General features: G+C 43.2%; 3 protein-coding genes and 1 long non-coding RNA gene across 14 annotated transcripts; 2 read left to right on the plus strand and 2 right to left on the minus strand.

The window, feature by feature from the left end:
- The first annotated feature begins 5217 nt into the window (after positions 1–5217).
- KATNAL2 (katanin catalytic subunit A1 like 2) lies at positions 5218–67924 on the plus strand. Of its 9 annotated transcripts, XM_048850487.2 has the most exons (17): positions 5232–5383; positions 23641–23774; positions 26528–26598; positions 28357–28523; positions 30525–30567; positions 31018–31147; positions 33406–33504; positions 34074–34172; positions 35125–35202; positions 36374–36472; positions 37028–37091; positions 38261–38379; positions 44905–44996; positions 46797–46907; positions 65102–65348; positions 67029–67131; positions 67494–67924. In XM_048850487.2, the coding sequence occupies exons 2-17, from the start codon at positions 23730–23732 to the stop codon at positions 67631–67633; spliced, it is 1707 nt and encodes a 568-aa protein (XP_048706444.1). In that variant the 5' UTR covers positions 5232–5383; positions 23641–23729; the 3' UTR covers positions 67634–67924. The 9 variants fall into 9 exon arrangements, with proteins under 9 accessions (XP_048706442.1, XP_048706444.1, XP_048706450.1 ...); XM_048850485.2 differs by lacking the exon at positions 23641–23774 and having other exon boundaries at positions 5218–5383; XM_075128355.1 differs by lacking the exon at positions 23641–23774 and having other exon boundaries at positions 5244–5303; positions 31051–31147.
- An 8187-nt stretch (positions 67925–76111) lies between these two features.
- HDHD2 (haloacid dehalogenase like hydrolase domain containing 2) lies at positions 76112–100768 on the minus strand. Of its 3 annotated transcripts, none has more exons than XM_048850503.2 (7): positions 100657–100768; positions 96865–96966; positions 91813–92021; positions 87518–87602; positions 80779–80995; positions 77823–77886; positions 76112–77454 (listed from the first exon to the last, which is right to left on the minus strand). In XM_048850503.2, the coding sequence occupies exons 2-7, from the start codon at positions 96963–96965 to the stop codon at positions 77351–77353; spliced, it is 780 nt and encodes a 259-aa protein (XP_048706460.2). In that variant the 5' UTR covers position 96966; positions 100657–100768; the 3' UTR covers positions 76112–77350. The 3 variants fall into 3 exon arrangements, with proteins under 3 accessions (XP_048706460.2, XP_048706462.2, XP_048706461.2); XM_048850505.2 differs by having other exon boundaries at positions 80762–80995; XM_048850504.2 differs by having other exon boundaries at positions 100725–100743.
- Positions 100769–109033: 8265 nt separating this feature from the next.
- On the minus strand, positions 109034–118519 carry IER3IP1 (immediate early response 3 interacting protein 1). Its single transcript, XM_048850507.2, has 3 exons — positions 118364–118519; positions 112003–112104; positions 109034–109235 (listed from the first exon to the last, which is right to left on the minus strand). The coding sequence occupies exons 1-3, from the start codon at positions 118452–118454 to the stop codon at positions 109180–109182; spliced, it is 249 nt and encodes an 82-aa protein (XP_048706464.1). The 5' UTR covers positions 118455–118519; the 3' UTR covers positions 109034–109179.
- On the plus strand, positions 117578–134213 carry LOC125636802 (uncharacterized). Its single transcript, XR_007356727.2, has 3 exons — positions 117578–117918; positions 123167–123236; positions 133684–134213. It is a non-coding gene; the product is annotated as an uncharacterized LOC125636802 (long non-coding RNA).
- Positions 134214–144179: the final 9966 nt, after the last annotated feature.

The raw sequence follows: 144179 nt of genomic DNA on the forward strand, positions 1-144179 counted from the left end.
GTAAACCACTAAATTGCCCACTGCAACCCTGAGCCTGCGGGACTAGCTCATGCAGAACCAGTTGCAAGATGGGGGTTTGAGTTTTTATAAACATTTTACAGCATAGGAAATAGCCTCACTTGCTATGTGTGTGTGTGAGTTTGCAGAGTTTTTTGTTAATGATTTATTCATGGTTCTTCCCTCCATGAGAGCATTAGGACCAGATTTTCAAAAGCACCTAAAGATGCAGATAGACTCTCGGTGGGATTTTCAAAAGCTCTTAGGTGCCTAACTCCCAAGTGCCAGAGCAACCAGCTGCCAAAATACCTACAGGTAGCTAGCTCCACTAGGCCTGGGATGTCTTTCATCGGGAAGGAGAGCTAGTACTGTGACCCACTGGGCATGTGCAAGATGTAAGTATTGACAGCAGCCCATAGTGAGCAAGGAGAGTGCAATGCCATTCTGCCAACCATGCGCTTTAATGGTGAGCAGTCACATCAACACAGTTTCCAGGCCATGGATGCACCCATTATTTGTCCTGCTGTCCGTGCATGGACAACAATACTATTGGAATATACTGCCCAGTACACCAGGGCATTCCCCCTTCTCCTATCCCAGGAAAACAGCCTAAGGATAGTCCTAGCTGTATGGAATGCCATATTTCATTATTGCATGGGTCCATGGATCCTGAACCACTAGGTGTTGGGGCTGATCTGGAACCACTGAAATCAAGCACAGACTTTCATGGAATCATAGAATATCAGGGTTGGAAGGGACCTCAGAAGGTCATTTAGTCCAACCCCCTGCTCAAAGCAGGACCAATCTCCAATTTTTGCCCCAGATTCCTAAATGGCCCCCTCAAGGATTGAACTCACAACCTTGGGTTTAGCAGGCCAATGCTCAAACCTCTGAGCTATCCCACCCCTTGAAAAGTATGTTTACTCTCTTGCAGCCATCACCCCATCCCCACCCCGACCATTGAGCTCCCTTAGGAGTATGCCAAACACCACACCAGTGAGGCACCACCCCAAGATGCATGGTCTCTGCACCAAGTAGATACACCTGCTGGGGACCAAATGGAATAGCAAACAGCTCTAGTGGCTGTCCATTTTTGACCATTAAAGGAACAAAATTTATAAGATGGAATTTTAACATTCATGCATAGACATGACATGATCAATACGCCAATTACAAAACACCACTCATTAGCTTTGGCTTCTTTACAAACAGGCTTTTACTTGGTGAGTTAAGAGGAGGGATATGCTTAGTTTTAATACCATATCTAAAACATATATTGAGCAAGCTATATTAAATGCAAAAAATATTTTAATGCAAAGTAATGGCTATGGCTTCAGAGCTAAAATTAAAAATAAGGAAATGTAGAAGTTAAGGTTCCTCCAGGAATATTAACTCAGTTACATTGCAGTGTATTTTCATTCCTGCTAAGTGTGTAGTTTAATGCATACCTATTTACTAGATTTAGACAATAAAATATACATGGTGTGCAATGTGGACCACGTTAATGTTAACTTCTGTATTGATTTCAACTTTACAACCTTAATGTTGCAGCGGAGTAAGTTTTGTTACCTTTTACCTGCTGTGCTTGGTTTTTTATTTTCATCATTCTTAAAGAGAAATTCCTATGTATAATGTTAGTATTCATGGGACTCCAATTATGCTTCCAGGCTCACATCCCATTAGTGTGAAATGAGAGCACATGTTGAGTTTCCATGTTTGTTTGATTGGAGATATTTTCTGGTAGGCTGAATTAAAGGGATAGCAATATATTAATTTTCACTGAGACTCCTAGTCTCATGATGGAAGGAGAAAGAAATGTATGCCCCACTCCTGTAAATATTTACATGTGTGTTTTACTTTAAGCAACCATACAGTTCCATTAGAGTAAATGGGACTATTCATGTGCTTAAAGGATCAGGGCCTTTAAAAACCATCAGAATTTGTAGTGGTACAGATACATCAAAACCAAATAAAAATTGCTAGAGCCACAATACTTTCACTCCTGAAATTTTTCCTATCCCAGTTGTCAAGGTTTGTTTTTTGGAGAGGGGCTTTGAAACCACTTAGCAGTCTATTCTCAATCTTATATAGTTTAATCCTATTAGCAGCCCTACATCTGTCTAGCTAGGTGGAGAGAAAATATGCAGTGATATTACATAGAAGCAAACAAGCCTGCTCAACAAGCCAGCCTTAAATGCCCATTTCTTCTTACAAAGGAGTACTTGTGGCACGTTAGAGACTAACAAATTTATTTGAGCATGCGTCCGATGAAGTGAGCTGTTGCTGACGAAAGCTTATGCTCAAATAAATTTGTTAGCATGCGTCCGATGAAGTGAGCTGTTGCTGACGAAAGCTTATGCTCAAATAAATTTGTTAGTCTCTAAGGTGCCACAAGTACTCCTTTTCTTTTTGCAAATACAGACTAACATGGCTGCTACTCAAGCATTTCTTCTTAGTTGCCTATATGGTATCTTATTCTTTTTCAAACATTGTTTTCTACAACTTGCAAAGGCACTATTCAGTAGGTACTATTTTATACATGCAATTTTTCACACTCTAGGAGTTTTTGCTGTAGTTCTGGCTAATAATAAAAAAATCATGATTCATGTTTTTTAATGGGAAGAGAATATAGTTTTTTAACCTCTTACTGAACAAACAAAACCAACCTTTAGCCTGAGACCAAATATGAGCAGTTTTATCCCAAAAGGAAAGCTTTTCAGAATCTAATGGAAATGGGATAACTGAAACCATTTTGCAATCTTACCTATAGCTTTTAGTATAGGTATAGTTACAATGTATTTTGAAGATTCCTTTTTTAAAAGTTGTTGGAAATTCCTGTCATTGTTTCAGAATCTGCATTCAGTGAGTAGAACTCCAGGTCTTTCTATAAATAGTGGTTTTGATTTTAAACTACCAAGCAGCAGTCTTGCCTGATGCAAAGTAAAGATTTAGGATTGGCTTTACCATCAGGACCTTGCCTATGCTAGCGACTTGAAACATTTGATGAAGTGAGCTGTAGCTCACAGAAGCTTATGCTCAAATAAATTTGTTAGTCTCTAAGGTGCCACAAGAACTCCTTTTCTTTTTGCGAATACAGACTAACACGGCTGCTACTCTGAAACCCGTCATTTTTAATTAAGCCACCAGTTGTATTGAACTTGTTTTAAATTCAATTGGTTCAGTGCATCGACACCCACCAAGGTCAATTATCTTTGGACAACTACATGCCATCCCTACTTGCACTGTCCTAAACCAATTCAGCTGCTATGCCCCCTAGGTATCATCTATCGGGGCACACTCCCATCACTCCCCATTTATATCCCTCATATTATCCTCTGACAAACTCCTACCTGCCTCAACCACATCCCCCCATATTACCTCCCATCAGAAATGCCTCCCTGACCCACTAAACATTCTGGCTCCACACCTCCTCAGATGGCAAACAACAGCTGTTTTATCAGGCGCAAGTGGTGGTTTGCGAGGGTGGGCATGCTCTGAGATATCCCATATCCTTCTGCTATGGACAGAGGATGGAAACATGGGGGAAACACCTTCTGAGATGTGTTCCCTAGCCCTCAGAACATTCCTTGCTGTTGCCGGCACCCAGTGCCGAGAGGCTGAACAACAGCTTGAGTTGGTTCGTTACCCGGTGTGCTACACCCAATAATCACAACGGGGTGGAGAAGCAGAAAAGTTTATTTGCAGCTGCAAAAAGGTACAGGGAGAGTAAAATCTCAAATCCTGCACACAGAGCAGGAAGTTACACAGGCTTTTATACATCCTTTTTCCCAGCATACTTATCCAATAGCAAGCTGCCCCAAGTATCCATATAGCCAGCCAATCCAGTTCCCAGCTAGTTCCCTGGTTCTCTGTATCATTTGTTAAACTATACATAAAGCTGCTTTATTCAGCATTGTTCTTCCATATCTGCCCTGTTTGGCCTTGCTTAGTTTCAGGCAATCATTACTCTGCAGCATATTGTTGCAGATCCTCAGCATAACTGCTGTGAGTGCCTCCAGGCCGGGGGAGGGGGAGGCCAAGGACACTTGGGTCTAGTACGCAGAGCTGCTGCGAGTGTCTCCGGGGCGGGGGGGCAAGGACACCTGGGCCTAGTGCGAGGGGGCTTCATCGACACTCGTGGTCTTCCATCCCCTCTAGTTACCAAGTGGCCATGCCCCATTGTCCCCAACACTGCCATAAAGGGAGCTAACAGCAGGGTGGGAACATGTTGACAGGGGTCCTACACTGCTCAGCATGCGCCCTGTGCAAAGATGAACTCATGGCAGGGTGAAAAGAAAAGGAGTACTTGTGGCACCTTAGAGACTAACCAATTGGGTGTCACAAGTACTTCTTTTCTTTTTGCGAATACAGACTAACACGGCTGTTACTCTGAATCATGGCAGGGTGGGCATGTATAGACAAAAAGGAGTACTCGTGGCACCTTAGAGACTAACCAATTTATTTGAGCATGAGCTTTCGTGAGCTACAGCTCACTTCATCGGATGCATACCGTGGAAACTGCAGCAGACATTATATAGACAGAGATCATGAAACAATACCACTTCCACCCCCCACCTCATGATCTCTGTGTGTATATAATGTCTGCTGCAGTTTCCACGGTATGCATCCGATGAAGTGAGCTGTAGCTCACGAAAGCTCATGCTCAAATAAATTGGTTAGTCTCTAAGGTGCCACGAGTCCTCCTTTTCTTTTTGCGAATACAGACTAACACGGCTGCTACTCTGAAACATGTATAGACAGTTGTTCTGTGCCAGTCACAATACGCCTTGGCAAGGAGAGGGAAGCTAATGGCAGAGTGGGTACGTATGGACAAGTGTCTTCTACTGCTCACAGTAGGCCTGGGCCTTGAGCGAGGGGCTAACGGTGGGGCCCGCCTCAGCCGCGGGGGCAGGAACTGCAGGCGGCGCAGCCCATCGCAGCTGAGCCCTACCGCGCCCCAAGCTCTCAGCGCGCCAACACCTGCTTACTGGCTCAGGAGTTTAAAAAAAAAAGGGGGGGGGCCCGCCACTGCCCTATGTGGTGATTGGACAGTTTCACAGGCGGGCCCTGCTCCCTATATGGCGATTGGGCAGTTCGTCAAGCAGCCCCCTCTTTTGATTGGACAGTTAGATAGACAGTCTCCACCTCCCGGGGCTCTGATGGCTTGGGACTGCGGACAGAGCCCGCTGATTGGCTAGTTCCTCAGACAGCCCCTCCCCCTGTGTGGTGGGTGGATGAGACGCTGTGGGGTGGCTGCCCCCACGTCTCCGAGCCGGTTATACGCTCCCGCCGGTGCGGTGAGTGAGGTGAGTCTTTCCCCGCAAAGCCCGCACCCATGGAGCTTTCCTACCAGACGCTGAAGACCACCCACCAGGCTAAGGAGGCGGTGAGTGCTGGAGAGAGGCTGCTGCGCTTCTCCGTTACTATAGCGACCGGGCGGCTGCGGGCGCCATTACTGCGCATGGGCAAGAGGGACCACCCTGCCGGTAGGAGGAGGGCCCCGCAGAGAGGGAGGGTTCAGTCAATGCGCAGGCGCTGGGCGTTCTGCCCTCCTTGCTCCCGGTTGTCAGTTTCTAGGAGCTTTTGGAAATTATTCCAGGAGGCACCTCTCTCTCTGTCTTTAGACTCACAGGACTGGAAGGGACCTGGAGAGGTCACCTAGTCCAGTCCCCTGCGCTCACAGCAGGGCTGAGAATTATTTAGACCCTCCCTGGCAGGTGTTTGTCCAACCTGCTCTTAAAAATCCCCCATGATGGAGAGTCCATAACCTCCCCCTAGGCAATTTGTTCACGTGCTTAACGATCCTGACAGTTAGGAAGTTTTTTCTAGTGTCCAACCTAAACCGCCCTTGCTGCAATTTAAGCCCTTTGCTGCTTGTCCTGTCCTTAAAGTTTGAGAACAATTTTTCTCCCTCCTCCTTGTAACAACCTTTTATGTACTTGGAAACTGTTATGGTGTCCCTTCTCAGTCTGTTCTTCTCCAGACTAAACAAACCCAGTTTTTTCAATCTTCCGTCATAGGTCACATTTTCTAGACCTTTAATCGTTTTTGTTGCTCTTCTCTGGATTTTCTCCAATTTTTCCCCATCTTTTCTGAAATGTGGCACCCAGAGCTAGACACAATACCCCAGTTGAGGCCTAATCAGTGCGGAGTTGAGTGGAAGAATTACTTCTTGTGTCTTGCTTACACTCCTGCTAATACATCCCAGAAGGATGTTTGCTTTTTTTTGCTGCAGCAGCGTTACACTGTTGACTCATATTTAGCTTGTGATCAACTAGGACCCCCAGATCCCTTTCTGCAGTACTCCTGCCTAGACAGTCATTTGCCATTTTGTATGTGTGCAGGTGATTATTCCTTCCTAGGTGGAGTACTTTGCATTTGTCCTTATTAAATTCCATCCGATTTACTTCAGACCATTTCTCCAGTTTGTCCAGATCATTTTATTTTGAATTTTAATTCTGAATTAATTTAAGGTGTCTAAATACCTTTGAAAATCTGTCCCTCAGAGACTTGACCAAAGGTGTTCCTGCAGGGCCAGCCTTAGGGGTGGGTGGGCAGGATGATTGCTTTGGGTGCCAACTTCTGGGGTGCCACATTGCTTCACCATCCTTTTCTTTTGGGTTTTGCTTGTTTCCTCTGCACCGGGCCGGTTTGGGGGTTTTATTTTTGTTTTGCTTGTGCAGTGTTGGTTGGGGTATTTATTTATTTATTTTTTGGCGGAGGAGTTGTTGTTTTTTTTAATCATCCTGTGTGTGTGTGTGTGTGTGTTTGTGCTGAAAACTCCATCCTGGGCAGCAAAAAATTGCAGAACACTTAGAGCAGTCCTGAGTTCCTGTTTCCCACTCCTGTGCTCAGATTCCTGGACTGCAATTCTTTCCATTTATCTTCCTCTGCAGATTTTTGTGGTTTCTTGCATCCCTAGGAATGGCATTAAAAACAATCAATGGCGAATGTTTGCAATTCTATAAAATAATTAAAATCACAACTACCTTAAAATATTGACCAAAACATACATTTTTTTAATTTTAAAGACTTTACTTACTTTAAAGCCTTGAATTGAGGTGGTCCAGCATATTTGACACCCTTCTTCTTTATTTGCTCTTGACTGTGCAATAAGAGCTAGTTCAGTAGACTGTATTCCTTAACCTGTCCCTTTAGCGCCACCTGCTGGCTAAAATAAATTTTTTAAATCTGTTCTTATCAATCGAATATTTGATATAATGAGCTGGAGCGCCGATAAGAAGCGCAGTCAAGAAAGTAACAGATACTTTCCTCATGGATTGTATTTTCTAAATGGACAACCAACCTAATTCTCAATTACTGAGAGACAATCTCCACTCATTGATATATTTTGCTTTCCACAACCAAATCTCTGTACAGCTTTTCATGAGTGATGTACCCGAGTAATCTGATTCTAATATCTAAACAGTATTGTTAAATCTATTCATCTAAATTTGGGTTGTTGCTGATCATGTATTTTATGTATTATATGACTTTTAAAAACTATATTTGTGGATAATCTAAGCACTATACCCAGATGTACAGACACACTTTTCCCAGCCTATGTATTACATATATATATATTTAACATTAGCTTTAATATAATTTTTTAATCAATTGAGTATTTATTCAACTTCTGTGCCACAGCCTCATTCGTACCTGTCAGGGCAAGGAGAGAACTGGGCCAAACTTCCCCCTCTCTTCATCCCCCACTCTTGAGACACTATATGGGATAGGATCCCCCTACCCCTCTGGGGAGAGAACAGAAAAGGAGCCAGGCAAGGATGAGCTCCACCCTGTGGACCCAGCGTATGTCCTCAGTGGCCTGTCCTGCCTCTGGGATAACAGCTTTGTCCTGCTACTTGCTAATGAAAGGTACCCTGCATCTGGAGGTGTAATTTCCATCTCTGGTAGATGTACATGAGCTAGCTTTGATCAAAGTAGAGTGCTAAAAATAGCAGTGTAGCTGCGGTAGTATAGGTGGTGGCATGGGATAGCCAGCCAGGTACAGTCTGTTCCTCGGTAAATAATCAGGCAGCTTGTCCACAGCAACGCTGCCATTTTTAGTGCTCTAGCATGATCAAAACTAGCATGTGTACCTCTACCTGAGCTGGAAATTATGCCATTATACAAATAGACTGGTACAATAAAGTTATTTGTCTTATTTAGAAAGTCAAGGACTAGAAAGTTATGAAATGTCAGGTTTGTGGTTGTCCATGCAACTTTAATTCAGGTCCTTTGTGTATATGCATTATGATACAATCTTTAATTACAAGTTCACGTACTATTTTTTCCACCAGACCCGTGCCTTATTCAGTGCATAGGTTGGATGCACACAGACACAGAATTAAAGTGTCCAGGGCAAGCGTATATCTGGGATTTTCTGTCTTTTGAGTGAAGTACTTTGCAACAAGTACTTCTAATTTTTTATATGTAATATACATTATAATGTAGAAAATAGGATTAAATAATAACAAAGAATTATAGTTAAATTAATCCCTGGTGTATGTGGAGTTACACTGAAGTCCCTGAAATCAGTGGAGCTACACCAGAAACTAGTTTGACCCATAACCTGTACCTTTAATAAAAAAAAAAAAAAAAGATTTGGAATTAAATATGGGAACAGTTCAGTTTTAAAATTAAACTGGTTTACAAACTCATGTGTCTTTAACAGCTACAAAGAAACGAATACATGACATTTTTATTTTGTTAATTTAGAAAAAAACACTAAGTGTTGGAGCTAATTAGTGAAGTGCTCAACTATTTAGCTTTTAAAACAAGATCATGTTTAAGTGCCTTAAGCTTTTATTAATTGCATGGACCCAAAAAATTCTCTATAGTAATTGAAAATGTAATTACGCACATTTTTTGTTCTTATAAGAATAGGAGCTTATTAAACTTTAAACACTTAAACATCTATTGAAATACCAATGACTATAAACAACATGCCATTCTAAATACTAATTAAACAGCAAGGCTAAATCACTATGAAGCTAAACTGAATTTTAAATAACTTTTTACTTGTAAGTGCTCCTTTTCTTTCACATATGTATTAGATTTTACCACTTCCTTGCTAACCAGAGCTGAAGTCCTTGGTGTGATGATAGTTTGTCAAAGTTTGCTTTCAGGCTGTCTGCTGGTATGGAATATACCGGGTGGGGTGACTCAGCGGTTCATTAGATTTGTTATGCAATAGAAGATCCATCCTGTAAGGTTTTCAATGGCTCCAACTCCTCTTGACTTCAGTGGGGCTCATCAGCATGTCACAGGATTGGGATCAGAGGCTTACTTCTCTATATTTTTGGTTCCGATCCAACCTCGGTTGGTTGATAATGAAAGTTGCTATCATCTGATTGGCTCATTGGTGGCCTATGTGAGATGATTCGGTAGTCTTAGGGCTTGTTACACAAACATTTAGTTTTGTGGAAAGCTGGGAAGGGGTGAATCTATTTTCACTGTTGTGGATTGTCTATGAGGACCCTGCTGACATGCATTAATAGTTCATTAATGCGCTTTGATCTAGTCCTCGTTGAAATGGGACTAGGTCAGAGCACATTAATGGACTGTTAATGTGCCTCAGGAGGGTCCACATGGACAGGTTTCAGAGTAACATCCGTGTTAGTCTGTATTCGCAAAAAGAAAAGGAGTACTTGTGGCACCTTGTGGCACTTGTGACAATTTATTTGAGCATGAGCTTTCGTGAGCTACAGCTCACTTCATCAGATGCATACCGTGGAAACTGCAGCAGACATTACATACACACAGAGATCATGAAACAATACCTCCTCCCACCCCACTGTCCTGCTGGTAATAGCTTATCTAAAGTGATCATCAAGTTGGGCCATTTCCAGCACAAATCCAGGTTTTCTCACCCTCCACCCCCCCACACACAAACTCACTCTCCTGCTGGTAATAGCCCATCCAAAGTGACAACTCTCTTCACAATGTGCATGATAATCAAGGTGGGCCATTTCCTGCACAAATCCAGGTTCTCTCACCCCCTCACCCCCCTCCAAAAACCACACACACAAACTCACTATCCTGCTGGTAATAGCTCATCCAAAGTGACCACTCTCCCTACAATGTGCATGATAATCAAGGTGGGCCATTATCATGCACAGGTTTCTACACCACAAAATTAACCATCACAGGTCGCACTCTTAGTGTCAGTTTCACCAGAAGACAAACAATGAATGGGCCATGGAGACTAAACTACCCTTTCATTTTTAGGAGGCTTCTTCATGGGGAAATTTTTGGCAAAAAGGCCTATCATCGCTATCAACAGTGGGAGCAACAGTACTGTAAACAATCTTAGAGCATGCCTACCAGATTGCGCTCCGCACAAGACACAGCGGAGAAGGTGGTGCCATCACCGGAATGGGAAGTGAACTTAGGTCTCCAATGTGAATGTGCTAACCACTAGGTTGTAGAATCATTCATGCTGTCTCTGGCTCAGTGAATATTTAAATGTTTCTATCAAGTGGAACCACTTCAGCAGGAGAGATTGAGACAAATCCCCCCAGAATACCCTACAGCTCTGTGGTTAATGCACTCTCCTGGGAGGTGGGAGCCCTAGGGTCAGATAGAGTGGAGATTTGAACCTGAGTCTCCTACAGCCTGGGTAAGTGCTCTACCATTGGGCTAATGGATATAAGGGGGTGGGAGGCACCACAATCCCTCCCACCCCCGGCATCTCCAGTAGTAATAACTCCAACCCCTTTCCCACCCCTCAAACTGTAATTACAGAAAGACAAGTCTTCTAGGATGAATTGTAAAAGGGCCCCAATTTTAAGATTATTTTCAAAACACTATCTGTGAGAGAATCGCTCATCCCACCTGTGCCAAAATTTGTTTTTATTTGCTGAGAACATGCCACAAAGTTAATCCGTCTTCTTTCAGCATCTCTGCCAATGCACTTGTGATTGTACAAGCAAATTATCCCAGACTAGAACTTAATAATAATAATCTGCCCTTTTCATCCTCAGAGTGCTTTATAAAATATTAATCTTCACACTGCCACTTGGAGATCGGAAAGTATTATTGTACTTGTAATAAGGACAGGGAAACTAAGGCAGAGGGAGTTGTAACTTTCCCAAGGCAACAGAAGTAGGGAGTGTTAGAGCTTGGATTGTAATTTAATGCCTCTTTCTTGAACTGCCTCATCTTTTTCCCTTTAGAAATCTGAAATTAAGCTTATACACCATGACTTAAGTAAAATGAGAAACAATTTTCAAATCCTGGGAAAATTTTGTGTAAAAATGTTTCCCTCTTTTCCACTAGATGGCTCTGCACTTAAATCAAACTTCCAAGGGAAAAGATATGATAGCTGTGATGACCCCCTCCCTTGCCTCCCAGTTTTTCTACAGATTAATAAAAGCCTTCTGGAACAAACAGAGGGATAGTCACCAGCCTTAAAATAAAGTAACTGCCATATTATCTCAAATACATAAGTCAGAAGGTGAATGGCATTGTCGTTAGATGTTTGGCTGCATGTGTGTTCTCTCTCTGTGTGGCATCCCAGCTCTCCGCAGGTAGCTGACACAGCAGACCTCGAGCGAACTGCTCAATGACCACAGTGTCCGTTAAGGTACAAAGGCACCCAGCCAGGTTTATTGTCGACAAAGCATGGTCTTAGCTCCCCGAATCAATGTCTAGAGTTACACTAGCACATGTATGCCCATGACAATTGACGCAGCTCAGTGAATGGCGGGACTTTCCATTCCCCTTCGGCTGACCAAAGACATTCCCTCTGAGACTCCATTTTATGGACCAATACAAACAAGTTATATATTGCCCCTCTGACGTGATTAGTTACTGCCCCCTGATGTGGATTGTTACCACTCGTTACCTTGTACATGCTGGTTCGATCAAAACATCTCTATCCATTATATTGTCATCCTGACCTCATCTTTAAGAGTGTGTTCCTTTTATTTTTGGGGGGCGTGTTTATAACATACCTGGTATAGAGGTGTTCTTGTACCATCCTTCTGGAATGTGTTTGCGTGAGTTTGCTGTGCCTAGCCTTTCTTAGGAACGTGTGTGTTTTTGCAATACCAGTCCTGTTCTTGCCAGGCTCTGTGAGCATGTACACAGACAGAGCATGACTCCTGCTTTTACAACCTTGCTGACTTTGCTTTATATTAGCAAAGCTTTGACCACTACTTTAGCCCAGATAAAAGGGCTTATGTCTCAGGCTCTCTTCCTGCTACAGGCATATGGTACCCTCCGTGCTGCAGAGTGTAGAGGGGAGCGGAATAGTTCTAATCTGACCAAGGAGAGGAAGGCTGGCTATGCACTATGTTACACCACCCAAAACCACATTTTGGTACCTTTCTTCTTTCTGTTGTTGCTGTGATAGTGCACAGTTCCAGGAGACAAAGGGGAACTATCCTTCTACATACATATTCCTTTTTGAAGTCTATTAGGACGTAAAATGATAAATCATAAGTAGTTGTTATGAACAGTGGTAACTCTGTGGCTTGTCTGTGAACTCCAGATGGACAGATGCAGCAGGAATTAGTGCTTTGGCACTAAAGGACACATGGGGCAGGTTCTAGCGTGGATAGGTCAAGGATTTGTGGGTTTATCTCCTGCAGATTTATTCTCTACCACTTTGGCTGGACACTTCCTCTTCCAGATCCATTTTGCCACAGGGCCCACCTCCTGGGGGAACAATGTGGCAATGTGCTAGAAGTCATGGTTTTATCCTGTCCTTTTGCCTTTTAAGGAACAAGGGGGAGGATTGGTCCCTAAGGCATTGTAGCACTGGTATTTTATTTATAGTAAATGTTATACAGTGAAACCTGCATTGAGAATCACCTCTAATAGTAAATGCAGCCCCATCTTAAGTGAATACTTCCACATATCCCCAGGTTTTGTATACAGTTGGTTCAAATTTTGTATCTGATATCAAAGATTAACATTTACACAAACCTAATTTCCATGTGGAACTACTAGGGCTGTCAAGCGATTTACAAAAAAAATTAATTGCGATTAATCACACTGTTAAACAATAATTGAATACCACTTATTTAAATATTTTTGGATGTTTTCTATATTTTCAAATATATTGATTTCAATTACAACACAGAATACGAAGTGTACAGAGCTCACTTTTTTATTTATTTTTATTACAAATATTTGCACTGTAAAAAACACAACAAATAGTATTTTTCAATTCACCAAATACAAGTACTGTAATGCAATCTCTTTATCATGAAAGTTGAACTTACAAATGTAGAATTATGTACCAAAAAACCCTGCATTCAGAAATAAAACAATGTAAAACTTTAGAGCCTGCAAGTCCACTCACTCCTCCTTCTTGTTCAGCCAATAGCTCAGATAAACAAGTTTGTTTACATTTGCAGGAGATAATGCTGCCCACTTTGTTTTCAATGTCACCTGAAAGTGAGAACAGGCATTTCCATAGTACTGTTGTAGCCAGCGTCCCAAGATATTTACGTGCCAGATGTGCTAAAGATTCATATGTACCTTCATGCTTCAACCACCATTCCAGAGGACATGCATCCATGCTGACGGGTTCTGCTCGATAATGATCCAAAGCAGTGCAGACCAACGCATGTTCATTTTAATCAGCTGAGTCAAATGCCACCAGCAGGAGGTTGATTTTCTTTTTTGGTGCTTCGGGTTCTGTAGTTTCTGCATCCGAATGTTGCTCTTTTAAGACTTCTGAAAGCATGCTCTACACCTCATCCCTCTCAGATTTTGGAAGGCACTTCAGATTCTTAAATCTTGGGTCGAGTGCTGTAGCTATCTTTAGAAATTTCACATTGGTATCTTTGTGTTTTGTCAAATTTGCAGTGAAAGTGTTCTTAAAACAAACAACCTGTGCTGGGTCATCATCCGAGACTGCTATAACATGAAATATATGGCAGAATGCAGGTAAAACAGAGCAGGAGACATGCAATTCTCCACCAAGGAGTTCAGTCACAAATTTAATTAACGCAATATTTTTTTAACAAGCATCATCAGCATGGAAGCATGTCCTCTGGAACGGTGGCCAAAGCATGAAGAGGCATATGAATCTTCAGCAAATCTGGCACATAAATATCTTGCGACACCGGCTACAACAGTGCCATGCGAACACCTGTTCTCACTTTCTGGTGATATTGTAAACAAAAAGCGGGCAGCATTCTCTCCTGCAAATGTAAACAACCTTGTTTGAGCAATTGGCTGAACAAGAAGTAGGACTGAGAGGACTTGTAGGCTCAAAAGTTTTACATTGTTTTGTTTTTGAGTGCAGTTATGTAACACAAAAACTACATTTGTAAGTTGCACTTTAATGGTAAAAAGACTGTACTACAGTACTTGTATGAGGTGAATTGAAAAATACTATTTCTTTTGTTTATCATTTTACAGTGAAAATATTTGTAATAAAAATTAATATAAATCGAGCACTGCACACTTTGTAGTCTGTGTAATTGAAATCAAAATGTATATATTTGAAAATGTAGAAAAACATCCAAAAATATTTAATGAATTTCAATTGGCATTCTGTTGTTTAACAGTGTGATTAATCATGATTAATATTTTTGAATTGCGTGAGTTAACAGCGATTAATCGACAGCCCTAGTAAATACCACTTCAGTTCACACAATGTCCAGTTAAGAGTCTAGCTATTCATTTGTCAAGCTATTCACACCAGTTTTGTATGTGCATAAGTGGCATTTGCACATGCAGATCAGACACATGCAATTGTTTACACACAGCAGGAAGTCCCATCTTTAAAAATTAAGTCCTTAAAGATCAGACTCTATTAGACAAGCAAGCCCTTGGGTGATCTTTTAGGACAGATTTCACTGCATTCAAAAAATGCTAAGTAGGATCACTTGTTCAACATATTATATGTTGATGTTAAATAAATATAACGTTTATTTTTTTAACCAAATGGGAGCCAGAGTTATACTGTTCACATTTAGATGCCTTCCAAACTTTAGTGGAAACTGGTGCTACTAACTTAGTTGCCTAAGTCTGGGTTTAGAAATATCTGATCTTCCTGTAGCTCCAGGTTCAAATCCCAGATAGATACATTCCCTACAGTTTATATTTTTTTCCAGTAAGATCTTAAAAACTGAGGGCATATTTGGTCTGTGTGGGCACTGAAGACCTTCTGACACATCTCATCAGAAGGAGAACATGAGTGTCTTTGCTGAACTTTCTCCTCTTGCTAGTGTGCATTATACAATATGCTGTGTAGTGCTCCTTCACACAGAAGTAGCTGCAAGTGAGTGATTATGTATGTAAATATTTTGTAGTGCACTTTAGGATAAGCAGGACCATTTAAATATTTATTGTGAAGTATTAATACTATTCAGGCCTTTCATATTAATCTGTGCTGAGGAACATATGTAAATATGGAACTGACTCCCTGCCCAAGTTATGGGGAAACCTTACTTTAGTCACTCTGCTTTAAGAGTTGTCTGGTCTTGCAGTGGTTCAAAATGGTTAATTTTCATAAGAAGCAATTTCTTGCATGACCGAGTAAGCTAGTCTTTCCAATACAAAGTTGTGACCCTAGGCACCTTTGTATTCTCACTGCTGCAATAATTATACAAAATATGTCTTGTGAGGTATCACATAAAAGATAATACACTTTATTAATATCCTTGTAAAATGCATGTGTTAACATTATAGGTGAAGTTACAAATTCCCTATGTATGATGTTGCTAGAACATGTTTAAGACCACAGAGCCTGGCCTAGGTAAAGGTCATAAACAGGTCTGTCCTAGACAAAGGAATGTGAGTTTACCTCAGTTTACATATTAGCAGTAAACAAAAGCTTTGACCTAAAGCAGCTGGGGTTATCCTGATCCTGAACTCAAGGGACAGAATTAACATGACTCCTGCACCCCAGAGAGACGCAGGAGACTGAATCCCCAGAAGGCCTTTGTGTTTTATAAGACAAAGACAGCCCTTTGGTGATATGACTCCCATCTTTATCTTTCATCTTAGGAGACAAAGGAACCAACTGAGTTGATCTTCATGATGAGTCCTGGCCAGGCTGGCCAGTAAAAGCTGGAAAGAAGACTGTGTTACAGCCAGAACAAGGGTGGTCATACCTAGTGGTCAGAGCAGAAGTTGGGAGTCAGGCACCTGGAGGTCAGAGTCCAAGATAGGTCAGAGGGCAGACAGAGGTTCAGGCATTAAGAGGGAGGCAGGGTCAGGTTACTGGGAGGACAGAGTCCGATACAGGCCAGATGGCAATCTGAGAGCCAGGTATCAGGAGGTGGGCAGGGTCAGGCACGAAGTTAGTTACAGATGGCAATCGAAGAGCAAAGCTGAGGACCAACCAGGGTCAGAAGCTGGAATCTAGGGTCTATTGGAAGCAGGATCTGGAGCAGAGCCAGGCAGGCATTCTGTGTTGTTCGTGGCTTCCTGGTTTAAGTACTGGTACTGACCAATCAGTGGGCTGTGAGGAGCCACCACTTTGGTCATGCTGGGCAGTACTTCCTGCTGAGCCTAATCTCACAGGGTCCTCCCATGGGAGCTCACCCTAAACCTTCAGTGGTGATGCAGAGGTGTCAGTAGCCCAGAACCCCTTTTGTCCCAGGGTCCAGCCCTGCAGGTTCTTTCATCATCCCCCCTTTTTGGGCTGGTGCCGAAGGCTTGTCTGGGTGAGCCTTATGGAATTCTTCCACCAGGTCAGGGATGTGGTCATGGGAGACAAACTCCCAAGTGTGCTCTTTGCAGCTGTAGCCTTCCCAGTCTACCAGATAGTACAAACGGCCATGTGTCTGTCAGGAATCAAGGATGACGTGTATTTGGTATTCCTTGTGACCTGGATTTCATAGAATCATAGAATATCAGGGTTGGAAGGGACCTCAGGAGGTCATCTAGTCCAACCCCCTGCTCAAAAGCGGGACCAATCCCCAATTAAATCATCCCAGCCAGGGCTTTGTCAAGACTGACCTTAAAAACTTCTAAGGAAGGAGATTCCACCACCTCCCTAGGTAATGCATTCCAGTGTTTCACCACCCTCCTAGTGAAAAAGTTTTTCCTAATATCCAACCTAAATCTCCCCCACTGCAACTTGAGACCATTACTCCTTGTCCTGTCCTCTTCTACCACTGAGAATAGTCTAGAACCATCCTCTCTGGAACCACCTCTCAGGTAGTTGAAAGCAGCTATCAAATCCCCCCTCATTCTTCTCTTCTGCAGACTAAACAATCCCAGTTCCCTCAGCTTCTCCTCATAAGTCATGTGTTCCTAATCATTTTTGTTGCCCTTCGCTGGACTCTTTCCAATTTATCCCCATCCTTCTTGTAGTGTGGGGCCCAAAACTGGACACAGTACTCCAGATGAGGCCTCACCAATGTCGAATAGAGGGGAACGATCACGTCCCTCGATCTGCTCGCTATGCCCCTACTTATACATCCCAAAATGCCATTGGCCTTCTTGGCAACAAGGGCACACTATTGACTCATATCCAGCTTCTCGTCCACTGTCACCCCAGGTCCTTTTCCGCAGAACTGCTGCCTAGCCATTCGGTCCCTAGTCTGTAGCTTTGATTTGGGTTCTTCCGTCTTAAGTGCAGGACCCTGCACTTATCCTTATTGAACCTCATCAGATTTCTTTTGGCCCAATCCTCCAATTTGTCCAGGTCCCTCTGTATCCTATCCCTGCCCTCCACTGTATCTACCACTCCTCCCAGTTTAGTATCATCCGCAAATTTGCTGAGAGTGCAATCCACACCATCCTCCAGATCATTTATGAAGATATTGAACAAAACCGGCCCCAGGACCGACCCCTGGGGCACTCCACTTGACACCGGCTGCCAACTAGATATGGAGCCATTGATCACTACCCGTTGAGCCCGACAATCTAGCCAACTTTCTACCCACCTTATAGTGCATTCATCCAGCCCATACTTCCTTAACTTGCTGACAAGAATACTGTGGGAAACCGTGTCAAAAGCTTTGCTAAAGTCAAGAAACAATACATCCACTGCTTTCCCTTCATCCACAGAACCAGTAATCTCATCATAGAAGGCGATTAGATTAGTCAGGCATGACCTTCCCTTGGTGAATCCATGCTGATTGTTCCTGATCACTTTCCTCTCATGTAAGTGCTTCAGGATTGATTCTTTGAGGACCTGCTCCATGATTTTTCCGGGGACTGAAGTGAGGCTGACTGGCCTGTAGTTCCCAGGATCTTCCTTCTTCCCTTTTTTAAAGATTGGCACTACATTAGCCTTTTTCCAGTCATCCGGGACTTCCCCCGTTCGCCACGAGTTTTCAAAGATAATGGCCAATGGCTCTGCAATCACAGCCGCCAGTTCCTTTAGCACTCTCGGATGCAACTCGTCCGGCCCCACGGACTTGTGCACGTCCAGCTTTTCTAAATAGTCCCTAACCACCTCTTTCTCCACAGAGGGCTGGCCATCTATTTCCCATGTCGTGATGCCCAGCGCAGCAGTCTGGGAGCTGACCTTGTTAGTGAAGACCGAGGCAAAAAAAGCATTGAGTACATTAGCTTTTTCCACATCCTCTGTCACTAGGTTGCCTCCCTCATTCATTAAGGGGCCCACACTTTCCTTGGCTTTCTTCTTGTTGCCAACATACCTGAAGAAACCTTTCTTGTTACTCTTAACATCTCTGGCTAGCTGCAGCTCCAGGTGCGATTTGGCCCTCCTGATTTCATTCCTACATGCCCGAGCAATATTTTTATACTCTTCCCTGGTCATATGTCCAACCTTCCACTTCTTGTAAGCTTCTTATTTATGTTTAAGATCCGCTAGGATTTCACCATTAAGCCAGGCTGGTCGCCTGCCATATTTACTATTCTTTCGACACATCGGGATGGTTTCAACTGATGGAGGCAGCGGTGTAGTTCAGTTAGGGAAGGTGTGCTCAGTGTAGGATTTCAGAAGGGAAACATGGAAAACTGAGTGTATTTTGAGAGGCTGGGGAAGCTAGAGTCTGAAGGTGACCGGCTGTGACTGAATGTACTCCTGTATTCACACCCTACCCATTATTGTAATAATCTTTGTACAAAATATGTACAAAGATACCTTGTGAGGTATCATTTGAAAATTAATAACTTACTAGTCAATACTATAATGGTGAAATGCATGTAGCAACATTATATGTAAAGTTCTGAATGCCCTTGTATGATGATAGCACGTTTAAACCCATGTAGCCCCAACTAGGCAGAAGTTGTTAAATAGGTCTATCTTAAACACAGAAATTTGTGTTTACTACTTATATGTAAACTGAGGTAATCGGGATCCTCGGGACAACAAGAGGGAGTAAACTGGTTCCTCAGAGACAAAGGACAAGCTAACGCCTCTAGTCAGGTGTCATAGTTGATTGGCCATCACCTGTCAAGTGGCAATTCTTTGGCAACAACGGGGCGGGGGGAGTGGGGGGACAGACAGGAACAGATTGATCTGCACTTTAGCAAATAACAGCATGAAACTTCTTTCACCACGAGACTTCATATCTCCACCCTCACAGTGGGAAGGAACTTTATCTAGGGGTAATCCTTAGGAGAATGCATGTCAAAGGGTGACTGGACTATAAAAGTGAGGGTCAAAAACACCCCAGGTTATATCTATCTCTATCTTTTCTTTCTCTCCCTTCCTCTCTTTCTTTCATCTAAGACGACAAAGGAACCAACCTTTTGACTTTGGGTGGGGACATGATCACAGAATTTGGTCAGCAATGTTTCTGGGAGCATGTGGTAAGGATTTTACCTTGAACCAAGTCTAGTTTAACTTTTAGCTTCTAGAAATACTTTATCTTTATGTCTCTTGTAACCTTTTCTGATACTTGTATTCATTTAAAATCTGTTTGTAGTTAAATAAACTTGTTTTATTTAGTAATCAAAAGTAATCCAGTGTTGTGTTTAAACTGAACAGTTTGGTAACTCCAATTAAGGTAGCAGATTGTTGCATATTGACCCCTTACAGGGGCCACGGACATCCTGGACAGTGCAGAAGACAGGTTTGGGGGGAAATTTGGGATTTGGAGTGTGTTGGGCTCACCCTGCAGGTAGTAACTAAGGCTGCTAGAAGCCAGAGTGTGGCTGGTGTGTTGCTGAGAGCCTGGTGGTGTCAGAGTTGCTGGACTAGAGCTGTAGCTATACACAGACACTCAGGGAATGCTGGTAGGCTGTTTGTGAGAGGTCCAGATTTAGTGCTACAACAGCAAAGCATTGTGAGAAACCCAAGGTTGAGGGGCAGGAGGTGACAAAACCCCTCACTGGTCTGGATTGCATCCTGGAACATGACACCAGGTTAATCTGCTGTCATATTGGGAAAGGTCCAAGGAACTGGTGGTCCAATTTGTGGGAGGGTCACCTAGTCTGGAGGTGTTTGGCGGCGAGCCACACCTGGCATACAGTAAATACTGGAGCTTCTTGTTGCTGATGGTCACATGCCTCTTATAGGCCTTCACTTCTTAATTTAAGTGGTTTTTGAGCTCTTCCTCAATGAGGTGAATCTATTGGTCCCAGTCGGTAGCAGCAGCTGGAAAGGGAGGTAGAATCCATAATTAGCAAAGAAGGGGCTCTGACCTGTGGAGGCATGGTTGCTGGTGCTGTAAGAAAAATTTGGATATGGCAGGATCATGGACCAGTTGTCTTGATCTTAATTTATAAAGCATTTCAAATACTGCTCCAGTACTTGGTTCACCTGTTCAGTTTGTCCATGCGTTTGGGGGTGGTATGCAGTGCAGGTGGATGTCCATAGCCTAAATCAGGGTGGGCAAACTTTTTGGCCTGAGGGCCATATCTGGGTATGGAAATTGTATGGCAGGCCATGAATGCTCATGAAATTACGGAGGTGCGGGGAGGGGGAGTCATGGGGTGTGGCACGGGGGAAGGGCTCTACCAGAACGGTACCGGGGACTCCTAGGGGCTCTGCCAGCAGTGACACCAAAGTGGCTGTACCAGGCACTGCCGCAAGCGGAGGCACCCTAGCTGTGATGGGTGCGGCCCCTGGGTGGTTTCGAGAGTCTTGAGGATGCGGCTATAGGAGACTGGAAAGGTCCGGGCCGCGGTGATTGGCTGATGAGGAATGAGGTGAGTCTCTCGGAGGAGCAATGCCTCAGGGATTGGTCAATGAAGGAGACTGTGGTTCCTAATTGGACTTGTTTAGGGGCAGTATCCTGCAATGTGGCTGGCCTTGATCATTGGCCAGTTTTGGGCAGAGGCTGGTGCGAGGAGGCTGGCGCTTTGGGGATTGGGCGCGGAGGGGTGGGGTTCTGATTCCAGAAACAACTCTGTGAAGTCTGGATAAGCGGTGCTGGTCGCACCTGTGCAGTGTGACTCTGCATGTGGGAAGATGGTGCTCATCCAGGAATTGTGAGTTGGGGTTGGGGGAGCACTGGGTGGGTGGAGAGGGACAAGTCGTGCCTGACTAATCTAATTGCCTTCTATGGCGAGATAGCTGGCTCTGTGGATGAGGGGAAAGCGGTAGACATGTTGTTCCTTGAGTTTAGCAAAGCTTTTGACACGGTCTCCCACAGTATTCTTGCCAGCAAGTTAAAGAAGTATGGGCCGGATGAATGGACTATAAGGTGGATAGAAAATTGGCTAGATTGTCAGGTTCAACGGGTAGTGATCAATGGCTCCATATCTAGTTGGCAGCCAGTATCAAGTGGAGTGCCCCAAGGGTCGGTCCTGGGGCCGGTTTTGTTCAATATCTTCATAAATGATCTGGAGGATGGTGTGCATTGCACCCTCAGCAAGTTTGCAGATGACACTAAACTGGGAGGAGAGGTAGATACGCTGGAGGGTAGGGTAGGATACAGAGGGCCCTAGACAAATTAAAGGATTGGGCCAAAAGAAATCTGATGCGGTTCAACAAGGACAAGTGCAGAGTCCTGCACTTAGGATGGAAGAATCCAATGCACCGCTACAGACTAGGGACCGAATGGCTCGGCAGCAGTTCTGCAGAGAAGGACCTAGGGGTTACAGTGGACGAGAAGCTGGATACGAGTCAACAGTGTGCCCTTGTTGCCAAGAAGGCCAATGGCATTTTGGGATGTATAAGTAGGAGCATTGCCAGCAGAGCGAGGGACGTGATCGTTCCCCTCTATTCGACGTTGGTGAGGCCTCATCTGGAGTATTGTGTCCAGTTTTGGGCCCCACACTACAAGAAGGATGTGGAAAAATTGGAAAGAGTCCAGCGGAGGGCAACAAAAATGATTAGGGGACTGGAACACATGACTTATGAGGAGAGGCTGGGGGAACTGGGATTGTTTAGTCTGCGGAAGAGAAGAATGAGGGGGGATTTGATAGCTGCTTTCAACTACCTGAAAGGGGGTTCCAAAGAGGATGGCTCTAGACTGTTCTCAGTGGTAGCAGATGACAGAACAAAGACTAATGGTCTCAAGTTGCAGTGGGGGAGGTTTAGGTTGGATATTAGGAAAAACTTTTTCACTAGGAGGGTGGTGAAACACTGGAATGCATTACCTAGGGACGTGGTGGAATCTCTTTCCTTAGATATTTTTAAGGTCAGTCTTGACAAAGCCCTGGCTGGGATGATTTAGTTGGGGATTGGTCCTGCGTTGATGACCTCCTGAGGTCCCTTCCAACCCTGATATTCTATGATTCTAAGCCCTCAACCCCCCTCCCCAGCTGAAGCGCTGGGTGGGTTGAGCAGGGCAAGCCCCTGAGCCCACTCCCAGATGGAAGCTTTAGGGCCAGATTGAAAGGTCTGACAGGGTGGACGCGGCCCACAGGTTGTAGTTTGTCCACCCGTGGCCTAAATGCTTCATGCCAGAAGCAAGAGGTGAACTGTGAGCTTTGGTCAGAAATTATGCGGTCAGTAAACCCGTAGAGCCATACCACATTTTGCAGTAGGAGGTGGGTGTTAGTCTCAGCAGAGCGTAGCTGGTTGCAGGGGATGAAGTGGGCCATTTGGATCAGGAAGTCCACAAATGTTTGGCCATCAAATGCTGGGAGTTCCACAGTAAAGTAAAATCGGGATTCACTCTGGGGAAATGATGTACTCCAAAAATTCAATGATGGGCCGGTCGAAGGTGTGCTTTTCCAGTTTGGCGTACAAACCAGGGGGCTTTGTTCTTCATTGCTAATGTTCCCAGAACAGACGGAACATGGTGGTAGTGCTGCAAGTTCTTGAAAAACACCAGAATATTGTCGAAGTAGATGATCATGTACCGATCTAGGATATCCCTAAACACATCGTTTATGAAATGTTGCAGAAGCTCTAGTTAAGCCAAATGGCATCATCAAGTATTCCAGGTGCCCCTATTGGGTATGAAAAACGGTCTTCCATTCATCCTCAGGCCTTATGCACACTAAATTTTATGCTTCCTGAAGATCTAATTTCATGAATATCCTGGCAGTTCTTGGGCAGTCCAGAAGTTCTAGAATGAGGGGCAATGGGTATTGGTTATGAATAATCACTGTTCAATGCACAATAGTCCACGTAGAGGTGTAGTGACCTGTTGTCCTCCTTCACAAAGATTACTGGTGCCCCGCTAGAGTGTTGGATCGCCAATGAAGCCGTTGGCGAGCTTTTCCTGGGTATACCCATGTAGCGCTTACAGCTCTGGTTCAGACATGGAGTATATTCATTCGTAGGGCACCTTTGCCCAGGGCTGGTGGTCTGTATGGGATTAGTGAGTCTGCATTTTTCTTCTCAAACACATCCAGGAAGTCGCAGTACTTGTCAGGGAGGCTGAGGTTCTGGCCTGGAGCCGCTCCTGTCTGGCTAGCCCCCACTTTCCAGGGTTTCGCTTCTGATGGTCTCCTCCTGTTCTGGGGCCCTGGGTGCAGTTCAGTTGGGGGTAAGTTGCTTCATTGGAAGCATGCTTTCTGACAGTAATCAGAAGGGAAGCTAATGTTCCCCCACCACCTAGACATACATGGGTCCTGCCAATTCAAACAAGGAATGCCAAGAATTATCAGGAAGAATGGAGAGCTGGTTACATCAAAGCACATTGTTTCTTAGTGTTCTTCCATTACGACTTCTAACGCGATGGTCTCTTGAGTCCCCAGACCCGAAGATAGGGGCGATCTATCAGTCCTCTCCACCAGGTACTGTGTGGGTTTCAGCTGAAGGGGGAATCTGGAGAGTTTGGCTGCCTCAAAAATCTATAAAGTTGCAGCAGCCCTGGAGTCTGTCATTGCTAGTTTTGGGGGCGGGGAGGGAATCTGCTGCACATGCCACAAGACTTGCAACTGCAGTAGGAATTGGAAATGTGGGGCGACACCATGGTTTCCAGGTCAGGTTCTACTTGAGGGCAGGGGCATGTTTCTGTAGCACTGAACTCTAGTGGTGCCCAGGCTTCACCCCCTCTGCTGGCCCTGGGCTGATCCATTTCCTGAGTTCTTCCGAGCTGGGCAGGAGGCAAGAGCATGTCCTAGTCCCCCACAGTAAAACAAAGGTTCAGCTATCATCGATGCTCTCTCTACTCTGGGGTCAGATGTCAGTAACCCAGGTTGACCTGGGTTCCTGGGTTCAGGACTCATTTTTGACCTCATCATTGAGCCCTAATTAGAACTGGTAAGGTTAGGCTGCTTCATTCCATTCAACATCTACCACAAGCTTTTGGAAGTGGGTGATGGAGGCGGTGGCTGGCCATTGCCATTCAAGAAGCTTCCGGAGGGCAGCCTTTGCAGAGTGGATGTGATGCGGGCCTTCAGAGATGGTTGCAAAGGCTTACAGGAAGGCGTCCCAGTAGGAGAGCACAGGGTTGGTCTGCTCCAACTGGTGACGGGCCCAGTCGAGCGTTTCGCCAGAGAGCGGGCTAACTACTAGCCCCACCTTAGTTTGCTCTGTGGGGTGTGCTCGGGCAGAGCAGGAAAAACAGCCTGCGTTGGTTCAGAAAATCCCAGTATTTCTGACTATTCTTGTTCAACCGTTTGGGCAGTAGCACCATAGGGGCTGGTTCAGGTGATGCCTGGTCTGTTTGGACACGTAGTGTCACTGCTTCTCCCGGGGAGCATACGAGCTGCTCACGCAGGGTCTGTGCTTCAGCAGTGAGCAGCGCCACGGGAGCCTGCGACCGGGTTAGTTATTTGCACTGAGTTGTGGTTCAAGTGCATGCTGTGTAGCATGGGGCTGCAGACAGGTGGCTTGGTCGTATGGGTCCCAGGCCACCAGGGTGCGGTTGGTTGGAGGGCGGCTTGTCCCCTCCATCATCTGTGGAGGGGTTGGCTGGCTTTGGGGGGAACCAAAGGTAGTCTGAGCAAACTGACACAACAAGGACAAACTTATTGGTCAGAACAGGAGTCAGGCCAAGTCATGTGCAGAGAGGTCAGAGTCTAAGACAGGCCAGAGGACAGACCAAGGGTCAGGCGTCAGTAGGCAGGCAGGGTCAGGTTACGGGGAGGTCAGAGTTCAAGGCAGGTCAGACAGCAAACTGAGAATCAAGTGTCAGGTGACAGGGTCAGGTTACCAGAAAATTGGGGCCAGGCACCAGGTTACGGAAAGCAATTGAAGAGCAAAGTTGAGGTAAAATCAGGGTCAAAAGCTGGAATCTAGGGTCTATCGCAAGCAGGGTCTGGAGCAGAAACAGGCATGCAGTCTATGCTGTTGCTTAGACGGCTCCCCTTCATGGCCTCCTGGTTAAAGCACTGGTACCAACCAATCGGTGGGCTGTGTGGGGCTGCCACTCAGGTCCTGCTGGGTGGTATTTCCAGAGTTTCATGATCCTCCCATGGGAGCCCAGCCTTAACCTCCAGTGGTGATGTGGAGGCATCAGCAGTCCCAAACACCTGTGGTCCTAGTTTCCAGCCTTGCAGTGGGTGAGAGAAACCATCTTGAACAAAGGCTGTATCATGCTAGATTTTTTTTTTTTTTTTTTTAGTCTTTTGGATGCGTGTTTTCATTTTTATTTGTTTTTAACCATTTCTCCCTTTTGTCCCTTTTACTTGGTATCACTTAATCCATGTTCTTTTGCTTTCATTATAAATCATCAGTGCTATAAAAGTTCAGAGAAGTGTGTGCTTCTAGGAAGCTAACAGGTTGGAGTGATTGACTGTCTCTGTAAAGGTAGTGAACCTAACATTTATTCTGTGAGGGTCCAGTGAGAGGGGCTGGTCCCTGCTATAGGATGAGTTTGGGATGAATTCGGGGCTGGAATCATACCAAAGTCAGCCTTCAAGGAGTAACCAGGTTGGGTAAAGCCAGGTTGAGGCTTGTGTGCTGGGGGTAATCTGTTAGGGTTAGAGCTCTGGATGAAAGTTGCACAACCACAAGACACCCAAGGTTACCAGATGGTAACCAATCCCTGTACTGGCCCAGATAAATCCCAGAATTTCACAAAAATACAAACAGTAAAAGGAATTTCTAATTCAAACTAATTGTTTCTATGAAAAAGCTTTTATCCATCCCGGATGCCTGATGGAGTTAAAAAAATTACAGTGGAAAACCATTTTACTTCTGTTTTTTGACTGCAAGCTGTTTTATAGTTCTTACGTACTGTTGTCTTTATTTAATTGGATTTATTTGGACAGACTACATTTCCATGCTGTTTGTAGCTATAAATAGAATCTGATCATTACATTTGATCTAGAATTCTATCTTCCTTCACAGGACGAGATGCGGACAGAAGCTCGTAGAAAAAATCTTCTCATTCTAATTTTGCATTATTTAACAGAGGAAGGGTATGTTATCTAAACAAAAATATACTACAGTTGTATATTTGGGTATGTTTCTGGCCTTTCATGATGATGTTCATTTCTGCCCTATAGTGGATGCAATGGAAGGCCTGCTCTGCTAATTAAATTGCTCTGCAGTGTGTCTAATACTAGCATATAACATGAATATTTTACTTTTAAATTCATTTTATTTCAATGCATAGAATAAAAATAAAAAGCTTGTATCTGGTGCTACTTAGAAACTTTTTGCAATCATCTGTAAAGGTTGTTGTTGTGTTTTTTTTTTTTAATTGGGGTTGTGCCCTTTATGATGTGTAACAAAGATCTGAAAGGTTTTAAAAAAAGCTTCCTCCTTGCGTTTACTATTAATGCTAGGAATATCAAGTTAGGTCTTTTGGTTTTGCTGGAGAGTTTCTTGTGGGCTCAGGAAATGGGAATTGTGAACTTTCACATCTTAACTGAATTTTTAACCAAGACATCTTTTCTCCCAAATGTTCATGAGATGCTGGACTTAAATATGTGTAAATAAAAATAAGAAAGTTTTAAACAGCTCAAGACCAAAATAATCCTATTTCACAGAAATCTGGGGCAAATAAAAATGCTATTTGAGAAAGTAAAAATGTCTGGTTATTTTGCTTAGTGGACAAGGACAACAGAGGAGGCTGAGGATGGGCTTACATCAGGTATATCAGCATTGAGCTGCCAAATTCTGTAGTTGATTTGTAGCGTGTGACTTGTTGCGTACAGGCACAATTTCCATTACTTTTAATGGAAGGTACAGTAACACAGAAGAACGTACATATGTAGTTTTAATAGCGTATAAATATATTTTGTATGAAAGTGTAATTATATTAATGGAGTAAATTTGGGGCTGAGAATCAGAATTATCCTGACTTTCCTCAATTTATTGTGTGACTTTGAACAAGCAACTGAGTAAAATTTTCAAAAGCACTGGCCTTCCTTTTTCTGGTATAATTTGCAGTTGCAAAAAATTGCCCCCCCCTCGCATTTTTACATTTGTATTTGAATTTAAGGTGGAAATCTTGGTTCTTCAGCTTTTAATTCTATGATTTGCATTGAAATGAGGTAATAAGTATAGGTTGTACAATTTGCACCTGGATTTGATTTTATGGGTGCAGAAGGGAAGATACAAATTTGCCAGCCCGGGACACAGCCATTTTGAATATTTACCCCTTCATCTCTGCAGGCCTGATTCTGATCTCAGTTACAACAGTGTGAATTTTATATAGCTAGGAATTTATTCAAATAATGTTATTCTAGGTTTATATTGATGTAACTGACATCAGAATCTGGTCCTCTCTCTGTTTCCCCATCAGTAAAATGCAGACAAGTCTCTCAAAGGCATTATGAGAATTAATTGGTTAATATTTGCACAATGGTTTGAAGATAAAGGGCCAAATGTACCACACTGGTGGTTATTCTTTTTTTTGTTTAATTAATTGATATAAACTAATAATAATGAGGCAGGATGGATAGGTGGGTAGGATTCAGTTCTGGATTTCAACAGAATTGGGTTCTAGTCACAGCTCTGTTACTAACTTGCAATGTGATCTTATATTGAACTTTTGGGAAGCACTTTGAGGCCTGTGAATGAAAAGTGCTTATAATTGTTATTGGTTATTAGTTATGTAGGATTGCCACAGTTTGAACTATAACATGTTTCCTTGTATGCTATTTCTCTCAAAGAATTTTATAGAATAATGACATTCAGTTTTACGTTCTTTGCTCTTTTGAAATGACCAGGTATGTTGATGCTGCAAATGCTTTGGAACAAGAAACCAAATTAGCTTTACGCCGCTTTGAAGTTTGTGACAACGTTGATCTTGAGACTATTTTGATGGAATATGAAAGCTATTACTATGTAAAATTCCAGAGATACCCTAAAATTACCAAAAAGGCCCTAGACACTGGTACGTGACTGTGTTCCAAAAAGAAAGCTTTCCAACTTCTGTTTCTCATCATTTTAAAAATATGTGTGCACTAAAATACCCGACACTTCTCAGACTTATCCTTATTTAATGTTATTTCCTCTGTCCCCAAATAATTATAGCGCTAAAGGTCTAGTGGTTAGAATGTGGGATTGGGATTCGGGAGACCTGGGGTCTGTTTCCTTCTCTGTTTCTCACTTCTGTGTGCTTCACTTTTCCTATCTGTGTGAATGGATATTATGCTGTTTATCCATCTTTTTAAAACAATTTTGAGATCTACAGGTAAAAAAATAATATCTAAGTGCAAAATATTATATAGATATTTTCTCATTTTTTCCTCTTTGGGTAACAATATTAAGAATGCTCTACTTCTGATTTTATTTTCAAATACAAAATGAATAACTAAAGGGAAAGATTGTAGCCTAGAGGTCATCTAAGACCATTCTTCAAAGTTTATTCCCACCATTATTATTTATTATTAAATTTAATGTAGCACATTCCTTTACACTAAATGGTATGTACCAAGCAAATAACAGGTCCTTGCTCCAAAAGACGTGTACTCCAGAGGCACAAGCAAAGGCAATACTGTATGAGGCAACTCAGAACAGACATATTGAGATCGGACCATGAGATCTTGAGTGTTCTTGAACTTGTGTTCAACATAAGGAGTAAGTGGGTTACAGAAGGCAACAACAATACAAGCAGAGGCAAAGTTATGGAGAGTGTTGATTGTTAGAGAAGGGGATGAGTGAGCAGAGAATATCTCCAAGCAGTTTCAGTTGCTTCAAAAGCTTATTAGGAAGTTTGAAGATCCCAGGTAAATGGGACACTACTGAAGCATATAAAAATAATAATCCTTGCATGGATTAAATGCTTTTAAAACCCACCAGTCATACTGACATTCCTAATTATGTAAAAGATCAGGAGTGGCTGGAAGCAAGTAGTGTGTGCATGTGTGAGAGATTTACAAACAGGGTCTAGTGTTTGGATTTACAAACAGGGTCTAGCGTTTTAAAAAGGTCAGTCCTACAATGTATAAATGATGGAATTAATTGCAAATCAAGGATAATGGGTCCTATTGCAGAACATTTGTTAGATCATATTTACAGTGAGATTGTGATTCCCTTACTCAGACTGAGTAATGCCTCAGTCCCCAAATCAGTGCCTTGAGGAGTATCAGAATCTGTCCCTCATAATATTCTATCTATAGATACTAGGAGGAGAAGGGCCTCAGAACAGCGAGGAGATTGCTAATGGGGTACAGAACCTTTCATCTCCGGGTCACTGGTTCTAATTTAGGATTTTGAGTGACCTCACGTTCTGCTGTGTGTGTGTGTGTGTGTGTGTGTAAATCTTATTTTCTAAGAGTGCCTGAAATAGTTTGTGGGTTGATAGCACATCATCAGGTTGTGACATTTGTGTTGTGATGGCATGTTGCAGGTTGGCAGCTTTAAGGCAGAGTGATTAAAATGGTGTGAGACAGCACCTTAGTCCTAAGGATGGACTCTTAAGTGTTATTGGTCGCGACCTTAAATCTGTCCTACTTTGACAATGGGTAAAAGTTGTTATTGTCCAATGGTTATTCAATGCTGTATGTTAAACGAGTTTAGTGGGCTCAGTCCAGTTCCTAGTAAAGAAAGGTCCATATCACAGTAACCAGTGTTGATTTGGCACCTTGTTTGTAGTCTCAGGAGAGAGTCCAAAGACTGAATGGAACTAAAGACTTAATAAGCCTGAACTACTTTCCCACTAGTCATATCAGGATTGAGGCACTTTGCCAGGTTTACTCTGTTACTGCCAATGTTGTACCTGCTTTATAAGGTGACTTTAGTTTCTGAGCTTCATAACCTCACAACTTTCACAAGCACAAGGTTCACTCAAAAATGTTTTTAAAAGAAAAAATAGGATGAAATTTTCTTTCTTCCTTGACCATGGCATCCCACTCTTATTTATTTCTAATTTCAATATTTATTTTTGCCACAGCAGAAAATAAACAGCAACCAAGAAATGGAGGAAAACCAAGAAGGTAAGGGAAAAGTCGCTTGGGTTGGGCACTGGACAGAAGATTTCTCCCTAAGGGTAAAACATGGTACTGTTACACAAATGCTCTGATACCTTGGAGGTGCTAAACTAACATACCGGTGAGCACGCTGGAAACTAAATGGTGGAATTTCATTTTCTTTTAAAAAGCTACCTAAAATTTTAGGTAAGACTTTTTTTTTAAATTTTTCAGCCTGATTCATAGATTGCTAAAGTCTCTGAAATATCCCCTCCATCATCACATAGAAAGGGTTAGGGTGGGATTTTTAAAAGCATTCAGCATTGACCTCAATTCATTGACTTCAGTGGGACTAAAGTTAGACCAACACTGTACTTTCTGGAAAATCCCACCATTAATCCTTCTGTATTGTGAGGTATGCTGGAAACAAAATGAGAAGTTAAAAAATTACATCCTGAAAGGCTTTTTGTATCCTAGGACGGCAAGTAGCTCTTCTCATAATCTTCCTAGGATCAACCAGCATCAAACTATGCAGCGGCCATTATCAAAAACCTCATCTGGGAGGACAACAGAGCCTAAACCATCTAGCAAGGACAGCCCCAAACAGGTTCAAATGTGTTGACCATGTTACATTGCAATTGGAATTTATTTTACTTTGGACCATGATGGGGTCTAAATTAGCAGTTACCACTCAAGAAAGAGATCTTGGAGTCACTGTGGATAGTTCTCTGAAAACATCCACTCAATGTGCAGCGGCAGTCAAAAAAATGAATAGAATGTTGGGAATCATTAAGAAAGGGATAGATAATAAGACCGAAAATAGTATATTGACTCTATATAAATCCATGGTACGCCCACATCTTGAATACTGTGTGCAGATGTGGTCGCCTCATCTCAAAAAATATATATTGGACTAGGGAAAGGTTCAGAAAAGGGCAACAAAAATGATTAGGCATATGGAACGGCTGCCATATGAGGAGAGATTAAAAAGACTGGGACTTTTCATCCTGGGAAAGAGACTACTAAGGGGGAATAGGATAGAGGTCATTAAAATCATGACTGGTGTGGTGAAAGTAAATAAGGAAATGTTAGGCTTAGTCTACGGTACAGGGGGAGATCGATCTATGTTAAGCAACTTCAGCTACATGAATAATGTAGCTGAAGTCGACATACTTAGATCTACTTACCGCGGGGTTCACACAACGCTATGTCCATGGGAGATGCTCTCTCATCGACTCCCCTTGTGCGTCTCGTTCAGGTGGAGCACAAGAGTCGACAGCAGAGCAATCTGCTGTCGATTTAGCGGGTCTTCACTGGACCCGCTAAATCGACCACCAATGCATCGATCACCGTGCATTGATCCCTTGGTAAGTGTAGACAGGCCCTTATTTACTCCTTCTCATAACACAAGAACTAGGGGTCACCAAATGAAATTAATAGGCAGCAGGTTTAAAACAAACAAAAGGAATTATTTTTTCACACAATGGACAGTCAACCTGTGGAACTCGCCAGAGGATGTTGTGAAGGCCAAGACTATAACAGGTTTCAAAAACGAACTAGACAGATTCATGGAGGATAGGTCCATCAATGGCTGTTATCCAGGATGGGTAGGGATGGTATCCCTAGCCTCTGTTTGCCAGAAGTTGGGAATGAGTGACAGGAGATGGATCACTTGATGGTTACCTGTTCTGTTCATTCCCTCTGGGGCACCTGGCATTGGCCACTGTCGGAAGACAGGATACTGGGCTAGATGGACCTTTGATCTGACCCAGTATGGCCGTTCTTATGATATAGTCAATAAGAGGCTGAGAAAACATTTAGAGGTTTGTGAGTAAAGAGTTTTACTACTTATGTAACTATAACAACACAGGAGTCCAGTGGGAGATGCTAGCTGTATAAGATGGTAGCGGGGAAAAAGGCACAGGTTGGAAATGGAGGAAAAGAACATCTCACATGGGACCTAATCCATCAGCAAATGAAGTTGACAGGTATCTTTCCATTAATTTCTGTGGGCTTAAGAATTAGTCCCATAGTGCTAGAGATGAGGAGGATTACAGACGGTAGAAGGTCAAATAAGATATCCAGTCTCAGTCATAAACACATTCACACAACTCAGTCTAACACGTTTGAGTTTGTAAATGTAATTTGTCACTGTGGTCTTTTGCTCTTTGGGGTCAATTCTGGCAGGGCTGCTGAACATGATGCTTTGCAATTAACTATGTGTTAAGGTGAAGTAAGCTGAGATGAGCTAGCCTAGCATGATTCTAGAGGCATTGAGTAGGTGCCGGAGATTGTTTTCTTAAAATCCTTGAACAAGTTTCTGTGTTAGGGGCTGGATCTTATGCCTGACCCTGCTGTCACTTTTTTGTAAGTGCAGCAATTTAGTACACAGCAGTAGCCACTAGTCATGGATAGATGTTGAAGTAACTTAAAATCCTAAAATAGCCCATCATTTGCATTTAAACAGATGCATTGCTCATTCTCTACCTCCTCTTCCAGTCATATCTGTTATCCCTTCTGTACCCTAATGCTCCATTCATGGTGCTCATAGAGGTTTCTCCTCATTACTGAGCACTATGCCGATTTCTCTACACTGTATAGAAAACTCTCTGCAGAGGAAACAAATGAACGCTGAGTGCTAGAGTTGTGGCTCTGAATTGCTTTCAGCAGCTAGCCAGATTGAGACCTAAAGGCACACATAATAATGTTACATACTAACATCAGGCATTATTGGTATGAGTTCAGTGGAATATAAAAGTTCAGCTGAAAAATCTTACCATCTGGGCATGTGTGAAGAACTACAGTGAAGTCTAACACTCATCTGGTTGGAAAGAATTGTTTTTTCTAAAACTGATTTTTCTTTAGGAGAATGACAATACAGTTACTCAGGAGCGAGCTGATTTTGGTTTAAATGTGTCTGCAATCAACAGAGGTGGTGGAGGAGAAAGCACTCACCCAAGAAGGGTCAGTAGAAACTTTCTATGCACAAAACACGTCTACATTATGGGAATGTATATGAAGAAAAGCAGAGAAGTTGTACACGAAGGTTTGATATGACTCTTCTGTACGTTTACATAAAATACTTCTTCTGTGTGGCTGTCTGAGGGCTCCTAAGTATCTGCTGATGGACTGTAACTTTTATCCGTAGCCCATTATTTGGCATAGTTAGTGTACTCTGCATAGAACTAAGGAACAATGTAGAAATAGGATAGAAAAGTCCAACTCCTAATAGTAAAAACAGAAACTGAATGTATAATTTTTTTTCTGCTGCTTGAAAGTGGTAGACAGATGGTTTTGTAGTTAAAGCACAACACTGGGAGTTAAGACACCTGGGTTCTTCCCCCACTGCTTCCATTGACTTCTTGGGCAGAATTTGGCCTGTTGCCTTTTGTCGTTGGAGAGCTGTCATCCTGTTAAGCTTGCTTTGTACTCTGTAATTCATGAAGTTTTAAATGTAGACTCAGATACTTTCTTTAGATAGGATAAAGCCTATTACATCACTCTTTTTTTTTTTTTTTTCCTCCCCCCTTCAGGGCCAAATAATTGACTTCCGTGGGATGATCCAAGATGCTATCAAAGGAGCATCAAATGAAATAGCCTCAAACAGCCTTAACTGTGATCCAGATCCTTCAGTAAGGGATTATTATTTCCATCTAACAAAATTAACTTTAGAAGTAACTATGCACTGAACTATGCAACGGGGAACAGTAAAATAAAATACCATAATTGACATGGTCCCAACGGTTTGAACTTCTGGAGTTGCTTATGTCCTTGCTGAAAAAGCAATGAATGGACACTAACACTAGTCTAATCTGTTGACATTTATGTACTCCCCAAACAGGGATGTTTGTGGCAAATACAAATCACATTTTATAATTCACAAATGTAGCACAATTTTCAGAGCTCCACAAAACAGATCTGGGTGAAATCCTTGTCCCTGACTTCAGTAGGGACAGACTATTACCCTGTGTGTTCAAGTTTCAGCCAACAGTTTCTTCTGTCTCCAAATTTATGTCAAGATACTGAAGTCTCTGTATTTTAGCCTTTCCCCAGAACACTAAAATCTTTGGGGTAGAGGTTTTCGGTCAAGGCCACCGCTGCCTACTACAAGCCAAAGCCACCAGCAAAATCACCCCTTCTCAGCCAGTGCTAAACTGTATGGGGCTGCCTGTTATACTTGAAAGGAACATCATCCTTTAAAACAGCACATGAGAAGGTGTGATAACAGTCGCTTATATTCCTGAGGGCCTTAATCCCTGCAGGTCAGGTTCTGCCATCCTTATGCTGAGATAAATAGAACTATTTGTGGAGTAAGGAAGCTACTTGCTGTGAGTAAGTTTGGCAGAATCCAGCCCTGAGTCATAAGTTCACCCATTAGGACTTAGGGAGATCTCCTATAATGGCTTACCCTTATAGTGAAGAGCTATGGGGGCATCTCAAATATGTCTTATTTCAATGTCATTGTTGTTGTTTGTACCTTTACCATTTTACCTGAATGTGTTACTGTTTTGAAACTGCTTCATAATTTGTATTAAAAATGTAGTGAAATAAATTGTTGACTCCCACTTACTTCTGTCTTTTTAGGAACGATTGTTGAAACCTCTGAGTGCTTTTATTGGCATGAGTGGTGAGATGAGAGAACTTGCAACGGTTGTAAGCAGAGTAAGATTGGATCTTCATTTCAGTCATTTAGAGGGTTACTGTAGGTTACTGTAGGTGTCTGAGAATGCTGTTGGTTTCTTTTTGTTGGTAAGGATAATGCTAATTCTTGAAGGTACCAGGCCAGTTTTTTTTTCCTGGTGTATCCCCATTAAAATTACACCAATGATAAATTAGACCCAATGTGTTTTCCCTTTCTTGCATGTAATGACATTAGAAAAGATATTTTTTCCTGGCCTAGAACACACACAAATAATTTAGAACACTCTTCCTTATGGGGCCAGGGGATATACTACTCCATGCTGTTGGAGCTGTACTGACAAGACCAGCATTGCGTTTCCCTATGTCCTTACTTTCGAAACTGTACACTAGTCAGCTGTTAGGAAAACCTTTAATATATTACCAAGATGGCTGAAGAAGTCAGTGACATGGATTAAGACCCTGATTCAGCAATGTGGTCCCAATTAAATCCCCAACAAATTATATTAAGGATGTGATTTTTCTTTCTATGCAAAAATTCATCTGTGGAACGTACTGCCACAAAATATTATTGAGGCCAAGATCTTAGTAGGATTTAAATGGATTAGATAATTTGACAAACTGAATGAAATTATCTGAATGAATTCTTCAGGGCATAGACTAATTATTATATAGAATGTTCTCCCCGGGTAGATTATTCCACAATTATCCATTAAGGAGTTTATTGCACTTTGCTCTGAATTATCTGATACCAGCTACTGTTGAGGAGATGGATCATTGGTCTGATCCACTATGGCCATTACTGTGCTCCCCTTAAAGCCAATGTCTAACCTCCATTGGCTTCAATGAGAGCCAGCCATAAATAGTGGTTTTTCTGGGAATTATTATTGTGTGTGCCAAGTGCTTCCCTTTTGTGAGCTAACAGTTACGAGCCTATACTGTAAATTAAACAGTTTGCATCACTTTGCTGTAGTCCACGAAAGCTTATGCTCTTATAAATTTGTTAGTACTTGTGGCACCTTAGAGACTACTGTTCTTTTTGTGGATACAGACTAACACGGCTGCTACTCTGAAACCTATATCACTATTACTTCACATCCTGGAATAAGTAGGCTGTTTTGCTACTTGAGGGTTTATTATATTTGTACATGAAAACTTTATTTTTTTTTCTAAAAAAGATCAAATTGCATTACAGGACATTTATCTTCATAATCCAAACATAAAGTGGGATGACATTATTGGACTTGATGCAGCCAAGCGGTTAGTCAAGGAAGCAGTGGTGTATCCTATAAGGGTAAGGCTCTAAATAGCTTTGAGAAAACCAATATTGGACACCATTTCTATACATTATCATGGTCAGAATATCATCAGCTAGTTAAAATTTTTCTTGTAGAGTGCTGACCCATCGTTCTGACTGTATCTGTCCTTTTCTGAACGTAGTTCCTAGTCAGCAAATGGAATTTAAGTTGACAATGCCGTGTAACTTTTCATATACAAATGCTCCGCAGTATGCTGGATAGAAAAAGCCCACTCTGTTAATGCTTATTCTGTGGGAATTTTGCCTAAAGAAAAGCTGCCAGACACATCATGCTATAGGAAAATGAATTACTGAAGAGAATAGCAAACTATATCCATTTATACAAAATAAAAACATGAAAAATACATTTAAAATAGATTTCATGTGGTTAAATGTAGCATGTTGTATGGTAAAATCTATTATGTAATTCTTTTATTTTTCCTCTCTTCTAGTTTCCTAGATTTCCTCCATGTACAAGATTGTTGCAAAAAACCAGCATTTTGACTCAGATTTTATATTTTTAATCCATGAATTGCTCTTTTGTTTCCACAGTATCCACAGCTGTTTACCGGGATTCTCTCCCCTTGGAAAGGATTATTATTATATGGACCTCCAGGTAGGTACAAGTTTATACTATAAATATAGGTGTAGCTACATATATTGCTATTTTTGTTCATATCCAAACAGATTAATTAAAAATGCATTTTAAGAGCTTCATGCTGATTTGCTCCAATATACGAATCTAACAAATTTACTTGGTGTCATGGAGATTAGCCCTTCAATCTACACTCTTGCCACATCCAGAATTCCCACAACTCTAGGATATTTCTACACCTAAATCTTCCCTCCAACCAACATTCTTGACTCCAAGTGTAATCAGAGCAGTCATGTGCTTCGGAGGGCATGTCAATTCCATATTGTTGCTCCATTTGCCATAGTTGCCAGTAGTACAAATTTGGCTGGGACTGACCTTCAAAGAGATATACATTTGGCTTGGACTATCCCTTCCTGGAAAAATGTACCAGCTCCCCCTCTCCTTCATTTAGGAGTTAATTTTGAAAATGGTGTTGGTCTCCTAGCAAAGATGGAGGCTGTCCCACAAACTAACATTTCTGCAGTCTCTCCAAATGCTCTCACTGTCTAGACTGCTCTCCACACTATCTCTGTCACCCTCCAAGGCACCACTGGAAAGTTGCCTAGACACTGATGGCTGGTCTACACTGAAAACTTTCATCAGCATGCAAAATCCACAGCCCTGAGAGAGACCGTTATGCTGACCTAACCCCTGGTATAGATAGCTAGGTCTATGGAAAAATTCTTTCTGGAGCTATCGTCTCTCAGGGAGATGAATTAACTACAGTGACAGGAGAACTCCTCCCATTGCTGTAGCAAGTGTCTACACTGTAGTGTTTTTAGTGTAGACATAACATGATAGCATCTGCGGAGTCTGTAGAACTATTAGTGTGTTAGACAAGCTGCTAGCTGCCCCCAGTGAAATAACATTGGGTCTGGTCTTGTATGTTCTTTTATTTATTTGCCTCAATACAGCCCATTGAGGTGCTCTGATCATTTCAATATAGTACCTCCGAAACGGTTTGAATGTATTTGTCAGTGGTGCTGTGACTTGAAGTCCTGTATTACCTGCTTTTCTCCAAATAGTTCTAATTGCATTTCCACTCTTCTTGTCAGTGTTCATTTGCTGACTAGTAAGATGATGAAGGGAGTTATTCCTATATTTACATTTTATTTACTCAGAGTGAATTTCCTCATCCCTGTTGCTGATAGGTACTGGAAAGACTCTGCTTGCTAAGGCTGTTGCTACTGAATGCAATACAACTTTCTTCAACATTTCAGCATCCACTATTGTCAGCAAATGGAGGGGTGATTCAGAAAAACTTGTCCGGGTAAGAATTGTTATCTTCATTTACATTGTACTCTAATAGCTGTCATGTGACTAACTGGAGAACAGGTGTTTTTTAGTGGATTGAGCACTGAACTGGGAACCAGGAAATGCTGAGTGGTTCCTCTGATATTGATACCCTCTGAAATCTTGGGCAAGTGATTTCATTCTGTGCTCCAATTTCCCCTTCTGTCAAATGGGAATAATGTTACTTTTATGAAGTTATTGTATTGACTGGATTTGTGGGTGCATTTCAGCTCTGTAACGTAATGTGAATCAGATATCCCCTACCACTCAAAGATTTTTGACATATTGGATCCCAGGCAGGCATACTAAATTTTGAGATCTACTGACAGTAAGTCCTCAATGCGCCCCACCTCTACAATGTTTGGGTTTCAATTCCTTTCTGATTGCAATCAGATGAGGAGCTCCCTCTGGGAATGGCAGCTGTCGTGGTCTGTTGCAGACTCTGCCACTGTGACCCAAAGACCTCTTGATGCCAGCTGGCATAGGGCACAGAGGTACCCTGGGTTCATCAAAAGGGGTCATGTAAGGTATGTACTGAAAGCCTGTGCCACACTGGTCATCATACTTACTGTGAGTTGTATGTAAAGAAAATATGTTGAGGAGTTGTGTATATGCTGAAAAATATGTTCTCTAGACCTTATAGTTAAAGGCAGATCATTCTAAGGCAGTGGTTCTCAGTCAGGGCTACGTGTACCCTTGGGGGTACACAGAGGTCTTCCGGGGGAACATCAACTCATGTAGATATTTGCCTAATTTTACAACAGGCTACATAAAAAGTAGGGCTGTCAAACAATTTAAAATAATTAATCGCAATTAATTGCGCAATGAAAAAAATTAATCACGATTTGTCGCTCTGTTAAACAATAATAGAATACCATTTATTTAAATATTTTTGGATGTTTTCTACATTTTCAAGTATATTGATTTCAGTGTACAAAGTGTACAGTGCTCACTTTATATTTTTATTACAAATATTTGCACTGTAAAAAAGAAATAGTATTTTTCCATAAACCTAATACAAGTACTGTAGTGCAATCTCTTTATCATAGAAGTTGAACTTAGAAATGTAGAATTATGTTCAAAAAATAACTGCACTCAAAAATAAAACAATGTAAAACTTTACAGCCTACAAGTCCACTCAGTCCTACTTCTTGTTCAGCCAATCTCTCAGACAAACAAGGGAGAGAACAGGTGTTCGCATGGCACTGTTGTAGCTAGCGTCGCAAGATATTTACGTGCCAGGTGCGGTAAAGATTCATATGTGCCTTCATGCTTCACCCACCATTCCAAAATACATGCTTCCATGCTGATGATGGGTTCTGCTGGACAATGATCCAAAGCAGTGCAGACTGACGCACATTCATTTTCATCATCTGAGTCAGATGCCACCAACAAAAGGTTGATTTTCTTTTCTGGTGATTCAGGTTCTGTAGTTTCTGCATCGGAGTGGTGCTCTTTTAAGACTTCTGAAAACATGCTCCACACCTTGTCCCGCTCAGATTTTGGAAGGCACTTCATATTCTTAAACCTGGGGTCAAGTGCTATACTATCTTTAGAAATATCACATTGGTACCTTCTTGCATTTTGTCAAATCTACTTTGAAAGTGTTCTTAAAACAAACAACATGTGCTGGGTCATCATCCGTCATTGCCATAACACGAAATGTATGGCAGAATGCAGTTAAAACAGAGCAGGAGACATACAATTCTTCCGCAAGGAGTTCAACCACAAATTTAATTAATACATTATTTTTTTAATGAGCGTCATTGGCATGGAAGCATGTCCTCTGGAACGGTGTCCAAAGCATGAAGGCACATATGAATGTTTAGCATATCTGGCACATAAATACCTTGCAGTTGCTAGCTACAACAGTGCCATGTGAACACCTGTTCTCATTTTCAGGTGACATTGTTGTGATGTGTCATTCCATATTCTTTATGAAAATATGCTTATGATATGAATGACATAAATGAGATATACTTCATGCAAATGGATCATGTGAGATGATATTGGAAAGGTTATGATTTACTGAATGCGATTATCCTATTTACTGTTATTTACTCCTTCTCATAATACAAGAACAAGGGGCCACCAAATGAAATTAATAAGTAGCAGGTTTAAAATAAACACGAAGTATTTTTTCACGCAATGCACTATCAACCTCTGGAACTCCTTGCCAGAGGGTGTTGTAAAGGCCAATACTATAACAGGGTTCAAAAGGGAGTAGATAGATTCATGGAAAATAGGTCCATCAATGGCGATTAGCCAGGATGGGCAGGAATGGTGTCTCTAGCCTCTGTTTGCCAGAAGTTGGGATTGGGTGACAGGGCATGGATCACTTGATGATAACCTGTCTGTTCATTCCCTTTGGGGCACCTGCTATTGGCCACTGTCAGAGGACAGGATACTGGGTGTGATGGACCTTTGGTCTGACCCAGTATGGCCGTTCTTATGTTCTTTGTATGTATGTATAATTTTCTGTATCTGAAATTCGGAATATTATCTATGTATCCGTGTTCAACTACGCTACTTTGGGTGACGCCCACTACTAACACTTCAGGTACCACAATGGAAAAGCCAGACAGGGTGGATGGCCCATCAACAAAGACAATGGACTGTAAAAGAGCTTAGTCTTCCTGTGAACATGTGGATCAGCCTGTGAAGAATGGCTACAAGGGCCCTACAGAGGCATGTAACCATGTCACCTGAGACTGGAATCCATCTTGAATTCTTTTCCACAAGAAGCTAAGGGGGGTCAAACTAGGAAACACAGGGCTCCTGCTTTATGCAAACCCTATTAAAGGGTGGGGAATGGGGCAATCCAGGTCATCAGTTCTCCCCTGCTATTCCACCCAAGATGACTGCTGGAAACATCTAAGCCTGAACTGGGGGAAAAGAACTGAACCCAGGCTGGAAGGTCATCTGGCCTGTGAAGATTATTAGAACCACATTTAGGTGAGAACTTGCATGTAACCTGTTTCTTCAGTGTATTAAGCTTAGTTTGCCTGCTCTGTTTTATTTTCTTAGTAATCTGCCTTGTTCTGTCTGCTACCTCCTTAACTACTTAAAATATACCTGTTATAGTTAATAAATTTATTTCTGGTTTACAATATAACCCAGTTTATGTGATTTCTAACTGGGGGGTGGGGGCGAGAAGTTGTGTACACCCTCCTCCACATTGAGGGAAGAAACAAATTTCATAATATATCTTTGGGTCTGCACTCCAAAGGAGGTGGACGTCTGAGTGCTGGAGCAAGTCCCTTAAACTGAAACTTCCCAGAGCTGATCTGCAGCTGGGTGTGGCCCTGCCTGTGTGTGTGTTAGAGGAGGTTTTAAGAGCCTGGCTCAGCAAGACAGGTTAAAGGGGGTCCATGCTGGAAGAACAGGTAGACTCAGTGGTATCTCAGCACATCAGGTGACTTCCCAAGGGGTCCAACCCATCACAGTAAATAAGAAGCAGGCAGCATGATCTCCTGTAAATGTAAACAAACTTGTTTGTCTTAGTGATTGGCTGAACAAGAAGTAGGACTGAGTGGACTTGTAGGCACTAAAGTTTTTAACATTGTTTTGTTTTTGAGTGCAGTTATGTAACAAAAAAATCTACATTTGTAAGTTGCACTTTCATGAAAGAGATTGCACTACAGTACTTGTATGAGGTAAATTGAAAAATGCTATTTCTTTTGTAAAAGCAGCAAAGGTCCTGTGGCACCTTTATCGACTAACAGAGGTATTGGAGCATAAGTTTTCATATGTGAATACGCACTTCTACAGATCCAGACTAACACAGCTACCTCTCTGATACTATTTCTTTTGTTTATCATTTTTACATTGCTAATATTTGTAATAAAAATAATATAAAGTGAGCACTGTGTACTTTGTATTATGTGTTGTAAATTGAAATCAAATATTTGAAAATGTAGAAAAACATACAAAATATTTAATAAATTTCAATTGGTATTCTATTGTTTAACAGCGCAATTAAAACTGCGATTAATTGTGTTTAATTTTTTGGAGTTAATCACGTGAGTTAACTGTGATTAATCGACAGCCCTGATAAAAAGCACTAGCGAAGTCAGTACAAACTAAAATTTAATAGAAAGTGATTTATTTATATTGCTCTGTATACTATATAATGAAATGCAGGTACAATATTTATATTCCAATTTGATGTACTTTATAATTGAGAAAGTAAGCAATTTTCAGTAATAGTGTGCTGTGACACTTTTTTGTATTTTTATATCTGATTTTGTAAGCTTTTAAGTAAGGTGAAACTTGGGGTACACGAGACAAATCAGACTCTTGAAAGGGGTACAGTAGTCTGGAAAGGTTGAGAGCCACTGCTCTAAGGTAGCATGCCTTGAGAAAAACTTTTGACAGGAGGCGAGACACAAAACTTATCTCCCTGGTGGACCATGGCTTATTGTGTATCTTAAAATAGAAGTTTATTAGCTTATTGAGTCAAATGCTAACAAAGAGCTTGTGGAGGCTTCAGAAAGAAACTAACAGGAAGAGGTAAACCACAGGAATGGGGGACGACCTGTTTTCATAGAATATCAGGGTTGGGAGGGACCTCAGGGAGTCACCTAGTCCAACCCCCTGCTCAAAGCAGGACCAATCCCCAGCTTAAATCATCCCAGCCAGGGCTTTGTCAAGCTTGACCTTGAAAACCTCTAAGGAAGGCGATTCCACCACCTCTCTAGGTAACCCATTCCAGTGCTTCACCACCCTCCTAGTGAAAGTTTTTCCTAATATCCAACCTAAACCTCCCCCATTGCAACTTGAGACCATTACTCCTTGTTCTGTCATCTGAGAACAGTCTAGATCCATCCTCTTTGGAACCCCAGGTCTGGTCAGGTCTATCTGGAGGTGCAGGGGGGTGCAGAGAGGTGCCTTAGCACGCTTCAGACTGTGAAGACAATCTGCCAGCAGCCTTGATCTTATGAAAGGGGGATCTCAGCCTTCCTGTCTGAAAATGCTAGGAAAAGGACTGGGGTAAGTCCTTCTATAGGAGACTGAGGAATGTCTTGTGAGTTTAGTTTACGCTCTAGAAGAATGTTATGATTTTGTCAGCCTCTGTTTGCCAGAAGCTGGGAATGGGCAACAGGGAATGGATCACTTGATGATTACCTGTTCTGTTCATTCCCTCTGAAGCACCTGCATTGTCCACTGTCAGAAGACAGGATACTGGCTAGATGGACCATTGGTCTGACCCAGTGTGACGGTTCTTATGTTTTATATGTAACCATTTGTTTCCAATATTCTCACTCTATCACTTGAATCTCTGTTCTTTGATGATAAACGTATTCTTGTTTTCACTATAAATATATATATATTTATATATATATATATATATATATATATATATAAAATATATCTAAATACTGTATGTTAAACGGAGTGGTGATCCTTCGAGGAATCTAATAAGCTGGTGTGCTGTTTCTTTGGGAACAGAGAATCTCAGACCTTAGTGACTGTTCAGTAGATCAGGGACTGGTGACTCCAGAGGGATGCTCGGAGGACTGGGGGCAGTTTGTGTGTGCCTTTCGCTAACCTGCATGTGGAGAGGGAGGCCTGAAAGGTAGTGCTCATGTTTCCAGAGGATGATGGAGTCATGCTGATCCATAGCAGGCACAGACAAAACTTCCTCATGCTAAGGGCATGTCGTAGCTAGGTGCCTTACAACTCCGGGTACCCCTGGGAAGTATCACAGCCATCACTACAGTTGCTTGTGGCACTTTAATTTAGGCTAAAGATTGTAGGGACTTTTATTTGCCAGTAGACCTAACACAGTCATGGGGTAACAAAAGCAGTAAATGCAGAGGCAGATTAATTATAGCAATTTAGGATTTCGACAAGAAATTGAGTATTAGGGACAGGCACATATTTTTCTTCTTTTATTGTTGCTCCATTTGTTTTTTCTCAAATTCTTATTTTTAAAAAAAATCACAAAAATTCCCGTGAAAGAAACCAAAAACATTCTGTTGATTAGAATAATGTTCTCCTCAGGAAAAATAAGAATTTATTCTGATTAAGAGAATATTGTGTTTTTTGTTTTTTTTTATCACTGGAATTTTTTTTATTTGTTTTTTTAAAATAAGGATTTGAGGGGGGAAAAACAAATGGAGCAGCAATAAAAGAAGAAAAATATTTAATTTCTAGTAACAATTTAGGATTTCCCCAGAATCCTTCGATGGAATCCTTTTCTTATATCCCATTATTCTCCCTCTAAATCCTAGCCAAGTACACGGAAAGATTTAAATGTAAAGACAGGATTGTGTGTGTGTGTTCTTGATCTCTCCTTTTATAAACCTTTCAGAATTAAGGAAGGACTCTGGGATCCTCTACCAAGTCAGAACATTTATTCCATTCTTCCCCCAAAAAAGGTTTTTGTGATGTGTGCGCTAATTTGTATCATTATTTAGCTTTTGTATCAATGGCCCTTATCACCTTTTTGCTTGCCGCAATTGTTAATTCTGTTTTGTGGATTCTTTTCTTTGAACAGGTGTTATTCGAACTTGCCCGATATCATGCTCCCTCCACAATTTTCTTGGACGAGCTGGAGTCAGTAATGAGTCAGAGAGGCAATCATCCTGGGTAATTGACGATTTAGCTGGCGATAGCTTCAAAATAATTCTTTTAAAGATCAACACTTACTAGTGCATTGACCCTGTTACCATTAGTTCAAATAAGGCCTGCACCTACTCTGTGAACTTCAATAGAAGCATGATTGGGCACATAGAAAGACCTATAATTTAGATCCTATTGACAGAATAACTATTTTGAGTTGTATTTTAACTGTAATCATTTTGTTTTAGATTTAATTTTTTTAAAATAATTTTCTTTAAGCCCATTTTTAACCTGCAAGGCTCATGCCTGAATAATTCCAACAATAATCCACTATAAATTCATAGATATCCGAATAAGGGGTGGTACAGAAGAACACATGATGAGCAGCGTGGGATTAACTGGGATATGTTGGCCTAGGAAGAATATGAGTGGGAGAGGGGTACAAGAATACAGTTATGAATATCTTTTAAAATAAGAACTGGACTGGAGGAAACAGTGAAGGGATTCACAGAGGAGAATAAGAAGATGACCTTTGACTGCAACCTTTTGGATGGACTAGTTGGGGGTGACAGGGTGAGAGACAGTAAGGACAGAGAGGGAGGCAGTTGCATCACTGTGTAAAGAAATTACTAAAGCATGGACGGGGTTTGTAGCAGCAAGAATGAAGCAACATTAATACTGCCATCCATGACAACACACAGTTAAAGTTTGAGAAAACTGATGGGATTGGGGGCAAAAACGATTTATAGATGTTGTTTTTATTACAGCATATGCATAGGGTGCCCTTTACAGAGGTTTCTATATGCTTTGCATACCATGTCCAGGTGTTTATATGTGCTCATAAAGAATGTATACAGCACACTGTATTATAAAGATGCAACTTGTAAAATCACTGCCAATTAGTGGCTATAAAGTATAGGCCAGCTTTTGCACTCATACTTTTTTATAACTCTCCCTGACTCCAGTGAGTGGTAGATCAAAGTGGGATACATATCCAAGAATGAGGTTATTTTATTAAATATTGATACAGCACAATATGTCAAGATGACACTTTACAGAAATAAGACCTGAACTGCAGAGCATACACGCTAGGCTTTCTTAGGGCTTGATCTTGCAAGGTGCTTAGCACTTTGGATCAGAGGCCTCAATCCAGCAAAGCACTTAAGCACTTGCTAAAATGTTTGACTGTATTGAGGCCAGAGTTCTTAGCACATTGCAGGAACAAGCCCTTAAACCTCATCTTTTCTTAGGTGGGATTCCTAATCCTCTGTCTCAAAGAAAGAAGAATTTTTGGCTTTTACTGTTTCAGTTCTTCATGGTCTGTTTTCTTGGGAGCAGACAAAAAAGACATGAAGTGTATTAAATTCAGTAGTAAATGTCTTTCTGTGCCCATTTAAATTCTCTCACAAACTCTTCCGCTTTATACTAGTTGCACTGAATACATCAACAATGTTAGTATGTTAACTGCAACCTTTACCTCTGTAAGTTCTCCTACATAATGCTAACCCAAGGCTTAGCAACATTTCCCTCTAAATACCAACTGTGGTATTTACTCATTATTTTGTATTAATCTTTATGCAAAGATAAAACAAAATATATATTTTTCTTTTACTTCATTAATAGTGGATTTACTCCAGGGTAATGCACTGAAATGAGTACTTTTAAGTAATCATCAGGAAGCCTGACTTAATGCTTGGATGTTAGCTAAGAGTACTTAATCATGCTTTGAACTGGGACAAAACTGTGACTATGGGTCAGCTGCTGTGTCTTAATAAAGGTGATTGCATTAAAGCACTGAGCAAACAACATTTCTCTGAATCTTGATAGCGGTGAACACGAAGGAAGTCGGCGGATGAAAACAGAATTATTGGTGCAGATGGATGGCTTGGCCCGATCAGATGATCTTGTATTTGTTTTAGCAGCTTCCAATCTGCCATGGTAAGAGATCCAGAGAGTACATTTTGAATACATTTGCATGAGCCTCTAAGCACAGATAAAGATTTTATTTAGACTCTTGCAGAAAAAGCCTTGATATTTGGTTAAAGCATTTAAAGATTAATTTGGAGCTTTCACTTTTAAATTCTACAGTTCTTGCTATTTGTGCCACATGAGAATAATCCATAATCAAGTGGACATATGCTGGTGTGACCAGCTGCTAATATTTAAAATGGAGTATTTGACTTTATACCCAAGTTATTTACTATATTCAAGCTAAGAAGGGCTTCAGCATAGAACTGTAAGGTGCTTAAAACATCCAGTGCTTAGAAAGATACTCTATAAATAGGTTGGATTTTATTGGTATTAATATGTGACTTTTAAAAGTAGGGGGATAAAACCCTTCAGTTTCTTTAATTTCATTTAGATCTAGAAGAATAAATGGTCTGTTAATGGAAAATACAATATAGCATCATTTTAGTGTCTTTCATACAAAATGTATCCTAAAACATCTAGAGTTCAGAAGGAATAGCAGAGGGAGAGAATAAATGAAATGCTATGGAGCTAGAAGATCCTTTCTTTCAGAAAAACCTGTGATATGAGGGTAGAGGGTAGGAAACTCAGCAAGATGGATTATTTAAGAAATCATCCATGCAGCTGGGAAAGCCCTTGTGGGGAATAGAGTGGGGTTCAGCAGGGAAGAGATGCATGGCAACAGGAAATAGCTAAGGAGGGTGCTGCTTTCCCCTAGCAGCATGACTTCAGCAGGGGAAATGTGATGCCCTTCGCTAAGTCCTCTGCAGTTGTGCAGTAGCTGCCAATACAGGAGTGTGTCTCTGTGTTCTTATATTGTGCCCATCACCATAGCATCTATGGTCTAGGAAGCAGCATCGATTCCTAATGGGATACATTCGGAACAAGCTGGGGAACAGTGCCACAGAAAGTGGCTGATTCCTAACTCCATACATCTTCCTGCACCCAGACATCATGATCCCAATTTCTGTGGTGAACCTATATAAGGTCTCTTTTGTAGCTTCCCAGTGAAGACATGGGGAAAATGGAAGCAGAGGTAGTATTTTCCCCAGTCCTGTGCCCCCTAATGCATTTAGCCTGAATTGGGTTGCTTCAGGTCATATAAGCAGAAGAGGACTGATCTGGCCTCAGCCAAAGAGAAAGAGATGATGTATAGTTGAACTGTTCTGATTCTACTCAGCACATGTACATCCTACCCAGTTCAGTACAATGTTTTTCGTACTTGTGAATACCAATATAGTTTTCCTACAGAAGTTAGTTTATCTGTATTGCTTTATATGCCAAGTCTAATGACAGAAGTGGATGCAGGGAGAAAGCTGTTGTAGCCATGCACTAGACCAGTGGTTCTCAAATTGTGGTCTGTGAAGCACTTGCTGGAGGTTTTCAGAGAGCTGGCAGATCACATGGTGTTGGTTTCTCCTTTATTTCCTACTACTAAAATAAATTTAAAAGATGGCAGATATATTGAATGCTTCCCTAGCATTACTTTCCCCTTTGAGCAAGTGCTGTAGTTGATATGTGATCATGAATTGAAGGAGAGGTGATCCATGGGGTCATGAATGAAAGGGAAGGGCAAGACAATCTGTATTAAACTATAGCGCACAGTACGAAAAAGTTGAGGACCCCTCGGCCAAACAAAAAGCTTCTGTTTCTACTCAACAGATGTTCACAGAAAAGTCTCCGTATTAATCAATGACTCTTCAGTTTTACATAACAGTGGCAGCGCACAAAATCTGACTGAGAAGCACATCCATTTCTGTAGCACTTACTTAGCTATGCATTGTGACAACCACATAATGATGCCATCTGAAAGTGGCTCAAGATGAGTGAGGGCTCCACACCCACAAGAACCACATGTTTTGTTGCTGGCTTTTTTATTTTGATTGGTGGTTCTCTGGCTGATTTTCACAAGGACACCCTAGGGACATTTGTTGGAAGAGCCTCATTCTGTGACTGGAGATCCTTGGTCTATGACTGGTGAGTTGTCATTTATACTGCAGCATACAGTTTGTCTGAACGACTGTGGTCAATGTATCTACAACTGCTTTCATTCAAATGAATGTGAAAAATCCTTAAATTACAATGCATAATTTAATTCACTTGTACAAATCTGTGTTTTACATCATCTCTGTCATGACCCATTTTATATCCTCTTGGAAAGTTTTCACTAATACTTTATTCCCCACCAGAGTTGGAACTAATTTATCCCTTTGTAGGCACTTTCATCAGAAAGGCCAAGGACACAGTGGCCACCGAGAATGAACTCCCCTCTTAACCTATAAGTGGTTTCTCCAAGTCAGGATTGAGGCAGGTAGAGTTTTCAAATGCACCTAAATTACTTACGTGCCTGTCCAGTTTTCATAAGTGTCGTAGGCACTTAGAAGCTTAAATCTGATTGAAACTCAGTGGGACTTAGGAATTTAAGTCACTTAAGTGCTCTTGAAGATTTTATCCTGCATGTTTTACCTGCTGTGGAATAAATAGACAACTTCAACCTCATAACAGCACCTTCTGTGAGCGTTAAATGATAAAATGAACAAATCAATTAACACAAAGGTCTCTGCATTCTCTTTTCATCCTTATATATAATGGTTGGTGATTCTGTGGTTACATGCACAATAAAAATCAAAATCAAAACCATCATCTGCCTTTTATGCATTTAATTGCAATACTTATTATGGCACATTCTGTGCTGACTTACTGTTTGGGCAATCCTGTAGATTTAAATCCGTGCAGAATCTGGCCTGTTTTGTATTACAATACATACAAGAAAAATAGATCAGAACAGGATTAATTCCAGTCTAAAACCACTAATATCCAATTGTTTAAGAAAATACTTTGATAAGTAGCTATTGCACATGCAAATAATTATCTTTTGAGGTGAATGGTTAATATATTAATAGCCCATTTCTCCCTATGTGGTTCATAAGTAATGCACTATAAAAATGGTAATTTATTACAGCATCACTACCCTTTTTAAAAAAAAAAAAAAAAGCCTTGAACAACCCATAATTCCTTTTCATGCTCAATTGCTGAAGTAGTCCTTGAGGTAGCTAAGCTTCATGCAGCAGTACAATATTAAAGGGTGTTCAGTCTCTTTAGAAAAGTCAAGTCTTCATGCCTATGCACACTAGTTGAGACTGTCAGAAGCCGTTGTGACGTTGCACACCATCTGTTTTATGGAAATATGCTTATGAGTGTGAATATGATGTAACTGGAATTGCTTTATGCAAAAGGCCTCTTTAAAGTATCGTAACAGGTTATAAACTACTGAATATATTCCTCCTATTTTGTACGCATGTATCATTCTTGTATCTGAAGCTAGAAATATGAACTATAACTCAGAGGTCCTATTGCAATTATGCAAAGTGTGGGCCATTAATGGTGGTTTAGAATCTTGATGGCTCCCATTGTCTAGGACAATTGGTTGTAAATGGTTTATTTACCTGCAAGCCTTCCTGTGTGCATGTGGGCCAACTCAGGAAGAATGGAGACTAGGGGTCTTACAGTGACATATGACCATGTCACATGATATTGGAATCCAGCTTAATCTTTGTACTTTTCCATTGATGAGGTGGGGGTGGGGACAAGCACAAACAAAAGATTCCCGTCTTATGCCAAAGCTATAAAACGGGGTGGAGCTGGACAAAGAGGGCTGCCAGTCATGACAGAATCTCTGCTTACCACCTGAGATGTCTGCTGGATTTAACAAAGACTGGACCAGGGGAAAGGATTGGGCCCAGACTAGGAAGGAGTCTAGACTGTGAAAGAAGCTTATTGGAGCATCTTTGAGGGTGAGATATTACCTGTAATCAGCTTCTTAATTTACTAGGCTTAGACTTGCGTGTTTTTGTTTTATTTTGCTTTGTGACTTACTTTGTTCTGGCTGTTATTACTTGAAACCACTTAAATCCTACTTTTTATACTTTATAAAATCACTTTTGTTTATTAACAAACCCAGAGAAAGTTATTAATACCTGGGGGAGCAAACAGCTGTGCATATCTGTCTATCAGTGTTATAGAGGGCGAACAATTTACAAATTTACCCTGTATAAGCTTTATACAGAGTAAAATGGATTTATTTAGGGTTTGGATCCCATTGGGGTCTGGGTGCTGGAGACAGGTAACCTGCTGAGCTGTTTTTAATTAAGTCTGCAACTTCGGGAGCATGGCCCAGACCCTGGGTCTGTGTTGCAGCAGGCTGGCATGTCTGGCTCAACAAGGAGTTCTGGAGTCCCAAACTGGCAGGGAAAACTGGCTCAAAGGTAATTTCAGCACATCAGGTGACAGTCCTAAGGTGATCTCTGCGGCCAAACCCGTCACAGCTGTAAGATGGAGTCTAGAGACAGCAGGATGCCTGAAGATCTGGACTTTACAGGCCTCTGTTGAGGCAACCATGAGAGTGACCTCCCTCAGTTTGTTTTCTAGACAAAAAGATCATCATATGCATCTGATCTTTGTATGTGATTTATAATCTCGTTATGAGAATAGCTGTGCTAAAGTGACAATACAGTTTTGACTATTTCAGCATTTAGTTTTGGACCACTTCACACTCCAGAGATGATACAAAGTTTGTACAAGTGACCACTTTCACATGTAAAAACGTACAATTCAAAATTGCCCATTTTGATTCCAAAATTAATGTACGTTCAAAGTAGATTTAGAAACTTGGAATTTGGAAATATTTGAATTTTTCAGTATATATTAAAAAAAAGACTACAGGCACTTGCATCTGAAATAGTCCTAATTTCAAGCAGAAAACTCTGAAATTTCAAGAAATTACACTATTCTAAAAGATTAAATAAAATACCAAGACATTTTCAGTGGGACTACTTGTGTGTCAAGTTACTCATGTATAGATGTTTGGAGGACTGGGACATAAATAAGGATTTTAAAAGTCTGTGTGAAATCTGGTTCCATTGAAGTCAGTGGCAAAGTTCTCACTGACTTTAGTGGGGCCAGGATTTCACCCTATAACTCTAGGCACCCAGGGCCAGATTTTCAAAAAATCTCAGCACCCAGCAGTTGCCAGCGAGACCCTTTGCAGCCAGGTCTGCAAAAGCACTCAGCAATCAGAGGACTGAAATCTTGTGAAAACTTGGCAACTTATTTTTGGAGCTGATGTTTTCTCAGAATCTGTCCCCCAGTTTTGAAAGTCTTGACTTTTGAAGTTTTAGAATTTCATTTCAGAATTTTTAAACACCTCTAAATACTGGTCAGATTTTGCCCTCCATTACACCCAAGCAACATGGGTGTACTCTCATTGGCTTGCATGGGTACAAAGGAGGGAAGAACTGGGCCTAGAGCACTAGATGGAGACTTCTGAAAATATGAATAAATTTAATTTTGAAACCTGCTTTAAGTAGGTGAAACTCCATTGAAATCCGTGTTACCTGCTCACACCCGCACCATGTATACTGGTCTTTTTTTTATTTTTCTTAAATACTTGTTGGGCTATGTTCAGTCCTAGTGTAAGACCACAGGGCTGAATTTATATGCGAATAGTTTTGCATGTGAATTGGGCTTTTGGCCCGAGGAGGTAGTGGAGTATAGAAGGGAGATGGAGTGGAAATAATGGGAACAAAGTAGTACAATAGGGCAAACAGGAAGTAGTATATTTGGAAGGAATTGGAGCATTGTTCTTACTCATTTTCTTTGGATTCATATTTATTTTTATACACTGAGGGGGAAGGTTTGTGGAACCAGGAATGGCCGAGTACTAATCCTCATTATCATATTGACTTCTTCTGTAAATTTGGGAAGTCAATCAGCACATCTCTGTGTCCCCTTCCCTTCCCTGCCCCCCTAACAAATCTATAGGTAATACTAGCCACATCACATGTTAAACAGGTGATGCTGCACACATACACACAGTAAACTAGTTGAGGTGTGGAGAAGGCCTTGAAGAGTTAAAGCATTATATAAGTGTCAAGTATTATTCGTTAGCTCTTGTATGTCCGTTGTTTTCCCTTAGTTATGTAATTAAAGAATGTATTACCCAGCAGTGCATTTAGTGAGTTGTATTTATTTCATGTATTTGACCTACATATATGTACCAGATTTGGTGGTGGTGAAGAAGGCTGATAACAATGATTGTACTTTTGTAGTGCTGTTTGGTGAGCTGTTGATCACAAAGGTGGGTAAAATGGCTTTGGAAGAGGGAGTTACCCTTGTCTCCCACTTTACAGCTGGAGGTGACTGAAGCACAGAAAGATTGTTACTTGCCCAAGGTCATACAGAGACAATTGCAGAGTTAGGAGTAGAAGCTAGGTTTCCTGAGTCACAGCCCCATGCTCAGCCTAGTAGACAACGGTTGTCTCTCTTGAGGGGAGGAGTTTAATTCAGCAGCAGCTCTTCCCTTTGGGACAGTATGCTGAGCTCTTGTCCTAATTTGCTCTTGGGATTTGTAGTCCAGGAGATACCTGGCTAATACCAAGTTATACTGTGTGTCTCACAAAAATTAGGATACAGCCCTAAGTGTCATTTTAAATATTTTTTTATTCCCCACTTTTTCAGCCTTGTACTGAACTAGATTTTAAAAGATTTGTTTATTTTGGATGGTTGTTGATCCGATGAAAAATTAATACCAAGATGCTCTTAGTTGAATGGAAAAGAAGTCAAAACAAAGCGCTTTATGCATTCTTATCTACATTGCAGTATTTGTTATAAAGCTTATTGATCTTTCCATTCCATTCAGCAATCCCTCCTTGCTGCCCAGCCTGGCTTCCTGTTACTCATCACAAAGCAGTGTGGTTTATTGACAAGTTACTTGTTGAAATGATTAAACATAATTAAATAAAATTAAGGCTTTGTTAACTAAAAGATAAAGTGATCCTTAACTATGCTGTTTTCCCCCCAGTACCTTTGAAGTCTTTCCTAACTTATTGATTAGTTTAATTTACTAGCATAGAATAGGATTATTTGCCCTTCCCACCCAGGCAATGGTCAAAATGTAGGTGCGGGGACATAGCATTGCTTAACAAACAGCTCTGAGGGAAGAAGTCAAAGTACTAATGGTACATTGAGAAGTACTTTCTCTTCCATAAGTGTGCTGACAAAGATGGGGTCAAGGACAGCTAGACCACAGAATCAAAGTCAGGCCCAGAATTACCCTCTGCTAATAAGGTCCTTGCCTTCAGTAGATTGCAGGGCCCTAAGCTCCTTTCTGCTCTAAGAGATAGATGGAAGCAAATAAAAGTCAAAACAGGCAGAAAAGATACGGGTGCAGATATGGGTGTGCCGCACCAACAAAGCAGGTGCTGTCTCTCCCCAGAAACGCCTCAAGCCAGCCCCGCATGGTCAGGACTTCACAGCCCTGGAACGGTGTTTGGGCAGGACGGAGAACCTTTACTCTTTGTTGCATTCCCTTCCCAAACCAGTGGGAATACGACCAGTAAGCACAGTAGGAGCTAGTACTCCACAGAGCACTGCTTTTGCAACATTACTATTATTAACCAAGCACCATATCATATCCTCCTGTGGGGGGGGGGGGGGAACTATGGGTAGAGGGTTCTGTTTTTCCCTCAAGCAATCCCCAGCTCGTGCTCTCCTCAATAAGAAGCGTTGTATGTATTTAAATGGAATAAAGGCCCCACTGAGTCAAAGGTGTTAACACTACTCTGTCCAACTTTAAACAGTTGTATAACAAGTTTCGTGGGTGTGGGGAGGGTTGGTATACAGAGACTCAGCTTGCAACCACACCATTAAAAATCCTTTAAAACCTTTTGTTAAAGATGCAGTATGTAAGATTAGAGATACAGAAAAGGAAAAACAGTTGAAGTACTTAAAATGTAAATGATTGTCAGGCTTTCATTTCAAAAACCTCTCCTGTGCCTTTTAGCTGAAGAGAATTTGTAGAAGGAAACCAAGATGTTTACCAGTCTTTTAGATGGTCATAACTGTCCTGTTTGGGGTAAAGAGAAGAATTTTGTTGAGGGGGCTAGAGCAGTTGTTAAATCCTGGTCCCATTTCCTAGAAGGCAAAAGAGACACGTGCAGAAGAAAGAAAATGTAGCTTCTGTCTCTGGTGTTGATTCTCATTAGCAAACTCACTGCTGAGAAACACAGGCACAGCACACAGTCTGATCAGCCACTCTGAGATCTGGCAAACTTGTAGAAGCATCAGGTTTTTTTAGGCATTGCATTTAGCCTCCCCTTTCTGGTCACAGGCTTACAGCAGTGTTGCAAAATACATGGTTTTGGCCAGCTCAGCTGCACTCTTATTAGAGAGAAGGAAAAAGGCAAGTGATAAGAAAGAGATATAAGGTGGGGAAGGACGAGAACACACATGGAGAGGGATGTGACAAACTTACATCCCCCCTGGTAACTGGGATTTAGCCAGAGGATGCAGAGGTTGCAGTGTCATATGGCACCCTCTCTCTGGCTGGGTCTGATCAGGCCATCTCTCAGATTAGGACGATGAAGGCCTGAGGTCTTAGGAGGTGGTGGTGGTGGTAGCAGCAGCTTGCTCTTTCTCCATCTTTCAGTCAGCCAGCATCACAGCCAGCCTTTCCCCTCCAAAGCCTCTTTCTGAGGACCTGAAAAGGGGAGTGATGGGCAGAATAGCCCATCCCATCATTATTTAGTCCATCAGTTAGGCCTAATTTCTAACACCAGTTCTGGTCCATTGATTTCTGGTCCCATACATCTCATTTACCAGGCATGATCTTAACATAATCCTTGAGTTATATCAGTATGCCTTTTTGTTTGAACTGTGTCTCTGTCTCTCTTCTGCGTCTTTTCCCATAAAGATTTGTCATTGGTTATTGTGACACTTGATAAACTTTCTCACAGTTGATCTTACAATTAAGGTTAAATTTGTTGCTCAGAATTATCTCAAGGGAGATAGAAACACAGCTGCTAAACTTTGTAGATCCCCAAGGATTTGCAGAGAATCTGGCTGCCCCTTGGCTGCAAGAGCAATGGCTTAGGATATCTATACATATTGTATTTAAAAAGCTGAGGACTCTTCATTTGAATTGTGGGCATGGAAGGGTTGGGGAGAGAACATGGAGGTAGCAGTAAACAGAAAAGGGGAAGGCTTAGAGTCATTGAATGTAACTGACTTTACTTGGTACCCATTGAAAATGTAAGCACCTGGGTTTCCAGCACCTGGCTTCCTTCTTACTAAAAAACATTCCAAACCAGACAAAAATTTTGCAGTGGATGGCACTGGCTTGTTCCCATCTCAGTCTCCTGCTGCATTTAAAAAGCAGGTCGGCTCCAGTGAAACCCGCCAGTTGAATATCAGCCTTGATATGAGAAGGGTATGTGGTATTTTTCACATCTGAAAAGGAGGGAACACATAGAGTTCTGAGGCCATGTGGATGTTTGCCTAGTGTTTTATAGTTTGATTCTGAGTCTGGATATGTTACAAGCAATTCAGCCCTTGCAATGTCACTTTAGCGGTTGCTCCTTGTTATCCTTAAATCTTGTCAGGTATGGGAATATCACTAAGCCCTGGTCTACACTATAAGTTTAGGTCGAATTTAGCAGCGTTAGATCGATTTAACCCTGCACCCATCCACACAACGAAGCCATTTTTGTTGACTTAATGGGCTCTTAAAATCAATTTCTGTACTCCCCGATGAGGGAGATTAGCACTGAAATTGACATTGCCAGATCAAATTTGGGTTAGTGTGGACACAATTCGATGGTATTGGCCTCCAGGAACTATCTGACAGTGCTCCATTGTGACCACTCTGGACAGTACTCTCAACTCAGATGCACTGGCCAGGTAGACAGGAAAAGCCCCGGAAACTTTTGAATTTCATTTCCTGTTTGGCTACCGTGGCGTAACCACGCAGAGCTCATCAGCAGAGAAGACCATGGAGTCCCAGAATCGCAAAAGAGCTCCAGCATGGACCAAATGGGAGGTACTGGATCTGATCGTTTTATGGGGAGATGAATCCGTGCTATCAGAACTCCGTTGCAAAAGACGAAATGCCAAAATATTTGAAAAAAATCTCCAAGGGTATGAAGGACAGAGGCAATCACAGGGACCCACAACAGTGCCATGTGAAACTTAAGGAGCTCAGGCAAGCCTACCAAAAAACCCAAGAGGCAAACGCCCGCTCGGGGTCAGAGCCCCAGAAATGCCGCTTCTATGATGAGCTGCACGCAATTCTAGGGGGTGCCCCAACAACTACCCCACACCTGTACGTGGACTCCAGCAACGGAGTCTCACACAACAGGGATGCGGATTTTGGGGACAAGGAAGATGATAGAGCACACCAGGCAAGCAGAGACACCATTCTCTCCGACAGCCAGGAACTGTTTATCACCTTGGAGAGAGCACCCTCCCAACCCGGGCTCCCGGACCTTGAAGGCAAAGAAGGCACCTCTGGTGAGTGTACCTTTGTAAATATAGTACACGGTTTAAAAGCAAGCGTGTTTAATGATTTGCCCTGAAGACTTGGGATGCATTCGCAGCCACTACAGCTACTGGAAAAGTCTGTTAACATGTCTGGGGATGGAGCGGAAATCCTCCAGGGACATCTCAATGAAGCTCTCCTGGAGGTACTCCCAAAGTCTTTGCAAAAGGTTTCTGGGGAGGGCAGCCTTATTGCATCCTCCATGGTAGGACACTACCACGGCAGACCAGTAGCACGTGGTCTGGAATCATTGCATAAGAAAGCATGGCAGCGTGTGGTCCCAGTGTTTGCTGGCATTCAAGCAACATCTGTTCTTTATCTCTCTGTGTTATCCTCAGGAGAGTGATATCATTCATGGTCACCTGGTTGAAATAGGGGAATTTTATTAAGGGGACATTCAGAAGTGGCCATTCCTGCTGGGCTGTTTGCCTGTGGCTGAAAAGAAATCATCTCTGCTGTTAGCCATGCGGTGGTGGTGCGGGGGGGGGGGGGGTGAAGCAATCATCCCAGAGAATTGCGGGGGGGGGAGGGGGGTTAGTTGGATTTGTGCTACATGTTAACCCAAAAACATCAGCCCTTCCTTTTTAAATGGCCTTTTCCTCTCCCTTTTCTTCCTTCCGCAGCTGCAAATGTTTCAATGCTGCCACCAGTATCTCTGTCCCAGAGGCTAGCACAGATAAGAAGGCAAAAAAAACGCACTCGTGATGAAATGTTCTCTGAGCTCATGCAGTCCACCCAAACTGAAAGAGCCCAGCAGAATGAGTGAAGGCAGACAATGGGAGAGCCAGGAAAGCACAAAATGAACGCAAGGACAGGTGGTGGGAGCAACAGGAGAGGTGGCAGGATGAAGAGGAAAGGTGGTGGCAGCACGATGAGAGGAGGCAGGATGCAATGCTGAGGCTACTGGAGGATCAAACTGATGTGCTCCGGCGTATTGTTGAGATGTAGGAAAGGCACAGACTGCCACTGCAGCCCCTGTGTAACCAACCGCCCTCCTCCCCAAGTTCCATAGCCTCCTCACCCAGAAGCCCAAGAACGCAGGGGGCCTCCGGGCACCCAGCCACTCCCCACCAGAGGACTGCCCAAGCAACAGAAGGCTGGCATTCAATAAGTTTTGAAGTGCAGTGTGGCCTTGTCCTTCCCTCCTTCCCCACCCCTCCTGGGCTGCCTTGGTAGTTATCCCCCTATTTGTGTGATGAATTAATAAAGAATGCATTAATTTGAAATAACAATGACTTTATTGCCTCTGCAAGTGGTGATTGAAGGGGGGAGGGGAGGGCTGTTGGCTTACAGGGAAGTAGAGTGAACCAAGTGGCCGGGTTTTCATCAAGGAGAAACAAACAGAACTGTCACACCGTAGCCTGGTCAGCCATGAAACTGGTTTTCAAAGCTTCTCTGATGTGCAGCATGCCCTGCTGTGCTTTTTTAACTGCCCTGATGTCTGGCTGCACGTAATCAGTGGCCAGGCGATTTCCATCAACTTCCCACCCCACCATAAATGTTTTCCCCCTTACTCTCACAGATATTGTAGAGCACACAGCAAGCAGTAATAACAGTGGGAATATTGGTTTCGCTGAGGTCTAACCGAGTCAGTAAACTGCACCAGTGCACTTTTAGATGTCCAAATGCACGTTCTACCACCATTCTGCACTTGCTCAGCCTATAGTTGAACGGCTTCTGACTGCTGTACAGGGTGCCTGTGTATGGCTTCATGAGCCATGGCATTAAGGGGTAGGCTGGGTCCCCAAGGATAACTATAGGCATTTCAACATCCCCAACAGTAATTTTCTGGTCTGGGAAGTAAGTCCCTTGCTGCAGCTGTTCATACAGACCAGAGTTCCTGAAGATGCGAGCGTCATGTACCTTTCCTGGCCATCCCACGTTGATGTTGGTGAAACAGCCCTTGTGATCCACCAGTGCCTGCAGCACCGTTGAAAAGTACCACTTTTGGTTTATGTACTGGCTGCCTGGGTGGTCCAGTCCCAAGATAAGGATCATAGAATCATAGAATATAAGGGTTGGAAGGGACCCCAGAAGGTCATCTAGTCCAACCCCCTGCTCGAAGCAGGACCAAATCCCAGTTAAATCATCCCAGCCAGGGATATGCGTTCCGTCTATCGCCCCACCACAGTTAGAGAATCCCATTGCAGCAAAGCCATCCACTATGACCTGCACATTTCCCAGAGTCATTACCTTTGATAGCAGCAGCTCAGTGATTGCGTTGGCTACTTGGAGCACAACAGCCCCCACAGTAGATTTGCCCACTCCAAATTGATTCCTGACTGACCGGTAGCTGTGTGGCATTGCAAGCTTCCAGAGGGCTATTGCCACTCACTTGTGAACTGTGAGGGCTGCTCTCATATTGGTATTCTTGCGCTTCAGGGCAGGGGAAAGCAAGTCACCAAGTTCCATGAAAGTGCCCTTACGCATGCGAAAGTTTCGCAGCCACTGGGATCATGCCAGACCCGCAACACTGTGTGGTCCCACCAGTCAATGCTTGTTTCATGGGCCCAGAATCGGCGTTCCACAGCACGAGCCTGCCCCATTCCTACCAGGATGGCCAAATTGCCAGGGCCTGTGCTTTCAAAGAAGTCTGTGTCCATGTCCTCATCACTCTTGTCACCATGCTGCCATTGCCTCCTCACCTGCAGGTTCTGGTTCTGCATATACTGCATGATAAGGTGCGAGGTGTTTACAATGCTCATAACTGCCACGGTGATCTGAGGGGGCTCCATGCTCGCCATGGTATGGCGTCTGCAGGAGAGCAGAGTTGCAGGGGAAGCGGTGGTTGGATGACCAGTTTTGCAGACCTACTGCACCATCTGCTGCCAGGACACAACAGCTAGTGGGCTGCATGCTTGCCGTGGTATGGCGAGACGAGCAGCTGAGCAGAGTTGTAGCAGAAGCGGCCCTGCAAGACCACCAGGAGAGCAGAGTGCCAGCAGAAGCGGTAGATGATGACAGTCATATAGAGGACCTGCGAGGTGGATTCATAGCATCAGGAGAGCATGAGAGCAGAGCTGCAGCGGAAGCAGTGGATAACGACAATGGTTTGCAGACCTACTGCACCTGCTGCTGAAAGCAGTATGGCGCCTGCACGGAAAAAAGGCACAAAATGATTGTATGCCATTGCTTTCACGGAGGAAGGGGCGACTGATGACATGTACCCAAAACCACCCACAGCAATGTTTTTGCCCCATTAGGCATTGGGAGCTTAACCCAGAATTCCAATGGGTGGCGGAGACTGCGGGAACTGTGGGATAGCTACTCACAGTGCAACTCTCTGAAAGTCGACAGTAGCCTTGGTACTGTGGATGCACTCCGCCAACTTAATGCACTTTGTGTGTGTGTCCACACTAATGCACTATCGACTGTATAAAATTGCTTTCTAAAAAATCGACTTCTATAAATTCAACCTAATTTCATAGTGTCGACATACCCTAAGTCTAGTTGGAAATGCTGTGGCTAGATGTTCTGCTGTCAGCCAACTGTTCTGCACAGACTGTGGAACATATTTTGAGACTCTATGGGTGTGGCTTCTCTGCAGAAGTAACTGGTGATCAGCAACCTGGTCCAAACACCCAGGTTAGCCTAGTCCAGGTGAGACCAGCCATACCTGAGTTACTGTGCCCTGCATGGTGCTACAACCCATGCCCTCAATGTGTGTCACTGGGACGTCTGGGGGCATATCCCATGGATCTCTGTGATGCAGTAAGCTGAGGCGCTTTACGATTCTTTCCCACTGAATTGTGGGAGAATTCAGAACTTGTCTTTTCTTTGGGACACACAGGGGAAATTATAGGACCATTGACAGTCTGGTGGTTTGGCCTGCATCCTCACTGCAAAGTGGGCATGTCAAAGGTTATGTCTGAACATCACCCCCTGGGGATGAATGCAGGCACCTTACTGACCTCATACATCATTCCCTCGGCAACAGCAGGCCCCTGGTCTGGCTCTGGGGCTGGCCCTCTGGCTGGCTCTCTTAGCAATTCCACCCAATCCAGGGGACATAACACATTCCAAACATGAAGAAAGATCGTTCTTCTTTGAGGGATGGTCCCTATGTGGATTTCAAACATGAGGGCATATGCCAGCGTGTCTGATCTCAGAGGGCTCAGGCTGGCAGTGCTCTAGGTTTGCTTCTTTCAGACTGCCTCCCGCACTGGCCTGAGTTCCTCCCTTTGAAGGGCCCTCCCCCAGGCCTGACAAGCTGCACAGGTGCAGCAGGGGTTGGGGCTGATTGTGACCCCAGGAGTTCTTTAACCTCTTGTTGACTGGGCAGGGGATAACTGCCCCACCACAAAATGTTACCAGTCCAAAGTGAAAGTGGCAATCGGGCTTTAGCCTACTGGGCCAGCTAGCATGGGTGAAAGCACCACCTCACACAGCTGAGAGATTTGCCCGTGTGGAGAGGGGTTAGGAGCAACACCCAAATAAGAACCTGAGTTAATTCTGCAGTGAAGACTTATCCTAAATGCAGGCTTGGACGCTAGGCATTTACTTGAGAACCTAGATGTAGCCAGGCTAAAGGACTGTCATTGCAGGTCAAGGGGCAGATCCCCACCTGGTGTAAATTGTATTCAGTAGAGCTATGATAACTTACACCAGCTGAGGATCTGCACCAACAGGATTTCTAGCGTCCACAGCTCTGCTTCCTCAGGCTAGATGTGGACCATTGACTTTCCAAAACTAAGTCACAACATGAGAGAGCACCCAGCTGAGGAGGCATCCCAGCATATGTGACTCCTTTCTTTGTTTCATAAACATTTCTCAGATAAACTCAGCTTGAGGTAGGTGACATAAACCCCTTATGCTGGTCAGACAGACATGTCCGAGTGAGAGAGAATTAAATGTGAGTTTGCATAGAAATCCATTTTAAATTCCTAGCCAAGTACATCCCTTGTGAGGCAATGCATTGGTATGGGCGGGTGGGGAGGAGACACAAGATTTCTCTTTCGGCTTTGGTGTCTGTTCCAAAAAAGTCCTTGTGGTGGGTGAAATTCACCCCTGAGCAAAAGAAATATGCAAGGCCTAGGCACCACTTAAGGCTAGTTATCTGTTGGCTCACTGTTAGTCATATACAATAAATATAACTCAAACTGGCAACAAGTCTCAATAAAAATATGCATTGATTTTTAAAGTTCTCTTATTTATTTATCAGGCCTCGAGAAGAGGTGCTCCAGTGTATTTGAATTAATTTCCCAGCTCTTCTTTAAGATCTGAATTGGCTGGGTATTTTTTTTTCAATTTGTGTTTACTCAGTCTTTGCCTGCAAGCACATTTAACAACACTCGTGAACCTGATCGGTTCTTTCTAAGGTGCTGAGTACTACTGCTCCCAGTGACTTCAATGGGAGCTGTTGAGTGCTAAGTATTTTTGAACACTTGTTAAAGCACTTAAATGTAGATATAGGAACTTAATTTAGGCACCTGTTTAAAAAAAATTAGGACTGTTGATTAATTGCAGTTAACTCACACAATTAACTCAAAAAAACTAATCACAATTTTAAAAAATTAATTGCAGTTTTAATTGCACTGTTAAACAATAGAATACCAATTGAAATTTATTAAATATTTTTGGATATTTTTCTACATTTTCAAATATATTTATTTCAATTACTACACAGAATACAAAGTGTACACTGCTCACTTCATATTATTTTTGATTACAAATATTTGCACTGTAAAAATGATATACAAAAGAAATAGTATTTTTTCAGTTCACCTCATACAAGTACTGTAGTGCAATCTCTTTATCGTGAAAGTGCAACTTATAAAAGTAGATTTGTTTTGTTTTTGAGTGCAGTTAAGTAACAATGTTAAACTTTGGAGCCTATAAGTACACTCAGTCCTACTTCTTGTTCTGCCAATCGCTAAGACAAACAAGTTTGTTTACATTTATGGGATATAATGCTGCCTGCTTCTTATTTACAATGTGTTGTAATTGAAATCAGTATATTTGAAAATGTAGAAAACATCCAAAAATATTAAAATAAATGGTATTCTATTTTTAATAGAGCAATTAATTGCGATTAATTTTTTTAATTGCTTGACAGCCTTAAAAAATTATTTACCAGTGGGAAATGCTATTTATTATTAAACAAATTACATGAGCAATCTCCAACAGTGATAGAAGTAGGATTCACTGTTAGGTCAAAAGTCTGTTGTAGATAAGCATTTTGAGCTCACAGTAACTTAACTGGGTGTTTTCCATACATAGTGCCCTAGACATCACTGCAAAATTCCATAGCATCCCATTTACACTGCTCACCAAGGGCCAAATTCTGCTATTTGCATGAATGTATTAATCTTACATGCAGTGAAGGGACCCTGGTTCCATTGAAGTCAATGGCAAAATTCTTATTACTTCCACGGGGCAACGATTTCACGCTAGGAGTCAGAAAGGGAAGAGCAAACTCATGGTGCTTTGTTTAAGCCCTGCCTACAATCCCAAATTCCACCAATATCCTGGAATAGCTTGCTGTCTCTGCTAAAATGATAAGCATGATATGGTGTGGTGATATAGGTTGCTATAATTAGGGTTCAGAGTCAGGAATGTGCAATTATTCACAGTGCTTTTGTTTCACTCAGTCTGTCTGGCTGTTTGCACTGAACAAGGTACCTCTAAGTCAATTTCGCACTTAAAAGGTTTGCGTTGCAATCATAAGGACTAGAAAATGTTTTAAAATGAACACCTGAATTCTACAGGAATGGAGTACACAGTAGAAGATTGGAGAACTTGTAGGTTTATTATTATATGCACATGACACCTGATTAACTGAGATGTGAATTGATTTTTATTTAGACAGGTTATTTTTGTTAATACTTAAGCTCAAAAGCTTGAAAAACAGTTAGGAGAAAAGAGGTCTTTTAAAATAGATTAACACCCCCAGCCTTTGGCTTAAGGGCTGAGAAAACCTCACACACAGGATACATGAGACTTCCAAGGAATCCTCCAGGATAACCAAGACTTGACAGTATTAATATTTTTTAGGAAAAAAGAAACAGAAAGAAAATAAAATATTTTAAAAGTTAAAAACTCTTTCAGGCCTTCTTTATGCATCACAAAGAAGCAAAAATACCAATATGGGGCACATATCAATTTTTGTCTTTTTCTTTGCAAATCATCTTTAATAATCTGAGACTACTAGTGTTTTCAGCACCTTGGCACCTTTCTCTTTCAATGGTTTGCCTATTCTCTGCAGCTTTTACTAAGGATGCTCAGCCCTGTGGGGAATATTATTACTATTTATTTGTATTCCCATAGCACCTAGGAGCCCTAGTCATGAACCAGGACCGCTTTGTGCTAGGTGCAAACACATTAAAAAAAATGGCATGTGCCCCAAAGGGTTTATAATCTAGTTTTTGCATTTATTGCACCTTTCATTTGAAGATCTCTGAGCAATTAGTTAATCCTTACAACATGCCTGAGAGATGAGTTGTAGTGTCCCCATTTTACAAAACGGGTGAACCAAGGCATAGAGAGGTGAAGTGACTTGCTCAAGGCCAGACAGTGAACTAGTAGCAGAACCAGGAAAAGAACCTACAACTCTTGACTCCATATTCCAGGTCCCTAGATCATGAGTCAGGAACCACACAGGTAGAGTTAACTGGCAACAATATGGGGTGGTGATGATGAATTACTATTTTATAACCAGGTTGAAAGGATCACCAGTAGCTTTGAAAATGCAAAGTGGCTTCCCGCAACAAGCAGCTTAGTTTTCAGAAGTCCAACATCTGTACAAACACACAACCTTGCTGAGACGACTTAGCCCCATTTTCTTCTTCTTTAGGGAATTAGATTATGCCATGTTGCGACGGCTGGAGAAGAGGATTTTGGTTGACCTCCCAAATAAAGAGGCACGACAGGCTATGATTCAGCACTGGCTACCCCCTGTGAGCAACAGTAGAGGAGTGGAGCTGAGAACAGAGCTGGAGTACAGCTTGCTAGGTCAGGTGAGAAGACAGCGAAGTGGATGCAGTTCACCACTGGTAACTCAGACTCCTGAAGTCTTTCAGCAAGGGAACTGTGGGAATGTGGTGAGCCTGATTCTGCTCTCATTGAAACAGATGTGAACTATACAGGCTACAAGTAGCAACTATAAACATGGTAGCCGGGTGAAAGGGAATAAAGCTCAAGTTATGAAGGTGAATGATGGGAGGCTTAGGGACTCTTCCTACAAGGGGACATCAGTGAGAGCTGGAGGTATTGAACTTGTCTCAGTAGGTGAAATCACCAGTTTCGCATGACTCAACTTGGAAGTCAGAGATGTATTTTGATGCCAGTATTGGGTCAACTTTTCACTGTTTCAGATGTAAACACAGAAAAAAATTACAATAACTGTATACCTCTGGCCCTTCCTACCACCACAGTAGGGTCTTTCGGTTTATATTGGAGATGAGCATGGTACAGCACTCTGCTGAGTAGGAAGAATTTGTCATGGATCTAGTGCAGTATGAAGGAGCATCAATAAAGTGAAAAGGCTCACCAGGGCATCAATCTCCAAGAGCTCAGATATTTTCCTTACAGAGCCTGAATTCAGGCTGTCGTCACCCATAAACTCTGCTGAGAATAGCTAATACTTGCTCAGCTGACCATGGTTTAGTTCTGTTCATAGAGACATACAGCATATTTCAGTTTCTATTTCAAAAATATTCTGTCTATGAAATTGAAACATAATGCTTAATATTTAACAAATACAATGCACTAGAACTGCAAACATAAGGTTGTAGAACCAGCTGTCGATTCTTGTGAGCCTTTGGCCCTGTCCACGCTGGACAGAACAGTGCTACCTGTGTTACAGCTAGCCCCGTTCTTATCCAAATGTGGCATGATTATCAGCTGAATCACTGGCTGGAACTAGAACCTCATTATGTACAGCTTGGTACAAGCTCTGCCACGCTATGCTCTCAGGATGGTTGGGTTTTCATTTAAAGATGATTACACAGGGCCAGGATTTTTAAGTTAATGGCAAGCATTTGCTAACACACATTTGTATACATCCATTCCTTTATGCCTGTGCCAATTGGTTATTTGGGCACATGCTTTGCCGGTTGAGTGCATAGGATGCACACAAATATCAGATGTGTATATGTATATGTGGGAAGTAGACGTGCACTGAAGGAGGTGTGCAGTTGTGCATGCCTAAAGACTTGTCTACACACAAACTGGCACCAAAATCCTTTTATTTCACACTTGTTATTTTTGTGTGTGGACTCTTTATTTCGGATTAAGATGCTCTTAACCCAAAATAAGAGTATCCACATTCAGATTTGCAAAAGATGGAAAGCAAAACAGTTATTTGGGCGCAGGTTTTTTGCAGAGCAGCCCTAATGTTGAAAATCAGTCCCATTAGTAGTGCTTGTATCACAGTAGTGCCTAGAGGCGCATTGTACTAGGCACTGGACAGAAACATAGAGCATAATCTAGAGCCCATTAAAGCCAGTGAAAAGACTCCCATTGACTGCAGTGGGCTTTGGAGCGGGTCCATAATGAGTTTACAATCAAAATAGATAAGACAGATGGGGTGGGAAACAGACACAGAGAGATGAAGACTTTATTTTACCTGCAGAAAACTCTCCTTGAAAAAACAAATGCGTGATTTGCTAACACCTGCATACAGCAACTCTGCATTCAAACAAACAATGAAGTAACATGAGAGTATACACATCCATCACATGCAATAATTCATAATCCTGTGAATTGCGATCTTGTATTAGGAGACAGAAGGATACTCTGGCTCTGACGTTAAATTGGTCTGCAAGGAAGCAGCTATGCGGCCAGTGAGGAAAATCTTCAATGCTCTTGAAAATCATCAGCCAGGTACAATAGCTCTCATAGAGAATCCTATGTGAGAAATGCTGATCTGTCGTTGTAACACTAGGCATTATATATTCACGTACCAGTAGGTGGAGCTCTCTTATTTGCTTAGAAAAGTTTTAAACTGTATGTTTGTAAAAACCTAATTAAGCCAACATTTCCAAAACTCAGGTCATCTCTTGAAGCTGTCATTCGCTGTGCACTGAACACAATAAGAACCATTTTCTCTCCTGCTATGTCCAATCTTCTGTTTAGTGTATTAACCGTTAAGAATGTTGCATTATGCACTGGCTTAAAGAGAGCACCTCTTAGCACTGATCAGCATCTCATTCACTTTCAGCATTTGGTCAATTTTCTCTCTCCAGGTAGCAGTAATTTACCCGAACTCCGACTGGACACGGTCACCACAGCAGATTTCCTGGATGTGATCGCTCACACCAAGCCCTCAGCAAAGAATTTAAGTCAGAAGTACACAGCCTGGCAGAGAGATTTTGAATCTGTTTGAAATAGCTTTAGACTTTGAAATCAAAGATACCCACTATCCAAAACGGCATCTGTGATTGGGGTTCAGCTACAGCTAGAGGGACTGAACTATGATGGAAAAGGAATTATTATTTTTTTTTCTTCAGAAAACTGAATAAGAGAATCTGTACTTCAAAATCTGCAAGGTGCATTTTTAATTTACCATGTTCAATGATAATTAGAAATTGGTATTCTTTATGGAAAATTAATGTCTACAGTGAATATGCAATGAAGATTCTAGCACTAATTTTATGCATAAAACCTTATAAATTGACCAGTCTTGCACAATCTTCATTCATTACAAATGATTTTCACTTCTTAGCCCTGGTCTACACTAGGACTTTAGATCGAATTTAGTAGCGTTAAATCGATGTAAACCTGCACCTGTCCACACGATGAAGCCCTTTCTTTTGACTTAAAGGGCTCTTAAAATCGATTTCCTTACTCCACCCCTGACAAGTGGATTAGCGCTTAAATCGGACTTGCCGGGTCGAATTTGGGGTACTGTGGACACTATTCGACGGTCTTGGCCTCCGGGAGCTATCCCAGAGTGCTCCATTGTGACTGCTCTGGACAGCACTCTCAACTCAGATGCACGATTGTTTGCCGTTGCTCTGACGCAGGGAGGGGCGACTGACTACATGGCTTACAGGGTTGGCTTACAGGGAGCTAAAATCAACAAAGGGGGTGGCTTTACATCAAGGAGTGTTTCAGGCAGGACTTCACGGAGGGTTCCAATAAGAAATGGTGCACCTAAGTTATTGTTCTTATTGGAACAAGGAGGTTAGTCTGGCCTCTGATTGATACATGGCTAGATTTACCTCACTGCACCTTCTCTGTGAGTAACTGCAGTGTGACCTAGAGGAATGAGTCCCCTAGATGGGGGGCAGGGGGGGAGGTTTGCAAATGAGTACAAAACAAATCTGGTCTATTTCTTGTTTTGATACACTCCATCTATCTTTTACATCTTTAGCTGGCAGCAAACGGTGCAGAAGGACTGCATGCCATCCACATCTCATAGCTGCTTGGCAGCAGATGGTACAATAGGACTGCTAGCCATCCTCATCTCTTGCCTGCCTGGCAGAAGATGATGCAATAGGACTGCTAGCAATCCGTATCACCTGCCTGCTCACCATAAGATGGTTCAATGGGACTGACTGCAGGACTAAAGAGAATGACTTGATCAAGTCACTCCAAATTTAGTCCCTGCGCCCATGTCTGCCCAGGCGCTCCTGATCGACCTCACACAGGCGACCAGGAGCACCTCAGACATGACGATGATGGCTACCAGTCCTATTGCACCATCTGCTGCCACAAGGCAATGGGTTGCTGCTGCTGTGTAGCAATGCAGTACCGCGTCTGCCAGCACCCAGGAGACATATGGTGACAGTGAGCTGAGCGGGCTCTATGCTTGCTGTGGTATGGCGTCTGCACAGGTAACTCAGGAAAAAAGGCGCGAAATGATTGTCTGCCCTTGCTTTCATGGAGGGAGGGAGGGAGAGAGGGAATGGGGGCCTGACGATATGTACCCAGAACCACCCGTGACAATGTTTGAGCCCCATCAGGCATTGGGATCTCAACCCAGAATTCCAATGGGCAGCGGAGACTGCGGGAACTGTGGGATAGCTACCCACAGTGCAACGCTCCGGAAGTCGACTCTAGCCTTGGTCCTGTGGAAGCACTCCGCCGAGTTAATGCACTTAGAGCATTTTCTGTGGGGACACACACACTCGAATATATAAAACCGATTTCTAAAAAAACGACTTCTATAAATTCGACCTAATTTCGTAGTGTAGACATACCCTTAGGGGGAGAGGAGCAAGAGCAGAAAGCTTATGTCAGAAATAGCGAGAAGATTAGTGGCTCCTGGTACTCAAACTAGTGGATCACAACCAGTCTGGCATTTACTAGGAAGGACTTGTGTGATTGCCAATGAAGCATGTTACTTTTTTTTAATCCCCATCTGGGATTAAATTCAGCATCTATTATTGCCTGGTAGTCATGGTCAACTTGGTAAAGTTTTGGTCTGGGATATAATTTGTTCATGTATCGATGTCTTGATGTGTTTTATCCATCCTATTCAATTTGGTTTTGGGTTAGTTTTTACCCAACTAGCATCAATGTCATTTGCTTTTAATAGGGTGCTGTAGTGCTCATCAGTATGTTACTTGTTGAGGAATCAGAGCCTAATTTAAATTACTTATTACTTACTTATTAGCACATGTAGCCGAGCTCCAGTGAAACAAAGCATTTATTCTGTTCTAATAGCCTTTCATCCTTCCTTTTCTGATGATCATAAACTGCTAACTGGTATCTTTAGAAGCCAGGATTTTTTAGGCGTTTACCAAGATGGAAGATGCACATGCTGAAGAGGAAGTGTAAGTGGATGACAGCTGAGGTGATGTACGGGGTTAGGAATATTTGTGAAGCTAGCACCACTTTTATAAGGAGGGTGAAGAATTTTATGGTCTGTTGCTTCTTATTTATTAGATTTCCAGTTTAAAGTTTAATAAGGCAACTGAGGCAAAATTCTTTCATCACAAAGCTACTATAAGGTGGGTGCAAAACTTGTTGGAAAACCATTCCCAGAGAGTAATTATCAGTGGTTCACAGTCATGCTGGAAGGGTATAACGAGTGAGGTCCTGCGGGGATCAGTTCTGGGTCTGGTTCTGTTCAATATCTTCATCAATGATTTAGATAATGGTATAGAGCAGGGGTCAGCAACCTTCCAAAGAAGAGGAGCCATTTTTTTGTTTTTGACTTTGACCAAAATATTTTGAGAGCTGCATCACATGCAAAGCTACTTGTAGAGTTAGAATTTATCAATTAATAATAATTGAACATATTAAAGTTATTACTACTCATCAATACTTTTAATGCGACTTCTGCTGTTGGACATCTTTAGAGAGTTGCTCAATGTTCGGTGAATATGGCGTGATTTTCATTTTCAAAGAGGAGTCAAGATTAACATCTTGCAGTTGGCTCCTCAGTTTGTTTTTGATGAAATTCACGTTGGAGAACACTTGTTCACAGAAGTACGTTGAACCAAAGATTGAGAGAAGCCCAAATGCGTATTTCTTCAGCTGACTGTACATATCCGATAGACAACTCCAAACGTCAAATATAATCTGGTCTTGCCGTTTTAGGTCATCCATTTCAGACCACTTGTGTTGTAGCCTCAGGGTGGATTTCTGCCTTCCAGATTTTCAAGTTCAGTGACAAGATCTTTCAATTTTGAATTCCATAAATCCTTGTCTTGCGAGTCCACTAATTCAAGTTCAAATTACACTCAATCGATTCCCGCAAATGCTGAAAAATTCAATGCAGAACTGTCAGCTTCAAGCGGTTTCAACAGAAATGACAAACTCTGAACTCATGAAATTGGTCAGCAAATGCAGCTTGCATTTTGATGACTGTTTCTGCAAGGAACCTAACGTCAATATCACAGTCATTTGGTTGTTTGTATTGCTTCTCTATTGGGAAATGCACTAACATGCCCATCTCAATGTCCCTTACAAAGACAGCTTTCGTTCAAATGAAAAAACTTCTTCCAAAAGCAAAATTGCAGTATTTCCTTTTCCCTGTAGCTTCCGATTCAACATGTTTAAGTGAGAAGTTAAATCCACCATAAAACTGAATTTTTGCAGCCAGTGAGGATCCGTTAGTGCTGTATATTTAAGGCCTTTTCTTGGAGGAACACCTCAATTTCCTCGAGACATGACGCAAACCTCACCAGGACTGCACCTCTGGAAAGCCATCTTACCTTGTTATACACAAGAAAATCAGAACATTGGCTGTTAACTTCTCGAAGAAGCTCGCAAAACTGCCAATAATTGAGAGCGCTTGCCATTATTTTAACAATCTGCATGACCATTCCCAGTCCTTTTGAGATTTCCTCTGGAAAAGTGTGTGCACACAGCACCTCCTGGTGGATTTTGCAGTGAAATGAAATTACGTCATGCTCCATACTTTTTTTAAGTAAAGTAACAAAACCTTCGTGTGTCCCCTTCATGCTCGGTGCTCCATCTGTAGCAACAGAAATTATTCTGTTGATGTCAATATATTTTTGTTTCAGACATTCAGTGACAGCAGATGCAATATCTTCGCCCCGAGTTTGTCCTCTGAGTGACAATAACACAATCAACTCTTGAGGACCTTGATCATTAATGTATTTGCCAAGTAAGGCAACTTGAGCAATGTCATCCCCGTCGCATGTCTCATCGCAGGCAATAGAAAAATCTGGTGCTGATCTAACATCACTAATCTGCTGGCTGGTTACGTCTGTGGCCATCTTAATAGTTCTGTCCTTTAGAGTCTTTGCAGATAATGGCATTTCTCAAATTTTCTAAACTATTTCATCTTTGTTTTTAAAATAGTCGAAGCGGTGCTCAGATGTTTTAATGAAACATTCTTTCACCTATTCTCCATCTGTGAATGGCTTCCCTCGTTTGACGATTTCTTGAGCTGCCACGAAACTAGCAGTAACGGTTCTGCTTGGCGCCTTCATCCATATAGCAAACGTACATCTTGTTTGCTCTTCTTTGCATCGGAGCGCCTCTACTGCTTTTTAATCACCAGCTGGATAGGGTTCAGCAAACGTCCAAGGTTTCTTTTCAAAATGTCTTTCTAGGTTTGATTTCTTATTGCTGGATAGTTTGGATAGATTGTTTGGATAGTTGGATTGATTGTTGGATAGCACAATGGGAGTCTGGCTGAACTCGCTATAAAAAGGTAAGACTCAGTCCAATCATTTTGAAATTCTTGATGTTCGTCTTCTATCTTTCTCTTTTTGATTGAAGGTATTCATCTGATCTGTTTTATTTCTGACTTCAGACTTTTTCAAACTGTTGGCGATTAGAACATACTAATAAAGACAGAGCACAGCTGCTTCCTTTTCACAAGAAATTCTAAGAGTTTTATTGGTAGACAATAGTTGCCTTGGTAATGAGCCATTTGAATATAAACAGGAGGGGGCTCCGGGCTGGGGCAGCAGATTGGGGTGCAGGAGAGGGTGCGGGGCCTGGGAGGAAGTTTGGGTGCAGGAAGGGGTTCTGACCTGGGGCAGAGAGTTGGGGTGTGGGAGGGGGTGTGAGGTGCAGGCTCTGGCTGGGAGGCACTTACCACAGGCGGTTCCCAGCTGGCAGCGCAGCAGGGTTCAGGCTGCCTGCCTGCCCTGGCCCCACGCCAGAAGTGGCTGGCTGCTGTATGTCTCTGCATGCCCCTGGCAGGGAGGAGGCAGCTCCGCACACTGCTCCCACCCCCAGCACCATCCTCACAGTTTCCATTAGCCGGGAGCTGCAGGGGCGGTGCTTGTGGACACGGGCAGCACATGGAGACCCCGCTGCCCCTCTCCCCCCAAGGGGCGCGCAAAGATGTGCCAGCAGCCAGCCGCTTCCAGGAGCGGCATGGGGCCAGGGAAGGCAAGCAGCCTGCCTGAAATCTGCTGCACCACCAGCCGGGAGCCGCCTGTGGTAAGTGCCTCCTGGCCAGAGCCTACACCTCACACCCCCTCAAAAAACAGCTGCCCGCAAGGGGGCAGCCAAAGAGCTGCATGCGACTCCGGAGCCACAGGTTGCCAATCCCTGATGTACAGAGTACACTGATAAAGTTTGCAGATGATACCAAGCTGGGAGGTGTTGCAAGTCCTTTGGAGGACAGGATTAAAATTCAAAATGATCTGGACAAACAACAGAAATGGTCTGAAGTAAATAGGATGAAATTCTATAAGGACAAATGCAAAGTACTCCACTTCAGAAGGAACAATCAGTTGCACATACACAAAATAGGAAATGACTGCCTAGGAAGGAGTACTGTAGAAAGGTATCTGGGGGGGTCATAGTGGACCACAAGCTAAATATGAGTCAACAGCATACCACTGTTGCAAAAAAAGCAAACATTCTGGGATGTATTAGGAGGAGTGTTGAAAGCAAGACACGAGAAGTAATTTTTCTGCTGTAGTCTGCGCTGATTAGGCCTTAACTTGGAGTATTGTGTCCAGTTTTGGGCACCACATTTCAGGAAAGATGTGATCAAATTGGAGAAATTCCAGAGAAGAGCCACAAAAATTATTAGAGGTCTAAAAAACATGACCTATGAGGGAAGACTGAAAAAATTGGGTATGTTTAGTCTGGAAAAGAGAAGACTGAGAGGGGACATAACAGTTTTCAAGTATATAAAAGGTTGCTACAAGGAGGAGGGAGAAGAATTGGTCTTTGTAACCTCTGAGGCTAGGACAAGAAGCAATGGGCTTAAATTGCAGCAAGGGCAGTTTAGGTTGGACATTAGGAAAAACTGTCTGTCAGGGTGGTTAAGCACTGGAATAAATTGCTTAGAGAGGTTGTGGAATCTCCATCATTGGAAATTTTTAAGAGCAGGTTAGACAAACACCTGTCAGGGATGGTCTAGATAATACTTAGTCCTGCTTTGAGTGCAGGGGTCTGGACTAGATGACGTCCCAATGTCCCTTCCAGTCCTATGATTCTATGAAAAGCCACAATTAGATAGGGAGTTCCAACCCATGGAGTTCCCCTTCCACAGGTTCTCCATGTGAGAGTAGGGAGCATGGCCTGCATATCTTAGCACAACCAGCCCCCTCCCCCCACCACATATATAACCCAATCAGTTCTTAGCCACAAGGTACCCACCTCTATGCATGCTACTCCTGCCCCTGACCCCCGAGGAGAGCTTATGGCTAATATGGACACAAAATAATGCTGCCTTTGTAGCCTTCACATTTACCCATTTGGGGGCCCAGAGCCTAATGGAGTAACTACCCAGAGTCCAAGTTAAGTCACAACAGAAGGGGATGCCACCACAGGAAGAGGAGGATGAGGGTGAAGATGAAAGGATTATGTGATTGCCAGAGATGCTACAGCACATGTCTTCAGAGGTGGACTTATTGACTATATTTTTTTAAAAACAATCTGTCCAGGACCATAGAAACAAGTTTTGCACAGATGTAATGACAGTGAAGGTTTGGCAAACAGGACTCTGGTCACAGGGGATTGCATGAACGAAGGCACGGCAGTATGGGGGAGAAAGGACACAGAGAACAGTCAAGGAGGGAGGGACTTGGACTAAGCACAGAGGCCAGTGAAGAGGAAAAGGAGATAAGGGGCCAAAAGGGCCTTGAAAGTTAAAACAAGGGGCTTGAATTTGATCCAGGAGGCAACAGCACTGGATGACAGATTATTTTTGTTGCAGAGTCCTGGATGGTTTGGAGGAGGGACTAGGCAAACATCAGGAAGGGCACAGACATGCAAGTGGCAATAGTGAGTGTGAGCTGGTCAAGGGCTTTGAGTGGGAAAGGTGAAGGATAGGAGTTTGGAGATGTGGAACTGCAGTGTCATTCATGAGCACAGCCTTGAAATGCTGTTTGAGTAGCTAACTACTATTGCACAGCCAAAGTGGGAGCTAAACAGGTCTTTGTATTGGAGTAGGGTATGAAATCCAAGATCTGAATGTGGAGACCTTTCCTCCTATTCTGAAAATGGGAAAGTAACTTGGAGCTAAACCACTGCCTTGTGCCCTTTAAATGACTGCATTCCCTTTTAGGAACCATATTTTTCTAATAAACTACTTCTTAAATGTCTCAGTCCTTTTATATCTCTCCTCTAAACCTCACTGGTTTACTAGCAGTAGATGCCCCTTCCCTGTTAATCTTTTCCAGATGTCCCCTTTTATGGTCTCAGGTGTAGTTGCCCATATGTATAAATGTCCCATGATCTGCTACAACATACCCACACCTACTTCCCTCTCAGGCGAACAATCCCGCCTTACTCCTGCCTCAGGTACATCTTCCAAATCCTCACTTAGAAAATCTCCCAAACACAGCATTTTCTTTCCTTCTGCTCACTATTGTCTGTCCTCCTCACACCAGTTCTGTATTTGGATCACACTTACATGGCACGTAACATCCTTGAGCGTCTGTTGGCTTATATTTGTCCCAGTGCTATACAGGGATTGGTTGGCTGAGGGAATTTATTCAGCACTCTGTGTATTAGTTAGCTGGGTAAGGGAGGTAGCTCCTTCAGGTTGCCCGAGGAAGGGCTCCATTATCTTACATAGCTTTTGACTTTCACAGGATTTTGGAAAGAGGATGGGGGAGGTTAGGTAGGAGTCACTAAACTCAACCACGTTTGCAAAAGTAATTTCAAATCCTCAAGTCCTGGTGGGGAGGGACGGAGGAAGGTTGTGCACTGTATTTTTTTAAGCATTGGACATTCACTTATTGTTGCTTATTTGTATAGCAATAGCACCTAGGAGCCCACTCATGGACCAGGATCCCATTTTGCTGGGCCTTGCCAAACACAGACCAAACAGACAGCCTCAAAGCCAAAGAGCTTCCATTATTTCTTGCATGCCCCATACACAGCTTGCACAGCCCACACATGCATTCATGCTTCCCCTTCTGTCGTTTGCAGAAATTTGCTCCATGTGAAATGTAACAAACCACAGAGATTACAGATAAACCTTCTTTCCTTTAGATAGCGCCTGCTACATATTCACTCTATTTTTTCTTAACAAGAAGCAGTGTGGCTTATTAACACAAAGCTATATTTTCAATAAGGTGAGTACTACAATGATGTACAATTACAGTCTAATAACTTAACACTCAGGAGCACTGTAAAACAACTGGAAAGGACTTGATTATTACAGCTTGCAAATGGACCAGGAAAGCCATTTACCATCATTACAAAGTTAGTTCATTTTGGTGGATTTAACACATGCAGGAAGAAAAATGCATGCTACAGAGTGAGATTTCATTTTACAGCTGTATTATCCAAGTGCTTAAAAGCCTGAATCGGTCCCATGGGTTTTGAAGGATTTTTCGCATAGCATTAGAAAGCAAGAAAAAAAAAAAATCTTGCAACTGTAGAGTTAATAGGACCCTGCTGAAGTCTAACTTCAAAAATTCATGGCCTATAAAGCCATTAAGGACCAGATTTTTGTTTCTGCACCATTCCTGTTAATAACAGCATCTAATTAAAACATCTGTAAAATATTGATTTTTTGAATTTTACATAAAACTTGAAAAAACAATTGTTACATGTTTGAATAGAGGGAGAGAAATCAGCAGTCACTGCTATTAGTAATGGTAATATCTTAAGTTGTAAGATATTCCTAATGTGTACCATCTCTACATTTAAATTAGTCAGATCACAGCAGAGAGAAGACACGTGATAACTAAAACAAACATACAAAAACCAACAAAGCTGTTATCATTTAGGCTAAAAATGGCTGTTATGCTTTGTTGATGTTTATTATCTTGGCACATTTCTCATGGGTTTTATAGTTTAATTAACTTGGCACACTTCAGATGGACTTTTTAAACAGTTACTTCCTAAACAGTCAAAAACAAAGACTCTGTGTGAACTTCCCTCCTTTCCCTACATAATACAAGAAAGCAAATTGTTTTATCTGCTGGTTGGTTTCCCTCCACCTGCCACCTGATGAATACTTGTGAGACCTACTTTTCCACTTTCTATGTTCCATCTTCAGCTAAGTAAGAGATTTACCAATGATTTGCCACTGGGTTGTACATCAGTATAATTTCCTTTCAGTGCTCTGCGGTGAGACGTGTTCATTGCCTGATTGCAGGTGTGATGCACACACTGTGCTCTGAGTTTTATTTTGTGAGGAGGGAGGGAGGCAACAATGTCAAAACAGAGTCAAGGTTCTCCAAACTAAATGCTTCTCTCATAGCAGATGCTGTAGGATATGGTCTACTGCTTGTGGGAAGCTCTCACAGGTTAGGTAAGGAGCTGGATTAATTTTGTCTTCATCTGCTGCTCGATATTTACCTGAAATAAAAGAACAAAAAGGTGCTTTTTAAAAGCTGCTTTAGCTGCCCTGCCAGCCTGAAGTCTTCCCTGTAGCTAGGAGAGATTTTATCTGATGCTCCTATCACTTGTACTTCACGAACAACAAGGCACCATAAAAGGGATACCCACTTGGCATTCTCCTTGACCTAATGCATCACAGATGGTCTTCACAGCGTTAGGCTGAGATTCATTTAACACTCAATTGAGATTCCTCTCCGGGGCAGTTTGACCAAAACCCAGACCCAGTTTTGCATTTGTTCAGATTTGTGCTGGAGTTGTTGTTCCAACACGGCTCTATTGCAGTAAACAAATGTATCACAAGATGTCAAAATCCATGCAGTACTTACCAGTCTTTACTAAAATACCTAGCATGCCAGCATTCTGGGCTCCACCGACATCATCCCTGCAATCCTGGCAGACAGAAGAGGAAACAAGGTTAATCTAGAGTTACAGAAACAATTTGTTTATGGGCATTCTGTGGTGCTCACCACCATGCGACGACCCAGTCTAATCAAAACAATAATGGGCCATATCCTGAAATTAGCACTTACGTAACTTCAGTGAGAATTTTCCCCATGTGGGAGATTTGCTTGAGACAGAACGGCAAGATTTAAGCTAAAACTAATATGGTTTAAATACTCTAAACATTAAGGACCAGCTTTTAAAGAGTATTTATGCACCTAAAGATGCAGAGCGTTGCCTAGTGGGGTTTCTGAAACATCAAGATCAGTGGGAGTTAGGCACTTTTGGAAGTCCCACTAGATGCCTGTGTGCCTTTCTGCATCTTCAGGTGCACTCAAAACATAGGAAATGCCAGAATTCAGGCTGCCGGAGTATTTGACTTTGCAACGTTAATACTGTTCTTCTAATGTACTTAACTTTTTAAAAAAAGAAACTGAAAAAATCCGAATTCCATCATGTAGCATCATATTGACACCCACATGGGTCATCAGCAGAGTTGGAACCTTTAGATTCACCGCACAGACCTCTGCCACTTGATCTAATAGAGAACAGGTTGTCATCCTCTATGTGGACCAGCAGTAGAGGTGGGATGAGACATACTTTGCCAGTGGGTGTCACAGACATTTGCTGACAGAAGAACGTTGACATGGAAATCTTGGGTTCTGTTCAGGCTCTGGAAGGGAGTGTGCTCTAATGGGCACAGATTCTTCTGCCAGTTTCTCCCAGCCTTGACCCCTGCTGCTCTGTCCATTCCAGTCTGTCTTTGGCTCAGTCCTGCCACTTCCCCATGCCTGCTTCTTTCTCCCACTCTGCACTCAGGCTTCTTGTCCCAATTCCATTCCTAGTCTCTTTACCCAGCCAGTCCCAGTTTCTTCCCACACCTGCATCTCATCTGACTCCTTGTCCCAATCCACTTTATGATCTGGCTTTAGTCCCCTCTGTATTCAATCATATGGCTTCCTCCTCCATGCAGCCTTGGCGCCAGCAACAAATCATTGAAAACAAAAGAGAGACAGGCTCACTACTCTCAGTTCTGCTGCCTTAGCCCACCCAGGCCCAGAGGAGCTGGGAACAGCCATTACAGGGAAAGTCTGGCTTTTCCGCTGGAGGAAACATGCTCAGTCATGCGGGGGGGTGGCACATAAAAAATCTGGTCAGTGCTAGCAGCTGTGAAAGGCTTGAGCCTTCTCAGAGCGGACAGAATCTTAATGATAACTGTCCCCTAAATTTGGGCAGATTTTTACAGGGACAGCAAAAGGCACATACTCAACTCAGAGGCCACCCATCTGCCAAATTTCAAGTTCCTGCTCCAAAGGATGGGGGTGCTAGCACAGTTCAAAGAAAAGGTCGCCAGAATTTTTTAACTTGGGGGAAAGCCATGTATTTTCCCTATGTCATTCTCAGAAACAGCTATACCGTTTTAGCTGAAGTTTTCCCCCAAAAAATCAGCATGAGGCAACACCCAGCATGGAAAATTCTAGCCCAATCTTGGCAAAGTTATAAGCAATTGAAAACAGAGTCTTTTAATGGGAAATGTTGGACAACCTTAACAGGTTGTGCTACCAGCCCTGCCCATAACATAATGCAAGATGAAAGCCATTTTGAAACATTAATCAATCACTCTGAATTAACGTCTATTACAACGTAAAGGTCTGATCCTGAAGAAGGAACCATTATTCACAGACCCTTATTCCTGCCGAGAGACCTGCTGAACTCAACGGTATCCTGGGCTGGAGGTAGAGTTCCCGTGGGCAGTTATTTGCAGAATCAGGCCCCAGTTTTCTCCTGACAATATGCAATGTTTGGTTACTACAGCTCTGTAACAAACTTAAGGTAATTACTTTTTTAAACATGGAATGTTTCAACCTTACCTTTAGTAGAGTATTCAGGAGCCAAACATTCAAGAGTGATGGTCTTTAAAGGAACTCAACTCCAATCTGGCCCAAGTGTATATTTTGTAAGAACAAGCTTTGGGATTTTAAAAATTTGTTGTTGTAATTACCTGGTCTTGGTAACAGAGCTGAGGAAACTTGTTCCCTCATAATAAGCGAGTAAGTTGGCAGTGTCCCTTTAAAAGAGCTACTATTTTCCTTGTTTTGGGTAAATATTTTAATTTTTTTTTTAAATTAGTTATCTGAGATAGGTGCAGGATCATGGAAATGCTTATTTGGAGCTGGCAATCTGTGGCATAGCTGTACAGAGGAAGAATGGTCCTATAGTTAAGGCACTGAGCTGGAACTCAGGAGGGGTGGTTTCTATTCCTGGCTACAGACTCTGTGTGAGCTTGGGCAGGCTCAGTGAGGTTATGGGATTGATTAAATGGGTTTTGGATTAGGCCTTAAGTGTTTCTGTGTCTCAGTTCTCTCATCTCTAAAATGGGGTTGACAATGGGGGGATCTGATAACAGTCTTCAGCTATGTTAAGTGTTGTTATAAAGAGGATGGTGATCAGTTGTTCTCCATGTCCACTGAAGGTAGGACAAGAAATAACGGGCAGCAAGGGAGATTTAGGTTAGATATTAGGAAAAACTTAAAGGGTAGTTAAGCTCTGGACTAGGCTTAAGGGACTTTGTGGAATCCCCATCATTGGAGATTTTTAAGAACATGTTGGACAAAAAACTGTCAGGGATGGTCTGGGTTTACTCGGTCCTGCCTCAGCGCAGGGGGATGAACTTGATGACTTTTTGAGGTCCTTTCCAGCCCTACATTTCTATGATTCTAACATTTTCTTATCTCACAAGGGTGCTGGAAGGATATGCTCCTCAAAGTGCTCACATACCACGGAGATGGGGGCCACCTAGGTAGGTAGATGATAATGCACTTACTCAGCCGTTACACTTACGTCGCCAATCATAACGGTCTCCTCCGGCTTGCAGCCAGTCCCCGATAAGGCTTCTAGAAAGAAGGTTGTCTCTGGTTTCCCCACCACTGTTGCTTTGGTATCTGTAGCATATTCCAGTCCAGTTACAAAAGGTCCAGGGCCCAGAGCTAAGCCATCTTTCCTCTTATAATATCTAGCTTTGTGTATAGCTATAAGAGGGGCACCATCCAGGATCAACCTAGAGAGCCAAGGGAAGAGGGGAAAAAAAACACGTTTTGCCTTGGATTCACTGATATGTGCTACTGTGGGCCTGATCCTGCTTCCAGTGATGTAAATGCCAAAAAGCTTTAATGGAAACAGGATCGAGCCCCAAACTGTAGTGGGGTTTAGAATTAGACTACTGTTTTACTGAGCGAGTTACATAAATAAAGTTACTTCCCTTCTCCTTCCAGTCATCAGAACCAGCTAATAAAAAAACCTAATGAAGCCACTGTCTTAGAAGGACTGCAAGAGCCAGAGAAGATTTTTTCAAAAGATAGGTATATATTTCTATTCACTCAGTGATGGAATTAAGTCCTTTATCTAACAGAACCTCAAAGTCACTTTCCCTTGTCTATGGCTGAAGTAAGAACTCATTTGATTTATCCTTGTAAATATTTTATTAGATATTAACTGTAGATAGTGCTTGTGATTTTGATGGCTGTACACATTTAATTTCCTGCTAATCTTCCAAGGCCTTCGCTGGGTGGATTAATATTTCAGTGCTTCCAAAATTACTCTGCATAGGAATTCTGCAATACAGATTACTCAGCAGAGCAAATCTTGGTACTGCCTGTACATCTTCCAACTACACACAATCTCTGTCTGCACAATTCAACTCCCACATTCCAATTCCAGCATGCCCAAGTTTCAATGGGGGCCAGGACGAACTCCATGCACAAATCATCCAAAATGGATGTAAGAAAAAAAAGCATGTTAAAATATAAAGACATGCACTAGTTACAATGAAAGATCAGCATGTCCACAGGCCTACACATCACACACATACATACACACACTACTGAATACTGAAGTAGCTGTTTGATTCTTGGCACCACTGATGCTATCAGAAGTTACATTTTAGGAACAAAGTTGTATACAGTCTCCTTGTTATAGGAAGAGAAAAATTCAGAATGGAGGATTAGTCAAAATGTCTGATCAACACATGCTTAATACCACCGACTAGAATAATGGGAGACTAATGAGTGGAAATCCTTCCACTGTTTCTGCTATCAGAAGTTACATTTTAGGAACAAAGTTGTATACAGTCTCCTTGTTATAGGAAGAGAAAAATTCAGAATGGAGGATTAGTCAAAATGTCTGATCAACCCATGCTTAACACCACCGACTAGAATAATGGGAGACTAATGAGCGGAAATCCTTCCATTGAAGCTCTCAGCTGTCCACAGCTGCTGGGGGCTTCAGAAAGTGGACGTAGAAATGTTTTGGGAGAGCAGGAGCTATTTCCTCCCCCCACAAATTTAGGCTGTTCTCACATTTCCTTAGCTCCATTTTTATTATTCCGATTCTCCTGCAACACATGCTGTAGGATCAGTATAAAATCTAGAACTCTACCTGGGGTTTCTGCAAGCAAGAATGAAAGGAGCTTTTCATTATTCCTGCCAGAACAACCCTCAGAAGAAAGCTGCCACTAGCACAGCATTGTCTGGAAAGATCCAGAGAAACATGAATGGAATAGTATTTTGACTACTACTGCTTACTACAGCAATCGTCATAATCTCACGGTTACCTTGTGCTCCAGCACATGCTTTTTGTGTCCACCTGTTGTCTCATACGCGTAAGCTCCCTGGAGCAGGGACCATCTGTCCTTTTTTGGTGTGTGTACAATGCCTACCCCCCATGGGCAGCTCTAGGAATCAGTGCAACACAAAATAATAATAAATTAAACATGAATATTTGTGATTTGGGGAGTCAGCGGTTAAGAAGGTTTCTTTAAACTAATATTGGGTGTGACTGTCCTAGAAGTTAAGGGAGCTCCGCCCCCACACAATCAGATTCTTTGTTTACATTTTGCCATCACCTATATCATAGTTCTTCTCTACAATGGACACAGCAGCTCCATAAACATTGAAAGCATAATCAGTAGCACTGGAAAACCTGCTTAATTGCTTAGCTGAAGGAAGGGTCATGGTACTACCAAGCACTGCTCAGATGTTACAATCCTCTCACAAGTCTTAGTTTCACTGCAATAAAAGCCCTATAGATTGTATCTATAAAAGCTGAGGTAATGATCATTGAGTGCTTCCTGTTTGATTGGACAGAAAACTCTTCACATACCACAGCCAATTCCAAGTCTTTATCACAAGGGGTAGAAATGTAACTAGTACAGTGGAAAACAATCAATGGGGACCCTTTGACGGTTTCCTTGGACTGGGAAAGGAGGACTTTTTGTCTTTTTAGTCCCATTAATCTTGCATAGAAGCCTTCCAGAAAAATCCAGAGTGCAGAGCGACCTCCTATTGACCCTTCACATTCTTTCAACACTAGTCTGACACTCTGCTGTAATTCTACCCAAAGAACTGGATCTATCTAAATCAGGGTGAATAAATAGCAATGATTTTTTAAATTTAAAATTGGATTTTTTTTTATTTAAATGCAATTTAAAATGAAATACAGGCTTATTTAAAATAAAGGTTTAAAATTAAATTTAAAATTGTTGACCTGTTAAGTCCTAAACTTATTATAATCAATTAAAATAATTTAAATTAAATACAAAATATAATACAAGCAGTACATGTTTGCTGCCAAGTTTTAAAGTAAGTTCTACTAGTTTGGGTCACTGGCTAGGCACCAAGAACCAGTCTGTTGAAGTGCTAAACCAACTTTTGCCAGCAGTTCCAATATTTTCCTCATTTCAGTTTATTCAACAAGTTCGGTTCAGTGACAAGATCATTCAAAGTGTGAGGAAAAAACCCAACTATGGGGCATTGAAAAAGCAGGAAAACTTGTTTCCTTTTCCAGTCTATGAATAAAAATTAGGTTTGAGAGGAAGAGATCTACTAATTTTAAATCTGGAAGGACATGGTGACCAGAAACTATTCAATTCACTAACTACAGATCATTCTTCCTTGGTTTAATAAATCAGTTTGTTTTAAATGCAAAACATATTTTGATAAGAAAAAAATGTTTATCAAAAAGGTTAGGTATCCAGCACATTGGAAGTGGCTTTATTTAATAAAATGTAAATGCTGTTTTTGTGCATTTTAAATTGAATTTGAACTTCCACACAGAGCTTGACACAAGTCACAAGTAAAAATAAGTAATAATCTAGTAAATAAGAAATGCACCATTCACCATTTGCTTACATAATAAAAATGTAAAAATTAAGAATCTGAACAAACGTACATTAAGCTATGCAACTGCTTAAAAATGTGTATCCTCCTGATTAGCAACCAAACAAAAAAACCCCAAATTCAGTGTAAAGGTTTTAATGATTACCTATCAGTGAAAAACAAACCTTTCTTTAGGAAAATAACTAAAAAGTACAAATGAAAAACACAATTCAAATCGATGCTTTAAATCAAGGTTTTCTGCTTGCTGATTTAAATCATGATTAAATTGGCAATTTAAATCGCTTTGATTCAAATCAGTCCATCCTGGTCTAGGTTAGGCAGATGCCTCCTGGAGCAAGTCTCTCTTCATATGCGTTTGCAAAGTGCCACAGGCACCTGCAGTATTATAAAAACGATAATATTTCACTCCATTTCATTAGTACAAGTAAAAAAAACTTACACTGAATCAATTTAATCCAAAACAGATTCAACAAGAACAAAGCACTCATCACTGGTCTGCTCATTATGGGTAAAAATCGTGTGTTACTTTCTTAGATATGCATCACTGAAATCTGACGTGAAGCTTGTTTGGGGCAGAAACTCAATTGAAGATCCACAGTTTTAACTCATGTTTAAACTGCGTAAATTCACATCTACCTATTTATTTTGGAGTTCTAGCCACTGGCACATGGGTAGACATAGTCATTATTAGGGAGCACATGGAGAATGAGACACCTTTAACAATATGTGCTATTAGCTTTACCAAGGTTTTCAGATGTATTCACCTGACCATGTCTTTCAGACCTGGATCTGCAAACCTCTGCTATAGCCAGATCTGCACACAGTGGGAGCAGACAATTGGGATACGGAAGAATTTAATATTGCAGAAGCACAAAGATACTTACATTCAATAGTTAGGTGGAAGAATCTAACCCTATAGCCGAGGTTCTCAAACTGGGGGCACGCCCCGGTATGTATTCTGGGGTGGGATGTGAGAAACTTTAGGGAAAAAATATCTTACTGCGCACATTTTACCCACAGTAACGAATAACTGGCAAACAACTGATTCCTCCAGACATATCAGGTCATCAGATAGCACTTTTTGGCCTGAGGGCCACATCGGGTGTCTGAAATTGTATGGAAGGCCGATTAGGGAAGGCTGTGCCTCCCCAAACAGCCAGGCATACCCTGGCCCCCGCCCCCTATCTGACCCCCCCTGCTTCTCGCCCCCCAACCGGCCCCCAGGACCCCTGCCCCATCCACCCCCCCTCATCCCCTAACCGCCCCTGGATCCCAGCCCCCGACTGCCCCCGCCGCTCCATCCAACCCCTCCTCTCATTCCTGACTGCCCCACCGGGACCCCTGCCCCTCCTTGTCTCCTGACCGCCCCTGGATCCCTGCCCCCAGATCCCTGCCCCCGCCGCTCCATCCAAACCCCCCTCTCCTTCCTGACTGGCCCCCTGGGACCGCTGCCCCCATTCAACCCCCCTGTTCCCCACCCTCTGACCAACCCGCCCCCTATCCACACCCCCACCCCGTGACCACCACCACGAACTCCTCTGCCCTCTATCCAACCCCCACTACTCCCTGCCCCCTTACCGCACTGCCTGGAGCACCGGTGGATGGCAGAGCTACATCCACGCCACCCAGAGCACCAGGACAGGCAGCTGCAATGCCCGGCTGGAACCAGCCACGCCACCACACAGCACAGAGCACCGGGTCAGGCTGCGGCCCGCAGCCCCACCACCCAGAGCATCGCGCTGACGGCGCGTGGGGGAGGGGGAACAGTAGGGAAGGGGCCGGGGTCTAGCCTCCCAGGCCAGGAGCTCAGGGGCCGGGCAGGAGGGTCCCGCAGGCCCTAATTTGCCCACCTCTGTTCTAGATGGTAGTTCAGAACCACATGTATTTTTTTTTTTTTAAAAAAAGTAGTATTTACAAGTTCAGTCTCTTCAGATGGAGCTTTTGGTGTATAGGGAATGCAGTATCTAGCCCCACCAACCTTGCATCCCACCTCCTGGGTTATGTGGTCCTCAGTATGTTGTTATAAGCACTGTGAATCCCAAACTCTCTCATTAAGAGAAGGCACTCAGATACTGTGCTGATGGGTGCCAGTACAAGAGAGAGAATGAAACCATTATTTACACACTTTCTTTAGAAACAAACAAAACCCGCAACAGCTGAATGAAGTTTGCTCAAAGTTTTCCTCAGTACTGAGCCAGTCATTCAGGGCACATCCCCATCCTCTCGGAGCACAGGATTTACGATGTATTTTACTCTTCAGTGCTCCTCTGTGTTCCTCACAGCAGGGCAGGACAGGAGCCCAGAGTGACTGAGGGGTAGGAAGAGCAAAAGACTCATGTTCAGTCTCTTACAGCTCAAGCAGTTTTCTAATAATACCAACAATAAGTCCAAGTTAAATGGATCCTAAGCCTCCAAACTAGTAGAAGAGCAGTGTGTGGCTGAATGCATTGCACAAGGGTAGGTAAAATGGCACCGCACAAGCCACTGAGAAACGGGCACAAATGCAGTCACTTGTTTTAACCATGTTATCATTTCAGCAACCTAGAGACAAGAGAGACCAAATACTGTTTCTCAGTGGAGCACAGGAACAACCAGACTGGATCAGACACAAGGACTCAGCTTTTCCAGTATTCTGTCTTCACCTGTGGCTAGCAGCAGATGTTTCAGAGGAAGATGCAAGAAATCCCACATTAGGCAGATGCAAGAGGGCTGGAGGGGGGAAATCTGCCACCACCATTAGGTCTCCCAATCCCTAACAATTAGAGGTTGTTTTAAATCCTGAATCTCAAGATTCCAAAATGTATTAATTCTGGATATTCCTGTAACAAATGGCCAAACCCTTTTGGAATCTTGCTCACTTCTTGTCCGCTACAACATCCTGCGGCAATAGTTCTACAGTTTAATTCCAGGTTGTGAAACCCATTTAATTCCATGTTAAACCACCTTAAGATAAATATGCAGTTAAGCCTCCAGATCCAGCAAGCCCATTACACCTATGGCACTGGAAAAAGACACTTTGAGCCTTACCGAAGCAACTGAGTGTTCTTGCTGTTACCTCTTATTCCCCCTCCTGCCTATTACTTCTCACACTGGTTGTGTCTAGCTGTAAATTAGACTGTAACCTCTTCAGGGCAGGGCCTGTCTTTTATATGTTTGTACAGAGCCAAGCACCAGTTAGATCCTGATTGGGGTATTGGGTGCTACTAGAATACAAATAATGCATAATACTTTAAACCTCTGGTTATCTGAAGACAGGAGTGGAAGACAAGGTTGGATCACTCCATAACTGCCCTGTTCTGTACACCCCCCCTGACGCTCTCGTATAGGCCACTGTTGGAGACAGGATACTGGGCAAGATGGACCATGGTCTGAGCCAGTAAGGTAACTCTTATCTTCTCACGACTTACCGAAATGCTTTATTCATCATCTGATAGTTAAAGTGCTCAGGAGCTAGTCCTACCACCACAGCACTGGGATCATTTGTAGGTATCCCTGGAAAATTAAAACCAAAACACAACCCCTCAGATTTACTTACTCTAAAAAACATTTGTAAACAACAATTTTTGTCTTATGACCAGTGAGCGAATTAGTTTATACCTAACAAAAAAAATTCAGCCTTCCATGTGGTTAAATGCCTCCCTGGACCTCCTATACAAAGTCAGAATAGAAGGGCTTTGTGCAGGGCAGCTAAGAAGAGCTGGCAGGGGAAATGGAATCATTGCCTACAACCCCTATAGCTTGTGGAGAGGCTGCCTGGACACTCCACTTCTACAGCCCAGGGCTGCATTAGCAGACAAGATCCACAGAGGCTCCCTAAATAGGGGAATCAGAAACTTCTGGATCCATATGGTAACTGTGTCTCCAGTGCAACCACAACCTCCTTCCCTCCAGGGTGCTCCAGAGAGACTTACCACAGCATGACTGCAGGGCGTATGCAGTCCTAGCACACAGCTACTTCTCATGTTATCCCTTCACCCAGCAGCACAACAGCAGTTCCACTGTGCCAGGACTTCTAGAAGCTGAGGGGGGGACTGGCCATCTGGCCCATACTTAATCTACATACGGCAGAAGCCATTAAATAAAGAGTCAACATTGACCAGTTACCACTGACAGTTCCCATTCTAAGAATAAAGGGAAAACTACAGCATCTCAGGAAGCAGTCCTTTGTAGAACCTGTAGGGACACATGCGGACATCTTAATGGTGACCACTATGAATAAAAGGTAAAAAGACTGCACTGTTCCCAGTGCCCTGTAGAAGAAGAGGCATGAAAAAATGAATGGCTTCTCTCTTCCGGCAAAAATGCACAAACTAGGAAATCTGAACAGGAAATTATAACCCTCTGAAACATGGAGCAGTTCTAACTTCCATGATCCTTGCTGATTACAATCCACAAGGACCACTGTAAGGAGGAAAGTGGGCAATCAGATCAATAGCAACTGATGGAAGATCCCAGAGGCAGATAAGATTGGATTCATTAGTTGATACACTCGGGGTTAACACTTTCCTGTTGCACATCGAGGCAAGCATTAATTTTTGGTTTTCACAAGAAGTGTTATCGTCTTCGGTTTAAACACACTGACGCCCTTTCATTTTAAAAGTAGACTGAGTACAGTTAGCCGTTGGACAAGAGAAGTCAGCATTTCCTGACACAGACACTTTTAGTTCAGTCCTCAGATCCATAAGTACATGCACATAAAATGGATTAATGTATGTCTTTCAGCACTGACAACAGATAAAGGAGTTGATGTGTCAGGAATCTGCTGTTCTCCATAAGGCATGTAACTCCAGATAAGCAATTGTGATGATAGATCCACCCAACCACACATACTGAAAGATTTAACTAGTGTAGGGACAGAGCATAAAAATTCTTCATTTTTATCGCCATCATCTGAAATAGAAATCTCTGAATACTTAATTTACACGGTTAGTTACCAGGTGCTTTGCACGTTAATTAGACTGCGATAGTAAATTTCAGTGAGTGTTTTGCTGTCCTCTGGTTATTGGAACTTCTGCTTGGGGTGAGATTTCTTTTTGGCAGGCATGGTTGCTGTTGTTGTAAATGTCATTCTGGTTATGATGGAAAAGCTCTATCCAAAGAGGAAGGCTTTGCAGCAGGACCTGCAGGCCATCACACCTGCAAGCCATCACACTTTCGTTTAGTCTCTTCTGCAAGTTCGTTACACAGCCAGGTGCCCTTGAGAATACCTTATCTCCAGTTCTCACATGCTTTGTCCTGCATTGTTCTAGAGCACAACTTTTTTGGCAGTTCTCAGATGGTGATGTCATCTCTAATGTAGCTAGGACATGGCCCACTAATACCTTTGCACAACAGGATCAAGTCACAGAACCAGCAGTGGAAGTAGAGTTGGAGCCAGTGTAGGGACAGGAGCACAAGGGTGAGGCAGGCAGCAGCATCATGCACATGCTGGCGTTTTTGCACTGCTACCCTTGCTGGAATAACTAGCACTTCTGTGCCTCAACAGGTCTGGAGTGAAACAGATTATGGTCCTGTGTCTCATACTGCACATCTTTCAGCAAACCCAGAGAGCCAAATACAAAATGTAGCGTTCAGAGACACCATGTAGATTTAGGACACTCTCTGAAATCATCTGGGTCCATTAACTAAAGAATGGATTACACTCATCCATCTGTGACCAATCTTATGTGGGGAAAATTATCCAAGAACAATCCAACAGCAGTTACTAACAGGAATTTAAAATATTCTCCATTTTACTTAATTGTTTCGGGAATGCTACTGAGAGTATACATAAGTGACTCTGCATATGGAAAAGACCCCAAGATAACCAGTGCAGTCCACGTTAAGTCTAATCAATGCACAGAAATGGCACTGATTTGACTAAACCGATTTAGAAACAAACGGCAGATACTGGCCTAGATAAGGATTGTAGAGAGCATGGATACAGAAGCTGTCCCCAGCAACAGGGATCTGATTTAAAAAAAAAAGAAAGAATAGATTATAGTTTCACTGCCCATAGCTCACTGAGACTTTTCTGAAGAATACTGAATAGAATGTTGGATGAAATTTAGATAGAAAATTCCCAGCTCCTAGCATGAAAGGATAAGACCCTACTGAAATCATAAACCTGTTAGGACTTAAATTTTTGGCATGTGTGTTGGAGGGGGGCGGGAGAGGAAACAATACCAAATGATCCACAACTTTGTCACCCTTTGAGTTAAAATTAAGGGATATTAACATTCTGATTGTTTGCAAATCTGGTAAATTTAGAATCTGGATATTTTCATTTTTCTCAATATAAAGACTTAATGGTAACCCAATAAATGTTTATTAATTCATGATAAATGACAGTAAAATGCCTTAGGTTTTTACATTTGATAATCACAAAGCTAATACATGATAATATCAAATCCATTGCAGTAGCTTTCATCATTGTTGTAGCTTATGAATTGTGATGATTTTGCTAACCTACACGAACAGGCCATTAAGCATGCAGAATATAGCACCGTTCATGGCGCTGAGGTTTAATTAAAATCAGCAAAAATCACATTACAACACTGTAGCTAGGTACCTATAGTAATTCATAAAACTAGTCAGTTTATTCCCCAGAGGTGGGGTCCTCTGAACACTTCTTGGAGCACTAACAATCCTGCATCCTTATCACAGGTGCTGACTCCGTGAGTGTTCCAGGGCTGCAGCATCCACGGAAAAATAATAGTGGGTGCTCAGCATCCACAAGCCACCCGCCAATCAGCTCCTCTCCCCGCCCCTCCCCAGTGCCTCCCATCTGCTGCTAATCAGCTCTTCGGTGGCAGGCGGGAGGCACTGCGGGGGAGGGGGAGTAGCGGGGGTGAGAAGAGGTGGAGCGAGGGTGGGACACGCTTGGGGGAGGGAGCGGGAACAGGTGGGGAATGGGCGGAGCCTGGGCTGGAAGAGGCGGAACGAGGGTGGGGCCTTGGGGAAAGGGGTGGAGCACCCCCGGGGGAAACTGAAAGTCGGTACCTGTGATCCTTATTTTCATTTTAATCTCTACACTACCTACAGGCCCTGTATGGTCACACCTGTCCTTTTGGCAGAAGACAGCGGGATGCAATAGGGGCCAAAGGTCCAATCTTGGTCCTGAATTTGTGCAAGGGAACATTGCACAGCAGCCCTTCACCCTATGTAGGACTTATCATACCACCTCTCCCACTACCACCCCACATATCCTACACTGTCCCCAATCCTTGACAGCTCTGAAACAAAAACCCATACTAGTCTGCCTCTGGTAGTGGAGGCTGATGACATCTCAAGGTGAACAGACACAAATGACACATGAAAGTACCATTCAGTCAATTTACAGCACTGCGCAAAGATGGTCATGTATCTGAATCGAGAAGGAATGGGCACTATGGAGGGGACACAACAACTGTTTTAAGGGCTCAGCAACACTACAGAACAAGAAGCAAATCAATAGGATACAATAATCTATAGATGAGTTTAAGTAGGCGGAATGCACTTACCCAAATAGACAGGTGGTCAAATTAACACTGGAGATAATTACTCCTCTGATACATGCTAGGGTCTCTTTAATGACTGAGAATCTCAGCTTCACATTTTAAATGACAGGGATGGGATCTCACCTATTTACATGGGACAGATGATTGTAGAAGTTCCATCAGCTAATACTATTTCAATAAGGCTCACCAATGCTGCTCCCAAGTTCAGCTGATCATCACCTTACCTCTGAAATCTTGCAAAGCATTGTCGTCCACCAGGAGCAGGGGCCGGACCTGCTTTTGCTCCAGGAGGTTTCTGGCTGCAGTCAGAGATGTGAAGATCTCATCTTCTGCAATGTCAAATTCCAGTGTCTTCAGCCTCTCCAGAAGGTCTCTCTTGCTCTCTTTGGTTGTGTTGGTCACAAATCTAATGGCAACTGGAGCATTGCGTAATCTAATCCAGGGAAAGCAAATCTGAGTTAACTAGAGAATTTTGCTACATACAACATACATTTTTAATGTGACTTTCACTCCTTTCTATTTTAAAGGGACACTCGGTATATAAGCAACTTCTGAAAAGACAATCCCCTTCCCTTGCTGCACATTAGATTACAGATGCCAAAAAGAACTGTAAACAGCTGATGAACTCCTGACCATTTAGCTTGTTTATTTTTTGTTTTTCAATCAGTTGGGTCAATAATCAGATTTAAGGCCCATTGTCCAACAAAAGCAGTCAGGGTCCTCAGTAGGAAGAGAACCTCTTCCACTGGAGCTAAAGGAGTAATGTGCCAGTAGCAACAGTATTCTCTATGTGGAGCAGCCACTAAAGTGGAACATTACACATGGCCAGTGTATTGCATCTGTGACGCTGGCAGACAAGTGGTGCCAGAGGGGGTGAGGGGGAGGTGCACGCGACGGACAGCGTGGGGCACATGGGGCTGCTGGGGGATCATAGACTGGGATTCAGAAGAGCTAGTGGGGGGGGGGGAAGACTAGGACAGAAACTGAATGGGAGTGGGGGTGCAGGGACACATGGGGACGAGGGGAGGGGTGCAGAGACACATAGGGATAGGGGAGCAGGGGTGGCTGAGAGAGGGGGCAGGGCCACATGGGGTCAGAAGGAGGGTGAGGGAGCTGAGTGGGGGTGCACATAGGGGTCCAGGGATACATGGGGACAGGGGGAGGGGGAAGGAAGGTGGCTGAGTGAGGGGGTGCAAGGACACATAGGGTTGCAGTGACACATGGGGAACAGGGACAGATGTGCCTGACTGAATGAGAGAGGCTAGGAGTCAGCCAGGGTCTGCATGAGAGGGGGGCTCCCCGACTGTCTAACATTCTCCCTTCCAAAAAACATGCGCCATACTTCTCCCACCCACACTCAACAACCCTCCAGGTTCACACCCAGTCTTCTTCCCAGCAATTCCTTCCCTCTCATAGAATCATAGAATATCAGGGTTGGAAGGGACCTCAGGAGGTCATCTAGTCCAAAGTCATCTAGTCCAACCCCCTGCTCAAAAGCAGGACCCATACCCAATTAAATCATAAAACTCCCTCAGCTCCTCCGTTATGCCTGACTCCCCCAAGCCTTTGCAAGTCTTTTGAGGGATGCAGGAAATACATTTCTGTATTGTAGTTTAAATGAATTATTACTCAAAATTCTATATGAATATGCCTAGTAAGGAATCTATTTATCAAAAAATCATTTCCTGAATCTTCTTTTTTGATCTGTATTGTTGCAGACATACTTGCTGACAGGTATTTTGACATAAATTATCAAAATAACTGAAATTGGCATAATTATAGTGCGTTATTTTGGCAAATAAAATATGCAGAATTTTAAAATATTGTGCAGAATTTTTAATTTTTTGGCGCAGAATTCCCCCAGGAGTAGTGTGTGCATGTTTACCTGCTTTAATGTTGTAAATAACTCATTTCTTTTTCTTAGTTAATACATCTTCAGTTAGTTTATTATAGGATTGGCTACAAGCATTGCCTTTGGTTTGAGATCTGAGGTACAACTGACCTGGGATAAGTGACTACTCCTTTGGGACTGGAAGTGACCTAAATATTTTTGGTGTAAGGGACCATCTAACACAAAGGCAGTCTTGCCTAGGTGGCAATGTAGCTCAGAATGGCAACAGGGACTGTCTGTGACTCCATGGTTAGGTGTTATAGTGCTACAGGAGTTCACACTTGATACTTGGTTGGTGAAATCTAAGCACAGATCTCACAACAAAATTTGGGGTTTGTGCCCTGCTTTTTAACAGTCTGCCCTGAGGTTGGCACTCACAGTTGTGAGACACTCCAGAAAGCTTTACAGCATCTGCGTTGCGAACAATACAAGGAAACATTAAAAACCCAAATAAGAGAAATATTTTCAGTTCACATTTTATTTAACTTAATAAAAAAAATGTTTCTATGAGCCAACGTTACCAAGAGTAGAGGGGAGCAGAACCCAGTAGATTGGGTCAGGGGATGAAGAAGAGGGAAGTGCCAGCTCCACAATTTGTGCCCCTTCCCACTCCAAACTTACAGAATCTAAAGTTGCAGCTCTGGACTGGGGAGTCTGTGCATTGGGGGGTGGAGGGGGCAACATGTGCACGAGGAAGGAACCTTGGCATAGTTCTCACACTACCCCACCCATCCTGGCGCAAGTTACTGCTGCGTTAGCATTTGCTTCTGTGGTCCCCATCCCCACCTCAAAAAAAGAGTCAAATACCCCTGAAGGGGTGATGTGCTGGCCAGAGAGCCTGTAGCCACTTCAATGGGGAGTCACCTCTTCCCTGCCCCCCTGCTACCTATAAAAATGGAGGAGAAAATTCAATGATTTCAGACTCAGTCTTGCAGCTACAAAAGAATAACTTGTATAAGGTTGCATCTGAGCACGCTGTATTTAGGTTCTTCAAAACCCTTTTATTTAAACTTAAAGTCTTTATTTTGGATCAGCTACATGACAGCATTCCTAACTAAAAACATTTACCACCTTGTGGCTAAATTACTATATTGAACTCAACATGTCTAGCAAATTTCATGGCAGCTGGAGCATTGTGCATCGCCATACATGCTAGGTGAAGCTGTGTTATCTGTTTGGCAGTTTTATGTTAGCTTCTGCTGCCTTTTTTCCCAACTGAAAAACACCAATCACCACAGAGTTAGGGCTGTGCATGCTCCTGATGATCACATAATTCCAAGAGACAGCTTTAATGGGATTTCCTTTATTTTACTTTTAATTACTCCCCCACCATCCCTTTATGCATTTGTTGCTACAGAAACAAACACTGGCATCAATATAGCACAGTGAAAACAAGAACAAAGTTTGTCAATGCTGGAGATCTGCTGGTGCCTGCTGCTGATCCATTTCACCTGCCCTGCTCTCTCAAAGGATGTGCCGACATTTTATTCAGTGATAGGCTGCTAGAGAGGTCACCGTTTTGTCCAACAGTTACTGCTGAAGCTGAAACTGAGTTTTTGCTATGTCACCTGCAGTGCTAAGATGTAATCCTGGCAAGCAGAATCTACTCACTTGTTCACAGAATGAGCCACGTTCCAATTGCTACAGCTTCTTTTGGGAAGAGCAATTACCTGGGGATATTTCTTTAAGTCTCCAAGTAAAAAAATCTGGTTGTTCTTTGCAGTGAAAATGACTGGCCTTCTTTACAGGGCTGCTATCCCAGGTACAGGCAGGGCATGCACTAGAATATGATTTATAGGTGCAATACATCTTCTTCCCCTCCCACCTCCCCCTTTCTCACACTGACCCAGGCCAGTACAGTACCTGGCTGAGCAAATCCCAGTAGAAACCAGGTGGAGATGGTACAGAAAGTAGGAGAGAAGCAGTGGCTGTGTGGTAAAATAGCTCCTCATCTCCTTATCCCACACGAGCCCCTTCAACACTCTCCCTCTCAGGGATTGAAGATCTGGAGGTGTACACTGAACCTGGGAGGAGCCTAGATGATCTCTATGGCACCCCCCACCCCCTTCCAATCTATAGGGATTTCCCCATGGAAGATAATACTAACCCCCTTGATATCATTTTCTACAGGTTTTCCCTGAGCACAGATGCAGCATGGAGCAGTGGCCAACCAGGACCCATGTTGCCACAGGATTTCCAGGGGATTAGTGGTTCTCACTCCTTTTTCATTCTACAGGTTTAGGAGGCAACTGTCTCCACCAGTGTTAGTAGAAAGAAACTCAGGCGTTTCCTGATCCCTCTGTGAGTTTTTCCTACAACTAGTGGTTTAGCACTACAAGTGTCTAATTCGGAAACCACAGTTACATATATAGGCCCTGACCCTGCAAAGACCCATGCTTAACATTACACTTTAAAAGTAATCCTACTGAAAACAATGGGACTATTCACAAAGTTATGCATAAAGTTAAGCATATGTGTAAGTCCTTGCAGAATCAGGGCCTTATGTCTTCCCCCTACTCAGGTCATTACTTCTGCATCATTTAAGGTGTCATCTCTTAATCAATTTGATCCTATAAAATATGGGGAGAAACCACCAAAGTTAAGAAAAGGATCTGTTTTCTAGGAGGAAGCATTCTCTAGCAGTTAGCAGATGGCAACAAGACCCCTGGGTTCCTTTCCTACCTCCAGGTCATTGATGTAGGAATAGAGAGCATACATCTGAATAGAAGACCTGAAGAAGAGCTCTGTGTTGCTCACAAGCTTGTCTCTTTCACCAACAGAAGTTGGTTCAATAAAAGATATTACTTCACCCATCTTGTCTCTTTAATATCCTAGGACCAACATGGCTATAAGAACAGTGCAATTTTACAGACAGGTATTTATATCTCACTCATCTGAGTGCTTGGGGATAATGACACAACCTACTAGGAGTGCTGGGAGGATTAATTAACATTCTGACATTCTCAGAAAAGCGGGGCTATATTATCAAACATTTCCATAGCATGGTAAATTAATGTGCTCTAAAATTGGGCCTTTTGCTTCGCAGAACAAGTTTTAAAAAAAACATTGTTAATAAAATGAAGCAAAAACTAAGCAGAAAGGCCAAATTAAATGTAGGCTCCCCAAAGAATACCCTATGAGCCACAATCTTCCCCCAGTTACTCTAAATTTATATCACTGTAACTCCAGTGGCTTCAGTGAAGTTACTATGGAGTCAGTCCAATGTAACTGAGAGTGGAATAGGGTGACGTGTATATTTGCTTATGTACATCAGGAGAATGAGGCACAAGCTCCAGAAAAGCCATTCAGCTAATGAGGTATCTGTATAAAAACAGCACTTACATGCATTTTTGTCTTTCAGAGGAACATGGGAGGGATAACTTGCCTTTTAAGAGCTTCCTGTGAACCCGGCACAGCTGAGTCCTCAATGTGAAGTGTGCCACTGAGATCCACCAAGACTGCTTTCAGCACGCGCCGAGCTGCCATCCTTCATTCCCCAGGGAAAAAAAATAAATGAAACAAAAAACTGGTTAGGAGACAATGGATGATAAAAATGAGGAACTCTGTTAAGCATCTCATTTGTGCCAAGCCTGGTATTCCTCAGAACATTACTCATAGTATTAAATGGGCCCCTTTAGATAGAGAAATGAACAGCAGTGTTTAAAAAAAATACATAATTGATGGGGTGGTATTTTCTTAAAGACACTATATATGGAAATCAGGTGCTTCTTTTTTTTAAGGGCTTTTATATGAGCCTTTAAAAATTTTCTAAGCAACTAAGACCATAGGGAAGGAGATATTTAGGTATGATATTGCTGGATGGAGGCCTCATCTTGCAAATCTTTGCTCATTTAAGTACTCCCACTGACTTTAGTGCATTACTCACATGAAAATACACAGTATTCAGCAATTATGTAACACTTTCAACTCTATAGCGCTCAAACTGTTTTACAAAAAGGGGTATTATTCCCTTTTTGCAGATGGGGAAACACAGGCACAAACAGGCTAAGGGATTTGCCTAAAGTCAGACAGTGTAACAGTGACTGAGCCAACAATAGAATCCAGGTTGCCTAATTCCTAGTCCCAAACCCTGTCTAGCATGCCAAGCCACAAAGCAAGTGAAACCTGACAGGACTGGGTCCCAAGATAGCTGGCAAAAAACAGGCTTGCAGCGTGCCAATCTGGAAGTCAATGAGAGCTGAGGGTACTCAGCACCCAGCAGGGTCAGGACCCTCATTTTGTGAGGCAACAGTCAAAATCTTAGATCAGAACACTTCTGTGCCATACAAACAAGTGCAGAACGCTCGGCCTAAAATAGAAAGCAGCATTCCAGGGGTACATAGAAGGGTGGACGCTCGGCCTAAAATAGAAAGCAGCATTCCAGGGGTACATAGTAGGGTGGAGGAACAAGGATTCTGTTTTTCAGGCCTGTCGGCAAATCACATGTGGCAGAAGAAGAATCATCTGCAGAAACTAGTACTAGTCATTAAAACATCCCTAGTTCTGATACCCTTTTGAACTGTGTCTGCTGCTCCTTGAACACCTTTGCTCAGCCAGTTGTCCCCAATTGCCTAATGGCACAGTCTGCTGTCTCTAGATTTTAATCAGTATTTTCTGTTGATCTGTTTTGATCACAGTACATAAGAAATTTGGCAGAGTATTGAACCGGGTGACGAGTACCTGCCTTAGTAGATTTTAAATCTTTTATCAGAACATTGTTATCAATTCATATGAAGGACCATTTATGTTTAACTGAAATCAAATCAGTCATGAACCTGATATCTAAGGTACTAGGGAAATTCTACAACTCATACTGGTAGATGGTATCAAGGAAGTTTAAGCATATCTTAAAAATTAGTCTGATACTATGAAGGCCAAGGCTGAACTTCTATGATAAAAAGTTGATAAATGACTATATTGGCAGAGCTAGTGAGGGATATTTGGCAATTTCATTATAAAGAGGGCATCTGGTGGTAATTCAACACCTTCTCCAAGGGTCAAATCTTCTGGCCCAAATTAAGGCCATCAATGTACCTGAATGCAATGGAAACAGCATAGCTTCACACTATCTAAATGCCACAGAGCTGTTTTCCATGAGGCCTTTCAACCCTAGCACAGGAGCTTTTAAGGCAGTGGTTCTCTGACTTTTGTACTAGTGACCCCTTTCACACAGCAAGCCTCTGAGTGTGACCCCCCCCATAAATTAAGAACACTTTTTAATATATTTAACACCATTATAAATGCTGGATGCAAAGCAGAGTTTGGGGTGAAGGCTGACAGCTCGTGACCCCCCATGTAATAAAGTCATGACCTCCTGAGGGGTCCCAACCCCCAGTTTGAGAACACCTGTTTTAAGGGATGAGGGGGGACAGAAAAGCAGATCCGCCAGTCCTGCTTACATGAATTCGCCAGCCAAACCTCATGCCAGCATAGCAAGCATGTAGTGTTCATATGAACAGCCGCAGCAGCTGAGACAGTGACTATGCTGCAGCTCCAAGGCCCGATGGGTGGGAGGGAATACCTTACCCCCTCACCGCTATAACTATTGACTCCTCTGTATGCAGCCCATTTACTCAGGCTGTTCTCAGAGAGCAAGCTTTCCCCATAATTAACAAACTTGGTCATATACAGAACTCCTTTCAATGTAGCTGAAAAGTGGAGCGATTTTAAGAATAAAATTCAAAATCCAGTCAATCCTGTGATACTTTGAAATCCAGGCATCAATGCTCACTTACTTATACAGCAAGTGGCTTAATGTAATAGACTGGAGAACGGTAGAGAGAGACATCCTTCCCTCTCCCTTTTCAGCATCCACCCTGTGAACCTTATTCATGTTCTGCCTCTCTAAAGACAATCTTATTTCAGAGAGTAGGGGATGAAACATGCAACCAATCACTGCAGCATACTGTCAATGAGGAACTCAATATATTGTACAGTGTCAGCTACAGTTCTAGGGTGATTCATAACTATAATTTTGGGCTGACCACTCTCCATTATTTGCTACCTAACATTCCACATTGTGTATCAATATACTGTAAGCTGGGCTCTCCTGCCCACATTTTGTAATAACCATACAAGGGAGTGTACATTGTGATACACATGTATGGTATAGTGCCATAAATAAAGCAGATGATTAAAACAATATATCATTAGTTTGAATACATACCCCTTATTTGAAAAGATGCCCCTTACTTGATCCCTATTGTTCTGCATCATGTCAATACATAAGCTACTTTATCCCATATATTTCAGCAATGATTATGCAAAGTACAATACCCTCTGATACCAGTGTATATTATACTAGCTATGATCTTGTACTGCAATTAAAACACCATATGGCACAATAAACTCTAAGCTGCATTTATTTCACCCACCGCATCTCCTTTCTCTCCTGGAATTGCAGGGGGTCACCACTGATCACATAGGTCAACTTATGTGGACAATGGTTACATTACAGAAGATAAAACCCAGGAAGAGGAAGTGAGCTGTGAATCCTCATGCTCCAGGGCACGAGCCACCCACTCTCCACCTGGGGTGAGGAAGGAAGTGCTGCTATGGGCAGGTTAGTCCATAACTGCCCACTACGGGACCTGTCACAGGCTGGACAGGCTATGGGTCTGTGCCCAAGAGGCAGCTCTCATGGCGTGTGTTACCAAGGGGCCCCCAACAGGGCTCACCCATGCATTGTGGGAAATCAAGCCCTCCAGGAAGCTCTATATGGGAGGAGACAAGGTCACCCCTAGGAAGCCTGGGCGGGGCCTGTGGTTACGCCCCGCCCCGGAGAGGGTGGGCGCTGAGAAACCCCACCCCCCTCAGTGCCCCGCTCTCAGGCCTGACACCCCTGATACTAGGAAAGGCAGGAGGGCAATGGAGACTCAGCCTCTCCCATATGCACCAAGTGAAATGTGGCAGAGCGAGGACTGGGGACTCCCCTCCTCGCCATGGAAATGGTACCGTCCTCTCACCGCAGAGGGTCCATTCTCCCGCGAGGGGTGACACACAGAGAGTGTGAGGTGCGACTGGGGCTCCCTCTTCCTCACCCTTTCTCATGCAGTTGGTCCCGCCTTCTCCGTAGAGACAGCGGGATTTGGACCTGTCCATTCTCGGGAGTGGGGGAGGGCAGGTTTCTCAGGGTATCCCCATTTTAGCCCCCTTCCCACACAACTGCCCAACTCACCTGACTCCAGCCGAGCACCCGCCCAGTAGCGGGAGGGGAGAACGAACCGTGGTGTACCCGGGACCTACCTGTCCCTGCGCTATGGGGTCCTCGCGGGCTCTGAGCGGCTGCCCGGCCCAAACGCCTGTGTTTTTTCAAAGACCAAAGCTATGTGAGATATTTTCGCAACTTGCAGTTTTGTGGCTCCGTGAGTGATATTTCTGCATTAAAAAAATGCAGCCTCCCCCGATGGAATTTGGTATTACGGACAGGCACTTTGAGAGACAGCCTCACGTCCCAGAATACGGAAGTGCAGCCTGGCCAAGTGCAGCCTGGTTGCGAGGCTGGCGTGCTGCACTGCTCATGCCAGTCTCAGGTGGGGGGCAACCTGTGGAGGGTGTGGGTCCCTGCATGGTCTGCATCACCAGAGGCGGTGCAATCCACAGACGGGACAGCATGCCAGGCTGCATTGCTAAGGGCAATCTGCAAATATGAGAGGTCACAGCTGATCATGCGGTACCCTTTAGAGCACTCTCCTATAGCATTGTGAAGAGACAACAGGCCCCACCTTGGAGGGCTACTGTGCCAGCCCAGGAGCATTCTCACATGATGGTGAAGCCCATATGAGCAGCAGGTTCCATCAGGCCTGGCTGTCTGTCGATTGTTGTGCTTTCACATGTTCAATGGGTCTGCCCAGGAAATAGCAGTCTCCATTTTCATGGGCACTTTAATCATAGAAATGTAGGGCTGGAAGGGACCTCAAGAGGTCATTGAGTCTGGTCCCCCACACTGAGACAGGGTAAGTGTACCTACACCATGCCTGATGCATGATTGTCTAATCTGTTCTTAAAAACCTTCAGTAACAAGGCTTCCACAGTTTCCCTATATAACCTGTTCCAGTGTTTAACTGTCTGTATAGTTAGATTTTCCTAATATCTAACCTAATTCTTCCTTGCTGCAAACTAAACTGATTACTTCTTGTCCTACCCTCAGTGGACATGGAGAACAATTAAGCACTGTCCCCATTATAACAATCTGTTCCATATTACATATGGTTATTTTTCAGGGCTAGCTGAAGTCCTCTAAAACACAGTTTCAGCATTCTCTTCAACAAAGTATTTAGTTTAGCAATTCCCCTGGTGGTTTGGTTTAGTTTTTGAATAAGCATCAGAAGTTTAAATTGGGTTGGCCTGTAAAATCCGCAAGTGGGGATCTTTGTATCAATAGATCTTATGAGGCCTGTCAAAGCGGGCCTCCTGTAGAGTTGCTCAAATCTGTGTACTGTACTTAAAATATCCTGTACCTAGTGGCACAGGAGGCAACCCATTTTCCCATTGCTGTCTTGTTTGATTCTGTTGTAAGTTGTTTCCATGATGGCAGCATCCTTTTCAATCATCCCGCAGTTCGTCATTCTTTGTCCTCTGTGCTTTCTCTTCCCTGCAGGTGGAACCCAATCCAAGCCATACCTTGTGCCTCTGCCACTGAGTAGCCTGATGACATGGCCAAAACCACCGCAGCCTTGTGGTTGTGCATAATATAGTTATACCTGATGTATACCTCCATCATGTGTCACCCTGGCTCCCAACACACCCCAGCCAAACCATCCCCACTCTTTTGAACCCCCTTCCATGTCTTATTTCCATAATTCCTTATGCCTCCCAGTACCCTGCCACCCCCTTTTATATACTTAGTACACTACAACTTCCTCCAATACCACCTTGTTTGTCTGCACCACAACCTCCCTTCTCCTTCCTCCCGCAAGGCCCCTCAGTTCAGACTGGGCCTCATGTGCACCTACGTCTATATCCCTCCCAACCCACCACCCGTTCATCTATAAGAGAAGAGCAGCTAGCCCTATAGAAAAAGGGGAAGAGGCAATGGAGACTACACCAAAAATGAAGAGGATTACAAGGGAGAATAGGAATGGAAAGAACTTGCAGCCAGAAGGAACAGGGGATAGACTGGAGAATAGCACCGTCACCAGGAAAAGGCAGGTCTATGTGATCGGGGACTCTTTACTGAGAAGAATAGACAGGCCTGTAACCAGAGCTGATCCAGAGAATAGAAGGGTGTGCTGTCTTCCAGGTGCTAAGATATGGGATGTAGACCTGAGGTTGAAAAGGATCTTAAAGAAAGAAATCCCCTAATTATCCTTCATGTGGGAACAAATGATACAGCTAGATTCTCGCTGGAAAGTATTAAGGGAGACTATGCTAGGCTGGGGAAGACGCTTAAGGAAATCGAGGCTCAGGTGATCTTTAGTGGGATTCTGCCTGTTCCTAGAGAAGGGCAACAAAGGTGTGACAAGATTATGACTATCAACAGATGGCTTAGGCAGTGGTGCTATAAGGAGGGCTTTGGGATGTATGGACAGAGGACAGTTCTCTTGGGATGGACTTTATCTGAGTAGGGAAGGAAATAGACTTCTAGGATGCAGGCTGGCACAACTGATTGAGAGCTTTAAACTAGGAATTTGGGGGAGATGGTTGGGAGATGTCCAGGTAATCTCCACGCTGGATTTTAGCATTGTGAGGGAAGAAAACGAAGTAAGAAAGGATACAGCCGTGGGTAGGAGAATGTTTATAAGGAGGAAGGGCAGTGTGGATACCAGTCTAATAGGTTATACTGGTTGTAGAATGACTGTGCCTAATAGGGTACAGAATGTGATCGAGGCCAAACAGCAAAAATTAAGATGTTTGTACACCAGTGCGAGGAGCCTAGGTAACAAAATGGAGGAACTAGAGCTACTGGTGCAGGAAGTGAAACCAGATATTATAGGGATAACAGAAACGTGGTGGAATAGTAGTCATGACTGGACTACAGGTATTGAAGGGTATGTGCTGTTTAGGAAAGACAGAAATAAAGGTAAAGGTGATGGAGTAGCATTGTATATCAATGATGAGGTACAATGTAAAGAAATAAGCGATGAAATGGATAAGACAGTCCATCTGGGTAAAAATTACATTGGGGAAGAAAACTATTAGAGCCTCCCCTGGGATAGTGCTTGGGGTGTGCTATAGACCGCCAGGATCTAATTTGGATATGGATAGAGCCCTCTTTAATGTTTTTAATTAAGTAAATACTAATGGAAACTGCGTGATCATGGGAGACTAACTTCCCAGATATAGATTGGAGGACAAGTGCTAGTAATAATAATAGGGATTTTCCTAGATGCGACAGCTGATGGATTCCTTCATCAAGTAGTTGCTGAACCGACTAGGGGGATGCCATTTTAGATTTGGTTTTAGTGAGTAGTGAGGACCTCATAGAAGAAATGGTTGTAGGGGACAATCTTGGTTCAAGTGATCAGGAGCTAATTCAGTTCAAACTGAATGGAAGGATTAACAAAAATAAATCTGCAACTAGGGTTTTTGATTTCAAAAGGACTGACTTTCAAAAATTAAGGAAATTAGTTAGGGAAGAGGATTGGACTGAAGAATTTATGGATCTAAAGGCAGAGGAGGCCTGGGATTACTTTAAATCAAAGCTGCAGAAGCTACCGGAAGCCTGCATCCCAAGAAAGGGAAAAAAATTCATAGGCAGAAGTTGTAGACCAAGCTGGATGAGCAAGCATCTCAGAGAGGTGATTAATAAAAAGCAGAAAGCATAGAGGGAGTGGATGATGGGAGGGATCAGCAAAGAAAGCGACCTTATTGAGGTCAGAACATGTAGGGATAAAGTGAGACAGACTAAAAGTCAAGTAGATTTGGACCTTGCAAAGGGAATTAAAACCAATAGTAAAAGGTTCTATAGCCATATAAATAAGAAGAAAACAAAGAAAGAAGTGGGACTGCTAAACACTGAGGATGGAGTGGAGGTTAAGGATAATCTAGGCATGGCCCAATATCTAAACAAATACTTTGCCTCAGTCTTTAATAAGGCTAAAGAGGCTCTTAGGGATAATGGAAGCATGACAAATGGGAATGAGGATATGGAGGTAGATATTACCATATCTGAGGTAGAAGCGAAACTCGAACAGCTTAATGGGACTAAATCGGGGGGCCCAGATAATCTTCACCCAAGAATATTAAAGAAATTGGCACATGAAATTGCAAGCCCATTGGCAAGAATTTTTAATGAATCTGTAAACTCGGGGGTTGTACCGTATGATTGGAGAATTGCTAACATAGTTCCTTCTTTTAAGAAAGGGAAAAAAAGTGATCCGGGTAACTACAGGCCTGTTAGTTTGACATCTGTAGTATGCAAGGTCTTGGAAAAATTTTGGAGGAGAAAGTAGTTAAGGACATTGAGGTCAATGGTAAATGGGACAAAATACAACATGATTTTACAAAAGGTAGATCGTGCCAAACCAACCTGATCTCCTTCTTTGAGAAAGTAACAGATTTTGTAGACAAAGGAAACGCAGCGGATCTAATTTACCTAGATTTCAGTAAGGCGTTTGATACCGTGCCACATAAGGAATTATTAGTTAAATTGGAAAAGATGGGGATCAATATGAAAATTGAAAGGTGGATAAGGAATTGGTTAAAAGGGAGACTACAGTGGGTCCTACTGAAAGGTGAACTGTCAGGCTGGAGGGAGGTTACCAATGGAGTTCCTCAGGGATCAGTTTTGGGACCAATCTTATTTAATCTTTTTATTACTGACCTTGGCACAAAAAGCGGGAGTGTGCTAATAAAGTTTGTGGTTGATACAAAGCTGGGAGGTATTACCAATTTAGAGAAGGACCGGGAAATCATACAGGAAGATTTGGATGACCTTGTAAACTGGAGTAATAGTAATAGGATGAAATTTAATAGTGAGAAGTGTAAGGTTATGCATTTAGGGATTAATAATTATTAATTTTAGTTATAAGCTGGGGACGCATCCATTAGAAGTAACGGAGGAGGAGAAGAACCTTGGAGTATTGGTTGATCATAGGATGACTATGAGCCGCCAATGTGATATGGCCGTGAAAAAGGCTAATGTGGTCTTGGCATGCGTCAGGCGAGATATTTCCAGTAGAGATAAGGAAGTTTTAGTACCGTTATACAAGGCACTGGTGAGACCTCACCTGGAATACTGTGTGCAGTTCTGGTCTCCCATGTTTAAGAAGGATGAATTCAAACTGGAACAGGTACAGAGAAGGGCTACTAGGACGATCCGAGGAATGGAAAACCTGTCTTATGAAAGGAGACTCAAGGAGCTTGGCTTGTTTAGCCTAACTAAAAGAAGGTTTAGGGGAGATATGATTGCTCTCTATAAATATATCAGAGGGATAAATACCAGAGAGGGAGAGGAATTATTTCAGCTCAGTACCAATGTGGACACAAGAACAAATGGATATAAACTGGTCATTGGGAAGTTTAGACTTGAAATTAGATGAAGGTTTCTAACCATCAGAGGAGTGAAGTTTTGGAATAGCCTTCCAAGGGAAGCAGTGGGGGCAAGAGACCTATCTGGCTTTAAGATTAAACTCGATAAGTTTATGGAGGAGATGGTATGATGGGATAACATGATTTTGGTAATTAATTGATCTTTAACTATTCATGGTAAATAGGCCCAATGGCCTGTGATGGCATGTTAGATGGGGTGGGATCTGAGTTACTACAGAAAATTCTTGCCCTGGTAACTGGCTGGTGAATCTTGCCCATATGCTCAGAGTTTAGCTGATCACCATATTTGGGGTCAGGAAGGAATTTTCCTCCAGGGCAGATTGGAAGAGGCCCTGGAGGTTTTTCACCTTCCTCTGTAGCATGGGGCACTTGCTGGAGGATCTCTGCTCCTTGAAGTCTTTAAACCACGATTTGAGGTCTTCAATAGCTCAGAAATCAGTGAGAGGTTTATCGCAGGAGTGGGTGGGTGAGTGAGATTCTGTGGCCTGTGTTGTGCAGGTCCGATTAGATGATCATAATGGTCCCTTCTGACCTTAGTATCTATGAATCTATATCTTCCTATCTTAAATAATTTCCTTCTTTCATAGCCCCAAAATGAACCCCCATTTTTGGCTCAATCCAACAGGTGCTGTAATATCCAGCTGTACTCAGCAGCAGGTCTGTGTTTATAAATGTGTACGTTAACTTAAACATTGCTCTTTGTAAAACAGAATTTTCAAAACTCCCTAACTTTTCAGAAGAGCTCTATTGTGAGATAAGATAACGCATATGAAACTTCAGGAAGATCAATTTCTTATCAGGAAACTGAAGAGGGAGGAGGAAATGCTCTATTTTTTAAAAATTCTAAGATCAAAGAGCCTCATTCAGCTCCACTGAAATCAACAGGAGTCTTTTGATTGACTTCAGTTGGCACAAGTTCAGCCACATAACAGGAAGTTTACTTCATTCTTAAGTAGCCACACTTGCTTTTGTGTTTTTTTCCTTGTAGGATATCTAATCGCCTACTTTGAGGTTAATGTTTACTCTCATACTGGAAACTATGCCTTGAGTGAGAGGCATTAAGAACTTTTTAGGGGGGGTGAGGGGAGCAGTTCCTTTCTCCTCACCTTAAATACTGCTGCAGCTTGTAATTTTTTTTTTTTTTTTTTGCTTTTAATTAAAACTAGCATGCTGTAACAATCTGAGTCAATGAAGAGCATATATATGGTGATATGCAGGTGACACTTGGAACCTGCTTAGGGCCAAAATATGACTTACCTCTACATTAAGATCCAAATATACATTTCAATTGACCAACTCTGCGTGAGCTCCCTGGTATGGTCAGCAAAAGCAGTAGCCACAACTGACAGAGCGGTAGTGCTGTGTAAGGGGACTTGCATTGTTGTCATCCACCTGTGTCATCCAGTTTACATTAGTGAAGGAAGATATTTGTATAAAATTAGTGTAATAATCAAAAAACCTTGATACATTTGTGTAATTTTTTTTAAGGTCTCAGGTGATCTCTTTAAATGATGTTCTCCCTATTCTGCAATTTCCAAGGTACTCCAGGAAGAACTGATCCCACTCTGGCCAAACATTATATTCCCCTACCATCGTGCACCAGGCTGGCATTGGATTGACTACTGCCCTCACACAGAGGAAACTATATTTCAATGGTGGTAGAAGCAAGTGCATATATATATATTTTTCCAGTACCCAAAACAGGCTACAGGTTAGTTTGAGATCCTTCCACTTTATGGAGAGTGAGTTATGAAAGAGAGAGTGCTTAAGTTTAGAAATTCAAATTTATTTACAAATGTTCACTAAAAACCAAAAAAAAAATAAAAATCTTTTTCTCCTAAATAAACTTCGCTTCCGTAAGATCCTGCAACTGAAGATCACCAAACTCATTCAACATGCTGTTTTGCAGATTTATCCTTGTATAAAAACATTATTTTATCTTGAGTCAATGACAGAAGAAGAGGTGGTAAACTAAAAATAAACAGTTCTAAAACAATAATATAATTGCCAGGTTTTTCCAGTCTTCTTTTCTTCCCCAGTTTAAAAATAAGCTAAAAGAGTTTGGGTCACATGCTAGCAAATGGGAAAAGCTAAACAGAAGTTTGGCTTCTCTAAAAAGGTACACAAGAATCAGTCTTCTTGAATTTAAACTTACTACATAACAATGGGCCTGATCCTGCAGTCTTAATCCAGGCAAGATCTATACTGAATTAGGAATTTTGCCTGAGTAAGGACTGCAGTGTTTCACTTTGAATAAGACAGTATTTACAAAAAAACCAACCCAGATGTAACATAACTTAGTCTGAAGTTTGTTGCTGTTGTGTGGGTTTTGTTGTTTTTTTTTTAAACTAAACTGCACTTGAAAAAAAGGGTGCAGTATTTTCCTCCAATATTATCCAAAATGGTTTAGAATACAAACACTGCTACAGATCACCACTGCAGACATACTACTTACTACACGTATGGTTAGCAAATACTTTAAGAGGTCCTTGACAAAACAATGACAAATGCTAGTGAGCACTTCACTTGCTAATCTAAATTTTAACACTCAGTTACTCCATTTCCTTGCCTTAGGTACATAGTTTAGATTTTGCATAGCTATTGCACATATTTTCAAAACACTTTGTTTGCCATTAGCTTAAATGTCATTGGTTTGAGAAAATATATACCATGAGTGAAATCCTGGCCATGACAAACTCTTCTTGTCTTCGACAGAGCAAGGATTTCACCCTCCTCCATCCACCAAAAAATATCTGTTCCCGAAATTGTAACATCTTAATAGTCAAATTAAGTGGCTTTCTAATAATACTGTGTTAATAACTATGAAACTGAAAACTCTACAACTTATTTTTTAAATAAAAATAAACCTAAGTGTACTGGAAGGAAATTCACCCTGAGTCACAAGACATTTGTTTTGTAATCATTACAATAAGTTACAACACTGTAACAGTTGGCACTATTCACCATCAACAGTAAAACTTTTTGCAGTCCAATGTATTTACAGCACTGTTGCATTGATCACGTTATCTTGTGTAATGAAACTGCAAGTGAACATTAAGAAATAAGATAAATAGAAATTGTGTCTTTATTATTTTAAATTGAATGTCAAGTTTGACAGCTAAGCCATGTTGGATCCAATAAACTCATAGTGGTGGTGGGCGGCCTCTCCACTTCAGTTGTCCAAAAACTCATTTTCAACAAATGGTCTTCAACCAAATAGCAAGAGCAACACAATTGTAATCGAGTTCACGGCTATTAATGGCACTGTGAAAAAAGAAAAAAAGTTATGGACATTCTCTTTTTACACTGGACAGGCACAGAATGGCATATAATCAGAGAGCCTGGAAAATACCCATTAAACAGGGAGTTAGTTACTGCTTTTTTCAAATTTAATTTGGTTATGCAAACTGAGAGTTTGTGAAATGTTCTGGAGCCAACAAGCCAAGATACAAAGAACAAAATAGGAAGCAGAAGTACAAGCTGTATTTAACGTATGCTAACAGCCATCAGATGATAGCCTCTAGCTACTATCAACATGGATTGGACATGTATCAGTAAACTAGAAGTGAAGGAGCCCTGTATTTTCATTGAACATTCTCTTGAACCATCCAGGCCCCAATTACATTTAAGACTGCTAGGAATTATTGTGATTTCACTCACCACTCACACTTTGTATGTGAATCAACTGAATTATGATGCTTTAAGTAAGAATCGAGAGTCAGGTCAGTAATGAATTGCTAATTCTCACTGCTACTATTTTGGAATATCAAGATTCCTGTGTGATCATGCAGAACACAATCTCGGTGGATGCTGGCCTACAAAATGTTTCCAGGTCTTTTGTTGTCTAGTGATATAGATTACTTTCTATCTGGAGAAGTAAATATCTCATAGAATCATAGAATATAAGGGTTGGAAGGGACCCCAGAAGGTCATCTAGTCCAACCCCCTGCTCAAAGCAGGACCAATTCCCAGTTAAATCATCCCAGCCAGGGCTTTGTCAAGCCTGACCTTAAAAACCTCTAAGGAAGGAGATTCTACCACCTCCCTAGGTAACCCATTCCAGTGTTTCACCACCCTCTTAGTGAAAAAGTTTTTCCTAATATCCAATCTAAACCTCCCCCACTGCAGCTTGAGACCATTACTCCTCGTCCTGTCATCTGCTACCACTGAGAACAGTCTAGAGCCATCCTCTTTGGAACCCCCTTTCAGGTAGTTGAAAGCAGCTATCAAATCCCCCCTCATTCTTCTCTTCTGCAGGCTAAACAATCCCAGCTCCCTCAGCCTCTCCTCATAAGTCATGTGTTCCAGACCCCTAATCATTTTTGTTGCCCTTCGCTGGACTCTCTCCAATTTATCCACATCCTTCTTGTAGTGTGGGGCCCAAAACTGGACACAGTACTCCAGATGAGGCCTCACCAATGTCGAATAGAGGGGAACGATCACGTCCCTCGATCTGCTCGCTATGCCCCTACTTATACATCCCAAAATGCCATTGGCCTTCTTGGCAACAAGGGCACACTGCTGACTCACACCAGCTTCTCGTCCACTGTCACCCCTAGGTCCTTTTCCGCAGAACTGCTGCCTAGCCATTCGGTCCCTAGTCTGTAGCTGTGCATTGGGTTCTTCCGTCCTAAGTGCAGGACCCTGCACTTATCCTTATTGAACCTCATCAGATTTCTTTTGGCCCAATCCTCCAATTTGTCTAGGTCCTTCTGTATCCTATCCCTCCCCTCCAGCGTATCTACCACTCCTCCCAGTTTAGTATCATCCGCAAATTTGCTGAGAGTGCAATCCACACCATCCTCCAGATCATTAATGAAGATACTGAACAAAACCAGCCCCAGGACTGACCCTTGGGGCACTCCACTTGATACCGGCTGCCAACTAGACATGGAGCCATTGATCACTACCCGTTGAGCCCGACAATCTAGCCAGCTTTCTACCCACCTTATAGTGCATTCTTCCAGCCAATACTTCCTTAACTTGCTGACAACAATACTGTGGGAGACCGTGTCAAAAGCTTTGCTAAAGTCAAGAAACAATACATCCACTGCTTTCCCTTCATCCACAGAACCAGTATCTCCTTACTAGCCCAGAATTCTACAAAGGCCCTCTTTCTAGGAACTAGTTGATGTCATCTTGTTGCCAAATACGTTGTTTAGGCAAAACTCATGACACTAACAGCCAGGCAGCTTGTTTTCCTGATGACTGAAAAGTCATTGAAAGAGTTTAAATCATTCACACAGCCCTTTTTGTTGCCTATTGGTCCCCTGACTCCCAAAGCCCCATTTCCAAAGCAGATCTGAGGAAGGTGAGAAGAGAATTGGAGAGAGCGGAGGAGGAGGAGGAAATGAAGAGTCCAACTCATGGTGGGATCAGCTCTTGCAGTCGGTGAGTAATTGGGGCTCCTCCTACCATACCCCTTTTTTAAGGTTTAATTTTATACAGGGGATGGCGATACAATAATTCCAGCTGTCACAATGAAGGGGGGTTGGATGGTCACAGTTTATGAAGTATGGAAGGTAAAAAAATTACATAAACTCTTCTTTCCCTGAGGCAGTTGCACAGCTTTCCATCACAGAACTGTAGGATTTTTTGTGTTTTGGGGTACAGGAAAGGGGGGAAAATTGCTTTTATGATAGGCTGAGCACACGTATGGATAGGATGGTCTGCTGCAGAGCCAACATTACAAGCCTGCGTGGCTTGGAAGGCAGTGAATATATTCTGCTGTATCAAGCCTTTGGTGCCGCACATGGCCATTAATCATGTGACCTGCACCTTCCCTCTTAAGAGTCAATCAGAAGGATAATCCATGCATTTTCCACCAAGCAGCTTAGGGAGAGGATCGGAGAGAACTGATGGAAAATAATGAGTAAAAACCATAGCCAGGGGGTGAGGTCTGATGGTAAATATGGAAAAAGGTTCAAATGAAGCCTGTATTAAGGAGGCAAAAGTCCTCTTTAATGAACCAGTCCAAGGCACCTGAATAACACACAGTAAGTACCTAACTAAACTGTTCTTTTCATCTTACCCCTCATGACTGTTCGCACAGATCGAATAAGGTTCATTAGCTGTGCTTTAATTCCTGGTTCTTCTCCGAATCCGCCAATCCCTTGATCTGTTCCCCAGCCAACTGTATAATACAAAGATTGTTAAACCATATTGAAAAAAATCACACACTTGTATTATTAGAAAATTTAGAAATTGATCTATCTTGCAAAAAGATTACTTTCAGCCACTAGTAAAGTCCTAACACGATGATGAAATCAGATTTCAGACCAGTAAGCCTTACTTTGGGACCAAGTAAATCAGTTGAAATAAGGAGTGAAAAGAGAATGATAAAACACCTAAATGAGTAGAGGAAAAGTGTGCCTATTTAACCTATGTCAATTCACAGAGCGTGTCAGAAGTGGATAAAGGAGATCTGATTGACAATGTATGTGGACTTCAAGAAAAAAAACCAACCCTTTGATAAACCTCACAAGAGACTATTGAGGAAACTGAGTAATCATGGGGTGAGTGATGAAGTCCTATTAAGGACTCAACTGGCTAGGAGACAGAAAACAAAGAGGAGGAATATTTGTACCCCAAGGTGTTTTTTAATATATTTATTAATGAACTGGAGAAAAGGGTGAAGAGCGAGACAGCCAAATTTTCAGAGGACAAGGCTAAGTTAGTCAGGACTACAAATGTCCATGAGGGACTCAACAGAGTTAGACATATGCATAGCACAATGACAGATTAAATTAAGTGTTGACAAATGCAAGGCAGCGCCCATTGGAAGGAATAATTTAAACTGCTCTTATATATTGCTGGATTCTAAATGAACTAGCCACTCAGGGAAAAGTTCTGTGTATCATTGGGGATAGCATCATAAAAACCCCTGCTCAACATGCAGTAGTATTTAAAAAACAAAGAAGGTGTTAGAACATACAAAGAATGCAACAGAAAAAAACAGTGAAACTATAATAATACTATTATATAAAATAAATGGTATACCCTGACCTGGAACCAGTCACTCACAAAGAAAAAAGATACAGCAGAAACAGAGAGGGTTTAGAGACGTGACATATGACTGAGGTATGAAATACTTTCCCTATGAACGAAGTTTGAATAGAATGGGTCTCTTTAGTTTGGAGAGGAGACAAATAACAGGAGGCACCTCCGAAGTACACAAAATAATCAACTGCAAAAAGAAAGTAAACTGGTTGTTCAGATTTACCATTTCATGCAATACAAAAACAAGGGGTGACTGAATACAATTAACAGGCAACAAATTTAAAACTTATAAAAGGATTTAAAAATACACATCACAGCCTGTGGAACCCATTGCCACAAGAAAACCTTAAGGTCAAAGTTTTAGCAAGAGTTATTCATTTATTTTTAAGGATTAAACAGCTATATAGATGAGAAGATCCACAGTTAAATTAGAAAGGACAGGATTTTTTTCTTACTAAGGAATCCCCTTATGCTTCAGGATCTAAACCAAACACTGATGGGGGTTTGGAAGAAACTTTCCCTTTAGGGGCTGGTTATTACATAATTATCTACAAGAGGCTTCCTTTATAAGGGTCACAAATCTGGTCTGTTCACTGTCACGATACTGGACTAGACAGACAACTGGTCTGACCCAGTCTGGAAATTGCTATGCCTGGATTCTTCTCTTTGAGCAAGAACCTACTCAGAATGCTTATTCCCTGATCCCAGCACAGCACAAAGTGGCCCCAACCGATTGTGTCCCCCGCATGAATCCACTGGGGAAGAGCAGAGAAGGGAAGCCACCAGCATACTTACCAACAATCCCAGTTTGGCCCATCACAGGGAAATGCTATACCCAACAAATTCCTGGAGTCTATTTATTTTATGAGATGTATGGTAAAAGTTTGTCAAGGGTGTTCAAAGCTTGGGATGGATGCTCTTTTGTGTAGTACAGTACAATACTAAGTTGCAATTTAGAGACCTGGGTTTTACAGAGAGGCAAAGGAGAGAACGAGGCAGAGAAATTGAGGAGAGATCTGGGAGCAAGATACTAGGAACAAAAATAAAAATGAACACAAAATTGCAAAAATAAATATAAAAGAAGAGAGACAAGAAGAAACAGAGAGAACAGACAAGAGGGATGGAGAAAGACTCGACAAAAACAACAATGCTAACACACACACAGTGTGCGCCAGGTGCATCTCCAACACATCAAGGTTGGGAACTACTTACAATGGATTCTTCCTAATGGTTACATACTTTTATTATCCCAAATACATGATAAGAAACACATGCTTGGATACATGAACAATTTGAAAGTACAAAGGCTACATTTCATATTATTTACAGAACCTGTAATGCTGCCAGATACTTACAAGGGATTGTGTCAATCCTATAAATCCCCTGTACAGAGAACTCCCACAGATTTCAATAGGAATTCACCTATAGCAGGAATGGAGGCTCTGGCCTTTGGATTGGGTGAGAAATTGGAAGATCAAATAAACTAAGTTTATTGCACACAACATTCCAGCACCTCAGGAATCTCAGAATTTATCTAAGAAAAATATACCATTTAATTTCAAATCATTCCTGGAGTCGAACAAAACTACCTAGTTTGCTGGATACTTCAATATTACTGACCATTTAATAGAAGAAACCAATTCATAATCATACATGGCTAAAAGACTCCTGCACACATTTCACTCTCCATCACTCAGACAAGAGCATGATGTGAGGCAATCACACGACCAAATGCAAAGTAGTAATATATCTGAAGTTGTGTAGATTCATGATGCCTCCCAGACCTTTCATATTAAATCCCTTTAATATCTATAAAAGGTATCATGATGGTTTTATGGCTTGTGTGCCTTAATTTGAAGCTTTCACATTAAGAACATAAGAATGGCCATACTGGGTCAGACCAAAGGTCCATCCAACCCAGTATCCTGTCTGCTGACAGTGGCCAATGCCAGGTGCCCCAGAGGGAGTGAACCTAACAGGTAATGATCAAGTGATCTCTCTCCTGCCAACCATCTCCACCCTCTGACAAACAGAGGCTAGGGACACCATTCCTTACCCATCCTGGCTAATAGCCATTAATGGACTTAACCTCCATGAATTTATCTAGCTCTCTTTTAAACCCTGTTATAGTCCTAGCCTTCACAACCTCCTCAGGCAAGGAGTTCCACAGGTTGACTGTGTGCTGTATGAAGAAGAACTTCCTTTTACTTGTTTTAAACCTGCAGCCCATTAATTTCATTTGGTGGCCCCTAGTTCTTATATTATGGGAACAAGTAAATAACTTATCCTTATTCACTTTCTCCACACCACTCATGATTTTATATCCCTCTATCATATACCCCCTTAGTCTCCTCTTTTCCAAGCTGAAAAGTCCTAGCTTCTTTAATCTCTCCTCATATGGGACCTGTTCAAAACCCCTAATCATTTTAGCCAGTATATCTTTTTTGAGATGAGGAGACCACATCTGTACGCAGTACTCAAGATGTGGGCGTACCATGGATTTATATAAGGGCAATAAGATATTCCCCATCTTATTCTCTATCCCTTTCTTAATTATTCCTAACATCCTGTTTGCTTTTCTGACTGCCGCTGCACACTGTGTGGATGTCTTCAGAGAACTATCCACGATGACTCCAAGATCTCTTTCCTGATTAGCTGTAGCTAAATTAGCCCCCATCATATTGTATGTATAGTTGGGGTTATTTTTTCCCAATGTGCATTACTTTACATTTATCCACATTAAATTTCATTTGCCATTTTGTTGCCCAATCACTTAGTTTTGTGAGATCTTTTTGAAGTTCTTCACAGTTTGCTTTGGTCTTAACTATGTTAAGCAGTTTAGTATCATCTGCAAACTTTGCCACCTCGCTGTTTACCCCTTTCTCCAGATCATTTATGAATAAATTGAATAGGATTGGTCCTAGGACTGACCCTTGGGGAACACCACTAGTTACCCCTCTCCATTCTGAAAATTTACTATTTATTCCTACAATTTGTTCCCTGTCTTTTAACGAGTTCTCAATCCATGAAAGGATCTTCCCTCTTATCCCATGACAACTTAATTTACGTAAGAGCCTTTGGTGAGGGACCTTGTCAAAGGCTTTCTGGAAATCTAAGTACACTATGTCCACTGGATCCCCCTTGTTCACATGTTTGTTGACCCCTTCAAAGAACTCTAATAGATTAGTAAGACATGATTTCCCTTTACAGAAACCATGTTGGCTTTTGCCCAACAATTTATGTTCTTCTATGTGACTGACAATTTTATTATTTACTATTGTTTCAACTAATTTGCCTCGTACTGACGTTAGACTTACCCGTCTGTAATTGCCGGGATCACCTCTAGAGCCCTTTTTAAATATTGGCATTACATTAGCTATCTTCCAGTCATTAGGTACAGTAGCTGATTTAAAGGACAGGTTACAAACCATAGTTAATAGTTCCGCTATTTCACATTTGAGTTCTTTCAGAACTCTTGGGTGAATGCCATCTGGTCCCGTTGACTTGTTACTCTTAAGTTTATCAATTAATTCCAAAACCTCCTATAATGACACTTCAATCTGTGACACATTACAGGATGTCAAAATATTTATCAATAATATTTTGTTCAACAAGGGAGACCGAGTACTGGGGAGTGTGGGGGCATAAAATCCCTTAACCAGGAGGACTACAGTCTTAGGTTTTCCAGTTGTACTAGAGGTTTCCTTAGCATGATTTACAACTAGGGCTTATTTTTTTAAAACACTGGTTTATATGTAATTTAGCATTCAGTGTAGACAAGGTCTGCTGTGTTTAAAATTGTATTAGCTGGTCACAGGTATACCATCTGACAACTTTAAACACAGCAGGCCATGTTTACATCATGGCCCCATCTAGAGTAGGGCAACAGATCCTTTTAAAAACCTGTTATTCCTTCCCTAAAGTTGACCATGACCAGTTAACATTTTTAAAGGTGTTAAACCCTGTCTACACTAATGATTCAGAGCATGGTAACTAATATGCTTTTAAATATGGACCTATTCTCTTAGTCTAGACACGTGCCGGGAGCTAGATCCAGTCTGACACAGCACTAGTTAACACACATTATAATGCATTATACATAAAGCTACGATTTTGTCATGAATATTTTTAATAAAAGTCACGGACAGGTCACGGGCAATAAATAAAAATTCACGGAAGCCGTGACCTGTCTGTGACTTTTACTAAAAGCATCCCTGGCAAAATGGAGAGGGAGGAGGATCCAGCACCCTGCCCCAGTGGCGGGGAGCTGTGGCCCCCACCCCTATCCAGTGGCTGAGCAGCTGGAGGGAGATCCCCCTAAGTAGCTGCCAGGGTCCCCCCACTACCGCTACTGGCAAGCTCCAGTTCCCTCTGACGCCGCTGGTGGGAGCTGGGGGGAGATCCCCACCACCTGCAGGGCTGGGAGCTGCAGGGGCCCCACCATCCGTGGCAGCTGGGGAGCTCCAGAATCCCTCAGCCATCCATGGCGGCTGGAGATCCCTGGGTCCCCCTGCCGCCGGGGACCCGGGGCGAGGGGCAGGGCTCTCCCACCATCCGCGGCGGCTGGAGAGCTCCGGATCCAACCGCCACCGCCGGCGGCCGGACAGTTCCAGGGTGCCCTGCCACCCATGGCAGCTTGGGGGGCCGCACTGGCAGCAGTGGTGGGTCAGCTGCGGGCTTTCCCTTAGGGAGGGTCCCCCGCTGCCGGCGGTGGCTGGGCTGCTGCGGTGCCCCAGTGTCAGGGAGCTCTCTGGAAGTCCACGATCGTAGCCGTAATTCTGCAATCCAGTAAGAGCGGCCCAATACGAGAGATCACCACCTCTTCCCCCACCACCACCACCACCACCACCACCCCTCTCTCATATGCGGAGGCTGGCACCGGCAGAGCGACACCTGCCCTGCCCGCTGTAACACCCACCAGCATTTCCCAGCCCGGACACGCCCGCAGGTGAGCCCCAGTGCCGTGCGGTGCCCTCCCCTCCACGCGGGCCAACGCCTTCCCGCTCTCCGACGGGCCCGCCTGGCTAGCGGGCAGGGCGGGCCGACGCCGGCAGCAGGACCCGGGGAAAGGGAACCGCCAGCTCCGGCGGGACCTGTCCGGCCACCTCACCCCGCTTAAACAACGGCCGGAGAAGGCCCGGCCCGGTGCTGATGCTAGGGGCGGAAGGGCCCGGAGATGCCCGAGCGCCCGCTGGGGGAGGGAATGATCCCCGGCCCCCCGTGCAGCCCAGGCCCGGGCGCGGTCCCCAGCGGCAACCCAAGGGAGGCGCCCGCCGGCACCGGGGGCAGGCAGCGACCCCTCCCGGCCCCACACGGGCGGCGGCTCTGACCCCACGCCCCGAGCGGCGGGTGGTGGGGGGGTTTCTCCGCGAGCCGGGGTGCGGGCCCCTCACCGTTGCGGAGGAAGCGCTCCTCGTGCAGCACGGCGATGGCGTTGACGACAAGCAGCGCGGCCTGCAGCAGCGCGTACAGGGTGAAGGCCATGGCCGCCGCCGCCGCCCCCGCCGCGGCCTGCCCGCGCGCTCAGCCCGCCGCCGGGGCGGGGCCGGGACGTGGCAGGGCTGGGCGGGGAGCGCGCGGGGGGCGGGAGCCGCGGGCCGGCCCGCCCCGGGCTGAGGGGCGGGAGCCGCCGGCCGCCTGGCGCGGATTGAGCCCCCGCCTGAGGGGCAGGAGAAACCCACGTTGCTCCGGGGGAGAGGCCCCGCTATGCTTGAGGAGGGACGAACCGAGCCTGGCGCCCTCCTGGCAGGGAGGCAGCGATTTGCCGAGTCTGTCTGACAGGGCGGCTTTTCCTCGCCTTCACACAGGGTGGGGTCCCGGCTTGGGTCGGTCGGGCTCCCCGCGCTGTGACCCCAGCGAAGCCCGTGGGGCGCCCTGGTGTAGCCCCCTGCAATGGGAATGCTCCGGTACCCCGCCGGCGCCGTAGCTGCCCGCAGACCCCTTTCAGGGGGGACCGCCCCTGTGTCCCAGCAAATCCCATTCTTCCCCTGCTAAAAGCTCTCTTGTTTCAGTGGGATGAAAAGGTGCAGCCCCCCTACTTTTCTCCCCAAGTGTCCGTAGAAATTTGATCAGGGTCGGTGACTGTCAATTTCACCGCAGACACAAACCCATGAAAAAATGTTTCCACCCATAATAATCAAAATTTACAGCTTGGCAAAGTAAGAAAAATGCTGTCTGAGAACGTGTTCGCGCGTGTTTTAAGGCTATTTACTTTGTGTACTTTGATGTGCGATGTTGACAGTTTGTGTTTTCAGGTTTTAAAGCTTTAACGTTTTGAATCTCAACATCCACTATCATTAAATAATTATTTTCTAACACCCCCACCCCCCGCCATTGTCTGACATCCCTCCATAACTGTGAAAATTTAAATGGATAAACATTTTAAAAAATCTTAAAACCTATAATTTTGCACAACTGTGAGCATTTAAATTGATAAAATAAAAAGCTTAAAAATAAACATCAATATCTGTTGAAATTCTTTAAAAATCAAATTCTGCAAAGATTACATACAAATATGCCATTTTTAGCTGTTATGCATGAGTCAGTAATTCTCATAATTTTAATATTAAAACACATGCTACATATATAGGATTCACATACACTGTAAGTAGATATATTTAACCAACATACCAACATTGTGACATAGAATCATAGGACTTGAAGGACCTCGAGAGGTCATCTAGTTCAGTCCACTGCACACATGGCAGGACTAAGTATTATCTAGACCATCCCTGACAGGTGTTTGTCTAACCTGCTCTTAAAAATCTCGAATGTGCTAACAGAATGTTGGGAATCATTAGGAAAGGGATAGATAATAAGACAGAAAATAATATATTGCTTCTATATAAATCCATAGTACACCCACATCTTGAATACTGTGTGCATATCTGGTTGTCCCATCTCAAAAACGGTATATCGGAACTGGAAAAGGATCAGAAAAGGGCAACAAAAATTATTAGGGGTATGGAACAGCTTCCATATGAGGAGAGATTAGTAAAACTGGGACTTTCCAGCTTGGAAAAGAGACGGCTAAGGGGGGATATGATAGAGGTCTATGTAATCATGACTGGTGTGGAGACAGTAAATAAGGAAGTGTTATTTACTCCTTCTCATAACACAAGAACTAAGGGTCACCAAAAGAAATTAATAAGCAACAGGTTTAAAACAAACAAAGGGAAGTATTTCCACACACAACACACAGTCAACCTGTGGAACTCCTTGCCAGATGATGTAAAGGCCAAAACTATAACAGGGTTTAAAAAAAAACTATGTAAATTCATGGAGCATAGGTCCGTCAATGGCTATTAGCTGGGATGGAGGGGATGCAAAACCATACTCTGAAGCAGTGGTTCTCAGTCTAGTTACCATTGTGTGCCTCACATGCAGCTCTGTGTGTGTTTTGTGGACCGCATCCACAAAATATATATACTACTTGTCTGGCCCTGAGGATGTCACATGGGCTACAGTTGTGTGCATAGGTGGCATAAGCAGGGGGAGGCATTGTCTCTCCAAACAGCCAGGGGACCCCGCCCCCTTCCATGACACTCCCTGCGTGTGGCTGCAGCTCCCAGTAGTTCTCCCAGCTCCGAGTCCAGCAGCAGCCTCCCGCACTGCAACCTGTGCTCCGGAGCTGGAGAGGCTGGGGTCGCACGCTGCCTGCCTTCCCGCCTCCCTCCGCCCGCTGGGCTGGGGAGGCTGGGACCGCAAGCCGCATGCCTTCCCGGCACTCCTTTGGGTCTGCGGGGCTAGCTGCAGGACTGGGCCTGTGGCCACGGTGGGGGGGACAGCTCTGGTGTGGGGGGGGAAGCTGGGCTCCGGCAGGTCCTCAGGCTGAAGGGGCGGGGCCTCAGGTGGCAGGGGCAGGGCTGGGGGGTTAGCTTTCCGCAGCCAGCGGTTCATGCACTGCCCATGGTTGCATGCTGATTGGGCCGCAAGCAGCCCATGGGACACTTCTCTGAAGTGTCCCTAGCCTCTGTTTGCTGGATGCTGGGAATGGGCAACAGGGTGTGGATCAGTTGGTGATTATCTGTTCTGTTCATTCCTTCTGAAGCACCTGGCATTGGCCTAGGGTTGCCAACTTTCCACTGGCACAAAACCAAACACCCTTGCCCCGCCCCTGCCCCTCCCCATCCCTCCTCTGTGGCCCCGGCCCCACTCACCCCATCCCCTCCTCCCTCTGTCACTCGCTCTCCCCACCCTCACTCACTCGCTCATTTTCACCAGGCTGGCTCAGGGGGTTGGGTTGCGGGAGGGGATGAGGGCTCCATCGGGGGGGGGGCAGGGATGAGGGATTTGGGGTGCAGAAGGGGGCTCCAGGCTGGGGCTGAGGGGTTTGGAGTGCAGGAGGGGAATCAGGGTTGGCGCAGAGGGTTGGGGCACAGGGCTGTGTGAGGGCTCTAGCTGGGGATGCAGTTTCTGGGGTGGGGCTGGAGCTGAGGGATTTGGGGTGCAGGAGGGTGCTCTGGGCTGGGACTGAGGGTTCAGAGGGCTGGTGGGGCAGGGGGTTGGGGTGTGGGGGGGTGGGTAATGAGGGCTCCGGCTGGGGTGTGGGCTCTGGGGTGGGACTGGGGATGAGGGATTTGGGGTGCAGGAGGGTGCTCCGGGCTGGGACTGTGGGATTCAGAGGGTGGGAGGGGGCTCTGGGTTGGGGAGGGGGTTTGGGGCACAGCGGGGGCGAGTAAAGGCTCTGACTGGGGGTGCGGGCTCTGGGGTGGAGCTGGGAATGAGGGGTTTGGGGTGCAGGAGGGTATTGCAGGCTGGGATTGAGGGGTTTGGAGGGCAGGAGGGGGATCAGGGCAGGATTTGGGGCCCAGGAGGGGGTCAGGGAAGCTACCTCAAGCAGCTCCCAGAAGCAGCGGCATGTCCCCTCTCCGGCTCCTACACGGAGGCGCGGCCAGGTGGGTCTGCGCGCTGCTCTGTCCACAGGTTCCTGGCCAATGGCAGCTGTGGGGACAGTGCTTCGGGTAGCGGCAGCGTGCGGCGCCCCCAGACTGCCCCTATGCGTAGGAGCTGGAGGGGGGACATGCCGTCTGCTTCCTGGGAACCGCGCGAAGCAAAGACTAGCAGGGAGCCTGCCAGCCCTGCTGCACAGCGCCACCAACTAGACAGTCAACAGCCCAGTCAGCGGTGCTGACTGGAGCCACCAGGAACCCTTTTCAACCAGGTGTAGCAGTCAAAAACTGGACGCCTGGTCACTCTATATTGGCCACTATCGGAAGACAGGATACTGGGCTAGATAACCTTTGGTCTGACCCAGCATTGCTGTTCTTATGGGCAAGCTGGACACACAGCACCATCCTGATGAGGCCTCGTGTTCTAGAGACATGGATAAAGGTAGCAGGGGACAAATTCTGCATTCCTTTTACATCCTGTTGTAGCCAGTAGCAATTCTGGGTGTGCAAGGAATGCAAGAATGGGCCTTAGAGTGCACTTAAATTGGTTAAAGAAAGAATGCCTTAATTAGTGTTCATGTATTAATCAATTAATTTTATTGAAGTCCTTTGAAAATATTAAACACTATATACATGCTAAATATTGTAATTATGCTATTTATATTTAATTTGATGCATAACATCTGTGGGTTTATTTATTTAATTTTAATTTTTGTTTATTTAAATGTTTGCACTAGTAGGAAATAAAAAAGTCAACTCAGATCCCCATTGTTGTCTATCCAAAATATAATGTCCGCAGGAGTCAAGATTTCTAATAGATTCCAAAATAAAACAATTATATTTTATATTATACAGATTGGGGCCTCTAGGCACGACTGTAATACAAATAACAAAAATAATATTAACTGGTGCTCAGGGATACTGTATAGTTATTGATGTGTAAATGTACAAATTTTTCTCTCTTGCATCCTTCAGTCTTATTGGCTGAGGAGTTCTGATTTGCATAATCACACTACTTTTATTTCTCAATAATCATACAGTATGCAAACCCCTTAAGTCTGAGTGGTTGATAGCTTTTATTACCCAATCAGAGCACAATGATTTGCATAATCACTGCATTTTGATAGTTGCTATAGTCATTTTGCTTTGATAGCTATAGTGGTTTTGTGCTTAACATATTTGACTGGGACTCAGGCAGCACGGGTTCTAATCTTTTCGCCATCATAGATTCTCTATGTGATCGTGGGCAAGTCACTTGCATCTCTATATCATGAAGATATCACAATGTATCTCCCTGTCTTACAGATACATTGTGAGGATACATCCATTAATGGTTGTGAAGTGATCAGTTACTACAGTGATGGAGCCAGTACAGGTATGGTCAATAGATACTTACTGAATTTTCAAGCTGTATGCCAGCCACAAAGGCTATTTATCAGTTCCCTCAGCTTTATTTCCGGAAAACACCTCAGTCTTTGGTACAGCACTTTAGTCCAAGGTATAGTTTTGTGGATTTAAATAATCATGATATTAATTGATTGCCAGATGGAACTGAAAACAAAGAGATCACCATTTGTCTAAAAGTGTAGAATATCATATATTATTAATTTTTCCTTTCTGTAAATTCTTTTTGTTAACAATGGAACATTTGTCATATTTGTAGGGGAGGAATGGGGGGGACGAGGCACGGCTTGCAGAAAGAAACCAGTAATACAAATGTTTGCCAGTTAAAGCCCAGGATGATAAATAATCCCAATTCAGAAAAACAATTAAGCATGTGCTTCATTCCTGTTGAAGTCAATGGAATTTAAATCCATGCTTAATTTTAAGCATGGGTTTTTCCAGTCACATGGCCTAACATCTTTCCAAATTTCCGCCCTGCTCCTGCAAACACTTTTGGATGTGTTTAATTGTACGCATTAACAATCTCATTGAAGTCAATGGGACTACTCAATTGAGTAAACATAAGCAAGTTTGTAGGACTGAGGCCTTAAATATAACTTCTTTATTTTTCATCTAGATTTTTTAGAACTGCAAGTTTAAAATTTTAAAACAAAGCAATTTTAGTTGTCCAAGACAAAACAACAGTTTCTGAATATTTTTAAGCATGAAAAATAGCCATTTCTCATGCTTCTGTAAATAAAAAATAGCCAATCTGAATTTTGCCAACCTTCCCAGTTTTAAAAAAAAAAATCAACTTTAGGCAGAAAAACTTTCAGCCAAAAGGGTCATTACTATTTTTCATATAATTACAGGTGCTGGAATAAAGTGGTCTAGAATGGGAGTGCCTTCTGTATTCAGCTATAACTTATAGCTTCCTGGTAACAACAGATAAAAAATACAGATAAATATGAAATACAGATAAAAAGCAGGTATTTTCTAATAACGACTGTCAACAAGAACCATTTCCTGTGCAATATCCCTGTGAAACCCAACTTATAAATAAATACTAACCTCAGTGAAGTACGGTACTAAAAAAATAGATTTTTTAAAAATAAGAATACAAGTTATGGCTTGAAATTTTTACCCCATAACTAAGATGTATTTCCACAGAACAGCTGCTGTAAAGCTTGCATAAATTTGATATGATTTTAATCTTTCTAAAATCCATTATGGCAACTTAACAACCACACAAGTCTTATCTTTGAATCATCACATTACTGTGGTTGAAAAGAAAACCAGACAGAGTTGCTTGCATTAAAGAGGAAAACGTATTTTTGACGCAATGGGAATGTTACCTTTCATCACAGTAGATTTCTGTGGTACCATCTGAAGAGTGTAGTCAATCATCATAAAGGAGAGTTTGAGACTACTTTACAAATGTCAAAGGCTTACCACTCCGGCTGGAGAAGTGTTTTGAAGTCCTGATATTTTTCCATAATTTTAGCTTTGCCCTCGTTCATTTGTTATTCTGTAGTGTCATAAGTTTACAGAATACAGTGCATTGGGCATGAGGGTGTTGATGGTGTTAGCACCTTTCAGGAGGCATTCAGCACCTTTCAGGATTGGGTCCTTTGATAGCATCCATTTTATGAATTAATTACTCCTTAAGAAGTATCTTCTCACACCTGTGCTATCTAATCCTCTCCTAGGGCCTGATTCAAAGCCTACTGAATACAAAAGAAGTCTTTTTGTTGACTTTATTGGAAGTGAGATCGGCCTCTTAATCCATTTGTGCTCTCAGCTTTTTGAGTTTGTTTCTTTCTCAAATACTTTTATGACAATCACCTTCTCTGAACATTATATGTGTATAACAAATAGTGACCAAGTTTGAAGGCAAATATTTGTAAAAATGTTGTCTCAGAGATACGGGAAGGTTTGGAATTTGTGATATAATACCTAAAGAAGACCTGATAACAGTGTGCAAAAATGTTAAAGGATGTTATAAAGAAGATGGTGGTGATCAATTGTTCTCCATGTCTGTGAAGGTGGAACTAGAAATAATCAGCACAATCTGCAGCATGGGAGAGTTATGTTCACAGAATCATAGAAGATTAGGGTTGGAAGAGCGTTCTATCCTCTTTGGAACCCCCCTTCAGGTAGTTGAAGGCTGCTGTCAAATCCCCTTTCACTCTTCTCTTCTGCAGACTAAATAAGCCCAGTTCCCTCAGCCTCTCCTCATAAGTCATGTGCCCCAGCCCCCTAATAATTTTCGTTGCCCTCCCCTGGACTCTCTCCAATTTGTTCACATCCTTTCTGTAGTGGAGGGATCAAAACTGGACGCAATACTCCAGGTGTGGCCTCACCTGTACCGAAAAGAGGGGAATAATCACTTCCCTCGATCTTCTGGCAATGCTCCTACTGTTAGGCTCCTACTACTAGGTTAGATATTAGGAATTTTTTTCTAATTGTACTGATAGTTAAGTACTGCAATAGGCTGCCAAAGGAGGTTGTGGAATCCCCATTATTGGAGGCTTTTAAGAACAGGTTAGACAAACACCGTTCAGGGATGTTCTAAATTTACTTGGTCCTTCCTCAGCATAGGAGGATGAACTAGATGACCCTTTGAGATCCCTTCCAGCCCTACATTTCTATTTTTCTATGACTCTTTGAATTTATTACACATTTGTGGTAACTTTTCTGCCCTGATCCAAAGCCCATTTCAGTCAATGGAAAGATACTCTAAAAAAACCAACACTTTTTTTTTCTTTAAATCTACACTTTGTTAAGGGACATGATTCTTCCACACCTGCTTTGCCAGTGAAGCTTAGAGACTCTATAGTCCAGAGCTAATCAGCCTGCAAAGTGTCCATCTGAGGTGTACGGTCCTGTCAGGGAACCTGGTCCAAAATGCTTGTTCTCTAACCTGGGATCTGATCCTACAGTCGGACCCTTGCAAGTGGATCTTTGCCCTGATGCAGAATATGGTGTAGGATCAGGGCCACAGTTACAAACCTGGGGCCTGATTCTCCTCTCACTGACACCAACATAAATCAGGAGTAACTGCACTTAAGTCAATGGAGTTAAATTGCGGATCTTAAACATAAAAAAGAAGCTTACAAGAAGTGGAAGGTTGGACATATGACCAGGGAAGAGTATAAAAATATTGCTCGGGCATGTAGGAATGATATCAGGAGGGCCAAATCGCACCTGGAGCTGCAGCTAGCCAGAGATGTTAAGAGTAACAAGAAGGGTTTCTTCAGGTATGTTGGCAACAAGAAGAAAGCCAAGGAAAGTGTGGGCCCCTTACTGAATGAGGGAGGCAACCTAGTGACAGAGGATGTGGAAAAAGCTAATGTACTCAATGCTTTTTTTGCCTCTGTTTTCACTAACAAGGTCAGCTCCCAGACTGCTGCGCTGGGCATCACGACATGGGGAAGAGATGGCCAGCCCTCTGTGGAGATAGAGGTGGTTAGGGACTATTTAGAAAAGCTGGACGTGCACAAGTCCATGGGGCCGGACGAGTTGCATCCGAGAGTGCTGAAGGAATTGGCGGCTGTGATTGCAGAGCCATTGGCCATTATCTTTGAAAACTCGTGGCGAACGGGGGAAGTCCCGGATGACTGGAAAAAGGCTAATGTAGTGCCAATCTTTAAAAAAGGGAAGAAGGAGGATCCTGGGAACTACAGGCCAGTCAGCCTCACCTCAGTCCCTGGAAAAATCATGGAGCAGGTCCTCAAAGAATCAATCCTGAAGCACTTGCATGAGAGGAAAGTGATCAGGAACAGCCAGCATGGATTCACCAAGGGAAGGTCATGCCTGACTAATCTAATCGCCTTTTATGATGAGATTACTGGTTCTGTGGATGAAGGGAAAGCAGTGGATGTATTGTTTCTTGACTTTAGCAAAGCTTTTGACACGGTCTCCCACAGTATTCTTGTCAGCAAGTTAAGGAAGTATGGGCTGGAAGAATGCACTATAAGGTGAGTAGAAAGCTGGCTAGATTGTCGGGCTCAACGGGTAGTGATCAATGGCTCCATGTCTAGTTGGCAGCCGGTATCAAGTGGAGTGCCCCAAGGGTCGGTCCTGGGGCCGGTTTTGTTCAATATCTTCATAAATGATCTGGAGGATGGTGTGGATTGCACTCTCAGCAAATTTGCGGATGATACTAAACTGGGAGGAGTGGTAGATACGCTGGAGGGGAGGGATAGGATACAGAAGGACCTAGACAAATTGGAGGATTGGGCCAAAAGAAATCTGATGAGGTTCAATAAGGATAAGTGCAGGGTCCTGCACTTAGGACGGAAGAACCCAATGCACAGCTACAGACTAGGGACCGAATGGCTAGGCAGCAGTTCTGCGGAAAAGGACCTAGGGGTGACAGTGGACGAGAAGCTGGATATGAGTCAGCAGTGTGCCCTTGTTGCCAAGAAGGCCAATGACATTTTGGGATGTATAAGTAGGGGCATAGCGAGCAGATCGAGGGACGTGATCGTTCCCCTCTATTCGACATTGGTGAGGCCTCATCTGGAGTACTGTGTCCAGTTTTGGGCCCCACACTACAAGAAGGATGTGGATAAATTGGAGAGAGTCCAGCGAAGGGCAACAAAAATGATTAGGGGTCTGGAACACGAGACTTATGAGGAGAGGCTGAGGGAGCTGGGATTGTTTAGCCTACAGAAGAGAAGAATGAGGGGGGATTTGATAGCTGCTTTCAACTACCTGAAAGGGGGTTCCAAAGAGGATGGCTCTAGACTGTTCTCAATGGTAGCAGATGACAGAACGAGGAGTAATGGTCTCAAGTTGCAGTGGGGGAGGTTTAGATTGGATATTAGGAAAAACTTTTTCACTAAGAGGGTGGTGAAACACTGGAATGCGTTACCTAGGGAGGTGGTAGAATCTCCTTCCTTAGAGGTTTTTAAGGTCAGGCTTGACAAAGCCCTGGCTGGGATGATTTAACTGGGATTTGGTCCTGCTTCGAGCAGGGGGTTGGACTAGATGACCTTCTGGGGTCCCTTCCAACCCTGATATTCTATGATTCTATGATTCTATGTGTGAGAAGAACCAGGTTCCATGGTTTCATTTTGTACTGCAGATAACATCTTAACTGTGTTTCACTAGCTAAAGCTGTTATTGTCACTTAGCTAGTCACACCTATTGGACTGCATTAGTAATAAAGTTAAAAATACAGTACATATTGTGAAAGTTTCACAGCCTTTTCCCCACTGAAGTTAATGGGGTTTTGGAATATGCAGAATTTTCAATATTTTGCCAAATGTATGTATGAGGAAAACCTCATGTAGAAAAAACTTTATTTTTATTTTAATACTGAGTATGTCAGACACATTGACAGCCCTATTATTTTCTCGATTACTGTAGTCGTAGGTATCTATAAATCCCTCACCATTACTGTAGTATTTGAGCCCATCAGCGTATTTAATGTATTTGTGTTCAGTACACCTGGTGAGATATTAAAATCAATGGGAGTTAACAAGTGTAATAGAGATCAGAATTTAGTCCATTATATTTAGGGCTTCTGATTTCACATTTTAACTGATAAACATTGTTAAAACACCCCCAATACAAAATTGTTTATGTAGTAAACACCGGAAAAGAACTGGAAATGGTTACTTGTGTCTGTAGGCTTGTCTACACAGAGCAGTAATGTGGACTACCTTGCATATTTTCCTGTGAAATATCTTGCTGAAGGGGGAAGGGAATAGGTCTTGGCAGAATAGGGTGACCAGACAGCAAAAGTGAAAAATCGGGACAGAGGGTGGGGGGTAATAGGAGCCTATATAAGAAAAAGACCCAAAAATCGGGACATCTGATCACCCTACGGCAGAATTTGCCAGCTGGAGCTAAGGCCTTCAGACTGGGACCAGAGGGAAGTGATCTTCAAGATCTAAGGTGCAGGAGACATCTGCATAGTTCCTGTCCTCTTTCTACCTCCAGCAGTACTGGTGTCCTGAAGAAGACCTGCTGCCATTGGCTGGGTCCCTCTGTGGCAACTCAGGTGCAGCTCTGGCGGCTAATTAGCTAGAGCGAATACTGTATTAACTCCAAGCCAGAGTTCTGTGCAGAAATTCTACAGGAATTGATACTACAAAGTGGAGCCAAGCCCCCAAATCCCAAAGCTCTGCAGCACTTTGACAAGTTGAACCCTAGTAGACACCTCTAGAGAGTGGGGGACAGTTCAGCAAAGGAGAGCTTGCATTTCCATTTGGGGAGGGAATGATCCATCCCTGGGTTTCCTTCAATAATATTTTTATACTTTATTTATACAGCTATTGACAGAGATACTGTACATACATACATATATATCACAAAGAAAGTTGGAACCCACTCTTCACCACTGAAAAGAATTTGAATTTTTCAATCCTGGAATGTTGCAGATTCACTTTCCAATGTCCCACCATTTTCCCCTTACGACAAAGGAAATGAAGATGGCCTATGTTAAGCAACGAACAGACTTCACTTTGGTCATGTATATCCCAGAGCTTTCTTGGCATTTTTCTCTCCAAATGAAAACTTTGCTGCTGGGAGAAACCTTGGTGTCATCATTGCTTTGGCGAGGTGTCAGCGGGTGTACTAGAGGATGTGAATGACGAGTAAGGTAACACTCAACTGGACAATTTATTTTCAGAGCTGGGAAAGCTCCTTGGGTAGAGTTTCCTGTTCTGAGAAGTAGTTTATACACGCAGGACCAGTAAAATCCACTGTTGAAATCGTGTCACAACTATTGTGCTTCATTGTAACATTTGCCAGAACCACCTCAGTTGTACTAGGATCGTTGGAAGAACAGCAAAATTTACCTTGACTGGAACAATAAAAATAGAACAAAACAAACATTAGCTACCAGATAAGTCTGAGTTTGATGGGCTTGGACACTTCCACAATCTAATTCATAATATTTTCTAACTTCAGTGAATAAGAACATGCAACTGTGAACTACACATTTTAGGAAAGGAAGAAATCTTGAGACATCTCTGGCTTGCATATGATTCTGGACATGACCATCAATAATGCTGTTTCTCTTATATTTTTCTACCTCATAGCATAATAACAGACCCACTGCTCCACCCCTCTCCTGTCCAACCTAAAGATGGTCAAAGTTTTTGGTTTAAAGGGTTGATTTTTTGTTTTGTTTTGTTTTCTAGAAAGAAAACAGCTTTTAAAATATATATGAACATGTCCGTGGAAAATTTAAAAAAACCCTGAAAATACCCAAAATTTTCAGCTATATACAACAAAATTGTTTTTGGAATTTTCTGTTATTCAACAATAAAAACCCAATACATTTCCGAGAACAAAATTCAAAAAACAAAAACAAATAAAACAATTAAAAAATTCATTTTAATGAAAAATTTTCACACAAAGTTTTTCAACCAGCGTTTGTTCAAACACTGTTGCATGGGGACACAGGAGCCTCTATGAAGTTATGCTCTACAGACTACAGGGTGTTGGCAAACTCTGAGCATGGGCTCCCCAAATCCTGCCTCTGCCCAGTGCATAGTGGAGCATTGCATTTTATATCTGCAGGATATAACTGGCTTTAACTGGCTTCCTTAAACTTCCTTATTAACACTGACTGGATACACATCTAAAGTGGTAATACTTACTTTCTGAGAACTTTCACTGCAATAATAATCACAGCCAACAGTAACATACTTCCACTGATAGACACCATGATGATCTCATAAATTGCATTGGAAGGACCTTGCAGAGTATAAAAAGCATGGATGAGTTTTGCAGTCAAACAAAAGCCTTAAAATGTGCAGCCCTTTGTGTCATGGTCCCAGGATGATTACGTTTATTACTAATTATTAATTTATTATTATTACTTATTATTTTAAATGGCCAATTCTCTAGTTTATTGTGGAGCTGGGATTTTAACAACATTACAGTCTATGGATTGAAGGGCTGATAATTTCAGAGGGTAAGGTGGACATTTAAAAGCATACTTTGCCAATTTGTGCCACCTTTCATTCGAAATCTCAAAGTGCTTTACAGCTTAATGCATTAACACTTCACTACTGAAATAAGTAATTCAATACCTGTTTTACAGTTGTCACAGAGCAGTGAAGTGACCTGCCCAGGGTCAGACAGAAAGTCAGTTGCAGAGCTGGGAGTAGAACCCAGCTCCCCAGATTATATTCTAACCATTAGACCGGCAGCCTCTTCACATGTGCATTACTGGGTAATTTCAGCCTTGGATTATCAGTCTAAATATCCGCCCACTTCATTGTTAACTCATTTCTTTGTGAGTATGAAAGGTACCATAGAGACCCAAACGTGCTTCTGTTTAGAGGATGGTTAGTCACTGAGAGAAGTAAAAACCCACTGGATCAAGCAGCCTCTCCTTGTACAACAGCACCAGCTAGGAGGAAATTGCAGTGAGCAGACAGTGGCTTGCCCAAGCCCTAGGGGCTCTTTCCCCAGGAGCAGCCACCCAGCACCAGCTATGGTTGAGGTCTCACAGCATATGTCATCTCCATGAGCCTCTCCTCCTGGGCCTGGGGGCTGGGGTACAGGGCTGGTTACCTCCTCTCCCCTTCTCTCCACAGGGAAGAGCTGTTGCAGCTTCCTGATGTCATCACTCACTCAGCTCTGACAACTGGCCTCTGGAATTCCCCTTTCCCTCCGTATTTGCTGTATTGCCATTGGTTGTTGGACCCCTTTCATCCTGCTCCTCTTCTGCCACTAGGGACCATAGCTCTTCAACCTCCTTGGGCTTGATCCAAGCTCACTGAAATCAACGAGTGTCTTTCCATTTACTTCAATGGGCTTTGAATCAGGCCCCTTATCTTCTTCCTTATCCTGTTCCCCACTCCTCCCGTTCCAACAATCCCTTCTTCCCATCCCATAAAAAATCCCCAAAGACCTGGGGTTAACCTGCCGAGTGCCTGTCTCCCCAATTACTCTGCCCACACATTGTATCCCTTTTGTCTATTTAAGTTTCAAGCCCGTTGGGGGCAGAGACCATGCCTGTCTATGTGTTTGTTCAACATCTAACTCAATGGAGCCCTGATACTTGTAGTAAAGTGGTCATGAGAGGGTTAACTGGGTTACCCAATGTATTATGGGATGGAGCCATGGTTCACCCCTTCTTTACTTCCCATTTTAGTCAGTGGGAGTGTCCCTGCCACACACTCTTTTGTGGTGCAGTTAAATAAAGCAGCAAATTCCCAGCCTGCAGTCCTCTGAGTGGACTTATTTTTGTTGCACAGAGTGGTCCCATTATACAAATAGTGACTGGGGCCTTTGAGCAATACTAATACTTAATAATAATTGAAAGTTCTTATGAGAACAGCTTAGAGAAGTAAGGCACCTGCATGCTGGAGAACCATTGTGCCATGAAGTGTCTTGTCACCATCACTGGCCATGCTGCAAAACAAAATCAAACAGGAGATTCAGACCATGCGCTATTGTTGAAATTCAGTCCATCTGTCCTAGATAATTATATAGCACCTGAACACACCACCAGCCTTAACATATTTACCCTCATAACACCCATGTGTGACAGGGAAGTATTGCTATCCCCATTTTACAGATGGGGAACTGAGGCACAAAGAGGCTATGTGATTTGCCCACAGTCACACAGGAAGTCTGTGGTAGAGAAGGGAATTGAACCCTGTTCTCTTGAGGCCTAGGCTATCACCCTAACACAGGGCCATCTTTTTCGTCAACTTCCCTGTGGTTGATGCCTAACTCCTTTAACAATCTCAGGGCTTGTTTACACTACAAAGTTTTGTCGACAAAAGGCAAGTTTTGTAGACACACTGCAATGTGACTTTTGGTGGCAAAAGCCCTGTTTTGGCAACAAAATAAAACCACCCTGATGAGAGACATAAAGCTTTTTGTGGAAAATTTTTGTCGACAAAGTGCCAGTGTAGACACTACGCTTGATTTTATCACTTTAATTGGCCTCCAGGAGGTGTCCCATAATGCCCCTCCGGACTGCTCTGGTCAGCAGTTTGAACTCAACTGCCCAGCAGCCAGATAAACAACCATCTGCCCCTCCCCCTTAGAAGCCTCAGGAATTTTTGAAGAGAGGTGGAGAGGTCTCATTGCATCTTCCCAGGTGACCATGGCAGGTTATAAACGCTTTCCTGCCTAGACCCTCGCTTCCCTACTTACCCTCAGCAGTGAGATGTCTGCTAGAATGAGCCCCTCCTATGGAAAAGTGTGGGAGAATTTTAGATTTTTTTCCCTAGTCAGCTGCACCACAACCCTTGCAGAGTGCTCTTTTCCCATGTACAGTGCTCCTCCCTCCAGCCAACACTCACCATGCTTTGGGTGTTCGCAGAGATGTCCACTTGCCAAGGGTCAGTGAGAAAGAAATTGTTATGTTACAAAAGGTGTATTTTACTGAAATGTTTCAATGCTGTGCGTGAATTTAACAATCATGCTTCTGTGCATTGTTCCTTGTGCTTCGGCAGATGTGGCCTTCAGAAACACCCCACACACACCGGCTGAGCGTCTCCGCCAGATAAGAAAGTGCCCAAGACGGAGCAAAGAAGACATGTTCTGGGAGGTACTGCACTTCTCCAATGCAGAGAAAAGGGAACACAAGGAGTGCAGGGAAGCCAAAAGGCAGGACAGAAAAGAAAATCAGGAGTTTGTTAAAGACGCTACTGAGTGGATGATTAAGGTCATGGAGGAGCAAACGCAGATGCTGAAGTTCTGAATAATGCTGCAGACTGAGCAGATCTGTGTCCACCCTCCCCTGAAGCACATTCAGAACTCTTTTTCATGCCCCCCCATCAACTCCGCCTGCACAGTCTTTCCACTTTCTGGGACTTCTCGGTTTCCCCTTCACTGCACCCTCTTGGACAACTTTCAAAATGGTAGCTGGACCTACACACAGCTCTGAAGGTCTGTCCTTCCCAGGTGCCTCCTTTCCCACCAAGCATCGTTGTGTGTGTGTGAGTTGTTTCTTGTAAATAAAAACAAAGTTTTTGAATGACAACTCATGTTTATTTGTTTCCTACAAATAGAGATAGCAGGCCCTACCAATACATACACAGGCAGTTTAATCATCTGCTTACTGGAATGTAAGGCCCCAAATGTCACCATTGCTTCCTAGGAAAACAACATATAATGTAACATTGCAGTGCCAATCACAGAGATATACATTACTGATTCTCATTTTCAAAGTGCTGCCTCAAAGCCTCCCTAATTGGAATTTCCCCCCCTCAGCTCCTCTGATAGCCCTTGTATCTGGCTTCTTAAAATAAGCAGCCAAGTGGTCTGCTGCTATACTCCACCCCTGAGCAGACCTTTCACCTTAGCTTCACAAAGATTATGCACCGTACAACATGCAGCTATGACCATGGGAATATTATCCTCATTCAGGTCTAACCTGCCATAAAGGCATCGGCAGCGCGCCTTTAATCTGCCAAAGGCACATTCTACTGCCATCCGGCATCTACACAGCTTGTTGTTGAACCGCTCCTTACTGCTGTCCAGGTTTCCCGTGTAAGAGTTCATGAGCCACAGCTATAAGGGGTACGCCGGGTCTTCCAGGATCACTATGGGCATTTCAACATCCTCCACTGTAATTTTCTGGTCTGGAAAGAAGGTCCCTGCTTGTAGCTTTCTATATAGGCCAAGTTCCTGAAGATGCATGCGGCATGCGTGATGCAATATGCAGCCATGCTCACCCCTGCCTCAGCAGCTGTAACTGCCGATGGCTCATGGGTGCTCCCAGCAGGAGTCCAGCAGGATCACCTCTAGCCCCCCCCCAATGGAGGTGTCCCTACCAGGTGCCCTGATCCAGCCTGATCCCCCTCCAACACATACACACACATTTTGGTGCCTAGGAAGTGGGCTCAGCCTCTTGAATGGGAGAAGGGGCCCGTGGGTGGATATATTGCTTGGGAAGGGGGGCAGGCCCTCCCCTGGGCTGTGAGGGTGGGAGACAGGCCAGGGCCCCGTGGCGCTAGGCGCTGTACAAACACAGCCAGCCAGCCCCTGCCCCGAAAGAGCTCCCAGTCTAGCTACCAGCAGGTCAGCCCACGGGAGGCTGCTGACTTGAGCCACGCCTGGGAATGTGGAGAAGCAGGGGGGGACCCAAGTAAAGGTTCCAGCTGGCAGTAGCTAAAATTTGCCAGCAGAGATTGGTCTCTGAGGGGCAAAAGCCAGACTGAGGCCGGGGGGTGGGGGGAACCATTGTATGGAGACTGGGACTGAACTTCCCCCAAGGTGTCTGGCTCAGAGCACTGCTCTTGCAGCCGGCACCTGTCCGGGGGGCGAGCCCCTTGTGCTTGGCCGGAGATAGAGGATCTGGCATGGGGGTGTCAGATGGCAACAGACAGGCCGCAGGGAGCCACCCAGAGCTAATCCTCCATCAGGGTTCAGGACACTGCTGTGGCTGGGGAGTTGAGTCTCGCAGACCCCCCGCACCGATTGGGGGAGCTCGGAGGAACGCGATGGGGTGGGGAAGGAGAGGAATCCATCGCCTTGTAACCTCACCAGTGGGGGGTGGCTGTGTACCAGGGATGGGGGGGTCCTGCCTGGGGGATCAGGGCAGATCAGAGCCGTCCATCCAAGCAATGACATGAAACACAGGGGCAAAAGCCCTTCCAGAGGGGGTATTCAGAAGAACCTCAATTTCTTTCCCCCCCCATCCCCTTTCAAGAATGGTGCCGGGGTCTGTGCTATTGTGTCTGAGCTCCCAGTGCAGCCTAAATTCTCTCCTGCTGCTTGCACCCCCCAACCCAAACTTCATGCCAGGCTCTTCTATAATAAGAGGTCAAGTAAAAATTCCCCCCAACTCTTGGAGAAAAGCCTAAATCTTGAGCCTACCTTAAACTGATCATGTCTTAGCACCTGGGAGCCCTAGTCATAGACCCAGGCCCCATGGTGCTAGGCGCTGTACAAACACAGGATAAAAAATGTTTAATGAGAGGGGTGAGACCCGGCCGTGGTGCGGCTGCAGAATCCAGCTGTTCGCTCCACCCCACTATAAAGCAAAGGTTTTTCTCCAGCAGAGCAGAGATGCCTTGAACAATTCCACCCAGGGCTAAGGCAGCTGGGAGGCTGCTGCAGATTGCAGGGAATGTTCACGGCCATTCAACGACTCTGCAACATCCAAAGCTGCTTCCTGGCATGTTCCACCCACCCTGTAGCAGCTGCTGTATCGAGGGACCCCGTCTCTTTGCGGGAGGGTGGCTAGCTCGGGGGGGGGGGGGTGTTGTTCAGGCCCATCTGTGGGTTTGCTCTCAGTCACTCACCCATTCCTCTGACCTGCTTACCAATCCCAGGAGCGCTGGCTCCCCTTTGTGTTGGAACGTGGGAGTGCAGAATGGGATGCTGGATATTGGGCACTGGGATTGGGACACTTGGGCAAGCAGTAATTTGGGGCAAGATCCCCCCACCCCCGTCACGAGAGTTCAGGGCTGGATTTTCAAGCACTCAAGCATGCACAATTTTTGGTGAACCTGGGCTGGGCGCTGCTGCAGGGTTCTGGGCCCCAGGCCCCAAAGGACTGAGGTCCACCCACGTCCTGGGTGCATGGAGCTGCAGGTGCTCCATGGTGCTGGATCCTGGGTGTCTCCAAGGGGTCTGCTTTTCTGGGTGGGGAACAAAGAAGGCTAGTACTGGGGGGGATAGCTCAGTGGTTTGAGCATTGGCTTGCGAAACCCAGGGTTATGAGTTCAATCCTGGGGGGGTGCATTTAGGGATCTGGGGCAAAAATTGGGGACTGGTCCTGCTTTGAGCAGGGGCTTGGACAAGATGACCTCCTGAGGTCCCTTCCAACCCTGATATTCTATGATTCTATGCACCTTCTTGGATCACCCCACGTTGATATCAGTGAAACGCTCACAGTGATCCACAAGCGCCTGCAACACCATGGAGAAGTACTCCTTCCTATTGATGTACTCCATTGCAAGGTGGTCTGGTGCCAAAATTGGAACGTGTGTACCATCGATTGCCCCTCCATAGTTAGGGAAACCCGTTTCTGCAAAGCCATCCACTATTTCACGCACCTTTTCCAGAGTCATGGTCCTTTGTAGCAGGATGTGATGAACTGCCTTGCACACTTGAATTAACGCAGCCCCAACAGTTGACTTTCTGACTCCAAATTGATTTGCGACTGACTGGTAGCAGTCTGGAGTTCCCAGCTTCTACACAGCAATTGCCACATGCTTCTCTACCAACAGGGCAGCTCTCATTGTGGTGTCCTTGTGCCACAGTGCTGGGGTGAGCTCTGCACACAGCTCCAGGAAAGTAGCTTTCCACACCCAAAAGTTCTGTAGCCACTGCTCGTCATCGCACGCCTGCATGACACGACGATCCCACCATTCAGTGCTTGTTTCCCGAGATGGTCCACCCTCTGCAGCTGTTCTGTGAATGCCAAAAGCAATCTAAAGTTGCTCCTATCCATATCACACAGCATGTCAGGGAACTGGGAGTCTTCTTCAGTTGGGAACTTGGAGATTAACATCCATAATGTCTTAATGACAGTTATCAGAGCATAGGAGAGCAGTGTGGGATCTCTCTCTTCTCACAAAGATGCTGGCGTGCACAGCAAACAAGGGTCATTGAAAAATGCCGCGAAAGAAAACCAGAAGCCCATGGAATGCTGGGACAGAAAGCAATGCATTATGGGACATCGAGCTTGGTCCCAAGATGTGCCATAATCTGCTCCACCTTCCCACAAGACCTAGCGGCAGAAGGTGTCGAGCTGAACTGTGGGATAGTACCCATAGTACACTGCTCACATGGTCAATGCTAGTGCCCCAAGTGTGGACACACTCTGTTGACAGAGGGGGAAAGTGTGAACATGCAATACCAATTTTTATTATAGCGCTTTTGAAGTGTCAACATAACATTTGTCGACAAAACTCTGTAGTGTAGACAAGGCCTCAGCCATCATTGGAGAGATTCGAAGTGGGAATGATTAGACATTGGAGATAATGTGATATACAAGGTGCAATTTCTTGCTTTGCACCCAAATAACAAAATACCATTTCTTCCAATTAATCTGTTTGCTATCATGACCCTCACCAAGATATGACGAGCTCAAACGCATTATTGAAGTTATTGTCACAGTACCCCTGTGAGGTAGGGAACCATTATTACCCCTGTTTTCCAGATGGGGAAACTGAGGCACATAGCTATTAGTGATTTGTCCAGGGTCACACTGGGAGTCTGTGGTAGAGTCTGGAACTAAATCCTGATCTCCCTGCTCCCAATTCCACGCCTTACCCGCAGGACCATCCCTCCCTCTCTCAAAGTATGGTTAAATATAACATTTTGTTACTGGGAAAATACATTTGACAAAACACCAGCTAAGAGTTAATAGAAAATAATTCCCAAGTCAGACTCAGGTATGATCCTCCATTAAATCCTCTGGCTGTAAAGACCCATTTTCCCCACATTCACTGATCCCAGGGCTTCTGTCTTACACATATCTTTTTCCTTGTGTTATTAATATGCTGGTTTCCATCCAGTATATATGCAGCCCCTTATTCAGAATATAAATGAGATGTGGAATTACAGAATGTGTTTTCAACATTTAATAAATATGTTAATCAAGTGACTGCAATATGTCATCAGGTATCAGAAGAGCTTATATACCTAATGTTATGTAAGTAGCACTTTAAATAATATTCTCTCTGCAACAATAAACTTAAGTTAAAATAGATTTATTGTGAAAAATCCATTCGCCACAGGTTGCATATGAAGAAACAAGTGACTGAGGAAAATAAAACCCCACAGGAGAAAAACACCACAACTTCCAAACAACAACCCTCTCTCAGATTTATATAAAATGTAATACCAGGTTTGAAACCTGGAATAAAGAACCCAGTTCATACTGAAATATTGTGTATGATATGAGCCAGATTCCACAAAACATGGGAAAGATAGTGAAAAAAGCCCCACCCCCCTTTTTTAAAAAAAGATTGAACAGGAAAAGCATAAAGCACATTTGCACAGTTAACCAGACTGGTCTTCTAATTCTTCCCTCAGACATACCACTTATTCCCATTGGCTTCACTGGGAGGGGGGGGTTTGTGTGTACCTAAAGGAAGAAACATTGGACCAGAACTCGCTTGCCTTACTCACATGAGAAATTCCCTGGACTCCTTTGGGAAATGCCTATGTGAGTAAGAAAAGCAGAACTAAAGGCTTGATCCTGAGAGCTGATGATCACCTGCCCCTCCGACTGAACTCACAATATGAACAATGTTTGCTAGTCACATACTGAAGAAGCTTTTCTTTTCATACTATAACATTGACATTAATTGGAGAGGCTCCGCTCAGGATCAGGCTCGTGGCCCTTTGTTTCAAAGGAAAATCAGTTTACCATGGAAACTAGTAACTAGAAAAGAACACGAGGAAATTCTGTAAATTTCTGAATTACCTTGTTGTTGTAGACGGCTCTTTGGTTGGCTTCGCTTTGTCAGACAGAGGAGATGAGAATATCCTATGAGATGTGGCTGGATTGATTGCTGATTTTGTTGGCCTCTGCTAATCAGTGTTTATGATAGGGTATATTACTCTTTGCCTCGTATAAAAGAGCAATAAAATACGGAGGTGGATCACACACTTTCTTTACTCACAATTCTCTCTCTATTTCTCCACCCCCCACCCCCCCCCGACAGCAGAGGGATTTAATCCAGCCAGCAGGTACCAGCAAGGCCACAGGAACCAGCCCAGCCAGTGCCCTCAGCCAGGGCCTGACAGGGTGCACAGGGACAGCAGGTGGCCCTGGGGCTAAGGGCCTGGCTTGCGATACAGGTACCAGGCTCTAAGCCCAACTGTGCCACCATGTGCCTGCCAGGCCATTGTTGGACAATTTCCTTCACATTCCTTTATATGAAAGGATGTGGTAATAACTAGACTCCACCTAGAGGCCTGGTATTGCATTTCATGCACACTCACAGCTAGCTGAATTTGGTGGGATTTTTGGGTCTGTAATGAATGCAGGACTGGATTCCTAGGTCATGTCCACACTAGGAAAAAAGGCACATTTTCCCATGTGTTACCTAACAGGATTTAACTTCAGTTCTGTGGCTAAGCAGTCAGGAGAAAGAAATCTTAGTAAATACTAAGCTTTGGTTTACAGCAAGTATTCTGGCATTGAGCAAACGCACTTCCTATAATTTAAATTCAAGAAAGATTTGTTGGGCAAACCGAGAGACGATCTGTGTCTGCTGATAGTGAGGGGGCAGAGTGAGGGCAGCCTGCTTCAGCAGTGTTACTGAGCATGCCCAGTCCGTGTGAGCATGCTCAGTACAAGACAAGCAGCAAATCCGGGGGAACACATGACCCCGCATCGCGCCCCCCCCCCCAACCATGTTGCCTCTGGGCAAATCTCATGTTGCTGTTTAAATGATGGAAGCACTCTAAGGACTTGTTCACTAAAGCTTCTCAGTGAAACTCTGGCCTTGTCTACACTGGCAAGTTTCTGTGCAGTAAAGCAGCTTTCTGGGGTGTAACTCCTGAGGTGCACACACTGCCAAGCCACTAAGTGCACAGAAACTGCGCATTGCAGTGCTGTAAAAAACCCACTCCGACGAGAGGCGTACAGCTTTCTGCGCTGGGGCTACAGCACTGCGGTGCCTGTGTAGACACCCTGGTCAGTGTTGCAATTGGCTTCCCGGAGGTGTCCCACAATGCCTGTTCTAGCCTCTCTGGTTATCGGTTTGAACTCTACTGCCCTGCCCTCAGGTGACCAATCGTGAGCCCTACCCCTTAAAGTCCTTGGGAATTTTGAAAGTCCCTTTCCTGTTTGCTCGAAGATGCGTGCAGTGGTCTCAGCACATCTTTCCAGGTGATTATGCCTGTTTCATGCACCAGGCGATCCCCCACTTGGAGCAATGCCGGGCTGCTAGACCTCAGCAGCATTTGGGGAGAGGAGGCTGTCCAGTCCCAGCTGCACTCCAGCCATAGGAATTATGATACCTATTGACAAGGTTCCTTATCCACTCTGAACTCTAGGGTACAGATGTGGGGACCTGCATGAAAGACCCCCTAAGCTTATTTTTACCAGCTTAGGTTAAAAACTTCCCCAAGGTACAAACTTTGCCTTGTCCTTGAACCGTATGCTGCCACCACCAAGCGTGTTAAACAAAGAACAGGGAAAGAGCCCACTTGGAGATGTCTTCCCCCAAAATATTCCCCCCAAGTCCTACACCCCCTTTCCTGGGGAAGGTTTGATAAAAATCCTCACCAATTTGTACAGGTGAACACAGACCCAAACTCTTGGATCTTAAGAACAATGAAAAATCAATCAGGTTCTTAAAAGAAGAATTTTAATTAAAGAAAAGGTAAAAGAATCACCTCTGTAAAATCAGGGTGGTAAATACCTTATAGGGCAATCAGATTCAAAACACAGAGAATCCCTCTAGGCAAAACCTTAAGTTACCAAAAGACACAAAAACAGGAATATACATTCCATCCAGCACAGTTTATTTTACCAGCCATTAAAGAAAAGGAAATCTAACATTTCTAGCTAGATTACTGACTAACTTAACAGGAGTTGTAAGGCTGCATTCCTGATCTGTTCCCGGCAAAAGCATCCCACAGACCGAGAAACCCTTTGTTCCCTCCCCTCCAGATTTGAAAGTATCTTGTCCCCTCATTTGTCATTTTGGGTCAGGTGCCAGCGAGGTTATCTTAGCTTCTTAACCCTTTACAGGTGAAAGGGTTTTGCTTCTGGCCAGGAGGGATTTTATAGCACTGCATACAGAAAGGTGGTTACCCTTCCCTTTATATTTATGACAGACATAAATAAAACAAAACTACATGGATGAACACAGTAAAGTAAAAGTTACAGAAGATTATAGTAATATAGTGGTATTCAGTCAAGGAGTAGCTCCAACTGTTTGATTCTACTTTGGAAAGCAATGCTCTTATAACCGGGTTCTCAGACATGCCAAGTCTCACTTGTTGGGTGTGAAATTCACTCGTTAGCATGCTATCTCACTCTCACACACCTTCCAAAGCTTACCTCACTCATTTTGAGTAAATATATAAAGATTTAAAATATTTTTACCTCAGGCACTGAAAGAGACAGCAAACAGTATTTGTAGGTTTGGTCACGAAACAGGTTGTACAGAAGTTGGAAGAGCAAGAGGATATTAGTCCTCTTGCAAAATGGAAGCTCTTTTGTGCAGCCAGAACATTCTATACCAGTGTAGCCAAGTCTGCATGTGAGAAGCTACCTTTGAATGATGAAATGTTAAAGAGGGCAGGATTTGTGATCTTTGATATTAGAGAAAACTGCACTTTTGAACAGATTGAGTACTTTGTTGGCAGATATCAGCACATGTTCAATCTCTCTCTCCACCTGAAATAGAGAATCTGCAAGAGGAGTTGATTACCAGTTGATTCAGAAATCAGCTATCCCTCAGTGTTTATGGGATGAGGCAGCACTACAAACGGATACAGATAAAACTTCTGTGCAATACAGGATGGACACTGTGTCGGCATCTCTTAGCAATGTCAAAAGCCCTCGTGGTCTTCTCAAAGTTTCTATTACTGTTCAGAGTTGTCAGACTTGTCTTAGTTTTACCTCACTCAAATGCCAGAGAAGAAAGAGTTTCAGTCTTGTTCGAAAGAATAAGACACCATTCAGACAAACCTTGGACTAGATGGGACACTGTCCTCTATTATCCAAGTGAAGCTGGCAAATCCTGAGCCATGTTTCAAGTATGAGCCATCAAAAGAAATTATAAAAACAGCAAAGGGGGCCACTTGGCAGTATAACAAAGCACATGAATAAAATGTGAGAACAAACTAGATATTAAAAGAAATGTGGAATCTAAGTCCTTTATATATGGTTTGTTAGCTTCAAATTAATTTAGTATTTTTATTTATTTTTACATTTATTTAATGTATTGTTTGGTTGTGTACAATTGTTAATGTTTAGTAAAACAGAGGTTGTGCAATCTCAACAGCAGCTCCCACTCTTCTCTGGGCTTTTCCAGCATCTTGCTATCTGGATTCCTGGGATACCTGCTCTTATTTTGAATTGAGAAATTGACAATCATTAGGAAATTGGAAAGACCCAGCAGTAATTTCTTGAAAAGTGATAAGCTCCAGTGGATTTTGATCACTGACTTGTACAAAAATCCCAGCAGCCTTTTAATTTCCTGCCTGTGAAGAAAGGACCATTAATTGGGTCATATCCTGCAGTCCTTACCCAGCCCTTGTTCATGCAAAACTCCCACAGATTATAAATCCTTTGCTGATTGAACCCTGTTAGTACTGAGATAAGATAACAATGTGCTTTTTATAATGGAAGTATTAATCACAGCTGCATGTGAACAGGTACTTAGGTACATGGTTACTTTGAAAGTGTCTGTGCATGACTCACTGGATTTCCGAACAAGGACAACGAAACCTGAAAAGATCTTTAAGGGTGGTGTGACATTTCCCTCTGGTGTTATCTGGACCGGTGATCTGCTAGGCCTATCCAATCCTTGACTCTGGGAGCCAGCCTTACCCTGCTCTACTGTGAGAACCCCCATTCCTGGGCTGTTCACGCACAGCCTCTGGCATGTAAGCTGTTCTCAGATACTTGCAAGCGAATGACACTAGCCAATATCTCTGGTCCCAGAAACAATCCTAGGAACCTCCATCTTGTAGTGTCCAGTTATGCCCACTGGATGCTGCAAGCTAATATAAGTTCGTCAATTTAACAAAGAAATTGATATGTACCAGGCTTGTTCTCCCAAGGGGAGTTTCTGACACACTGCAAACCAAGTGCACTGCTTCAGGTAGAATAAAGAAACAGATTTATTAACTATAAAGGTAGATTTAAGTGATTATAAATCAAAACAAGTCAGATTTGGTCAAATGAAATAAAAGCAAAACACATTCTAAGCTGATCTTAACGCTTTCACTGTCCTTACAAACTTAGATGCTTCTCATCACAGGCTGGCTGGTCTTCAGCCAGGCTCTTCCCTTCAGTCGCTTG

Source organism: Caretta caretta, chromosome 5 (assembly GCF_965140235.1).
Source record: "Caretta caretta isolate rCarCar2 chromosome 5, rCarCar1.hap1, whole genome shotgun sequence".
NCBI lineage: Eukaryota > Metazoa > Chordata > Testudines > Cheloniidae > Caretta > Caretta caretta.

Excerpts from the sequence above, each read along its gene's own strand:
- HDHD2 (XM_048850503.2), bottom strand. The coding sequence starts at position 96,965 with ATGGCAGCTCGGCGCGTGCTGAAAGCAGTCTTGGTGGATCTCAGTGGC. Across the intron at positions 92,022-96,864 it reads TCACAGGAAGCTCTTAAAAG|ATTACGCAATGCTCCAGTTG; the intron begins GCAAGTTATCCC and ends TCCCTGGATTAG. Across the intron at positions 77,455-77,822 it reads AGGTATTTTAGTAAAGACTG|GTAAATATCGAGCAGCAGAT; the intron begins GTAAGTACTGCA and ends CTTTTATTTCAG.
- KATNAL2 (XM_048850485.2), top strand. The coding sequence starts at position 5,333 with ATGGAGCTTTCCTACCAGACGCTGAAGACCACCCACCAGGCTAAGGAG. Across the intron at positions 26,599-28,356 it reads CATTATTTAACAGAGGAAGG|GTATGTTGATGCTGCAAATG; the intron begins GTATGTTATCTA and ends TGAAATGACCAG. Across the intron at positions 67,132-67,493 it reads TCTTGAAAATCATCAGCCAG|GTAGCAGTAATTTACCCGAA; the intron begins GTACAATAGCTC and ends TTCTCTCTCCAG.
- IER3IP1 (XM_048850507.2), bottom strand. The coding sequence starts at position 118,454 with ATGGCCTTCACCCTGTACGCGCTGCTGCAGGCCGCGCTGCTTGTCGTC. Across the intron at positions 112,105-118,363 it reads GGAGCGCTTCCTCCGCAACG|TTGGCTGGGGAACAGATCAA; the intron begins GTGAGGGGCCCG and ends TGTATTATACAG. Across the intron at positions 109,236-112,002 it reads TGTGCGAACAGTCATGAGGG|TGCCATTAATAGCCGTGAAC; the intron begins GTAAGATGAAAA and ends CTTTTTTCACAG.